Source organism: Entelurus aequoreus, linkage group LG13 (assembly GCF_033978785.1).
Source record: "Entelurus aequoreus isolate RoL-2023_Sb linkage group LG13, RoL_Eaeq_v1.1, whole genome shotgun sequence".
In the NCBI taxonomy this organism is placed as follows: Eukaryota; Metazoa; Chordata; class Actinopteri; order Syngnathiformes; family Syngnathidae; genus Entelurus; species Entelurus aequoreus.
Genome location: NC_084743.1, coordinates 17218625 through 17348717, shown reverse-complemented (window position 1 = coordinate 17348717; position 130093 = coordinate 17218625). Strand labels below are relative to the sequence as shown.

Sequence of the window (130093 nt, the reverse complement as noted above, 5' to 3'; positions counted from 1 at the left end):
AAATATGTATTATCCAAAGAAGAAGTGAGGAGCTGTCAGTGGCAGCTGTTACAAATGCATTAGACCAGTCTGCTGCTGTTCAACACTTTGACTTTCATACAACAACATAGAATCTTGGTCACTTGAGACAATTCAAAATGTTCCCCAATCTTCCAGACATCATCATCATCATTCTTTATAATGAAGTTCTTACCTTTGACATCCTGAGCAGGACAGTCCAGTGAAAACTCTGCTTGTTCTGGTTTTCCATTCACCGTGAAGTAAATCATTTTTGTTTCCATCTCCTTCATTGAAGTCTAATGTCAATGTTTCTGTGTGTATTACTGCTCCCAATCATCTCCCCTTCATTATCATATGAATCAACACGCCACCCCCATGTTTACTTCATCTTCCTGACCCGCCTCCTCCTCATAATTAAATGCACACACTTCATTGGTGCGCTGCTAAAGAGCTCGTACGGCACTTATTTGATCAACACAACAATAAATCACTTTTGGGTTTTTTCTCCAAGAGACGCACACATAATTTAAAAAATGCATAGGCTACTTTATTCTTCTTCACAAAAACACGTAAAACCAAAACAAACGGGAACTGCACTTTTCCCTCCTACCATCATCATTCCCAAGGTGAGACAATCACAAATATGTTTTTCTTTTTTTATGCATTTAAAAAAAACGGCTAACATTAATGCAGGTAATGGGGATTTGATCTTTTCCGCCTATATAAAAGCCTTTCATATACATGATGTAAGTATATACTGTATGTAATGTAGTAACAGGCACATAATAACATGACATATTTACGTATTTTGCGCATTTTTAACATTCGGCAGTGCATCGAATCACAACTTCGGCTATTTACATCAACAAAATACCAAACATGGAAGACTTCATTAGAAAAAAACGACGACTTTGGGACAAATGATGATTCAGAACCTTATATTTTAGAGCTTGAATATACGGATGATAATCTACAAGTCTTAGACACTGAGTGATAAGCAGGTTCAAACAAAAAAAATCTCTTATCAGGAGTGCCAAGTGCTAAACATGAAATACAAACTACAAACATAATAAAACAAATTCACGTAGGGCCTGATCTAGTAAAGGTTTATGTGTACTAAAACACGCGCTAATTTGATTGCACACGCAGAGCTGAGCTACTAAACTTGTGCACAAGAGATTGTGTCTCTTCAGTGAGCAGACTTTAGCTTGTCTGTCCTCATTCCACAATACTTGGAGGAGAGGATGCAAATATAATCATTTAGCACACACCGTTTTATTTATCAAGAATAAAACTCAAGCTGCACGCACACACACAGCTGTGAGAAATGAGGCGATTTTGCTGAATCTGTGTACTACATGTGCTTGTCAACATACCCTGTATACAGTATGTGCTGGCCCCTATTTGATGTAAAACCAACTTTTCTTACCTATTGTTGTGTATTTGGGATCTGCATAAGTGGTTGAAATGAAATATTCATAAAACAATCTTGCCTTCCTTCATACTTCCGGAAAACAAGCTGTTTGAAATTTGTCCATTTGGTGACGTTTGCAGGTTAAAGTCAAAGTTAAAGTCCCAACGATCGTTACACACTGGGTGTGGTGAAATTTGTCCTCTGCATTTGACCCATCCCCATGTTCATCCCCTGGGAGGTGAGGGGAGCAGTGAGCAGCAGCGGTGACCATGCTCAGGAATAATTTTGTGATTTAACCCCCAATTCCAACCCTTGATGCTGAGTGCCAATCAGGGAGGCAATGGGTCTCATTTTTATAGTCTTTGGTATGACTCGGCCGGGGTTTGAACTCATGATCTTCCAGTCTCAGTATATGAGACTGGAAGGCCACTGAGCTGGTGTTATAATTACAGTAGAAAATTACCTAAAGGGCTTTACGCACGTCCACCATTCTAGTCAGACAATGTAGTTAATAAGCTCCTTCTTTTTCGTTATCCTCTTGTTGTGGGGCAGACTAGCTCGTACATGTACATGCATCTTCCACTGTTGCCATTTCTAATACAATGTAGTGTATAGTTCTTTTTTTATCCTGTTTTTAATTTTTTTGTTTATTGAGTTTTTGACATACGTATATATTTGCCAGAAATACAATTCAATACATTTCAGATGTCCCTCCCCCCCCAAGCCCCCAAAAACATCCGTCAAATAAGTACAGGCATATATTGACATGAAGCCACAGACAACTGCACTATGTATGGAATGTCCCCAACACGGTGCAGCTATACACAAAAGCAAACAAAAGGCTCATCAATTATCTACATTTTAATTACTTTTAATCAGGGTTAAATTTGACATCAGTCTCTTATACATATTTTAGGAAATTATCCCATACCTTACAGCAGGAGTCACCAACCTTTTTGAAACCAAGGGCTACTTCTTGGGTACTGATTAATGTGAAGGGCTACCAGTTAGATACACACTTAAATAAATTGCCAGAAGTAGCCAATTTGCTCAATTTACCTTTAACTCTGTTATTATTAATAATTAATGATATTTATCTTTGTGGAAACACTGATCATCTTAATGATTTCTCACAATAAATATATATAGAAACAGATAAATATCAATATGCAACACTTTATTTTTATATTTGCTCTAAGTGCACATTTTTCAAATTGAACATTTTCAAATGATCACTTCTAAGACAGTCTTGTGAAATCACAATATCCCATTTTAACTAGATAGCCACTAACATTTTTTAACAAATCATGAATTACTTTGCACCATGTTTGTACAAATAATAACTCATGTAAAATACAAAAGTAAACTCTCAAATTTTTAAATCATGTCACACTTTGAACTGGACACCAAATCTGTTATCTGTTTCTTTGTCAGTTAGTGGGAAGCCTGGCATTGCATGCTGTTAACTAGTGTGTTATACTCTGGTGTGTAACTTGACACTGCAACTCTGAGTGAGTCTTGCAGATGTGCATCAGTGAGGCGTGTTCTGTGTTTGTTCTTGATGAAGTTCATGTCAGAAAAGGCGGATTCACAAAGATAAGATTTTTCCTCATTGTTTGCGGAACCTTCTTAATCTTTTGGACATATTTTCACAGCAATCTGGCCTTAAGCTTAATTATGATAAATGTAAAATGTTAAGGATCGGAAATCTAAAGGGAACGTCCTTTCGAATGGAATGCAAAGTGCCTGTTTTGTAGACAGATGGACCAGTTAACATACTTAGTGTTGTTGTCCCAGAAAATCTGGAAGATCTAGGCTCAGTAAATTATGATAATCGACTAAGAAAGCTGGACAAAAGTATGCAATTATGGAAAGGGAAATCCCTAACCTTGTATGGTAAAATGTCTATTGCCAACTCGTTAATTATTCCTCAATTTATTTATTAGTTTTTGTCATTACCAGCTCCATCACAAAACTTTTTTAAGATTTATGAGCGGAGGGTCTTCGATTTTGTCTGGAACGGCAAACCAGAAAAGATTAAAAGAAAGGTTTTGTACAAAGAGTATGAATATGGGGGCCTGAAACTTCTCAACCTTGAAGCTATGTGTCTGTCTTTAAAAGCATCAATTGTTCCAAAGATGTATTTAAACATTGAGTGGTACACAAATGTCCTGTTGGACAAAAAACATGTACTGTATCAAAAGAAATTGTATCCTTTTTTACAAGTGATCCCCTCCCAGAGAGTCTGCTGGGAAACATGGCGGGGTTCATAAAGGAAACAATCCACTCATAGTGGTGTTTTCAATATTATGTGCCAGAAAAAAGAGACGATATTTTGCAGCAGTTAATATGGATGAACTCTAATATTGTAATAGATGGAAAGCCTTTCTTTTGGAAAAATATGTTTGAAAGAGGAATCATTTTTGTCAATGATATTATCAATGAGAATGGTAAAATTATGAAGTATGATGAATTTAGAGCTATGTATGGTGATGCTTGCTCAAGCTTTTCATTTTATCAACTAACTGGAGTAATTGGGAAAAGATGGAAACAAATAATTAATTATGGAACTATTAAATTATTAGTTTGTAAACCTCTAATAAGAAATTCTAGTTGGCAAAAAGGAACTAAAATAAATAGAAAAATATATATTTTTTATTTAATAAAGAAATCTTTGAAGGCTGCCTCATACAACACAAATAGAAAATGGGAGGACTTTTTTGACTGCCCGTTGCCATGGGATGCCATATTCAAACTAATCTATAAAACCACTATCGATGTGCAAAATCGTTATTTTCAAATTAAAATTATTTATAACTTCTTACCCACAGGGAAAATGTTAAAATTATGGAATATGACAGAGTCAGATGATTGCCGATTTTGTTGTCAGGAGCCTGAATCCACCCTGCATTTGTTTTGGTATTGTCATATTGTGTCTTTGTTTTGGGTGGAAGTTGAAAAAATGTGTTTAAGGATTGGTTTGTTTATGAAGCTTAATGTGGTTTCTGTTATTTTAGGAGAGTTCATTGACAATCATGATTTAGTCAATTTAATTATAGTACTCGGTAAAATGTTTATTTTTAAGGCCAAAAACAGATATTCACTTAGTATTACTTTCTTTAAAACATTTATTCAGTATTTTCTAATTTTAGAAAGTTGCATGGTTGAAAACGATAATGATGCCAAAAAACATTAAAAAAAAGATGAGAAGTCCTCAAAGGCTTATTTTGAAAGTATAATTATGTTTATAGATTATATGATATCTGTTGTTGTGTTCCCTAATTTGAGTGACCTGGACATAATCTGGACTGTACATAAATGCTTATTTTGAAAATGTAATTTTGTTTATAAATTATATGCAATCTGTTGTGTTCCCTAATTTTTTTCTGTGTACATGAATGAAGGTGTGTGTTGCTGAGTCCGACTTGGACATTATCTGGACTGGGCCTGGTTTAAAAAACCCTTTAAACAAATCTAATTTCATTGACAACCTGGTCTGTTGAAGATAAGGCCCTTTTTTAAAAAATAAAATAAAATAAGATAAATAAATAAAAAACATTTTCTTGGAAAAAAAAAAGAAAGTAAAACAATATAAAAATAATTACATAAAAAATAGTAATTAATGAAAATGTTAGTGGACCAGCAGCCTATACAATCATGTGTGCTTCAGGGACTGTGTCCCTTGCAGATGTGTTGTCTATGTTGTGGGAACCAGAATATTGGTAGCAGAAAGAAATAACCCCTTTTGTGTGAGTGGGTGTGGATGAGTGTGCATGGGGGAGGTTGTTTGGGTTGATGCACTGATTGAAAGTGTATCTTGTGTTTTTTCTATGTAGATTTAATTAAAAAAAAAAAAAAAAAAAAAGTTTATTTTTTATTTTTTATTTTATTTTTTTTTTAGAACAGGCCCGCGGGCGACTCATCTGGTCCTTACAGGCGACCTGGTGCCCGCGGGCACCGCGTTGGTGACCCCTGCCTTACAGTATGGGATACTGTAAATTTCACAGAACAACTTTTCATTGTGAGGCTAATTGTCTCCAATTTAAGGAAATAAACAATATCTCTAATCCAGCGGGTATGGCAGGGAGGCATTGCATCCTTCCAATTTAACATAATGAGTGTTCCAGCTAACACACCTACTGTACTTCTGGTTTTGATGGGAGAAGATGACAGAGGGGCGACCCCAATAGTCCGCTTGGTGGCTTTGGTTTAATATGTTTGCCAATTACCAAAGACAAAGTATTTAACATTTCAGTCAAATAACTTCACAGGGATGAGGAAAGCCAAAACATGTGTATTACGTTAGCTGGAAACTGTTGACACCATTCACATAGTACCGATATTCTGTCAAACATCTTAGCCACTTGGACCTTCGTACAAGTGTGGTGTATTAGCTTGCATTGAATAAGGCTGTGTCTAACACAAATAGAACACTTATGAACTCTACTTAAGATCTCTGTCCAGCTCTCATCTTGTAGGGTCACTCTTAAGTCCATCCATCCATCCATTTTCTACCGCTTGTCCCCTTCGGGGTCGGGGGGGGGGGCTGGAGCCTATCTCAGCTGCATTTGGGTGGAGGGCGGGGTACACCCTGGACAAGTCGCCACCTCATCACAGGGCCATCACAGATAGACAGACAACATTCACACTCCATTCACACACTAGGGCCAATTTTAGTGTTGCCAATCAACCTATCCCCAGGTGCATGTCTTTGGAGGTGGGAGGAAGCTGGAGTACCCGGAGGGAACCCACGCAGTCACGAGAAGAACATGCAAACTCCACACAGAAAGACCCAAAGCCCGGGGATCGAACCCAGGACCTTCGTATTGTGAGACAAATGCACTAACCCCTGTGCCTTAATTAATTTTCAGAGACTAAGTAAATTAAAAATTTGATTGTAAATACTTGTAATTGATCCTTCTAAAGTCAGAAGTGTTGTCAAAAACGCATCTAAAACTGAGTAAGTCGGTAAGTTTGGGAACCTGGGAAAAGTATTACGAACAAAACTGCGGATATGTAGATATCTAAAAAAATTATGTTAGGGAGCGAAAATGTATTACAAATTTGCTGAAAAAAAGCAAAAGTGTTGTCAATGTATACATTTTTAATGTTATTGATCTCCAGACTTGACCATCTTAAAAAGGCACTATCGACAATGGAGAGAGGGAAAGCATGATCAGCAGTGATGGGTTCAAGACTAGAAATAGTTTGTAGACCAAAATAGCACTCAAATTGCATCCAAATCTTTAATTAGTTCTTTACAATTGAGGTCTTTGGTATAAGAGGAGGTGCATGAGTGAATGGGTGAGTGAACCAAAGCTCTAAGAGAAACTGGTTTAGTTGAGTTTGCCTCCATAATCACCAATAACGGAAGGGGATCAAATGCTTCATATTGTAGCCATTACTTAAGAATTCTAATGTTGGTGGCCTAGTAATAAAACCTAAAGTTTGGTCGTGCTAATCCTCCCAACAATATTGTTCACGTAACCTGTAAGTCTTTTTATTTCAAATAAAATCCAAAATCAGACTATCGAATTAACGACAGAAGGACTGAGGGAGAAAGAGTGTATGCACAGGAACAGATAAGAAAATCGGTGAAATATATTAGATTCAATATAGTTGACATGAGAAACTGTAGATAAGTTAAGTAGGGACCAGCAATCAAAGTCTCCCTGGATTCTGGACAGAAGTGGAACAAAGTTGGCTTCATAAAGTTCGGTAAACATATGTGTGACCTGGACGCCCAAGTATGTGTAGCAGGATGAGGTTGCTCATTGTTGTTTTGGACAAGTGTGTGCGTGAGTGTGTGTGTGTGTGTGTGTGTGTGTGTGTGTGTGTGTGTGTGTGTGTGTGTGTGTGTGTGTGTGTGTGTGTGTGTGTGTGTGTGTGTGTGTGTGTGTGTGTGTGTGTGTGTGGCTATTTACTACCAGGTGTGTGGGACCTCATTGTCAACAGGTGATGGGGGCCTATCATGACTTGAGGCTGCCACTTGGGGTCACTTTATAATTAGGAAGGTTAGTCCCATTATATTGTGTTACGCCCACTTCCTGGACGCCTAACATCCTCTCGCTTGCACTGAAGGCATGTAGACTAGTAACTGTTAGCTGTATGGCCAAATCAGCTATTTAAATTGTTGCCTTTTAGACATGTTACTTGTTTGTAGACGGTTTTCCTGTGCTGATGCTGAGACCAATCTTACGTATTTGCCATGGGTCTTCATGCTGCTGGTTACATGTATGTAACAAGTGTCTGTTTTAGTTATGCTAACGAACACAGCTGTTAAAATTATAAACATATGTTTTTAGAGTAATTGCACTTAAACGTAAGCTATCCACCTCTGGCGCTTTGGTGTTTTGTGTATTAATTTTGTGTATTAATATCATATTTTTATTGCAATTTTTTTTTTGCCAGGCGGTGCCTGTCTTCCCCTTTTCTGGGACGCAAAGTTTGGTCGCCTGTGTGCTACATACCCTTCACCCATCAAACTATTGCTTTGCCTGACTTTTACTCTGCCATCATTCAATCAATCAAAGTTTACTTATATAACCCTTATTCACAAATGTCTCAAAGGGCTGCACAAGCCACACTGACATCCTCTGCTCAGATCCCACATCAGGGCAAGAAAAAACTCAACCCAATGAGAACAACAAGAAACCTTGGAAGGGACCGCAGATGTAGGGACCCGCCGTGGATGACAGGTGCAATGGATGCAGAGTGAATACGGTTAATAATGTGAGAGTTCAGTCCATAGCAGAGCCAGCAGGGGATCGTTTTGCATGTAGACATGTCGGGGCGCAGAGACATAAGGAGTGGTCAGTCTGGGTCCCGACTTCATGTGAAAGTCCAGTCCATTGGTAGGCTAGCAGGAGATCATCTTGAATGGAGACAAGTCAACAGCGCAGAGACGTCACCAACTGATGCAAAGAGGAGTGGTCCAATTCGGGGTCCCGACTTTGAGCAGCTAGCTCTGCATCCGTTGATGTATCTCCGTGGTCACCTGATAAACTCTCCATGCAGGAAAGGGGGGCAGAGCAAAAAAGAGAGACAGCAGATCAACTGGTCTAAAAAGGAGTCTATGTAAAGGCTGGAGATACAAATGAGTTTAAAGATGGGACTTAAATGCTTCTACTGAGGTAGCATCTCTAACTGTTACCGGTAGGGCATTCTAGAGTACTGGAGCCCGAATAGAGAACGCTCTAAAGCCCGCAGACTTTTTTGGGACTCCGGGAATCATTCTGGCCGAGACATATGGTACAATACAATCAGCAAGATAGGATGGAGCTCGACCGTTTAGTATTTTATACGTAAGTAGTAAAACTGAAAGAAGGTTGTTTTAGTAACACTCTTAATGTGGGACTCAAATGAGAGAGTTGGGTCGAAGATAATACCGAGATTCTTTACTGAGTCGCTTTGTATAATTGTTTTCCTGTCAAATGTCAAGGTGGTATTATTAAATATGTGCCGGTGTCTAGCAGGACTGATAATCAGCATTTCCATTTTCTTAGTGTTGAGATGCAAAAAGTTGGCTGGACATCCATTGTTTAATTTCATTTAGACACGCCTCCAGGTGACTACAATCCGGCGTGTTGGTCAGCTTTAGGGGCATGTAGAGTTGGGTGTCATCAGCATAACAATGAAAGCTAACATGGTATTTGCTTATGATGTCACCTAGCGGCAGCATGTAGATGCTGAAGAGTGCAGGGCCAAGAACCAAACCCTGTGGGACTCCGCACGTTACCCTAACACAGTGGTCCCCAACCACCGGGCCGCGGACCGGTACCGATTGGTACCGGGCCGCACAAGAAATGTAAAAAAAATAATGATAATTTAAAAAAAATATATATATATATATTTTTTTTTAAATTAAATCAACATAAAAACACAATATATAGATTATATAACAATATAGATCAATACAGTCTGCAAGGATACAGTCCGTAAACACACATGATTGTATTTCTTTATGAAAAAAAAACAAAACAAAAAAAAACAAAAAAAAACACATATTCCGAGGTCACATTGTTATGGGAGACGCACTGCATCTTGTCAGTAAGATAGGAATTAAACCAAGAAAAGGCTAAGTCTGACACACCAGTATATGTTTTGACTAGGGTTGTACGATATACCGGTACTAATAAAGTACTGCGATACTAACTGATTGCAATCGATACTATACTGCCTTTGAAAAGTACCGGTACCATTCTTTCATCTGAATGCCGCTGTGTGGCGGTGACTACATAGCCGAGGCGCATGATGTTGATTGTGTCAAAACGCAAACACAAAGTGCATACAAGCAATAACATCTTGGAGAGGAAGAATGGCAAAAAAACGACAATTCTACTGGTTAATAAAGAGGATGGTGAAGCGCAATATGGAAGTATTTGGGTTTCAAAACCAACAATAAAGGTGACGCTTTGAACAAGGAAGCGCCGCGCTTCAAGTGTTGCTTTAAAACACGCTTCGCCAAATATGGCGATTAGTATTACCACCTTTGCTTCAAACTTAGATAAACATTTAAATAGTAAGCATTCATATCTGCACAAGGAGTTTAAAGAGTGACAGGTAATAATGTAGTTGTTACACCTGTCCTGCTGTTCTGCTCCGGTGCAAACCGTAGTGGAGGAGCACAGGGCAGACGTTCCCTTTAGGGTCAATGCTTTCGTCGGGTTAATACCCTTCACTTTACCTGCCAATGGGTCTGCTAAGCTCCGATTTCAGGTCAGAATGATGAGGCCACCGATTTGTGATAATCTGATTGCTTTATTATTAGTTTTGCTTGACACAACCGGACCGTTCATCACTGTACTGCGCAGTGCATGCACTACCTCTCTCCCTCTTTACTCGTCCACTCACTCACTGACATCACTCAGACAACACGTTGCCATTCTCTTAAACAGACATACACTACTCTAAGTTAACCAGCTCCTCAGTTGTGCACATGTAGATACAGAACATGTACATACATAACATGTAGATGTGTAGACGTACACACAGCTGCTTGACTTGATGCCAAATATTAGTGCAGTTAAGACCCATATAAAGTCAACTAATGCAAGTAAAGTGACTGAATTTGGTAACAAATTGCTACAATTTGTGTTCTATCTTTAACAAATGTGGGTTTTACCTGCTACATGGCTTATATGGGTACATTTATCCATAGTTTTGTTTTTAGTACTTACTAATAATTATATTTTTCTTAAAGCATAGACCAGGAGTGGCCACCATAAATCATGAAGCATTTAATATAATGTCAATAAAGCTTTGTATTATATTCAGCAAACCTAATCCTTGATTATGGCCGGAAAATTGTAAATGGTTCTTTGAGTGCAACAAGAAAAGCCCAATGTGTTTAATGCCCTTTAATTTATATTTTAACCTTCTAAAATTGTTCTTTGAGTGCAATAGGAAACATATGTTTATTGTATTGTAAGATTTTCTGTTAAAATAAAGCCAATATTGACATTTTTGTAGTTCCCTTTATTTTAAAAAGTATAAAAAATATCGATATACATTTTAGTACCAGTAGTGGTACCAAATTATTGGTATCGGGACAACCCTAGTTTTGATATGTTCTAACAGAATGTCATAATCGACAGTATCAAAAGCAGCGCTAAGATCAAGAAGCAGCAACATGGATGACGCATCAGCATCCATAGTTAGCAATAGATCATTAGTAATTTTTGCAAGGGCTGTCTCCGTAGAGTGATTTGCCCTGAAACCAGACTGAAAGGGTTCACAGAGATTGTTAGACGCTAAGTCTTCATTTAGCTGTTGTGCAATAATTTTTTTTTGAGGATTTTCGAGATAAAGGGAAGGTGGGACACCGGCCGGTAGTTTATCATGAGGTCAGGATCGAAGATAGGTCTTTTGAGCAGAGGATGAATAACCACTTTTTTGAATGCTTGGGGAACAGTATCAGAGAAAAGTGATACGTTTATAATATTTAGCACTGATGGTCCTAATATTACAAACAGTTATTTGATAAGTTTCCCAGAAATGGGTCAAGTAAACATGTTGTTTGTTTTGTCCCATTGACAAGTCAATCAATCAATCAATCAATCAATGTTTATTTATATAGCCCTAAATCACTAGTGTCTCAAAGGGCTGTACAAGCCACAACGACATCCTCGGTGTCGAGTGGGTCTGACATAATATTGTGAAAGTCCAACACATCAGCGAAAGTCCAGTCCATGGTGGGGCCAGCGGGAACCATCCCGAGTGGAGACGGGTCAGCAGCGTAGAGATGTCCCCATCTGATGGACAGGCTAGCGGTCCACCCCGGAGCAGAGTAGAAAAGAAAAGAAAAGAAAAGAAACGGCAGATCAACTGGTCTAAAAAGGGAGTCTATTTAAAGGCTAGAGTATACAAATGAGTTTTAAGATGAGACTTAAATGCTTCTACTGAGGTAGCATCTCTAACTTTTACCGGGAGGGCATTCCATAGTATTGGAGCCCGAATAGAAAACGCTCTATAGCCCGCAGACTTTTTTTGGGCTCTGGGAATCACTAATAAGCCGGAGTTCTTTGAACGCAGATTTCTTGCCGGGACATATGGTACAATACAATCGTCAAGATAGGCAGGAGCTTGACCGTGTAGTATTTTATACGTAAGTAGTAAAACCTTAAAGTCGCATCTTAGGTGCACAGGAAGCCAGTGCAAGTGAGCCAGTATAGGCGTAATATGATCAAACTTTCTTGTTTTTGTCAAAAGTCTAGCAGCCGCATTTTGTACCATCTGTAATCTTTTAATGCTAGACATAGGGAGGCCCGAAAATAATACGTTACAGTAATCGAGACGAGATGTAACGAACGCATGGATAATGATCTCAGCATCGCTTGTGGACAAAATGGAACGAATTTTAGCGATATTACGGAGATGAAAGAAGGCCGTTTTAGTAACACTCTTAATGTGTGACTCAAACGAGAGAGTTGGGTCGAAGATAATACCCAGATTCTTTACCGAGTCGCCTTGTTTAATTGTTTGGTTGTCAAATGTTAAGGTGGTATTATTAAATAGATGTTGGTGTTGAGCAGGACCGATAATCAGCATTTCCGTTTTCTTAGCGTTGAGTTGCAAAAAGTTAGCGGACATCCATTGTTTAATTTCATTAAGACACGCCTCCAGCTGACTACAATCCGGCGTGTTGGTCAGCTTTAGGGGCATGTAGAGTTGGGTGTCATCAGCATAACAGTGAAAGCTAACACCGTATTTGCGTATAATGTCACCTAGCGGCAGCATGTAAATACTAAAGAGTGCAGGGCCAAGAACTGAACCCTGGGGAACTCCGCACGTTACCTTAACATAGTCCGAGGTCACATTGTTATGGGAGACACACTGCATCCTGTCAGTAAGATAAGAGTTAAACCAAGACAAGGCTAAGTCTGACATCCCAATACGCGTTTTGATACGCTCTAATAAAATATTATGATCAACAGTATCGAAAGCGGCGCTAAGATCAAGAAGCAGCAACATAGATGACGCATCAGAATCCATCGTCAGCAATAGATCATTAGTCATTTTTGCGAGGGCTGTCTCCGTAGAGTGATTTGCCCTGAAACCGGATTGAAAAGGTTCACAGAGATTGTTAGTCACTAAGTGTTCATTTAGCTGCTGTGCGACAATTTTTTCGAGAATTTTCGAGATAAACGGTAGGTGGGACACCGGCCGGTAGTTCACCATGAGGTCAGGATCGAGGTTAGGTCTTTTGAGTAGAGGATGAATAACCGCTTTTTTGAATGCTAGAGGAACAGTACCAGAGGAAAGTGATAGGTTTATAATATTTAACACTGATGGACCTAATAAAACAAAAAGCTCCTTGATAAGTTTCCCAGGAATTGGGTCAAGTAAACATGTTGTTTGTTTTGTCCCATTTACACATTTTAACAATTCCTCCAATGTTATTTCATCAAAGAGAGAGAAACTATTTTGGAGGGCAGTGTCCGTCGTATATACAGTCGTATTTGTGTTAATAGAACCCAGTTGTGGCTGGGATGCATTGTCTTTAATCTCTTTTCTGATGAGTTCAATTTTCTTATTAAAGAAATTCATAAAGTCATCTGCTGAGTGGGTGGAGCTACTGGGAGGAGTCCCTTGTTGGGTTAGCGATGCTACTGTACTAAACAAAAATTTAGGATCATTTTTGTTGAGGTGGATGAGATTTGAGTAATATTTAGCTTTAGCTGAGGTAAGCATGCGTTTATAAGTTATTAAACTATCACTCCATGCTTGATGGAAAACCTCAAGTTTAGTCGCACGCCATTTGCGTTCCAGCTTTCTACATGATAATTTCTGGGCTTTAGTTTCTTCTGTAAACCATGGGGTACGCCTTTTAGGGGCCCTTTTTAGCTTTAGCGGTGCTACAATATCAATGGTGTCGCGCAGGGCGTCGTTAAAGTTGTTAGTGAGGTTATCAATAGAGCCCACATAATTTGGGAATGATGCCATTACTGAAGGCAGTAGGTCAGTAAGAGTCGTCGTTGTGGCAGTATTAATGTTGCGGCTGCTATAGTAGTTATTATTATTATTATTAGTTTGTTGACAATGAGTCAGAACTTCGAATTTTATAAGGTAATGATCGGACATTACTTTAGTGTACGGGAGTATCGTAACTTTAGAGGTGGTGACACCCCTGACAAGCACTAGATCTATCGTATTACCGTTGCGATGCGTGGGTTCATTTATTATTTGTGTAAGACCACAGCTATCAATTATAGTCTGGAGCGCCACGCATGGAGGGTCCGATGGGGTATTCATATGGATGTTAAAGTCTCCCATTATGATTATATTGTCGGCGTGCGTCACTAGATCAGCAAAGTCGAAGATCAACAAAGTCGAAGGAGTTCCTCTGATATTATTTCTTCAAAAAGAGAGAGATTTTTTTGGAGGGCAACATCCGTCGTCCTGGTTGCTCAGTACAATATAGCCAAATTGACATGCGCAGGAATAAAGTGAAGAACGTGTTTTACCGGTTTTACCTTTCACATTTAACTGCTTTACTTATTTCTACACTTGTATGTCATTTACAAAATGTATTAAATATTAAAAATTGTCTTTACCGTTAATAAAACATTTTGTAACGGCGACAACTTGACCTTTGAACAGATTAATTTAATTTCAATTATTTTCTCTGGGACAAATTAACTGTAAATATGGTGCTATACAATATTATAGGTTAACAGGAATGGTGGCAATTTCTCAAAGTGTGGGAGCAAATGTATGTATTTATGAACAAAAATAAAGGGACAGGTGAAGGAGCCAACGCTCTAAAAAGAAAAGTTTGGCAGAAAAGGAGGCAAACAGGAAATGGAAACACAAATAAGAGTGCTGAAACAGAAAATGCAAGCAAACTCCAAGAAAATGAAAGCTCACAACAATCTACTTCCACAATGTCTTCAGAAGCTGTTTGTGACCAAAGACACTGTATATGAACTCAGAAATGCAGATATGTTTCCAACAACATGGGCAAGACTACCTACAGAGAGCATTGTGCATCTGTGAAAGGGGTAAACCTGTGGAAATGCTGAAAAAAGGAACTGGGGATGTGCAGTTCAATCCATGTGTTTAATTTTTTTTTTTTAAAAATAAGACCATAAATAAGTACAGAGATGTGCTGTGAGTAGAAATAAATACGATCAATAGAGGTGGAACATGATAGTATCATGTTTATATACCTGTACATTACTAACTTCTTCTTTATACACAAGACTTCTTTACTTTACTATATTATGGATCACGATGTGGGAAGAAAGGGATGGAAAGGAAAGGCAGGAACGAGGGAGAAAGAGGAAGGGGAAGGAAAAAGGAAAAATAAATAAAATGTATGCACAATTGTGCATTTGAACAATTGAATGTGGTAGGTGTATATGTGTATATGTCTATATATACATATGTACATATTGTAAATGCATGTATTTACATGCTTAACAATGCATGTGATCAAGTACTATGATTTTGACAGAGACTCTAGAGTCCTTTCTTGTGTTTCTTTATCTCAAGATCGATTTCTTGTTTTTGTTTTTTCTTTTCTCTAATTGACATGTACAAAGTGAATGTGGAAAGGGTAGCAATAAGCATTTATACCTTTTTGGTCAGGAAATGTAAACCAATACTTTTATTTATTTATCTGCTATGCACATGAAGTGTACTGTTAACATGAACTGATGACCAAATAAAAACCATTGAATTGAATTTAAATTGAAAAATAATTGTATCAAGGGATTATGTCACGGTGGTCTGGACCAGCCCTTAAAAAACATCCAAACACCTCCATTAGGGTTTTAATACATGATGTAAGTATACTGTATATGTGATGTAGTATCGGGCACAATTATAATAACATTTAATATTTACGTATTTTAAACATTTTAAGCATTTGCGGCGTATTAATTTCAAAAACGCATAACGACATTTGCTTCTTTTTTTTCCTCATCACTGATTATTACTCACTGCAAACTTCATGAGAGCCAACAAACATAATAAAGCATCACTTACTTTGCAAGGTCTGCTGTCATTAGGATGCCGACTGCTGGGATGTTCATCCATCTATCCATTTTCTACTACTTGTCCCTCTCATATATTCCCATTTAGGTGAAGAATGTCTCATAATCCTCACGAAAAAAAACGGGTTAGGAGGGTGCGGGTGTCGTCCTAGCCATTTCCGAGTCCTAGATGGCTGTCAACGTGTCCCAACTTGTTCGAATACCTACTCAGACTTGTTCTGTCCAGGTGAGAGGCATGATTTATGATCTAGAATAAACTTACAGGGAGCAAGGAAGCGAAGAAGCAGCAGACCATTTGATGATGTAAACATAGGCACACACGGTAATGATCACGGCGCCGCTATAAATAGTTTGTGTGTGTTAGTTCTTATAATAGTAATTGTTATGGTTGGACTAAGGGGAGGTGAAGGCAAACAGACACCAGGGGGTAGTATGTACAATTATTAATTATATATATAGTTAACATATTTATATACTGTATATATATATAATAATAATAATTAACAATACTAATAAACTAGAATGGAGTGTGACAAAATCCAAGAGTGTATGTGTGTGACTATGTGTGTAGATTAGCTGTTGAGTGTTACCGTGAATGTTGAATGAGGAAGGTAGACAAAAACCAAAAGGGCAAGGCAAAAGGAGTCCAAGATCCGCGAGGGGTCCGTGGGGCAGAGAGAGACGTCAGAGTCCGGGGGCGAGCGAGGAGTCGGGAAACGAGGGAGGCAGTCAAAATCCAGGGCAACGGAAGCTAAACACTGCGGAGGCACGGGAGAACAAACAAGGATATCAGACACGAGGGAAACACGCAGAGAGAGAGAGCATAAGCCTTACGGTATCCGTGAGAAAACTAAGTTCCCGCGCCGATCCTTGGGTCCACTGGTCTTTTATCCAGCTCGCCCTCATCAGTCCCAGGTGTGCAGATTGCCGGTGAGTGATTGCAGCTGGTGGTTGCTGCAGGGCGGAGACGCGTGCGCCGCGTCCCTGGATGTGCGCACCCGTGGGCGTGTCCCGAGGTGCACACAGACGGATGAGCGGCGTTGGCAGGAGTCTGAGCCGTAACAGTACCCCCTCCTTATGGACAGCTCCCAGATGTCCTACAGGTCGTACCACAAAAGGCACAGGAACAAAAGTCAAGGGAGGGCGGAGGGGTGAACTGGTGGTGGGTCGCCGGCCCTAATGTCCCCGAATCCACCGGGGACGAGTCTGGTGGCGGCGGCGAGTAGAACGTCGCTGAGGCCGGCGAGGCGGGCGACCAAGGAACGGCCACCATCTTGGCCGTCGGGAAGGCAGACGCGAGTGGCGCAATGGTGCGTCTCGCCGGAAACGAGGAGGAGACGTCTGAGGCGAGGAGGATGACGTCTGAGGCGTGGAAGCAGCAGCAGACGACGGCATCGGCGTGGAAGCAGCAGCAGACAACGTCATCGGCGTGGAAGCAGCAGCAGCGGACGTCCTTTGCGTGGAAGCAGCAGCGGAAGTCATCGGCGTGGAAGCAGCGGACGTCAAAGCCGGAGACGAGGAGGGCAGCTGAGGAGCTGGCCGAGGTGCTGAAGCCAGTTCTGCTGGCCGAGGTGCTGAAGTCGGCGCAGCTGGCCAAGGTGCTGAAGTCGGCGGAGCAGGCCGAGGTGCTGAAGTCGGCGGAGCAGGCCGAGGTGCTGAAGTCGGCGGAGCTGGCCGAGGGGCAAAGGTCAGCGCTGCTGGCCGAGGGGCGAATGTCGGCGCTGCTGGCCGAGGGGAAAATGTCGGCGCTGCTGGCCGAGGGGCGAAGGTCGGGGCCAGCCTGGGAGCTGGTGGAGACGCGGGGGCCAGCCTGGGAGCTGGTGGAGACGCAGGGGCTATCCTGGGGACTGGTGCTAGCTCGGAGACTAGCCGGGGACTGGTGCTAGTCCCAGGTGTGCAGATTGCCGGTGAATGATTGCAGCTGGTGGCTGCTGCAGGGCGGAGACGCGCGCAGCGCGTCCCTGCATGTGCGCACCCGTGGGCGTGTCCCGAGGTGCGCACAGACGGATGAGCGGCGTTGGCAGGAGTCTGAGCCGTAACAATAATATCCCTTATACTTGGCTAATATTCAAATTAAGAAATATAAATGTAGTATTTTTGGCGGTTTTTGAATGGTTATTTATTGGATTTTATGAGCGAAATTCGTTGGCTCTGCTGTAAGCGGACTTTTATTTACGTTTATTTCATATTAAGAACCATTGGCGTTGTTAGGCCTATTTTAGGGGGGCTCAAGCCCCCCTAAAATGTTCTTAAGCCCCCCTAAATCATTTGGTGTACATGCCGACATATTCATTATAAAGTGGCCCGAATATGAGTTTAAATAAATAATCATATAAACTGTCATTATTCACTCAGTTTCCCCTCACTTCATAGCGTAAGGTAGAGAGCCCCTTTAGTGCGTCGGTGTCCAATCCATTCCACTTGTTCATATAGAAAATGCCCACATCACTCAAAATCCAGTCCGCATTTTCTTTGCGACCTTGCTTGCGGTCTGGCAGGTGTGCGAAGCACATTAGCACACAGCACTGCAGAACAAGAACCTTGTGTCTGCAATTGTAAATAATTTAGTTTTTAAGTTTTGTGTTTCTTGTAGAATCTATATAAAGTAATATACATTAGCCTATTGTTAAAATAATGAAAACAACATCATTAAATATATGTGTTTTGTTGTATTGTTACATTAATAGCTGTTGTATTATTATAGGATGGCTTGTTAAAAAATTCATAGGATTTTCAGAGGGTGGAAAAACCAAGACATTTAATATAAAATGTAAAATGAATAAATACATAAAAATAAAAATAAAAAAAATGGTTAAAAGCCATCGTCCCGGGGAGCATTTCATTTCGTCCCGTGCATTTTTTTTTACCGTCCCTGGGACGACGGGTCTACTTTAATCTCAAGCCCTGGAAGTTACATTTTATTGCTTGCATTATTTGTTTCAGCATTGCACTTTGAAGATGGTCCCTCAGCTCTTTGACAGCTTTGGCTCTTTTTCAGATCAGCAGACTAAGTCTTTCTTATTTACAGTATATATAAATGCTTCTCATTTCTATTCAGACTTCCATATATATTTAATTTCCTTAACGGCTTGCCATAATATATATATATATAAATATATTATATACAAGCCAAATTATCCCAAACCAGATATTACTTTTATTCAAGTAATTAAGTAATATTTCCAGGGCTTGAATTTACAACCATTTTAGTCACATATGTGCCCAAAATGTAATATGTGCAACTTCAAAATATTTGGGAACAAACAATTATTGTATTGTGAGTGAAAGTTGTGGCATTAGCCTCTATGTTGTGAATTAAAGGCCTACTGAAACCCACTACTACCGACCACACAGTCTGATAGTTTATATATCAATGATGAAATCTTAACATTGCAACACATGCCAATACGGCCGGGTTAACTTATAAAGTGCAATTTTAAATTTCCCGGAAAACTTCCGGCTGAAAACGTTTCGGTATGATGACGTTTTCGCGTGACGTCACGGGTTGAAGCAGACATTTTGGAATAGCACAGTGGCCAGCTTAAGTTGTCTGTTTTCACCACATAATTCCACAGTATTCTGGACATCTGTGTTGGTGAATCTTTTGCAATTTGTTCAATTAACAATGGAGACTGCAAAGAAGAAAGCTGTAAGTGGGATTGGTGTATTAGCGGCTGGCTACAGCAACACAACCAGGAGGACTTTGAGTTGGATAGCAGACGTGCTAGCGTGAGTACAGCTTTGGCTTCCAAACATTTGATCGCTTGCCCGTACGTGCGTGCCGCTATGTGCATGTCACGTACGTAACTTTGGGGAAATATATGTTTCTTGCTGACTCTGATGCATACTTGCCAACCTTGAGACCTCCAATATCGGGAGGTGGGGGGCGTGGTTGGGGCGGGGTGTGTGGTTAGGGGCGTGGTTAAGAGGAGAGTATATTTACAGCTAGAATTCACCAACTCAAGTATTTCATATATATATATATATATATATATATATATATATATATATATATATATATATATATATATATATATATATATATATATATATATTTATATATATATATATATATATATATATATATATATATATATATATATAATACTTGACTTTCAGTGAATTCTAGCTAGATATATATATACATATATATATATATATATATATATATATATATATATATATATATATATATATATATATATATATATATATATATATATATATATATATATATATATATATATATATATATATATATATATATATATATATATATGTGACGGTCCACAACTGTATGTGTCAAAATGCAGCTCCACACTGCTGTCGCTTCAACATATCACTGGCACCAGGTGGATTATGAATTTCTTTTATTACAGTGTCCTGCAAAACAGTGCAAATTGTGAGACTGTGAGTCCACTTGGGTCACGGGATTATCAATTGGAAGGCGTCACAGTTCTGAGCACTTCCCGCAGGTAAAGTACATACCACTTCTCGCCAGCAACAGGCGCTGTTGCAACACTTCATTCATAATTTAATCAAGCATAATGAACTTCTGTTTCTACACCGTTACATATATATATATATATATATATATATATATATATATATATATATATATATATATATATATATATATATATATATATATATATATATATATATATATATATATATTTTTTTTTTTTTTTTTTTTTTATTTTTTTTTTTTATTTTATTTTATTTATTTATTTATTTATTTATTTATTTTTATTTTTTATTATTATATATATAAATAAAAGAAATACTTGAATTTTAGTGTTCATTTATTTACACATATACACACACACACACACACACACACACAACACTCATCTACTCATTGTTGTACTTGTAAGTACAATGCTTTGTTAAGGGTTGAATTGTCCATCCTCTTTCTATTCTCTGTCACTTTTTTTGTAACCATGCTGAACACCCTCTCTGATGATGCATTGCTGTGTGGCACGCACAAAAGTGCTTTCATCAAATGCACGAGAGTGTGGAATCTTCCATCTCTCCCTAGCATGGCCCAAAACCGGTCAATCCTTGCTTCCTGGGGAAGATCTTCCCTGGCAAGCAATTGGTACTCCAGTACTTGTACCCGGAGGCTGGTCAGGTCCAATCGCAGCTGCGGCAGACTTTTTTTGGGGGGGGGCGTGGCCTCCAGCTCCGGCTGAATACCGGGAGTTTGTCGGGAGAAAATCTCTGTCGGGAGGTTGTCGGGAGAGGCGCTGAATATCGGGATTCTCCCGCTAAAAACGGGAGGGTTGGCAAGTATGCTGATGGCGGCCGGGGTGTCGTCGAAAGCTACAACGCCGTCCGCCGTCCGCCGTCCGCCGTCCGCCGTCCGCCGTCCGCCGTCCGCCGCTGTCCTCACCAGTCTGGGTTGACTTCCTCCGTCTCCGGGCCGCCGACCGCACCGATCATCGTGGTGAAGTCCTTCGTCGCGCCGTCGATCGCAGGTGAGCACGGGTGTTGATGAGCAGATGAGGGCTGGCGTAGGTGGAGCGCTAATGTTTTTAGCATAGCTCTGTCGAGGTCCCGTAGCTAAGTTAGCTTCAATGGCGTCGTTAGCAACAGCATTGCTAGGCTTCGCCAGGCGGCACAGCATCGACCGTGTGGTTACAGGTCCAGAGTTTGGTAGTATTGCTGATCTTCTGTCTATCCTTCCAGTCAGGGGCTTATTTCTTCTGTTTCTATATGCAGTTAAGCACGATGGTATCATGTTAGCTCCGTAGCTAAAGTGCTTCGCCGATGTATTGTCGTGGGGATAAAAGTCACTGTGAATGTCCATTTCGCGTTCTCGACTCTCATTTTTAAGAGGATATAGTATCCGAGGTGGTTTAAAATACAAATCCGTGATCCACAATAGAAAAAGGAGAGAGTGTGAAATCCAATGAGCCCTTGTACCTAAGTTATGGTCAGAGCGAAAAAAGATACGTCCTGCACTGCACTCTAATCCTTCACTCTCACTTTTCTCATCCACAAATCTTTCATCCTGGCTCAAATTAATGGGGTAATCGTTGCTTTCTCGGTCCGAATCGCTCTCGCTGCTGGTGTAAACAATGGGGAAATGTGAGGACCCTTTCAACCTGTGACGTCACGCTACTTCCGGTACAGGCAAGGCTTTTTTATCAGCAACCAAAAGTTGCGAACTTTATCGTCGATGTTCTCTACTAAATCCTTTCAGAAAAAATACGGCAATATCGCAAAATGATCAAGTATGACACATAGAATGGATGTGCTGTCCCCGTTTCAATAAGAAAATGTAATTTCAGTAGGCCTTTAATAACATAGAGGCTAATGCCATGACTTTCATTGTGTTTCAGTGTATCTTGAAGGATCATGCAAGTAATTGTTTCTTGTTGATGCTGTAAACAAAATGTCACTGTGCAAACCCATGTTTGTTGTTGTACTGAACACAGATTGAAACTAAACCGACTGAAATAATAATAATAACAATGAATAATTTCTAAGTCTTTGTTAGCCGTTTGTGAAGTTTTGTGCTCGTGTGCTACGTTCGCTCGCATCCTGCATCTCCTGGGGGCTAAGCCCCCCCTGTCCTTAAAAGCTAGTGACGCCCCTGTTAAGAACGCATTAAAAACATCCATCCGTCGTCATGTCTTTCATAACGATTGTGAACGATAGGTAAATAGTGCAGTTGAAAAAAAATCTGCAAATAATTCCTCTCCTATGTTTTTACTCTTTGAAAAATGGTTAAGAAGTGTTTTGAACGGCTTGTCAGAGCTAGCATCCTTGCGTTAATTGACCCATTCCACTTTGCTTATTATCCCAACTGCTCCACAGAGAACGCAATATCCACTACCTTGCACTCTGTCATTACTCACCTGGAAAACAACAACACATATGCCAGAATCCTAAACATTGATTTCAGCTAAGCATTTAACACCATCATGCCCCAAAGACTTATGAATAAACGTCTCCTACTTGGCCTGAACACCACCACATGTCTTTGGATTTTGAAATTCCTGACAGAGAGACCAGTCAGATGGTATTGGGGAAAACATATCTAACCCCCTCACGCTGAGCACTGGATCCCATCAAGGCTGTGTAATAAGTCCATTGCTGTTTATGCTGCTAACTTATGACTGTACATCAAGGTATGAGGGGAACCAGATCATCAAATTTGCAGATGACACTATGATAATTGGACTCATTTGTGAAAATTAAGAATTTATATAAATAAACAATGTCAAAAACCTGGAGGGCTGGTGCAAAGAGAACAACCTGGTGCTAAATATAGAAAAAAATTAAAGAGATGATTGTGGATTTCCGAAAGTCATGGCCCAAGCCCGCATCTCTCAGCATCAGCTGCCGCACTGTGGAGAGAGTGGAGAGCATCAAGTTCTTTGGAGTGCAGATCACACAAGACTTCAAATGGAATTGTATCACTTTTAAGATCACAAAACGTGCCCAGCAGAAACTGTACTTTTTGAGGAGGCTAAAATAAGCATCCTCAGGACCTTTTACAGAGGTTTAGTGCAGAGCATTGGGGCATCTGTACTTGGTGCTCCTGCTGCAGTATGTCAGATACAAAAGCTCTTCAGAGGATAGTCAGGGGAGCTGAGAAGGTTATTGGAACCCCACTTCCCTCCGACCAAGATATCTTCAAGAACTGTTGCAGGAGTAGGGCCCTGAGTATTGTCAAGGGCTCCTCACATCCACTCCACAATTATTTTGAACTACTGCCATCAGGGAAACGGTACCGTAGCATAACATGCAGGACCACAAGACTAATCAACAGTTACATTCTTCAAGCTGTAAGGATGCTGAACTGCTGATCATCACATTGCACAATAATCATTAGCCTAGTTTTTACTCAGGTTTTTAAATGTATCATCTATTTTAAGAGGAGCTATTTACTTTAACTTTTAATTTGTAAAAATGTTTATCTTTGAACCACATATATTTTTAGGAAGCCATTCTCTCTGGTATTTTAAGATATGAGCTGCTACAAATGTATGCCAATCATGCCAATGACAGTTTCTGCTGCTATGTTTCTTGAACTGTTTGTGTGTGCGTTTGCACGCCGTTTTTATATCTGATATTAACACTATTTTTATATTATGCTCTTTTGCACTAGGCCTCTTCTCAATCCCTAAATTGAAATGTGTTCATTTGGTTGTAACTTGTAACTAACAGCTAAATGACAATAAAACTTGACATGTAAATTTAATTCAATTTTAATTGTAGATTATGAACCGCTACGATGTAACAAGCTAATGCAACCAAATGTCGTTCTTATCTGTACTGTCCATCCATCCATTTTCTACCGCTTGTCCTTAAGTTCAAATTTGAATGACAATAAAAGGAAGTCTAAGTCTAATGTCCGGTCCTCCTCCATACCACATGAAGGCGCTGTCTGTTTATAATGTTGTATGTGCCTGCAAACCTTCGACTCCTGATTGGTTGGCGATCAACACGTGATAAACCGGAAACGAAGACCAACGTGGTGCTGGTTCAGAAAGCTGACTGTTTTTTCTCCCTTTTTTTTTTACCTCAGAAATATAAAAATATATGCCACGCAAACTCAACAAATAAAGATGACTGAAACCCAAGGGGGAACGACACCTAAGGCGGCGAAGGAGCTTCTCGCGTTGAATCCTCAGCAAGAGTCTGAGTTCAAGAAGAAAGTACAGAAGGTGAAGAAGAAGAAGACGAAGAACACCAACACAGTGAGTTCTCACATGTTTACATGCCTTAAAACGACACTTCGCACCGACTTAAATTTCATGAATTCAGTCATATGTATTGTTAAATAATAATTTTAATAATCTGGATGCCTGAATATTAAACCATTGCTAACGAATCCACGTGTCTGTGTCTGCATGTGGGTGATCAGCGTCTGCGTGTATATACTTTAGGTAAATACAGAAGTCATTTTACCACTGCACATTCGCAGAATAGTTTTTGATAATTTTAATTGTCATATGAGGTCATGGTTTACAATTATTTAAACCACTGTTGTCCAAAGTTTGATAACAAGGGCACTTTTGCGGACCACAGCTGTTTTATTTTTTTATTGTCGATACCGACACCCATAAAATCCCACGATTCTTAATACCTACTCAGTGGCCGAGTCATACCAAAGACTATAAAAATGGGACCCATTACCTCCCTGCTTGGCACTCAGCATCAAGGGTTGGAATTGGGGGTTAAATCACCAAAAATTATTCCCGGGCGCGGCCACCGCTGCTGCCCACTGCTCCCCTCACTTCCCAGGGGGTGATCAAGGGTGATAGGTCAAATGCAGAGAATAATTTTGCCACACCTAGTGTGTGTGTGACAATCATTGGTACTTTAACTTAACTTTTTGCATACAACGATATGAATAGAACAATGGAACCCATGTACTTTTCAAATCACTACTTTTTTTTTAAGTGTTTACAAGTGTCAAGTACAGTATTTAAGATCACTGTACTTAAACATCATTTTGTACAGAATATAAAAGTATGATACTGTGTATCAGCTGCCAATAAGTACAATAGAAAAGAACAGCAGTGTTCTATATTCTCCCAGCATATCAAAATAAACAATTCTCTACAACAATAACAACAGTCGAATATTTTACATTCGAAAAATAACAGAACCTTCAAGCATATCAATATTTCAATATGCTTGTAGTGTGATGTGATATATAATTTGTAATGAAAAAGGATGAACCATATATTTTAAAACTAATCTTTGTGTTTAAATGTATTAGTATCAACGTGTCAGCCTTTTCTCACTATGTCATGCCATTTTGCTCCATTTTTGCTTTATTTTAAATTGTATTTGTTTTATAGGGCACACGTGCACATGGTGTTGCAATGCATTGTGATGGCTGGTTAGCCATTGTTGCTAATTGTTGCTGCACACAGTTTTTGTTTGCATGGCTTTACTCAACTTGTGGTATTGTGAGAGAGATCCACAAACTGGATAAAATGGATCGTACGAAGAAAATAAAAAAATTAGGGATTGTCTTGAAACAAACTTGACCCTGTTCCAAAGGCTCGCCACCATAAAGAAATAAGTAAAATTGGTGGAAGTAATCCATATGCGCATGTCCAATAGATGAGATTTGAGCAAGCTGCCGAACGTGTCCTGTATCTTGGTCGTCAACGGAGTCAGTTTTTTTACAAGTGAAACATTTTGGAATGCAAAGTCGTTAAAGGCTCACGGACAAACCAACTTTGAGTGTGCAAAAATTCGGAATTTTACATCACTCTCTACCAGTGTTGGGTTAGTTACTGAAAACCAGTAACTAGTTATAGTTACTAGTTACTTCATTTCAAAAGTAACTCAGTTACTAACTCAGTTACTTACACCAAAAAGTAATGCGTTACTTTGAAAAGTAACTTTAGTTACTTCTTTTTTTCTTCTTTTTTTAAAGCTCCCATTAATGCCCTTTAGCCTTCATGTCAGTACTGTTATTGCACTGGAGAATAATACAATGTGTTGATCAACTTGACATGCATTTGCATCACTGAACTCTGCTAAGCAATGTGCTCTACATACAACACACAAAGACAAAGATATGTTACAAAGGCCAATTTGTTTCTGGCCAGAACAAATTGACAAAACTATTTTAAATAGCTGCAACATAACATACATAAGTAACAAACAGCATAATAACAACATAGATGTAAAGCATGAAAGGCACACACTACATACACAAAGCCTAACCAGGCATTTTTTCCTCAAAGAATTCTGACACAAAATCATGTCTGAAGCTCAGAACACTCTACACATTTCCCCAGTTTTAGTTTAGAGATAAGGAAAGATTGGCCTGGCCCACTAGAATCCCTCTTTATGTTTGTGAACTTTATAGTCTATACATTTAGAGTGATGTGATAGTCAAACACTCTAGAAGTCTAGGATGAAAGAGTATATAAGAGAATTGACAGCAACGTTCCCTCTAAGGTGCGCCGCGCCTGTGCAATTGCGCACTGCTCAAGCGTCCTCTGCGCACGGCAAATCTATGCCACGCACAAAATCAAATAAAAAAATAAGCGCATAACAATTTTCGACACACGGACACGACAGAGAAAACAGATTTCGTCATCATTGTTCAAATATTGTAACGTCTGTCGAGACGCTTTGAGGACATGAATTCCATCCATCACTTTACTGAGCAAAACTCTTTATTGTCGGCCATAAACACATCACCAAAACATTAGTAAAAAAAATGATATCTAGCAAAAGTGGTCATTTTCTGCAGTACAAACCAGACCAAAAGCAACTTTGTTAGATCAACAGCAGCCGCTCGCTCTTTCTCACTTGCGCCAACACATGCACATATGGCACTTAGCCAGTGATGCGTTTACAGCCACACAAAAAGTCGGACAACTCCAACACCACACATAAAGTGTCATTCCAGGTCGTTACACTATGATTTACCAATCAAATGTGTGCTTATTCTAGTGTCATTTATTAGAAATCTTAATTTATAAATATTAATCATGAAATGCTGTTAGTATATTAAATAAATACTAATAAAAATATATTTTTTACAAACAGGAAGTTGCAGGAATGTACACGTGATCCCCTGCTTACATCTCATTGTGCAACATGTGAATGTTTTAATGGGAACTAAATGCAATGTCTGAAAGGGGTACACATTATTTTCAAAGCATGACCTCCACCCAGACAAACAATACAAGTACACAGTTCATGAAAAACAATATTTGTTGTTATTGTCATTGTAAGTGGGCCTAAACACTTATATTAGAAAAGGAAATGACTGCTGCCATTTGATTATAATAAGAGAATGTTGTCTGTCTATCTGTATTGGCCCTAGCTGCAATGGGTGGGGACTTGTCCAGGGTGTACCCCGCCTTCTGCCCGAATGCAGCTGAGATAGGCTCCAGCACCCCGAAAGGGACAAGCGGTATAAAATGGATGTATGGATGGAGATGTAAGTTGTTATTTAGTCAGGTTTGAGACAGGTGTGCTGCTGGTGTAGCTCACATGGGCTCCACTGAATGCTCAGGGACTTTTTGCATTTGCTCACACGTGAACAATTAGAGGGAACATTGATTGACAGAGTGTGTACCTTCAGTGCTGAATGATGAGCAGAGGCAGAGTTAATCCTTAAGTGGTGGAGGTGAAGTAGCATTGGAGTTGTCTCTGTCTCTCTTTACTAGCTACGTCGAAGCATGTTGCTTATGTAGCTTGTTTAAGCAGATTTAAATTGCTGTTTTGGGTAGTAGATGGGATCTTTGATCCAAAGCACAATTTACATTTAACTAAAATGTTATTTTCTTTGTGCTCGACAAAAGAAAAGTAGTGAAAATATCTCCAACAAACTCGACTGCAGCTCCGCCATGATCAGACACGCCCCCCTCCTCTCTCTCTTTACTCTACTCCCCACACACACTCACACACGCACAGAGCGCAGGTCTCTCTTCTCCGGTTTGTGACACAAGAAGAATCAGCGCTCCGATAAAACACACTTTATACTACATTAAAAGTAACGTCAAATAACGCAGTAACGCATCATGCAGTAACGGTAACTGAGTTACTGAATATAAAAAATAACGCGTTAGATTACTAGTTACCGCTGAAACTAACGGCGTTACTTTGTAACGTGTTAGTCCCAACACTGCTCACTACTAGGGGTGTAATGGTACACAAAAATTCCGGTTCGGTACATACCTCGGTTTAGAGGTCACGGTTCGGTTCATTTTCGGTACAGTAAGAAAACAACAAAATATAAATTTTTTGGTTATTTACCAAATTTGTAAACAATGGCATAACATACATATACACACAGGGTCCATTGCCAGGGTTAATGTGGTCAACATGTATAAAATAAAAACTAAATAAGTTAAGGCTCAGAATGGTTTCGTAACAAAACCTTTCTACATATAAAGTGCTTTTTTTGAGTGATTGATTGATTGTGACTTTTATTAGTAGATTGCACAGTACAGTACATATTCCGTACAATTGACCACTAAATGGTAACACCCGAATAGGTTTTTCAACTTGTTTAAGTCGGGGTCCACGTTAATCAACATTAAACTGCCTCAAGTTGTTGCTCAGATTAAATAAAATAACAAAACTTTTCTTCTACATATAAAAAGTGCAACATTAAACAGTTTCAAGTCAACTCAGCCTCAGATTAACTTTTCTTCCCCCCCCGGCCTGGCTAACTTGGCAGTAAGATGATATATGGGCTCATTGTTCTTCCACCATAGAAGTGGGTCAAAATCTAGCTTTTAATACAATATGGTCTTAAATCTGCTGCTATAAAAACATTTGTTATTGCTTTAGCCCTGCCTGACTCGCAGAGGAGAGGCTGCTTTAATGCGGTGGTGACTCTTCAAATGGGTTAGCATGTTTGTTGTCAGAAGCATAACTGCTGCTGCTGAACAATGTCGGCAAACCTCCGCCCTCCATTGTTGTATCGCACTGAAGTGTTCCCAAACGGGAGATCTTAACGATGCAGGAGGGTCTTCCAGCTCTGGCTTTTGCATGTTGTCCTCGCCCGGTCGTTGCTAGCATGCCGTGTGTTGTGCCTCGGTGTGCATTGTTTACACAATGTGCGGTGCGCTACTTAATATGTCCATGTGGAAACTCGTTCGGTACACCTCCGAACCGAACCGAAACCCCCGTACCGAAACGGTTCAATACAAATACACGTACCGTTACACCCCTACTCACTACGTTTCCATGCACTAAATTAGTCTGATTTCTCAAATATTTCTTTTTTTTTGTATTTTCACACCTTTGTGTGAAGTCCTGGTGTCCATGCACACTCTCTAACATTCTGTGCCCCCCCCCGGTTGACCTATGACTTCACACCAGGCATCTGCGGCTCATTAGAAAACAATTAGAAATAGGTCATCTACACATTAGAAATATTGGCTATGTTGATTTTTAATAGAAGACCGCATCAATAAATGATTTTATATTGCGCTGCAAACATGACGCTACTACCAAGAAAGTCTTGGACCAGATGCAGGTCAGAAGCAAATAAAGACTGGTGGGACACAGTTTTTTTTTAAAGGAAATTTCAGACCGAGAATCATGGAAACAAAACTTCTGAATGTCTCGGAATTCATTCATAAGGCTCTTTAGATTGATGGAAGGAGTTTTAAATCAAGAGGAAAAGACCATTCTTGCCCCGGCCAATACTGTTTCAGACAAGACTGTCTCTAAGCTGTGTTTTTTCTTAGCACTAAAAGTGATAACAATTGTTTTGGACGCTTTTGGAGGTTTTCTGCATACTGTGGTAATGCACACTCCCTGGACTTAAAGTTAAAAGTTAAAGTACCAATGATTGTCACACACACTAGGTGTGGTGAAATATGTCCTCTGCATTTGTTCTCCTTGTTCACCCCCTGGGAGTTGAGGGGAGCAGTGGGCAGCAGTGGTGCCGTGCCCGGGAATCATTTTTGGTGATTTAACCCCCAATTCCAACCCTTGATGCTGAGTGCCAAGCAGGGTGGTAATGGGTCCCATTTTTATAGTCTTTGGTATGACTCGGCCGGGGTTTGAACTCACAACCTACCGATCTCAGGGCGGACACTCTAACCACTAGGCCACTGAGTAGGTGTCTTGTGACTTGTGGTAGCGGATCTCTGCCCTCACTCACACTGATACTTTGTGGCCGCTTGTCTGTGATTACCAATTAAAAGCATGACATACAGTAAGATACCCCTCTCTTTCACTTTTAATATGTACCTTAATAAATATAGCGACAAAGTGGCTAAAGTGTATCAACTATTATTTCTATTAGGGCTGCAACAACTAATCGATTAAAATCGATTATAAAAAACAGTTGGCGATTAATTTAGTCATCGACGTTGGATCTATGCTTTGCGCATGCGCAGAGGCTACTTTTTTTAGCTTTTTTTATAAACCTTTATTTATAAACTGCAACATTTACAAACAGCTGAGAAACAATAATCAAAATAAGTATGGTGCCAGTATGCTGTTTTTTTTTCTTCAATAAAATACTGGAAAGCACTTTAGCGCATAGCACTTTAGCACATAGCACTTTAAAACTAAGCACTCTAGCACACAGCACTTTATCCATGAGCTCTAGTGCAATGCACACTGGTACTTTATCTTTATCTCCATACTGTAGATTTTATGCCTACATCAAAGTGCCACCTATGTCTATCAAGCCCCATGTTCTGATGTTTAAATGTTAGTTGTCTGGTTGTGTCTGTGCTTGTGTTTTTGTTCTGTTGTTTTTGTGTATGTTAGGAAAGCAATGATGCACTGTGCCCAAGACAAATTTCCCCGCAGGGACAATAAAGTTGAACCTTGAACCTTGAACCTTGGAAAGGATAGAAATGTAGTTTGTCTCCTTTATCTGATTATTAATCGATTAATCGAATTAACAATCGACAGATTAATCGATTATCAAATTAGTTGTTAGTTGCAGCCCTAATTTCTATGTTTTATTTATTTTCTGGCCTATGAGGTCACACCTACAGTAATGTTTTACTGACACAATACCATTTGTTTATGAACAAGGGTGAACCGTAAGGGCCAATGGTTTTTTGATCATTTTAATTTAAAACGGTAATACTATCCATCGGAATTTTTACCGCAGTTATTATTATGGTTGATTCTATTGTATAAATGCTGTTTACACTTGTCTTGTCAATTTGAGGTGTAACCATTGTTCATAATTATGTATCAATTTGTCTTTTTTTCTACCAGGGGAATCTTTTGACACCTGGGGTCATTTATGTCGGCCATTTGCCCCTTGGACTCTTTGAGCCACAGCTCAGGGAGTACTTTGAACAGTTTGGCAATGTCTTAAGGCTGCGACTGTCCAGAAGCAAAAAGGTAATTTGTTCTTTAGAGGAAGTCATTTTGCTGTCATTAGTAATAATTATACAAGTAGAGCTGGGTATCATGGCCAATTCCCCAAATCGATTCGACCTCAATTCATAAGGTTCTAAATTGATTAATCACGGGTCGATTAGGTTTGATTCAATCTACTGTTAAACAGTGTTGGCGCTAGGAATTTTCAAGATGGGGTCCCACAGTAAATTTTTGGGGTGCCACATTTTTGTAACCGATTTGAAAACAAATGATAAATGTATGCATTAAATGATAAATGCTAAATGATAACAGTAAATATGTAAGGTATTCTTCTGGGAGTCTTAATTTTGTTAAAGCAGTCAGATAGGATGTAACGCACAGCAATTTTATTGTGAAGGCCAAAAGTGTGCGCTTGTGTTTTTGACGTGCTGGACACTGCTTCGTGTGGGAGACGAAGATGTAAGCAAAAGTACCTCCTGAGTACAATGGCTGTCCTTTCCTCAGCAGTGATGTCACAAAACTCTGTTACAAATATAATCAAGAATAATAACAGTTTCAGTCAGATGTTTACTTTGCATGATAACGTGGTGTGGTTTAGTTGAGCAAGAGCATCCGTAAGCAGAGGTGTGGACTGGAGTCACATGACTTGGGCTCGAGTCAGACTCGAGTCATGAATTTGATGACTTTGGACTCGACTTGACAAAATGTAAAGACTTGCAATTCGACTTAGACTTTAACATCAATGACTTGTGACTTCACTTGGACTTGAGCCTTTTGACTTGACATGACTAGCTACTTTCCCCAAACAAAGATTAAAAAGTTATTCAGGACCGCTCCGTATCTTTCATTGTATATGTGTGTGTGTCTGTTACGTTGCGTGTCTGACAGCGTGTGCGCTGTCAATACAACAGCCAATCAAATTAGATCTACGTTGTTTTCATCCCACAGCATTCATCCAATCAAATTGCAGGAAAACCAACGAAGAAGAAATATCAAACAACGCGGCAGTGAGAAAAAATTATGCCAAAGTTGGTTTCGTTCGGGTATAAAAACTACGACTTGGTCAACAAAAAACGAATTGCATTATGCAAAACATGCAGTTCTAAGATTACAGACGGAGACGCAACAACTTCCAACTTCGTTCGACACATGCAGGAGGTGTACAAATTCCAGGAGGGTTTATGTAATTTAAGCACAAGCTGCAATAAACGCGTTGTCTATCCATAGTGCAAAGCCGCTTCTAAGATACTAATCCTCACCACCATTGCTGAAAATAAACTCTCTCTTTAAAGTTGTATTATCACTGAAGGACTGGAGGAAAATGAATGGCTAAGCATGCTATGCCACACACACACACCAAGTGTTTACTTTGTTAAAAAATTATAGGAAGCATTCAATACCACAGATTTTATACATCATTTGATTTACAACAATACTAGCGGATTCTACATTTGATAAGCTTTATAAATATGTTATTGTATTAACTTTATTTTAAGATTCGGAGGCCAAAATGTTGATCAAGACATTCCTAATAAAGTTAAAACTACGCCTGAGAAAATACAAATTCTACATGAATTGGCTGTTTTGACAAATGTAGTGTTGTCCCAAAACCAATATTTTAGTATCAGTACTGGTACCAAAATGTATTTTGATACGTAACATGTCATTATTGGCTTTATTTTAACATACAATCTTAAGATAATTTCTGTTATTGCAATCAAAGAACAATCTTGGCATTAAATAACAGTGAACATACTAGACAATCTAGCTATTTTATCCTCTTATGGTGTGTAGTGAAGCATGTTTAGCTATTCCCCATCCAACAGGGACGATACTTGTAAGAACCGTGGTTTACTTGAGGATTAGTGATTTAAATGTAGCTAAAACACTGTGCATGGACGTTAGCTGCTAGCTAGCTATGTTTTAAAGCACCATCTGCACAGCAGTGTTTCAGTGTTTATAGCTTAACCTTTATTGTTTTTAAGCCAAAATACATTACGTCCATCCTCCCTCTCCTGTCTCCCCATTGTTTCCCCTTTCAAGTGCTCTGTGTGTGTTGACTCACATGTGCCTTTGCTCATATTACCAGCAATGTCACCACAGCGCACCATCATGTCCATGAAAAAAAGTAACTGTATTTTTCAAAGACAGTATAGTACTTTTTTAAATGTATTAGTACTGCGGTACTTTATTAGTACTGGTATACTGTACAACTCTTGACAAAGGGTAAACTGTGAAAATACTTGTGTCCCTAACTGTACTGTATATCACAAGTGTCAAATATTTAAAAAGTGCTTCACTAAACTTTGTCCTGACTTGCATTCAGACAGGTGGGAGCAAAGGCTATGCATTTGTGGAGTTTGACTGTGATGAGGTAGCCAAGATCGTAGCAGAGACCATGAACAATTACCTGATGGGAGAAAGACTGGTTAAATGTGAGTACAATGTTTGAACATCAATTGCATGATTGGTCTTCAGAACAAAACCTCTGTAGATTTGACACAATGACCAGGATTTATGTTCAGTCAACAATATGATTTTATGCTCAATTCATTGACATGATGCATTGCCATCATTATTTATGACTTCTTCTATAAGTATAGTAGGTATAATCAATGGCAGTATTTTCAGCGTCCCTTAAATATTGCTTTTAAGTTACTCTCCTCATTTGATAGGTCATGTGATTCCACCGGAAAAAGTGCACGAGAAGCTTTTTGCTGGCAACCAGCGCACCTTTAAGAGACCTTCCCATCCTGCTATAGCGCGCTACAACAAGAACCACACAAGCGAGGAGGTCGCAAAGGTAACGGAAAAGCTGCTGCGTAAAGAGAGAAAACTCCGCAAGAGGCTGGCAGGACACGGCATTGATTATGACTTCCCAGGATTTGTAAGTACTTTTTGAAATGTTATATTATTTACTACAGTCTTTCAAGACAGTGTTTATCATTAGCAGGCATGTGATTTTTCTGTCTATAGTTGGAAATCCATCTTTGTTATCTCTGTAAAAATATAAAAAAATATTTTTGGCCCTGCGATGAGGTGGCAACTTGTCTTGGTGTTTTACAACAAAACAGGAGCTGTCATTTTTTTCAATATTTCTACTGCTTATACAAAACCCAAAACCAGTGAAGTTGGCACGTTGTGTAATTCGTGAATAAAAACAGAATACCATGATTTGCTAATCCTTTTTAACATATATTCAATTGAATGGACTGCAAATACAAGAAATTAAAGGTTCGAACTGAGAAACCAATTTTTTTTTTGCAAATCATTAACGTAGAATTTAATGGCCGTAACACATTGCAAAAAAGTTGCCAAAGGGGCATTTTTAACACTGTGTTACATGGCCTTTCCTTTTAACAACACTCAGTTAACGTTTGGGATCTGAGGAGACCAATTTTCGAAGCTTTTCAGGTGGAATTCTTTCCCATTCTTGCTTGATGTACAGCTTAAGTTGTTCAACAGTCTGGGGTCTTCCTTGTGGTATTTTAGGCTTCATATTGTGCCACACATTTTCAATAGGAAACAGGTCTGGACTACAGGCAGGCCAGTCTAGTACCCGCACTCTTTTACTATGAAGCCACGCTGTTGTAACACGTGGCTTGGCATTGTCTTGCTGAAATAAGCAGGGGCGTCCATGATAACGTTGCTTGGATGGCAACATATGTTGCTCCAAAACCTCTATGTACCTTTCAGCATTAATGGTGCCTTCACAGATGTGTAAGTTACCCATGCCTTGGGCACTAATACACCCCCATACCATCACATATGCTGGCTTTTGAACTTGGCGCAATTTGGATGGTTCTTTTCTTCTTCGTTGCGGAGGACACGACATCCACAGTTTCCAAAAACAATTTGAAATGTGGACTCAACAGACCACAGAACACTTTTACACTTTGCATCAGTCCATCTTAGATGAGCTCCGGCCCAGCAAAGCAGTAGGTGTTCCTGGGTGTTGTTGATAAAATGGCTTTCGCTTTGCATAGTAGAGTTTTAACTTGCACTTACAGATGTAGTGACAAACTGTAGTTACTGACAGTGGTTTTCTAAAGTGTTCCTGAGCCCATGTGGTGATATCCTTTACACAACAATGTTGCTTTTTGATGCAGTACCGCCTGAGGGATCGAAGGTATGTAATATCATCGCTTACGTGCAGGAATTTCTCCAGATTCTCTGAACCTTTTAATGATATTACGGACCATAGATGGTGAAATACCTAAATTCCTTGCAATAGCTCGTTGAGAAATATTGTTTTTAAACTGTTCGACAATTTGCACACACATTTGTTCACCCTCGCCTCATCCTTGTTTGTGAATCACTGAGCATTTCATGGAAGCTGCTTTTATACCCAATCATAGCACCCACCTGTTCCCAATTAGCCTGTTCACCTGTGGAATGTTCCAAATAAGTGTTTGATGAGCATTCCTTAACTTTCTCAGTCTTGTGCCAGCTTTTTTGAAACATGTTGCAGGCATCAAATTCCAAATGAGCTAATATTTGCAAAAAATAACAGTTTTCCAGTTCGAACGTTAAGTGAAGTGAATTATATTTATATAGCGCTTTTTCTCTAGTGACTCAAAGCGCTTTACATTGTGAAACCCAATATCTAAGTTACATTTAAACCAGTGTGGGTGGCACTGGGAGCAGGTGGATAAAGTGTCTTGCCCAAGGACACAACGGCAGTGACTAGGATGGCGGAAGCAGGGATCAAACCTGGAACCCTCAAGTTGCTGGCACGGCCATTCTACCAACCAAGCTATACCGACCCAAGTATCTTGTTTTTGCAGTCAATTGAATATAGGTTGAAAAGGATTTGCTAATCACTGGAGTCTGTTTTTATTTACGATTTACACAACGTGCCAACTTCACTGGTTTTTTGGTTTGTAAATTTTGACTGTATGATAGGGGTCTGAGAAACGAGTGCTCGACGATTATCACATACATTATGTAGTGATTAAATCCACAATTAAAATTTATAAAATCACATCGACATTCTTTAGAGATTTTGATGTGTGATCTGCTATGGTTAGACTATTTCATTACATATTACATGACGTAACGTTCACTTGCCCCCTACCTCTGGAACCCCATCACCCCAAGTAAGTTGCTGACCTGTGGGAATCAACAGTTTTATTTAATATGATATATAATCATGATTGTGATTGTGTAATTGTGATGTCAATATTGATAACAAATAATCGTGATTATTATTTTGGCCATAATTGTGCAGCTAAGTGTGTGCGCACACTGGGCCAAAGTATTGGCCACTGTTTTTTTTCTCTTTGAAAGTGAAAGGGCTTGCTGTGTAAACTCTTTTCACACACCCTTTGTTTTGTTGGAAATTAATTTACATGACAACAATGTGATGTGACGTCAATTAATTGATTTTATGACTGTTTCATAAAACTTGTCAATTTACTAACTGTATAAAGCAGAGGTGTGGACTCGACTCACATGACTTGGACTCGAGTCATGAATTTGATGACTTTAGACTCGACTTGACAAAATGTAAAGACACTTGCGACTCGACTTAGACTTTACATCAATGACTTGTGACTTCACTTGGACTTGAGCCTTTTGACTTGACATGACTTGCTACTTTCCCCAAAACCCAACGATTAAAAAGTTATTCGGGAGCGCTCCATATCTTCCAAAGTGTACGTGTGTGTGTGTCTGTCAGGGAGTGTGCGCTTGGTCAGCGTGTGTGCCTGTCAGTACAATAGCCAATCAAATTACCGTAATTTCCGGACTATAAGCCGCTACTTTTTCCCCTCGTTCTGGTCCCTGCGGCTTATACAAGGGTGCGGCTTATTTACGGCCTGTTCTTCTCCGACACCGACGAAGAGGATTTCGGTGGTTTTAGTACGCAGGAGGAAGACGATGACACAATGATTAAAGACTGACTTTTCATATACCGGTAGGCTGGTTATTTTGATAACGTACAGGCGAGCACTTTGTATTACTTTGCACCGTTGTATTATTTGTACTCTGCACGAATGCTGTTCGCCATGTCAAAGATGTGAAAGTTTGATTGAATGATTGAAAGATTTATTGTTAATAAATGGGACGCTTTGCGTTCCCAAACAGTCATCTCTGTCCCGACAATCCCCTCCGTGGTAGCAGGAACCCCTATATACTACGCTAATTACACATCAAAACCCTGCGGCTTATAGTCGGGTGCGGCTTATATATGGAGCAATCTGTATTTTCCCCTAAATTTAGCTGGTGCGGCTTATAGTCAGGTGCGGCTTATAGTCCGGAAATTACGGTAGATCCACGTTTTTTTTGTCCCACGGCATTCATCCAATCAAGTTGCAGTACAACCAACGAAGAATAGCTCTTAAACAACGCGCCAGTGAGGAAAAATGACGCCAAAGATAGTTTTGTTCGGGTATTAAAACTACGACTTGGTCAACAAAAAACGAATTGCAACAACTTCCAACTTCGTTCGACATTTGAAGTTGCAAACAGAACGGTAAGTTTTGAATGTAAGCTAACATTTATTGGCTAAGTAAAGTAACTTTTATTTGCTGTGTAGTTAAATCAGTGAGGCTGTAAACTCACTGCTAACTTATAACCATAGACATCTTATAAGTAGACGCAGCATCGAGCGCTACTGCCTACTGGCGCTGACGAGACGCAGGAGCGCCATCTTGGAGTGGTGATCCGCTCCACTCAGTGCAATTCATTTGGCAGGAGCAATGAACTGTCAGCACATTTAATTAATCTTACCTCACTGATTTTCACGTGCTTTTTTGTCATACGTGTAGCTATGATAAAGGACACATGTTTTGGCGTGTTTTATTATTCATAGTTTGCTTAACAGTAATAGAATATTCTTATATACTATAAGTGACCAGACGTCCGAGATCAAAACTGGGAATATAATCCCAGAGAAGGGGGAAAAACGGTCAGCTATTTTTAAATTCAAGAAACAATATGATTATGTTATATAAACATGCGTATATTCTACATAAACAATGTATGAATACATTAGATATCTATATATCTTAGGGACCTATAGACTGTATCTCTGTTGCTGCAGCAGCAGAGACTTTATTCTGTTTTGACACTTTGTATTGATATTTTGTATTACATTCTTCCCTTAAATGATCATGTTTACAGTGATTGTTTTATATGTATTTTTTATGTATGTCGCTTTGGATAAAAGTGTCTGCCAAATACTTCAACATAAACATATATAAACACCTGAAAGTCTTTATATCAGCAAAAACCACCAATTTGTTTCACTGGATTCAGAATAAAACCAAATTCTGTTTTACCCAACAATGTTAGTATTTGAATATTGTTAGTTGAAGACTTATTCCTAGTTACAATTATACTGTTAAGAAAGTATTGTCTTATACTTTGCCTAAAATGAGAACACATTATCATTAGTTGCGGCTGGGGAATTTTGTTTTAGGTGGGGCCGAAAGTTTGTAAACCAAACCCCTGTAGGGGGGTCATCCTCCCCCAGAAGATTTCTTTGTGATTTTCACATACAAATATTGAAGATCTTTGCTCCTTCTCAACTCTGTGGTATTATTCTTTTCACAAGATACAACCAATAGTATGTTAATGTTAAATCTTACTTGTGAAAAGTAATCCCCTGATTCCTATTTTCAACAGTCCGCTCATTTGAGCAGGAAAACGCTGAACACCAACCCGGAATCTTTGTTTTCTACCTGTCAACTGTCAATTTAGGCTGCTCGCCGGCTCCTCATCACCACTTCAAGATGGCGGCCAAATTGCTCGCGTCACAGCAGCCAATGCTGCGTCTACTTATAAGATGTCTATGGTTATAACGTCATTGCAAACACGGCCATCTGTTGCATCCACTGCAGTTCGCTACATTATTTATACTTTTTGTCAAGTGATTTTTTTTTTTAAGCAGGGATGCATGAGGTACACTACCGTTCAAAAGTTTGGGATCACCCAAACAATTTTGTGGAATAGCCTTCATTTCTAAGAACAAGAATAGACTGTCGAGTTTCAGATGAAAGTTCTCTTTTTCTGGCCATTTTGAGCGTTTAATTGACCCCACAAATGTGATGCTCCAGAAACTCAATCTGCTTAAAGGTAGGTCAGTTTTGTTGCTTCTGTAACGAGCTAAACTGTTTTCAGATGTGTGAACATGATTGCACAAGGGTTTTCTAATCATCAATTAGCCTTCTGAGCCAATGAGCAAACACATTGTACCATTAGAACACTGGAGTGATAGTTTCTGGAAATGGGCCTCTATACACCTATGTAGATATTGCACCAAAAACCAGACATTTGCAGCTAGAATAGTCATTTACCACATTAGCAATGTATAGAGTGTATTTCTTTAAAGTTAAGACTAGTTTAAAGTTATCTTCATTGAAAAGTACAGTGCTTTTCCTTAAAAAATAAGGACATTTCAATGTGACCCCAAACTTTTGAACGGTAGTGTACCTACACATAACGTTACATTAGTCAATGTATCACACACAGTAACGTAATGTTAGACGGCGGTCAGCAGCACCGCATATTTTAGCCACCTACAAAAAGACAAACATAGTCAAATAAAGGTCAGTTAAAATGTACAGAGCAGGCTGTACTTCCTGAGGAGGCTGCACTCCTTCAACGTCTGTAAAAAACTATTGTGGATGTACTACCAGTCTGTGGTTGCCAGTGTTCTGTACTACATCGTAGTGTGCTGGGGGGGCAGTATATCTAAGAAGGACAGCTCCAGACTGGAGAAACTGATCAGGCGGGCCGGTTCTACGATCGGACTAAAACTGGACTCACTGGTGATGGTGGCAGAGAAGAGGACTGTGGAAAAACTAGTGAGCATCCTGGATGATGCCAGTCACCCTCTGCATACCGTTGTCAGTAGCCAGAGGAGCCTGTTCAGTGCTAGACTGCTTCATCCCAAGTGCAGGACTACTAGACTAAAAAACTCCTTTGTCCCACACGCCATTAGACTGTACAACTCCTCTCTGGGAGGGAGGGGGGGTATTAGAATGACGGGGGATGCAAAACAATAACAGTGTAATACGTTTTCATAACATGGTCACTAATGCCTAGTTTCTCTTGTTATATTCTTATTTTACTGTTATATTTGTATTCTCATTGATGCTTTTTGTTTTTATTCTATTGTAATATTTTTCTATTTTGTTTCCATTTATACCCCCATTATTTACTTTTTAAAATTCGATCTCAATTCTGCACACTGCTGCTGGAATTTTAATTTTCCTGAGGGAACTCTCCTGAAGGAATCAATAAAGTACTAGCTATATATCTATCTATCTATCTCTCTATCTCTCTATCTCTATCTATCTATCTTATATTAAGAATATGTGTACATATTGCATAGGGCCCTGACATCTAAAAAGTACAACTCTGTTCATTATGTTCATGTATTTATGTTTTTCATGTGTATGCACACATAAACACACATACAGTATGAGATAAGGTAAGAACAGAATAGAAACTGCTGTGGAACTAGTTACAATGCAATATGCCATGGAAATACAATGTTAACACTTTTGTGCAAATAAGTACAGTTGCACTTGTTTTTTCAAATGTGTTTATTCTTTAAAGGAATGAGTTAAATGTTTAAAATGACTGGTTAATAGTGCTATTATGAAGTGCAATGTCAGCACTATTTTTTTTCCTGCAATTTCAAATGCACTTGTTTTAATACATAAATACAGCGTTTTAAAAGCATAGACAATCTGTGTAAATATATTAGTCTGTGGTTAAAAGGACTCGAAACTCAAAATGCAGAACTTGGGACTTGACTTGAGACTTTCCAGTCTTGACTTTGGACTTGACTCGGGACTTGACTCGAGACTTGAGAGCAAAGACTTGAGACTTACTTGTGACTTGCAAAACAATGACTTGGTCCCACCTCTGGGATAAAGTGAAGCGTTGTATAGATAGCATGCTCACCTTGTGCTGGTGTTTTCCAGGCTGCCCAAGTGCCCCCGAAGAAGAAGTCTGATTCCTCGAACGCGTCTACGTGCAGTGATGTAAGAAACACGGTCATGTATTATGTTCATTTGGCACAGACTAAAAATGAGCCCAGATGTTGTATGTTGTCTGGGTTCGGATAACTGTGCCCAAAGTACTGTGGTGCTTTTATCATGTTTGTCTGCTGGTAGCAACGTGATGAAAAACACGCACCAACATGCTCACTGCTACCAAGTGCCTTAAATTAGGGCTTTCAAATGAAAGCAAATGAAATTGTTTAATCTGTTTCCCTCTATCATACTGTGCTAGCTATACCAGAGGTATCCAAAGTGTGGCCCGGGGGCCATTTTCGGCTCGCAGCTAATTTTTTTAACAGCCTGCGGCACATTATAAAAATACTATTACAGAAAAGACCTTAAAAACTTAAATAAAAGAGCACAGAGGTAAAATGTACCAAGAAAAAATTGCAATTGTTGATTCTAATAACACAAAGCTGCCATGCAGGCTATTTTTTTCCTTGAAACTGTCATTGCTCAAAACAATAATAATGAATACAAATCAGTGGTATGAATGATGGACTTATTCAAGGCTCCAATTACTTTAAATAATATAATTCCACTTTATTATATTTTTGAGGAAAATATTGCATTTCTTTTGTTTGCCATAAAAACTGGGTTTTCTTTAACAAGAAGTTCCTAAAACATAAAAAATTATACTTGATGTAGAGATATAAAGGTGCCGTTTGCAACTTCCTCACAGTAACATTTTTCAAAGCAAAAAATATAGCAAGAACACCACTGGCTAGATTTATTACCATTTGTTTAACAATTGTGTATATTTTTCACAATTACAAAGTTTATGTAATAACATTTTTTACCGGCCCGAATAAAATTATTTGTGTTACGGCAGTCATTCATCCGGTCTCGTCAACACGTATGCGCAGGGAGCGCGTGCACACAAACAAAAGCAGTCCAAGAGAAGCAACAAACAATTTGCTGTCTTGTGATGATAAAATAAACATTCAATGACAGCTAACGCTAACTATGCAAATTGCTATTATTAGTTAACAACACCTAAAGTAATGTGCATACATGCGTTACGTACGTACGTAATTATGTCATTACATACGAAAAGTCATAAGAGGGCAGGATATACTGTGTAAAATACATTAGAAAGTTGGGGGCTTCTCTGCATCTGTGTACATGTTGCAAACAGCTCTTTTAAGTTTTGAAAAAAAATACCCTTTTTGTTTGCCATAAAAAAAACTGCTGCTTGCTCAACAATAAGGGCATTAAACAATAAAATAATGTAACTTTATAGTTAAGCTAAATCAGGGGTTTCCAAACTATGGCCCAATGGCATCTTTAGTTTGGTGAGACGTCATGATTCTATAAGGAGTCTGGCTTGTGGGGTGTTTCCAAATTAATTGTAAATATCTGACAATCTGATTGCTGCAAATTTGCTGCCATCATGTGGACAACCTGAGTAAATCAGGTCAATGACTATGAATTGGTGACGGGAATACAGCATAGCATTTTTCTTATAGGACTTATTTTAAACCACCTTCCATATTCATGGCACAAAAACACAAAGTCAACACACATGGGCACACATAACCTGCTCATTGAACTTTGTGGAAATTATAAAAACATTCTAAATTACACCCATTTAAATGCATTACAAGGCATGGTAGGAAAATGCAAAACACTCTCCACTTACTATGTTTGGAGCATTTTAGCTGCTTGATATATTTCAAATTAACTACAAGACTGTAAGGGGGCTGTTACGGAAGCAAACAAGGTAGAAGTCGAACTTTCACATATTCTTAATGTCCAATTTGATTAATTTACTAAATATACATCCATTATATTAATATAATATGTATAGGCTATATACAGTCGTGGTCAAAAGTTTACATACACTTGTGAAGGTGTAATTTCTACAACTCTTATTTTTTGTGATAGAGTGATTGGAGCACATACTTGTTTGTCACAAAAAACATTCATGAAGTTTGGTTCTTTTATGAATTTATTATGGGTCTACTGAAAATGAATTTATTATGGGTCTACTGAAAATGTGACCATATCTGCTGGGTCAAAAGTATACATACAGCAACATACATTATCAATTTTGGTGATGTAGAAAAGTTACAGTCAAATCAAATTAGCTTTATGGCATGGCCTTTTAACTTCATGTGAGTGATTATAATTGATGACACCTGTTGACTTTTCTGAGCCCATTTAAATAGGGCTCATGCGATGCAGTCATTAGACTCGGTTACAAACGCGACAATGGGAAAGTCAAAGGAACTCAGCACAGATCTGAAAAAACTAATCATTGCCTTGAACAAGTCAGGAAAGTCACTTGGAGCCATTTCAAAGCAGCTTAAGGTGCCAGGGGGAACTGTGCAAACAATTGTTCGTAAGTAAAAAGTGCTTGCACAGTTTTGTCACAGCCACGATCACGAAAAAAACACAAGCTATCACCTGCTGCTGAGAGAAAATTGGTCAGGATGATCAAGAGTTGACCGAGAACCACCAAAAAGCAAGTCTGCAATGAATTGGAAGCTGCTGGAACACAGGTGTCAGTGTCCACAGTCAAGTGTGTTTTGCATCGCCATGGACTGAGAGGCTACCATGCAAGAAGCAAGCCCTCGCTCTAGAAGCGACTCCTTAAGGCTCGTCTAAAATTTGTTGCTGATCACATGGACAAAGATAAGACCTTCTGGAGGAAAGTTCTGTGGTCAGATAAAACAAAAATTTTGCTGTTTGGCCAGAATACACAGCAATATGTTTGGAGGAGAAAAGGTGAGGCCTTTAATCCCAGGAACACCAATTCTACCGTCAAGCATGGTGGTGGTAGTATTATGCTCTGGGCCTGTTTTGCTGCCAATGGAACTGGTGCTTTACAGAGAGTAAATGGGACAATGAAAAAGGAGGATTACCTCCAAATTCTTCAGGACAACCTAAAATCCTCAGCCTGGAGGTTGGGTCTTGAGTGCAGTTGGGTGTTCTAACAGGACAATGACCCCAAACACATGTCAAAAGTGGTAAAGGATTGGCTAAATCAGGTTAGATTTAAGGTTTTAGAATGACCTTCCCAAAGTCCTGACTTAAATGTGTGGACAATGCTGAAGAAACAAGTCCATGTCAGAAAACCAACACATTTAGCTGAACTGCACCAATTTTGTCAAGAGGAGTGGTCAAAAATTCAACCAGAAGCTTGCCAGAAGCTTGTGGATGGCTACCAAAAGCGCCTTATTGCAGTGAAACTTGCCAAGGGACATGTAACCAAATATTAACATTGCTGTATGTATACTTTTGACCCAGCAGATTTGGTCACATTTTCAGTAGACCCATAATAAATTCATAAAAGAACCAAACTTCATGAATGTTTTTTGTGACCAACAAGTATGCGCTCCAATCACTCTATCACAAAAAATAAGAGTTGTAGAAATTATTGGAAACTCAAGACAGCAATGACATTATGTTCTTTACAAGTGTATGTAAACTTTTGACCACGACTGTATGTTTACTTTACATGCAGTCTGCTTTCGGCCCCAGCCAAAAAATAATTTCGCCCAATGCAGCCCTTAAGTCAAAAAGTGTGGACACCTCTGGTATAGAGATGTAAGCGTTTTATAAAACGAATATTGCATACTTTGCATGTTAAATAAACGGCATAAATATAAATAATGTAAAAAAATATATATCTGACTTGTTTAAATACTTTTATGAGTGGAGCCCTTTTGAGTGCCTGAGAATTTTAATGTATTAAAAAAAAACATTATACATCAAAAAACAAACTTATGCTAAAAAAGTAATAATGAATTTAAGGGGGGACGTGCACTATTTTGGAATTTTACCTATTGTTCACAATCATTATGAGAGATAAGACAAAAGTTGTTGTTTTTTCCACTTTCTTACATATAAAAGTTGGCTCGTTCTAGGTTGCTAGCTCAATTCTACCTATAAATCTCTTTAAAAATGCATTCAATAACAGTCAAAAATATTTCATTTACAAATGATAACCTGCATAGTAACCAAACTGTAGCAACATTGTTATTATAAGAGCAAACACTGAGGAACTATTTTTCTAGCGTACGGTATTAGCCGTAGAAGTTAACGACAGAAAGAGAGATAAGCTAGCTTCTACTTCAGCACGAAACAAGTTTGAGTTTGTAATACACAACAATGCGATACGACACCAATATGTACTGAGTGAAAAACATAATCATATTACAGTATCTGTAAAGTATTAGCCCATATTTCATGTTTTGTTTGTACACAGCTTGCTAGATAGCGTATGCAATGTCATGTACGGTGATGTGCTGCATGTATTATGATCAATGTTATAGTGACTCACTCGATGGACAGTTGTCTGTTTGGTCAAGCTGGCCGGGGACGTTTCCAGTTGATTTAGGCACTCCATTTTTCGGCATAGCTCGGCTCAAAAGTTCCAGATTTGCAGCGTGACCAAGTCTCACTTTTTCGGCTTCTTTCTGTTCCAACGCTTCAGCCTCTTCTTTTTGCTTGCTTATATAAGCAGCAGTTCATCCTCCGTATATTTAGTTTAAAAAAGATAAGGTTGTGAATCCTCATTTGTCCAAAAATAATTGTCTTTTTTGTTACCAAGTCTGTCATGATTAGAAAACACACTCGTGTTTGATTCAGGGAGTAGGAACATATTTGTTGCGGGAAGTCGGAAGTGCGCTGCTATGAAAACAGAAATAAATGCGCCGAAGAATTAGTTCCCGCTGTACAGAAAATGACCAAAATACGGTAAATATTGTACATATTATATATTGGTATGATCGTGTCTGTTACTACATTATATCTACATTTGCAGCGTGTATATAAAACATTGGAGGGTTTTGAATTTGTTTTAAAGGGCTTTGAAGGCTACAACGATGACTCCCATTAGTCGCATCTTCCAAGCGTTTATCTTTAAAATCCTAAAAAAAAAAAAAAATACGACGTGTTCTTGTCTCATAATGATTGTGAACGATAGGCAAAATTCCCAAAAAAGTGCAGTTCCCCTTTAAGGCTCCAATTATATCACATCAATATTACGTGTTTTTGGGGTTTGCCATAAAAACAGGGTTTTCTTCAAGAAAAAGGGCATAACACATCAAACTTTTTTTTTTCAACTTTATAGTTGATCGAAAGAATTAAGTGTTGGGGGGGGAAAGTATTATATTTTGTTCTAACATTTTTATGACTGAGACCCTTCTGGGTGCCCGGGACCAAACTTGAGAGAAGCCCTAAAAGTATAAAAAAAACTCTACATATTGTATTGTTTTTGAAAATGAAAAAAATCTAAATCGCCCACATATGCTTTAGTTTTTCAGTGTGCGGCCCTCCGTGAAAAATATTTTGGAAACCCCAGGGCTATATTGATCATTTATGTGTGGCCACAAAAGCGGATTTGGCACTTCTGGTTTGTCCTTGCTCATCAAGTTATAATCAAGTGTGGCGGATGCATTAAGTAACCTCCTCATCGCATGGCCAACACAGATAGACAGACAACATTCACACTCACATTCACACACTAGGGCCAATTTTGTGTTGCCAATCAACCTATCCCCAGGTATGGATCATAAATTAATATAACCATGTAATTAAATGTATCGATCTTTCACAAAAATGTTCAAGTAAAAAGTATAATAACTACTCTGACAAGTACAATTTATCCAAACAGTTGTTTAAGTGAGTATAACGAAGTAAATGTAGTTTGTTACGACCCAGCTCTGCAGAAACGTAAACGTTCATAGTACAAATGTTGGAGGTAATTACACGAGCCATGTTTCTACTCCCGGTAGTTTTCAGGTAGAACTTAACCTGTTAACCAAATCCTGGAATTGTTTATTTATGCAAAATAATGAATGTAGATGACCATGTTAATTTTGACAGCTCTAGTTTAAACAGCTGTGAACTAATTGGCATCTACTTAGTGACCTGAACGCATGTCTTTACCTGTAGGACACGACACCCATGTGCACGCCTTCTTTCCTGGAGAGGAGGAAGTCCATGATCAGTGATGACAATGATGCTGAGGATGAGATTGTCATCAAGATGCCTGCTGTACAGAAAGACCAGCTGTTCCCTGACGATGAAGATGCCAGCGACAAGGAAAAGGAGAAGCGTGAGGCACCCGGTGGAAGTGATGAGGCTGACGCAGCAGACTCTTAAACAAAGTCTTCTTTTATTGTGGGCTTTGGTCTGGTTTTCAGAGCACGGAGACTTCAACTGAGGGTGTGTGTTTTTGATGTGACGATCCTCATCATTTAAAAAGAAGCTCTTATAAAACCAAAAGATCAATTGAAGATTGTTATAAATCATGTTTGTCAGTAAAATGCATGAAGAGTTCATGGTGCACTTCACTGAAAGTGTCATTGAACTATTTGTCTTTGTAATAAAGTTGACATTTGAACTGTAAACGGTGTTTCATAGTAAGGGGTGATCTATTTCAGGTGGTCTCATTTCCATGCTGCACATTTAGAATTCTTGCAAGTGATGTGTAAATGTGAGTGGCGCACACTGGTGGTGTTGAAACTGCACTGATATTGTGTTGGTGTTTCATAATAGTGCCATCTACTGGTCAAAAAAGTCACTTGTGAGCGGAAAAAATTGTCTTGTCGCTTTGCTGTCAACGGCGGTGACGCTGCTTATGTTTCTCAATGCGTCTTATCGTTTGACTCACCATTACTTCACATTAAATTTCAGTTGTGACTGCAGTCAAATTATGACACTTGGATAGTAAATTCCTGAAGCTTTAAACTTGGTTGCTAAGGGTGGTGCTGTTAATAATTCAGGAATTGTTTGTAGTTTTCAGGGTATCTTCTTGAAATGTTCACTTAGCACAGTTTGAAAAATGTAATTGCCCATTTGTCTAGTATCAGTATATGGCTCATTTAAACAGTCATTGGCATTCACACACTAGGGCCAATTTAGTGTTGCCAATCAACCTATCCCCAGGTGCATGTCTTTGAGGTGGGAGGAAGCCTGAGTACCCGGAGGGAACACGCAGTCACGGGGAGAACATGCAAACAGTGTCTGTGTTGGTTGAGGTGGCGACTTGTCCATGGTGTACGTCCCCGCCTACCCCCCGATTGTAGCTGAGATAGGCTTCAGCGATCCCGAAGGGAATAAGCGGTAGAAATGGATGGATGGAGTAGTTGTTTGCAGTACTACCCAAAATGACTGATTTATGTCATGAATGTTTATCTGCCCATTTGAGAAAGTTGTGGCATAAGCTCATTTTCTAAATTTTTCAATGTTTCTTTTATCAGTCATACTTTGTTTCCTGTGCTCTCAAAATGTTACGTACCTTTTGGTGACATTCATGTTGAATACCTTTCATGTTTCATATATGTTACTGTTAACTCAAAATGTATTCTTAAGACACATTTTGTGTAATACTGAATGTCTTTGTCAAAAGTATGTGTGTCTTATTAGCATTTTTTTCTTATAATGAATACGGCAGACTCCAAATCAATTTTAAGGCTAAATGGCTGATGGTGATAAGTTTCCTAGCTTGTTTGTTGTGAATTATTTGAAGAAATATATTAAGAACAGTTTCATTTTAGTATTTGACAATGTTATAATTTCATTTGGCTTTAAAATTAGTTTTAATGACAAAATAATACAAAATTCGGCTATCCAGGACTAATTAGACTAAAAAACGAATTTGTCCCACACGCAATCAGACTGTATAACGCCTCTCTGGGGGTAGGGGGGTACTAGGATTGATTGATTGATTGAGACTTTTATTAGTAGGTTGCACAGTGAAGTACATATTCCGTACAATTGACCACTAAATGGTAACACCCGAATAAGTTTTTCAACTTGTTTAAGTCGGGGTCCACTTAAATTGATTCATGATACAGATACTATCATACAGTCATCACACAAGATAATCATCAGGGTATATACATTGAATTATTTACAATCCGGGGTGTGGAGGGGTTAGGTTTGGTTGTTATCATCAGTCATCAACAATTGAGAACAGAGAAATGGATATTGAAACAGCTAGGTCTGACTTGGTAGGATATGTACAGCAAGTCAGAGAGACAGAGAGAGAGAGATCAGAAGGCATAAGAAAAAGTATCTAATTTGATTATTAACATTCTGGGGAGGGTGTAGTTTAGGGTTGTAGTTGCCTGGAGCTCTAGTGCAATGCACACTGGCACTTTATCTTTATCTCCATACTGTAGATTTTATGCCTACATCAAAGTGCCACCTATGTCTATCAAGCTCCATGTTGTTTAAATGTTAGTTGTCTGGTTGTAGTTGTGTCTGCGCTTGTGTTTTTGTTCTGTTGTTTTTGTGTATGTTAAGAAAGCAATGATGCACTGTGCCCAAGACAAATTTCCCCGCGGGGACAATAAAGTTGAACCTTGAACCTTGGAGGTGTACTTTTATTGCGGTTTTGAAGGAGGATAGAGATGCCCTTTCTTTTACACCTGTTGGGAGCGCATTCCACATTGATGTGGCATAGAAAGAGAATGAGTTAAGACCTTTGTTAGTTCGGAATCTGGGTTTAACATGGTTAGTGGAGCTCCCCCTGGTGTTGTTGTTATGGCGGTCATTTACGTTAAGGAAGTAGTTATGTACTTCGGTATCAGTGAGGTGTAGCGGATTTTATAGGCTCAGTGCAAGTTGTTTTACTCTGTCCTCCACCCTGAGCCAGCCCACTTTGGAGAAGTGGGTAGGAGTGAGGTGGGATCTGGGGTGGAGGTCTAGAAGTAATCTGACTAGCTTGTTCTGGGATGTTTGGAGTTTATAGATTTGAGAGTTTTGGAAGTGCTAGCGTACCAGGAGGTGCAGGCGATGCAAAACAATAAAAAAAATGTTTAAAAGTGCAATACATTTTCATAACATGGTCAATACTGCCTAGTTTCTCTTGTTATATTCTTAATTGTACTGTTATATTTTTATTCTTATTGTTGCTTTTTATGTTAATTCTTATTGTTTTATTTTCTATTTTATTTCCATTTATACCCCCATTATTTACTTTTTAAATTCGTTCTCAGTTCTGTACATTGCTGCAGGAATTGTAATTTTCCCGAGGGAACTCTCCTGAAGGAATCAATAAAGTACTATCTGTCTATTTTGGTGAAGCCAAATCATTGGAAAGTCACATGACTACTCCTAAATGTTTCCGTAATGGGTCATTTTGCGACTTAATGAGTTCGTCAAGCAAAAAAAGCTAAAACGGACACGTTTTTACTGGTGTTTTAATGTTTTTCTGGCGAACATAAAGTGATACTGGGTTAGAAAGCGGTCGTGCTGTTATACTACTGTTGTCCAGAAGAGGTCGCCAGAGGTTGTCCTGCGTCGTCAACTTGTGGCCATGCGACATTCTCCAAATCATCCTGCTGCCGAGTGCGCATGCGCACGACGATCCCATTCTTGTGCTGCAGGCAGCATTCCGGGTGGAGAGAAAACGACATTTAGGCCGTCAACCTTTATGAAGCACATTAGCAGTGTGTGTGTCTACAACAACAAGAGACCTTTAAACAAACTATGGTGAGTACATTTATATATATTATAATAGTGGATGTACATCGTTCGCCTCCTACTCACATTTGCCTCTTTGTGTTTTCTGACGCTTCATTTTAAGGAAGATCTTTGGTTGTATTTCAGCTCCTGTCTGGTGGAGATAAAGTAAATCAAGAGTGAAAGTAATAGTGAGTTAAATGCTTAGTTTTACATGTCAAGTGTTAGCAACTCGCTAGCAGTGATGTGTCTCTGGTAGCTAGCGAACATGACACAATAGCACACATCCTACCTGAAACATCGTAAATATGTATATATAAAAATATATATATATATACATTTTCATAACATTTCTACATAAATGTACTAATATGACTTAGTCAACTACATGCCACACGATGTGCGGTCATCACTGACAGGCATTGCGAGCGTTCTCTCATTTTTTGCAATTCATCGTTTCATATAAAGGCGAGAGAAGTAAATGTGTAGAAATGATGTGTCATTGCTGGAGCTCAAATCAAATGCTGACTTGGAAAACGGGAAATACTGGAAAAGTGGGAATTTTGGGGATGTGTAAAACGGAATGTTTTGATTCTTGAACGGTTTGGGAAATAGGAAGTACTGTAGTAAAAATTCTTAAGATCAAAGGGTCTGTTTTGCAACTTGCTCAAAAAATATATCAAGGACACCATCGGCTAGTTTATGTTGTTGCCATTAGTAGTTTACCAGAACATATACATTTTAAAATGTCTAGATTTTTCAAAAATACTAATTCAGTTGAATACAAGTTGTTCCGAGGAATTTGTCTGGTGTCACTCACTGCTGTCTCGTACACACTAGCACAAGAGACAATATGCAGTCGTGTTGTTGTTATGGTTAAGATAAACACAATGATGGACAGGCTACCTGGAGAATGTACATCTAAGACATTGTTTTTCAACCTTTTCTGAGCTAAGGCACATTTTTTTCATTGAAAAAATCCAGAGGCCCACTGCGAGCAGAAAACATAAAAAAATTAAAACTCAGCAGCCGATATTGACAATAAAAAGTCGTTCTCGCAATTGTTAGATATGAATTCAAAGCATAACCACCCATGCATCACTATAACTCCTGTCTCAAAGTAGGTGTACTGTCACGACCTGCCACATCACACCGTGACCTATTTTGAGTTTTTTGGTGTTTTCCTGTGTGTAGTATTTTAGTTCTTGTCTTGCGCTCCTATTTTGGTGGCTTTTTCTCTTTTTTTGGTATTTTCCTGTAGCAGTTTCTTGTCTTCCTTTTGAGCGATATTTCTCGCATCTACTTTTGTTTTAGCAATCAATAATATTTCAGTTGTTTTTATCCTTCTTTGTGGGGACATTGTTGATTTTCATGTTATGTTCGGATGTACATTTTGGACGCCGTCTGCTCCACCGTAAGTCTTTGCTGTCGTCCAGCATTCTGTTTTTGTTTACTTTGTAGCCAGTTCAGTTTTAGTTTCGTTCTGCATAGCCTTCCCTAAGCTTAAATGCCTTTTCTTAGGGGCACTCAACTTTTGTTTATTTTTGGTTTAAGCATTAGGCACCTCTTTACCTGCACACTGCCTCTCGATGTTTCCGACATCTACAAAGCAATTAGCTACCGGCTGCCACCTACTGATATGGAAAAGTATTACTCGGTTACTCTGCCAAGCTCTAGACAGCACCGACCACTCAACAACTCATTGCAGACTATAATTAATGGTTTGCAAAACATATTTTTAACCCAAATAGGTGAAATTAGATAATCTCCCACGGCACACCAAACTGTATCTCACGGCACACAGTGGTTGAAAAACACTCATCTAAGATACAAGTTACTCTCGATTAAATGTAGCTAAGCTACACTACAAGTTACACAGCAAAAGTAGCTTGCGACATCAAAGCTTTATTTAAGGGCATTTATATCTATGGGCCCTCATGTATAATATCAATGTTCATGTAATTGACAGTGTACAAATGGACCCAATAAGAATGAATGGTTATTTTCTTTTTAAATAGAGCAGGGGTCCCCAAACTTTTTTGGACCACGGACCAGTTTAATGTAGGCATTATTTTCAGGGACCGGCTTTCCACTTGTGCCAGATAAATACAGCAAAAATAAGTGCATGAAAAATACAACTCACTATAACGCTGAACTAGTGGGAGACCTAGGCTTGATTCTTTGGGATGAGATCCCCCCAGCAGGTTACCATCAACCTGCTGGGGACTGCAGATGGAAATCAGCCTTTGGCTACAATCTGTCACATTTATATTTTATATGTTCACTAATGTGCATTTTATCATGTCACAAATATAACAAATGGCATCTTCCTATGAAGAGTTTTATTGTACACCTATAAACAAGCTTATTTGTTTGTCTAGTGGTACGGGCGAAAGTTAAGTCGGAGAAAATGCAGTCGTTATTATTTAATGTTTCTGTGCGGCCTGGTAGCAAATGCGTCACGGACCGGTAACGGTCCCCGCACCCTTTGATTGGGGACCCCTGAAATAGAGGACCTCCCATTGGCTCTGCTGTAAGTGGACTTTTATTCACGTTTATTTAATATTTAGAATGCATTAAAAATGTCTTTCATTAAGATAGTCAACGATAGGGAACAAAAATGCAGTTCCCCCTTAGTGCAAAAATTATGACTAAAGTGGTTAAGCTGTATTTTCATTTGCACTTATATTTTATTGAAAGTTTAGTCAAGAAACAAATGTATGTTATTATTATGCATTATTAATATAGTTGAAATGTAATTATTTTAGCACTGCGTATTACTTTGTATTTAAATAGATTTTTTTAATCCTTTTTTTAGAGTCCCTTCTTTTGAATTATTGCTTCTTTTGACATATTACGTTCTACTACACACAACGGTTTCGTAAAAAGTCATTCGTCCAATAATCCTAAATGAATAAATGCAACACAAATGAATATCATCGCAGGCTGATCTCCGTGCTGACTTTCCACCGTCCACAAAAATAAGCTAAAATCACTTCACATGAACACAAGAAAAAAACATCAAAGTACATAAGACATTAAAAGAGCACAGAGCTGATGCAACCAGCTACCACTTCAGCTGCGCCATTGATAAATACAGCTACAAGAGTAAAACGATGAACGAAAAACCAAAACATGAGCAATAAATAACACATATTGCGCACATGTGATTGCACTATGCATTGGGTAATTTTATTCCTCATTTGTTTTTGTGTCTTTTAGGGCTCTCCAGGGCAAATCCCAGGAAAAGACACGGATATGTAATCTGGCCTCCATCCTACTCCTTTGCTGCTCCCTTAAAGTACCCTTTCCAACTCTTAGCAGTGGTGAGAAGTCAGCGTTCCCCAGCTGCTGCGCGGGCACACATGGTGCATAGCTACCATTCCCACAGCCCGACTACATCAGTCTCGAGGGCACAGCCACTAGCTAGCTAGTGGGCTAGCCGTTCCCACTGAAGGACGGACAGTCTTTTTGGAAGAAACTACAAACTTGTCTTGGCTCATTCTTCAACAAGCCAGTTGAGTTTAGTGTGATTGACGGGGGCAAATAGGGAGACAATTAAAAGGTTGATGGAGGCCAACATGGAGAGCTGCCTGGCCCACGTCCTGCAGAAAGATGTGGGCAAGCGCCTACAGACGGGCCAAGACATCATTGACTATATCTTGGACAAAGACAAGTCTCGGGACCTTGAACAGGACCAGACTGCTCTTGATAAGATGGTGGATGGCATCGCAAGCTCTTGGGTCAACTCCAGCAATTTCAAGGTAAAATACTGCTTTGTGGCAACACTGGTGTGGGTTCCTTCAGACACACACTTGTTTGCATTGTTTTCTACAGTAAGGATGGGATTCATATGGCCCCATTCCTGAGTGGATCTCACGTGACAGGAAGGTGGCGGGCTAATCATTTTGCAATGCAGCCTGTTGAAAATGATGGACATAGCAACTAACACTGTGGTCAAAGTTGGAATTGCCACAAAACACATTTTAAGATTTTCAACACTCTACTGCCATCCAGCGGCTGAAATTGATAATTTACCCCTCCAATTTGTCACATTTCTTGTGTCAGATAAATCACAACAAATGGAGCCATATGAATCCCTTCCTACAGTACATCTCCACATATTTTGTCAGGGCTATTTTAATCCCACATCTTGTTTTTTTTACTTACTGTAAAACAAATATATTATTAGATAGCGCACTCATAACCAAAAAAACACGCTCATAAGGTAATGTTTTATTGAGATTGATCAGCATTTATTGTACATTGGATTGATTTTAGCATTTCAAGTGTACAATATGGATCAAAGTGGCCCCCTCCTTTATATGTATGTGATCCTAAAAAAAAACCTTGTTCTACGGTTATTTCAAATGAACTTGGCTGGAAAAGGTAGTGTGCAGACACAAATTACATTTTACAAGCCTTGACGCATTGTTTCCAAAAGACCGGCAATGAATTTGTGGCGGCAGGGGCGTGGCAGGGTTGTTATCAAAATGACATCATATAAATGTGCTTTTGCGTGAGTGCGTGTGTATATGTAGGTGTGTGTATATGTAGGTGTGTGTGTATGTATATATACATGTATGTATGTAGATATATGTGTGTGTGTATGTACTGTATATATACATTTATGTATGTAGATATATATGTGTGTGTGTATGTATATACATGTATGTATGTGTATATATATATATGTGTGTATGCATATATACATACATATACATGTATGTGTGTACAGTACAGGCCTTCTCATTTCAATTCGTTTTCTTTATTTTCATGACTGTTTACATTGTAGATTGTCATTGAAGGCATCACAACTATGACACCTGTGCCTGTGAAGTGATAACCCTTACAGGTGACTACCTCTTGAAGCTCATCCAGAGAATACCTCTTGAAGCTCATCAAGAGAATGCCAAGAGTGTGCAAAACAGTAATCAGAGTAAAAGGTGGCTATTTTGAAGAAACTAGAATACAAAACATGTTTTAAGGTATTTCACCTTTTTTATGAAAATAAAGAAAACCCATTGAATGAGAAGGTGTGTCCAAACTTTTGGACTGTACTGTGTGTGTATATATATATATACAGGTAAAAGCCAGCAAATTAGAATATTTTGAAAAACTTGATTTATTTCAGTAATTGCATTCAAAAGGTGTAACTTGTACATTATATTTATTCATTGCACACAGACTGATGCATTCAAATGTTTATTTCATTTAATTTTGATGATTTGAAGTGGCAACAAATGAAAATCCAAAATTCCGTGTGTCACAAAATTAGAATATTACTTAAGGCTAATACAAAAAAGGGATTTTTAGAAATGTTGGCCAACTGAAAAGTATGAAAATGAAAAATATGAGCATGTACAATACTCAATACTTGGTTGGAGCTCCTTTTGCCTCAATTACTGCGTTAATGCGGCGTGGCATGGAGTCGATGAGTTTCTGGCACTGCTCAGGTGTTATGAGAGCCCAGGTTGCTCTGATAGTGGCCTTCAACTCTTCTGCGTTTTTGGGTCTGGCATTCTGCATCTTCCTTTTCACAATACCCCACAGATTTTCTATGGGGCTAAGGTCAGGGGAGTTGGCGGGCCAATTTAGAGCAGAAATACCATGGTCCGTAAACCAGGCACGGGTAGATTTTGCGCTGTGTGCAGGCGCCAAGTCCTGTTGGAACTTGAAATCTCCATCTCCATAGAGCAGGTCAGCAGCAAGAAGCATGAAGTGCTCTAAAACTAGCTGGTAGACGGCTGCGTTGACCCTGGATCTCAGGAAACAGAGTGGACCGACACCAGCAGATGACATGGCACCCCAAACCATCACTGAGAGCAATCAGGAGCAGGCATGCTAGCTGCTAAGCTAGCTTGAAACAACAAAGAAATAATTGCATAGTAAAGTGAAAGTGGAGATTGGAAGCGCGTTACAGCAGAAAGTTAAAGGCCTACTGAAATGAATTTTTTTTATTTAAACGGGGATAGCAGATCTATTCTATGTGTCATACTTGATAATTTCGCGATATTGCCATATTTTTGCTGAAAGGATTTAGTATAGAACAACGACGATAAAGATTGCAACTTTTGGTATCTGATAAAAAAAAGGCTTGCACCTACCGGAAGTAGCGTGACGTAGTCAGTTGAACATATACGCAAAGTTCCCTATTGTTTACAATGATGGCCGCATGAAGTGAGAGAGATTCGGACCGAGAAAGCGACAATTTCCCCATTAATTTGAGCGAGGATGAAAGATTTGTGGATGAGTAAAGTGCAAGTGAAGGACTAGTGGGGAGTTGAAGCTATTCAGATAGGGAAGATGCTGTGAGAGCCGGGGGTGACCTGATATTCAGCTGGGAATGACTACAACAGTAAATAAACACAAGACATATATATACTCTATTAGCCACAACACAACCAGGCTTATATTTAATATGCCACAAATTAATCCTGCATAAAAACACCTGCGTGTTTGTTATGCTAGCTCCTAGCTCCTCTGCTAGCTCCTAGCTCCATAGAACACGCCAATACAATTCAAACACCTGATCAACACACACAATCACTCAGCCCAAAAGACCGTTTACCTAACCCAAGGTTCATAAAGCTTATATATTTTTAAAAAGTTACGTACGTGACGCGCACATACGGTCAAGTTATCGAATGTTTAGCAGCCAAGGCTGCATACTCACGGTACCTGATATTCAGCTGGGAATGACTACAACAGTAAATAAACAAAAGACGTATATATACTCTATTAGCCACAACACAACCAGGCTTCTATTTAATATGCCACAAATTAATCCTGCATAATAACACCTGCGTGTTTGTTATGCTAGCTCCTAGCTCCTCTGCTAGCTTCTAGCTCCATAGAACACGCCAATACAATTCAAACACCTGATCAACACACACAATCACTCAGCCCAAAAGACCGTTCGCCTAACCCAAGGTTCATAAAGCTTATATATTTAAAAAAAGTTACGTACGTGACGCGCACGTACGGTACGGTACGTGTTATGCTAGCTCCTAGCTCCTCTGCTAGCTCCTAGCTCCATAGAACACGCCAATACAATTCAAACACCTGATCAACACACACAATCACTCAGCCCAAAAGACCGTTCACCTAACCCAAGGTTCATAAAGTTTATATATTTAAAAAAAGTTACGTACGTGACGCGCACGTACGGTACGGTACATGTTATGCTAGCTCCTAGCTCCTCTGCTAGCTCCTAGCTCCATAGAACACGCCAATACAATTCAAACACCTGATCAACACACACAATCACTCAGCCCAAAAGACCGTTCACCTAACCCAAGGTTCATAAAGCTTATATATTTAAAAAAAGTTACGTACATACGCAAAAAAAAGCCAAAGCTGCATACTCACAGTAGCACGTCTGCGTCTTTGTCATCCAAATCAAAGTAATCCTGGTAAGAGTCTGTGTTGTCCCAGTTCTCTACAGGCGTCTGTGTATCCAAGTCAAAAGTCCTCCTGGTTAGAGTCTCTGTTATCCGAGTTCTTCCATCTTGACTGCATCTTTCGGGAATGTAAACAAAGAAGCGCCTGTACTGTTGCTGTGTACTGTTGTGGCTGACTACGTTCGAAAAATACGTCCATTTCGCACCGACAACTTTTTTCTTTGCTTGCTCGGCTTCCTTCTCCATAATGCAATGAACATGATTGAAACAGATTCACGAACACAGATGTCCAGAATACTGTGGAATTATGAAATGAAAACAGAGCTTTTTCGTATTGGCTTCAATGTGGAAGGCATACCCGTGTTCGCCGGTCTACGTCACGCGCATACGTCATCCTCAGAGGCGTTTCGAACCGGAAGTTTAGCGGCAAATTTAAAATGTCACTTTATAAGTTAACCCGGCCGTATTGGCATGTGTTATAATGTTAAGATTTCATCATTGATATATAAACTATCAGACTGCGTGGTCGGTAGTAGTGGGTTTCAGTAGGCCTTTAAGTTATTAACAAGAAATGACCCAATACATTATTAAGAGTTAGAGAGAGGATAATATAAAAACTGGTGTGTCAGCATTTTATGTAGTTTAGCAGAAGGTTGAAGTTCTGAACGCAAACAAATTACACATCAGATATTAAAACACAGAATATTGTGAGGCTATGTGGTGGTTGTGAAGGCCCCAAATTCAATACCTGCCTTATCTGGCCTATTTACAGGGTCATTATGCAAGACTTTGAACAGATGTCTGAATGAGGCAACATTGTAAAAATGCACTGTAGTTAATACAAAATAGAACGTAAATGTTTGACTCACTTAAACAAGCTGACAAAAATGTGTGAATTTAATAAAGTAATGTTTAAAAGGGTTGGATTGTCAAAAAGCAGGATTGTGTGTGTCGCTTTGGACAGTGAAAGATGAAATATTTCATATATTCTTGTTTGGCAAAGGGCTGATTCAAATGCAAAGATAAAGGGAAAACAAACCAAACACAACTGTGTTGTACAGTTCACTGTACAACACAGTGAGCGGGTGCGGGCGGCACGGTGGTACAGGGGTTAGTGCATGTGCCTCACAATACGAAGGTCCTGGGTTCAATCCTGGGCTCGGGATCTTTCTGTGTGGAGTTTGCATGTTGTCCCCGTGACTGCGTGGGTTCCCTCCGGGTATTCCGGCTTCCTCCCACCTCCAAAGACACGCACCTGGGTAGGGTTGGGTATCGTTTGAATTCGAACGATTCTGATTCCGATTCCTTACGATTCTCGATTCCGATTCTTTTAAGAGGCAGGGTCAAAAAAGCTAGCTAACCTACAGTCTTTCTGAATGAAATAGTCTGACATTCTCCATCAATTTTAATTCTATTAACTTTTTATGAACTTTACTATAAATTCCTCACAGGGCTGTTTTCAACTAGAATATAAATATCAAATCTATGAACTTGAATATAAATATTATAAATTATGAATACATTTTCCCAGGGGTACACTTTCCTCAAGAGAGCTTTATTTTTGAAAACACATTTACACATAAGTGTATGATGCTGCAGGAAACCTCATGAAAACACATTTACACGTAAGTGTATGATGCTCCAGGAAACCTCATGAAAACACATTTACACACACAAGTGTATGATGCTGCAGGTACTTAAAAATGTTACCGTGCTCCCACTGATGGGCTAACCTGGTGCAGAAAAGCAAATAAACAATAAGAAACAACTTGCAAAACCCAGTCCAGATTAGCAGCAGGTACAGTATAAAATCAGAGACAGTTCTTGTTTAGGAAAATGACCATATCCGCCTTCTCAGGCAGAATGCGTGAGCGTTCTGGACAGATAGTGTCTCCTGCTGTGGAAAATACACGTTCACTGGGTGTGGAAGAAGCTTGAACGCATAAATAGGAGAAAGCGAGATATGACAGCAAAGGATAAGTCTTTTGTTGGTTCCACCGGACCACCACCATGCAGCAGGGTCGCCAGACATAAGTATCGGTGGAACGTCCTGGTACATCTGCAGCTCTCTCTCCACTCGTTTCTTGATGGACGTGGAGCTCTGTTATTTCGCGGTTATTTCATTTTTTTTTGTAAAGTAAAGCCACACTTTCGACCGCCGACGCCCGCTATCCATGCTTGAGGTTGACTGACTCGCTCGGCTATGCTAACACTTCCGGCGGTGGGCGCTTCTTCGTTGGTGTTCAGCAGCTTCTTCTTCCGGTTCGGCGGACATATTTTTTTCCGGTCGGCGGACTGGTATCGAAAATAGGAATCGAAATTTAAACTTTTGAACGATTCCGGGAGAATCGGAAAGTTAGTCCCGGTTCCAATTGATACTCGATACCCAACCCTACACCTGGGGATAGGTTGATTGGCAACACTAAATTGGCCCTAGTGTGTGAATGTGAGTAGTGTGTGAATGTGAGTGTGAATGTTGTCTGTCTATCTGTGTTGGCCCTGCGATGAGGTGGCGACATGTCCAGGGTGTACTCCGCCTTCCGCCCGAAGCAGCTGAGATAGGCTCCAGCACTCCCCGCGACCCCGAACGGGACAAGCGGTAGAAAATGGATGGATGGACAGTTCACTGTCAAACCATGAGAAGTTGCTCAGCCATTCAAGACTTGGGCTGTGGAACTGGATGGCTTTGATTAGGGAGGTTCCAATCAGGGTTTTATGCTGCCGATACCAATCATTCATGTGTGAGATCGGCCGACACCAAAACCAATACCAATCACACTGTACATTTTAAAAACATTTTATGGAGAGTTTAACAATAGCAACACAATATTTCGACTGGTTTCTTACTCTCTTCCTTTGTGTGTAATATGTTATCTTCCAGTAATGAGGATACTTAAAGGGCAACTGCAGTCTTTTTGGAATTTTGCCCAAAATTCACAATACTTTTGTTTATTTTTTTCCCAATGCATTCTAAGTTGTTAAATACGGCAAGTACAAGGTGGTTAACAGTGCAGTTAATGAGAGTACAAGCTTGCTTTCGTGTCGTTCTCGCCATTTTCGGGTCCTAAATGGCTGTCAAAGTGTACCAACTTGTCGGAATACTTCCTCAGACTTCTTCTGTCCAGGTGAGATGCATGATTTATGATCTAAGATACACTTGCAGGAGGCAGCATGGTGAAACAGGGGTTAGTGCGTGTGCGCTTCACAGTAAGAAGGGCCTGGGTTCGATATCCGGGCTTGGGGTCTTTCTGTGTGGAGTTTGCATGTTCTCCCAATTACTGCGTGTGTTCCCTATGGCTTCCTCCCATCTCCAAAGACATGCACATGGGGATAGGTTGATTGGCAACACTAAATTGGCCCTAGTGTGTGAATGTGAGTGTGAATGTTGTCTGTCTATCTGTATTGCAGGGCTGTACGCTTAGCTTTTTCATTAGTAGCACTGCTAGTGAAAAGAATTAGAAGCACAGCATATTTTTGTATCACAGAAAATGTTTTGTAGCAATATGAAATGTCTTAAATATCACAATTTCATTATTAACACTCAAACAAGGTACACATGTGGACTCATACATAGGGATGATGTTTGATAAGAAATTATCGAGTTCGAGCCTATTATCAAATCCTCTTATCGAACCGATTCCTTATCGATTCTCTTATCGAGTCCAGATAGGTTGTTGTATATGGAAAAAACACACAATATTTGGTTTAACAAAAGCTCACTTTTATTATATAAGAAAAAAAGAAAATCTAATAAATAATATTGACTGTTACCCCCCTATAAAAATAAAATAAATAAATATTGACTGTTGTTACCCAAAGTATATTAAGTGAGATTTTTAAGAAAAACAAATATATACAGTAACACAAAAACAACCTGTCTCTGTGATCACTATAGGTGTATAAATAATACTATAGTGTTAAATAAAATCAGTCCCTTGGGCACAAAACTGAAAATAATACAGCTCTCCAAAAAGTGCACTTCTGCTGCTATTTGACATAATTGTTTGTTATGATGCTTTGACATTTTTGCACTTTATTTCTTTATTGAAAGACAATTCTATGAAGAGAAAAGTTGTTTGCAAATGTTGTTACAATGCTAAAAAATGAAAAGTTAAAGCTAAAAAAAGAAATACACTTCATTGAGTTAACATTATTTCTTTATAGGGGGAAAGATGTGATGTTATGAGCTAGGAATATAACAACTACACTAGCCAGCATGCAACGGGAGTGACGAGCATGCGCGGTAGCCCCGAAAAGTGTTGTTGCATGTCACCACCCGGCAGCTAAGAATGAGGTTATGAGCACGCTGTGAAAGTAAACGTCAAGAACTCAGCCAACACGCCTCGTCTGCATTATTTATAATTAGACAGACAACACATATACAGTGTGATTTTGTTTTGTTTACAAGGAAAGAAAAACAAAAGTTAAAAAAGGGAGATGTCATATATGTATGTGCTGCGGTTGCTTTAAGAACGTTGCGAAGCTGCCGTAAAAGACTATAAAAATGGGACCCATAACCTCTCTGCTTGGCACTCAGCAACATAGGGTTGGAGTTGGGGGTTAAATCACCAAAATGATTCCCGGGCGCGGCGCCGCTGCTGCCCACTGCTCCCCAAGGGGATGGGACAAATGCAGAGGACAAATTTCACCACATCTAGTGTGTGTGTGACAATCATTGGTACTTTAATCTTAAACTTAATCTAAAGGAGGTGCGTTGCTAGCCTAGTTGCTATGTTTCCGGTTTGTCGTAAAAGTGTTCGTCATGTGTTTGTACCCTGCTCAAATCTCTCAGTAAAGTTATTCATTGGATTATACCTTTTGTTTTGAACTTTATTACACCTTGGACCGCTTTTTCAGGTACATTGTTTTTCCTGCTTTCGCTATCTGCGCCTAATGACTGAGCTACGTGACGTCATTTCTTGTGATGTCTCACGGGGCATTTCTGGTCGGGACGGGATTGGTCCCAGGGATTCGAATAAAGAACCAACTCTTTTTCTTTACTATAGTGGTCTCGATAACGGGTACCGGTTCTCAAAAAGGGATTTGAGTCTGAGGACTCGGTTCTTTTCTTATCGAACAACCGGGAAAACCGGTTTCGAGTATCATCCCTACTCATACATATAAACACAATGCCATAATAAGGCCTACTTCATTGCTCAATTAAACACAGAGAACATCCCCTAACTGTGCTAACACTGTCGCTAACACGAATGTAGTGCTCGGCGATATGGATCAAAACTCATATCCCGATATAGTTTGGCCCATAAATGGAAATATCTTTTGACGTACCTAAATATCTCCACCATGCCTTGATTTTAAATTTTGGGGACTGATGGGGATTACCAAATACTCAAAAACAAGTACCAACAATTAAGAAAAGTAGGTTTTGTATAATAGGATCCCAACTTAAGAGGTGTTTTGAGATAAGAAAAAAGAAAAAGCCTTCAAAATATAAAAAAATCTCCCATCTTCATTAAAAATATTTAGCTATGCTCAATTCTTCAGCTAACAAAACACAAAAGAACAAAATGTGAAATAAAGTGTCCTGGTTTTTCATGTTTAAACATGAAAAGAATTTACCTTTAACAATGGTGTTTTTATAAGTAAATATTATGATAGGACATACACACAAATATGTTAGCCAGGAATACCAACCTGCCAACTGCTTCATGATGCTGTGTGACAGGCTGTGATCTGACTATTACTTTTAAAAAGTAATTAATTATAGTTACTGGTTACTTTACCAACAATATAATTGAATTAATAACATAATTACTCTTTAATAAATGTAAGTAATTACTCTGGAAATTCATCTGTTACTTAAAAAAGAAACTACGAATATCTGGCATAATGTAGTTGAGATACATTACATATGATAACAGTGTGTGCGTGCCTTTTAAAAAGGCGGTGCCTGTTGCCTAGTGATGTGTGACGACAGTGAGTCTGAGTTTGAGCTTTTTTGTTAGCTTAGCAGGCTAGCAACGGCAGCTCTTTTGAATCTTTCACTGGATTGTGTTACCTCTGCTTAATAAAAAGATTTAATGTGCTTCCATGGCTGTATGTTCTTGTCAACAAACGGGGTATTATTTGAATGGCAAGTTTGTCACTTCTATCATTGATTTGTTGTTCAATATTCCCTCCGACCCTCGTAGTTACGAGCACGCAATGCAGTTTGTGTGTAGTGGTGGTGAAAAAAATGTTGTCTTTTACTGACCAGTTCCTTCAACTAAGATCTAGTTGGATCGTGTGTGTGAACTAGCAGAAGCCTCGCTCCCTTCTGTGCATTGCGCAGGAACAGGAGGGTGGGGACGGGGGTGTGGCATACACACAACTCTCAGCGCGAGTGATCAATTACTTGTTTATTTCAAACATGCTATACAGATGGGTGAACATTTTACTCTAGTTTTATCAAATTTGGGTGGATTTCGAAGCAAAATGCGCTGAAAAGGTTGAAATCTCTTTTCGCACGGTGACAGTTTTTTTATTTTTTTTTTTAAGTCGTACGATCTATTTTTAGGAGCATTTGTGAGTAAATTCGTCGCACCGTACACCACTGTGTTGGCCCTGCAATGAGGTGGCGACTTGTCCAGGGTGTACACCGCCTTCCGCCCGAATGCAGCTGGGATAGGCTCCAGCAACCCCCACCACCCCGAAAGGGACATGCGCGAGAAAATGGATGCATAGATGGAATAAACTTACAGGGAGCAAGGAAGCAAGAAGGCAGCAGACCACTTGTAGTAAACATAGGCATCACATCGGCGCTATAAATTGAATTGCGCGGCTCCCATGGGCTTTATTGTAAGTAGACTTTTGATCGCATTTATTTAATAATTAGAATGCAAAAAAAATATATATCTGTCGTCATGTCTTTTATAATTATTGTGAACAATAGGCAAAATTCCCCCCCAAAAAGTGCAGTTCCCTTTTTAAAATGAGCAAAATATGTAAATATTACATGTTATTATGAATGTGCCTGTTACTACACTACATATATACTCAAAGCGTGTATTTAAAACGATGATGGAAGCTTTTGAATGTTTTTAGAGCGCTTTATACACTTAACGATTAGTCTAGGGATGTAGCTAATTAATATTTTTTTAATCAAGTAATTGACAATTTGAATGTGGACGAACCATCAATATCTTAACGATTAGTCTAGGAATGCAGTTATTATTATTTTATTCGTGGACGAACCATCAAGTATCTTAACGATTAGTCTAGGAATGCAGTTATTATTTTATTCATCAAGTAATCGGATAAGATACACTATATAGCCTCTGTGTATTTCAGGGAAACTTGTTAACGGATAATTGGAAAGACAGATTTTTATGCTTTCATTAATTTTTCTTGTGAATTCACATCATCATTAAAAATTTAATTTCTAACATGTGTACATGAGTTGCACGGTGTACTAGTGGTTAGCACAGTCAAGAGATCTGTGTTCGAATCTCAGTTTCGTCTCTATGCGGAGTATGCATGTTCTTCCTGTGCGTGCGTTTTCTCAGAGTACACTCACATTACAAAAATATGCATGTTAGGTTAACTGAAGACTCTAAATCAGGGGTGGGCAATTAATTTTTACCGGGGGCCGCATGAGCAACCCGAGCACTGCTGGAGGGCCACACGGACAATATTTCAATTAAATTTTGCTTAAATTATTTTTGATATACCGTAAGATAAATAATAATTATAATAATAATACCGTATTTCCTTGAATTGCCGCCGGGAATATAGTATTCGCCTGCCTAGAATTACAGCCGGGTCAAACTCGTTTCGCAAAATAATTAGCGCATGCTTGGCACTTCCGCCGGGTCAAATATGAGTCATTAAATGACTGCCGCCTCCTGGTGGTAGAGGGCGCTAGTGATCCTTCTTGCGACTTCCAGTACTGCAGAAGACCGGTGCTGCAGAAGAAGACAACAAGCAGCAAGCCTGAGCAGCGATCGTTTGCTTGCACTTTTAACATGGAGGATTACATATCTAAAATAAAACAGTTTTCTAAACTGGACTTTCAATCGAAGCAGGAGGTAATAATTAAAGGAATATCTCCAGAGACTTTTAAAACTGAAGAAAGATAAGGAAGACTGCATTTGATCAGAAGCAGCTGCAGATGGACATAATTTATAAGTAAAGGTAAGACCATAAAAACGTTTTTTTTTATTAAATGTGCTTTTCATGATAAGGTAAGCGCCGGAGTGAGAAGAGGTTTTAAAATAATTAGCGCATGCTTGCCCATCCCGCATGCTTTTGGTAAGCGCAGGAGTGAGAAGAGGTTTTAAATTAATTAGCGCCCCAGCGGCTATTGAAGGAAATACGGTATTTTCATTTAACCTAACTTATCTTTATACAAAAGCAGATGGCTTTTGATGGTTTTATTTTTAACACTTTCTTACACAACACTTCCTGATGTATTATACAATGCAAAAATTTCAATTTCTGTCACTTTATCCTGCATCCTCTTTGTTTTGAACGTAGCACGCTTCTAAGGTGATTGGCGAAGAAGGGGGAAGCGTTGCTGTTGCGGAAATTAGGAGTGAGGATAGATGTACGTGTGGAAAGAACGATATAAGTTGAGCTGTGTTAGTATAGGTTGCTCAATAAAAGTTTAAAAAGAGCGTCAGACTTGGTGTGCACTTCTTCTGGACGCTACAATTGGTGTCAGAAGTGGGATGAAATGCCTCCCAGTTCGCCTTGCCATCAAACATGGGAGTCTTCATTGAGGGCGGAATTCCCCCATGCCAAGCAGCGTGCGCTGCACCTGTAGAAACTGCCTCTCTCCTTCCTCCCTCTCTGTCTCTCTCTCTCTTTGCGGCGAGCTCCTCACGTGGCACGTACCTCCCGATGACGTAGCAGGCTGAGCACACAAACAGCGCAGTATGCGCAAAGTTTTACTTCTGCCACCAATTGTAGCGTCCAGAAGAAGTGCACACAAAGTCTGACGCTCTTTTTAAACTTTTATTGAGCAAGCTATACTAACACAGCTCAACTTATCTTGTTCCTTCCACACGCACGTCTATCCTCACTCATATTTTCCGCAACTCAAGAAGACAACATCAACTTCAGCAGGTCGTTACACTATATTATTTAAACACAGCAACCTGTGTACCACAAATTAAGCACACAGCTTTACCTTTACTTGGCAGTCCATGTCTTGTTGAAAACACGCCATTCGTCATCAACTTTTCTCTTTTTAGCGTCTCGGGGGTAACCGGGCATCACTTGTCGCTGTGCACCTTCACTCATAGGTTACACACGGACATACGCGCATAAATAACACTTTTCAAAATAAAGGCAGCGCAGTTGTATTGCACGCACGACATAGATGTTTTTTAAACTTTATTTTGTAATTTGTGATTGCTGCTGTTCACATTCGCTCACAATCGCGCACGTGCATATACGTCCACACGGAAGTAATACAAATAACGCTTTTCAAAACAAAAGCAGCACCGTTGTATTGCACACTCGAGATAGATACTTTAAATTTATTTTGTAATTTATGATTGGCCTCACGCGGGCCGGACAGGGACGTACAAAGGGCCAGATTTGGCCCGCGGGCCGCAGAATGCCCGGTCTGCTCTAAATTGTCCATAGGTATGAATGTAAGTGTGAGTGATTGTTTCTCTATATGTGCCCTGTGATTGGCTGGCGACAAGTCTAGAGTGTACCCTCTTGCTCAAAGTCAGCTGGGATAGGCCTTATCTTATTCTGACCCTAACAAAGATAAGCAGTATAGGAAATGGATGAATGTGGGGTACTAAAAGAATGTTGGTATATTCAAAGTTGAGGGCACTCAATGTGGTCCGGATTTTATAATTTTTTTTTAGTTACATTGAACCAATTGGAAAAAAAAGTAACAGAATATATATAAATTGAAGCTTTTTTCTAATCGATTTAATGGATTAATTGTTGCAGGCCTAGATTAGTCAACTAATGGATTACGACTCGAACAGTGGCTCTAAATTTATCCATCAGCTTTTAAATTAAACTTGAGATATTTTTAGCAATAAAGATATAAAGATTAATACTTTATTTATGGGTTGTGCAGCTCACTGCTACAAAAGACCATACTTGCCAACCCTCCCCTTTTTAGCGGGAGAATCCCGATATTTAGCGCCTCTCCCGACAACCTCCCGGCAGAGATTTTCTCCCGACAAACTCCCGGTATTCAGCCGGAGCTGGAGGCCACGCCCCCTCCAGCTCAATGCGGACCTGAGACTGAGTGGGGACAGCCTGTTCTCACGTCCGCTTTCCCACAAAATAAACAGCTTGCCTGCCCAAAGACGTCATAACATCTAGGGCAGTGGTCCCCAACCACCGGGCTCGATTGGTACCGGGCCGCAGAAGAATTTTTTATTAATTTTTTAAAATTTAAATTTTTTTTTTTTTTTTTTTTTTTTTTTTTTTAAATTAAATCAACATAAATAACACAAGATACACTTACAATTAGTGCACCAACCCAAAAAACCTGGACATGTTTCAAACATTGGCCCCCCCCCGCCCCCCACACCTCCCGATATTGGAGGTCTCAAGGTTGGCAAGTATGACAAAAGACCCTTATGGAAGTTTTTTTTTTTTTAAAGCAAGGAGAGGCTAAGTGCTGTTAAAAACAAAGTATGCCGTTGTTCCTTGCTTACATGATGACAGAAGTCCACCCATCAAGCAGCATATTAGTATTTGTACAATTTCATTGGCGATTAAGTGTATGTCAACCATTATGATTGCAATTGGTCTGAGTTACACTTGTTAGAAGAAGGGCTGGTATTTTTTACACACAGAAGTTGATTGGTTATTATCACCACAACTGGCAGCATAAAAATGTTTCTATTTGGTTAAGTAAGGTGTCAGTGAAAACCCATCAGGAGCAAGGGTGAAGTGTCTTGCTCAAGGACACAACGGACATGACGAGGTTGGTAGAAGGTATGATCGAACCAGGAACCCTCAGGTTGCTGACACGGCCACTCTCCCAACCGCGCCACGCCGTTTGATTGATACTATAGTGATCAGATCAATATTTACATTTTCTCTAAATCATTGTTTTGTTTTTGTTAATGTTTACACACTCATGGAATAGTTAATATCTGTCCGTATAGGATTGATACTATAGAGTGATTAGATCAATTGTATGTAATAAAAGAGAATACGGAACAAGTTTAAATGATGTGCTGATATTTTACACTGTCACCAGCACTCACCAGAAATAAACAAAAAATTTACAGTTTACACATGTGATGGGGTATTTGTATCGGCCGATTTCCCTCTGAATGATCCGTATTTTAATCTGCAGCACACATTTCCTGATCGGAACATCCCTAAATGTAAGGTTTAGTGTGGACTAGGGTTGCGCTATATAGACAATAGACTTAGACACATTTTTATGAAATTGTTCTTACGATACGAATGATAGAAATTTGACTTACGAAATAACTTTTACTACTATTTTAGCATTCTAGCTAGCAGCTAATGTGCGTCCACAGTGCTAAGCCACTTCTAAGTCAGCAATCCTCGCCTCCATGGTAGCAAATAAGTAACGTTTTACAAGTATGATCCCTGGGGGACGAGGAATAGATAAACATGCTCCACTACACACTGTAGGAGAATATGCTAACCGCAAGCTAGAGCTCTTGATTGTAAACAAAGGTGGGTAAATCGTTAAAAAAATATTGATTGTAATGATACCAAGTAAATGATCAGTATATCGTTGATTCCGCAGTCATTACCTCAATATTATTTTTTATTATCCAATAATATTTTGCCGTTTTGTTATTGTTCTCAAGATAAATTCACACAGCTTAAATAGCAAAAAGCAAAGGATTTAAATCAGAGCCAATATTAAGACATAGTTTAAAAATGTTATTGATATTGTTACACCGCCATCCTGTGTTTTTGTCTGATTATAGTTGTAATCAAAAATGTATTCATTCAATAAGATTAAAAATATTAAGTATCAATACCAGCATTGGTATGATCAATACTGCCCCTGTAACTACTTGGTATTAGATTGGTACCCAAACTTGTAGTATCGCCTAAAACTAATGTAAAGTGTCCAAAACTACAGAAGAATATGTGCTTATTGCTTTTTAACGTGAGTGTAGATATAAATGTGTTACTATAGAAAGTAACCAGATATAATAAATTTAACACGTTGATAAATAATAACAAAATACAACTAGAAATTATGCAGTGTGTTACTGCATAATAGGAAAAGTGTAGGAGAAATTAGGAGCCTTTTTAACCCTTTTGAAATGGTCAAATCATAATTTATATACCAAATAATATCTTGTATTGTACTGTATATCATTATAGCAGGAGGCTGTAATTTATATCGCAATTTAGGCCATATTGCCCATTTTGAGTGTAGACGAGATAATGGTATTAGCTGGATCAGAACCAACATAACAGGACTGTTGTTGTATGAACTTTATCTGCTGTTGGAATACAAGAGCTTTTTAAACGATTTTAGATCCAACCTTAGTATGTTTCTTTAAGTAATCACTGATCACTTTCTTGGGGCAAAAAGACACACCTTTAACATGTAGTGGCATCAAATAACTAGCATATAGAGACTCTTGTTGGGAAACTCCGAGTCTTTGTACAAGTACTGTATGTAACTGAGTGTCATTCTCACTTGCGTGTGTTTCAAATCATGCATGCCTATATTGTAGTTAAAGCCATACATATTTTCAATTGTAGACCCTTGTGATTACATTATACGCAATACAACTTTAATTCTAATGTATGTCTCTGAGAATGGCTCTGTTAATGTGGAAACAAATCCAGTAGCTGAGCTGATCACTTGGTAACTAATGTGGAAATTTTTTCGTTCTACACGCTGAAGAAAGCACAATTGATTCATTTACGAAGTAGTTGCTTGGAGGAAAGGCGTTAACCACGGTACTGAGAGCTGCCGGGTTGTGTCTGTGTTGCTATGGTAATTGTTCAATAACAATAAACACGTGTCCGATTCACAGCACAGATACTTAAATTAGCAACTGTGGAAAACAAACCAATAGTCAAAGAGCAGCATTTGTCATGAATAATTTCATAAAACATTAATGTAACAAACTTAACAGCGTTTGAAAGTTAACACTTAGCTCTATTTACACTTAACAGCATTTGAAAGTTAACACTTAGCTCTATTTACACTTAACAGCGTTTGAAAGTTAACACTTAGCTCTATATACAGTTGAAAAATGTGAAAATCGTGCAAAAGTTCAATGATGTCAGCAATTCAACTTCAAATGTGAAACTATTATGAAAAACTCATTGCATGTAAAGTGATATACGGTATGTTAATCTTTTGTTATAATCTTGATAATCATGGGTTAAATTTTTGGAAAATCCCTAATTCAAAATCTCAGATAATTAGAATTTTGTGAAAAGGTTCAATACTCTAGGCTCTAAGTGTCACACGCTCATCAGCTAATTAATCCAAAATACCTGTGAAGGGTTCTTGAGCCTTTTGATGGTCTCTGTCTGGTTCATAAGAATTCACAATCATGGGGGAAGACTTTTGACCTGACATTTGTGCAAAAATACATTATTGACATCCTCCACAAGGAGAGAACGCCTCAAAAAGTAATTGCAAAATAAATTTGATGTTCTCAAAGTGCTTTACAAAAGCACATTCATAGAAATTTAGCTGCAATGGAAACATGGGGAAGAAAAAGGTGCATAATCCTTAGGAATAACTAATAATACCTGGGATTTATATAGCGCTTTTCTAAGTACTCAAAGTCGCTTTACATGTTAAAAACCCATCATTCATTCACACTGGTGGTGGTAAGCTACTTTCGTAGCCACAGCTGCCCTGGGGAAGACTGACGGAAGCGTGGCTGCCAATTTGCGCCTACGGCCCCTCCGACCACCACCTATCATTCATTCAACATTAATTCACCGGTGTGAGTGGCACCGGGGGCAAGGGTGAAGTGTCCTGCCCAAGGACACAACGGCATGGTAAGAGGCGGGGAGCGAACCTGCAACCCTCAGGTTTCTGACACGGGCTCTCTACCCACTACGCCATGCCGCCCCAACTGGAGTCTAGAGAGGATTGTCAGGAAAAGGCTGTTCAAAAATATGAGGGAACTTCACAAGGAGTGGACCGAGGCTGGAGTTAGTACATCAAGAGCCACCACACACAGATGGATCATGAAAATAGGCTTCAAATGTCATGTTCCTCTTATCAAACAACTCCTGAGTAACAAACAATGTCAGAAGTGTCTTACCTGGGCTAAAGAAAAAAAAGAACTGGTCTGTTGCTCAATGGTCCAAAGTCCTCTTCTCTAATGAGAGCATTTTACATCTCATTTGGAAACCTAGGTCTCAGAGTCTGGAGTAAGAAGGGACTAATCTAAGACACTTCCAGTGTGAAGTTTCTTCAAGTGTTTGTTAGTTTGGGGAGCCATGTCATCTGCTGGTGATGGTCTACTGTGCTTTATTAAATTCAGAGTGAACACCACTGTCTTATCAGGAGATTTTAGAACACTTAATGGTTCCTTTAGCAGACATGCTTGATGAAGATGCTGACAAACAATCTGCTATCGAAGTATCCTGTTATTTCATAACACTGAAGCGGTGTCACAGGGTGATAACATCCATGCCATGCAACATAGAGGCAATAATTCATGAAAATAGGTCTCAAACCAAGTGCTAAGTTTAAACTTTTCAGCGGGCCAATATTTGTCTTAAAAAAAAATCCCTTTATTAATTGTATCATATTCTCAATTGTTTGTGTTCATAAGCTGTTAGCCATAATCATCAAAATTACTGCATATCAAAAGGCTTGAAATATCTTGAGTTGCATGTTATAAGACTTTGTCATGTCATAGTTTCACCTTGTAAATCTAATTGCTGGAATAAACTAACAATTGCACGGCCATTTTTTTAGTTTCACTTGTATCATTCTTCTACCACTAAAACTTACTGAACAAACATCTTCATTTACTCTTATCCACTGGTAAATACAGTATATATACATTTTCAATCATTTCTAACCATCAACATTCAGTATCTACTTTCATACCACGTACACTCAAATATTATTCGTTTGGTATTTTTCCAGTAAAATGGACCAGAGTTTAAGAGGTAAAATCAGTCCGTGTTTTCAGTGTTAGATGTTTATAAATGTTAGTTGGTAGGAAGGAACAATGCTAGAAGTTATAAATTATACTCTCAGACTAGAGGTGTCCCGATCCAATATTGATATCGATTCAATATCTCCCAAAAAAATGAATGTAAAATGAGTGATATAAATAAAATGATAAATGATAAATGGGTTATACTTGTATAGCGCTTTTCTACCTTCAAGGTACTCAAAGCGCTTTGACAGTATTTCCGCATTCACCCATTCACACACACATTCACACACTGATGGCGGGAGCTGCCATGCAAGGCGCTAACCAGCAGCCTTCAGGAGCAAGGGTGAAGTGTCTTGCCCAAGGACACAACGGACGTGACTAGGATGGTAGAAGGTGGGGATTGAACCCCAGTAACCAGCAACCCTCCGATTGCTGGCACGGCCACTCTACCAACTTCGCCACGCCGTCCCCAATAATAATATTATTATTAATAATATTAATAATAATAATAATACAAGCAGTCCTGCAGCGTTTTTACTTGTGCAAAGATGGACAGTCAATTAACATCTAAATGTTCCCCAGTAAGCCCACAAAGTTGGCATTTTCTTGTATTTTAGTCAAGTCATTTTGTAGGTTATAAACTACTAGGAATGATCAGTTACACAACATTTTAGCACACAATATAATGCTGTGATTCATATGATAATACGATTCATTTAAATAAGATGAATACTATCATCTAATTTTTCAATAAGGTTCAAGATGTTTACAAATCCCGTTTCCATATGAGTTGGCAAATTGTGTTAGATGTAAATATAAACAGAATACAATGATTTGCAAATCCCTTTCAACCCATATTCAATTGAATGCACTACAAAGACAAGATATTTGATGTTCAAACTAATAAATTTTATTTTTTTGCAAATAATAATTAACTTAGAATTTCATGGCTGCAACACGTGCCAAAGTAGTTGGGAAAGGGCATGTTCACCACTGTGTTACATCACCTTTTCTTTTAACAACACTCAATAAACGATTGGGAACTGAAGAAACTAATTGTTGAAGCTTTGAGAGTGGAACTCTTTCCCATTCTTGTTTTATGTAGAGCTTCAGTCGTTCAACAGTCCAGGGTCTCTGCTGTCGTATTTTATGCTTCATTATGCGCCCCTCATTTTCGACGGGAGACAGGTCTGGACTGCAGGCGGGCCAGGAAAGTACCCACACTCTTTTTTTACGAAGCCACGCTGTTGTAACACGTGCTGAATGTGGCTTGGCATTGTCTTGCTAATATAAGCAGGGGCGTCCATGAAAAAAACGGTGCTTAGATGGCAGCATATGTTGTTCCAAAACCTGTATGTACCTTTCAGCATTAATGGTGCCTTCACAGATTTGTAAGTCACCCATGCCTTGGGCACTAATGCACCACCATACCATCACAGATGCTGGCTTTTGAACTTTGCGTCGATAACAGTCTGGATGGTTCGCTTCCCCTTTGGTCCGGATGACACGATGTCGAATATTTCCAAAAACAATTTGAAATGTGGACTCGTCAGACCACAGAACACTTTTCCACTTTGCATGAGTCCATCTTAGATGATCTCGGGCCCAGAGAAGCCGGCGGGGTTTCTGGATGTTGTTGATAAATGGCTTTCGCTTTGCATAGTAGAGCTTCAACTTGCACTTACAGATGTAGCGACAAACTGTATTTAGTGACAGTGGTTTTCTGAAGTGTTTCTGAGCCCATGTGGTGATATCCTTTAGAGATTGATGTCGGTTTTTGATACAGTGCCGTCTGAGGGATCGGAGGTCACGGTCATTCAATGTTGGTTTCCGGCCATGCCGCTTACGTGGAGTGATTTCTCCAGATTCTCTGAACCTTTTGATGATATTATGGACCGTAGATGTTGAAATCCCTAAATTTCTTGCAATTGCACTTTGAGAAATGTTGTTCTTAAACTGTTTGACTATTTGCTCACGCAGTTGTGGACAAAGGGGTGTACCTTGCCCCATCCTTTCTTGTGAAAGACTGAGCATTTTTTGGGAAGCTGTTTTTATACCCAATCATGGCACCCACCTGTTCCCAATTAGCTTGCACACCTGTGGGATGTTCCAAATAAGTGTTTGATGAGCATTTTTTAACTTTATCAGTATTTATTGCCACCTTTCCCAACTTCTTTGTCACGTGTTGCTGGCATCATATTCTAAAGTTAATGATTATTTGCAAAAAAAAAAAGTTTATTAGTTTGAACATCAAATATGTTGTCTTTGTAGCATATTCAACTGAATATGGGTTGAAAATGATTAGCAAATCATTGTATTCCGTTTATATTTACATCTAACACAATTTCCCAACTCATATGGAAAGGGGGTTTGTATTTGGATTGTTCTTTGTAAAGACTGAGTTTGAACATGTTTCCTAAACTGGATCATATTAGTACATTTTTTACTTCTTCGTTTAATTCATTCCATAATTTAATTCCACATACTGATCCACTATGGGTTTTATAAGTGTTGTATGTGCATGTACATATTTTAAGTTAATTTTTTCTCTAACTTTATATTTCTCTTATTTTGTTGAGAATAATTGTTGTACATTCTTGGGTAGCAGGTTATAGTTTGCTTTGTGCATCATTTTAGCTGTTTGCAAACGCAACAAATCATTGAATTTCAATATTTTTGATTCAATAACTACAGGGTTTGAGTATTCTCTATATCCAGCATTATGTATTATTCTAAATGCCCTTTTTGTAACACGCTTCGTGAATGAAGTGTACTTTTGTAGTTATCTCCCCATTTTTCTACACAATACCTCAGATATGGTAACACTCGCGAGCAGAAGAGAATATGGAGTGATTTTTGGTCCAGTACAATTAGTTTTATTCATTATTGACATATTTCTTGCCACATTAAAGGCCTACTGAAACCCACTACTACCGACCACGCAGTCTGATAGTTTATATATCAATGATGAAATCTTAACATTGCAACACATGCCAATACGGCCGGGTTAACTTATAAAGTGACATTTAAAATTTCCCGGGAAATATCCGGCTGAAACATCGCGGTATGATGACGTATGCGCGTGACGTAGTCAGTTTAACGGAAGTTATGGTACCCCGTAGAATCCTATACAAAAAGCTCTGTTTTCATTTCATAATTCCACAGTATTCTGGACATCTTTTGCAATTTGTTTAATGAACAATGAAGGCTGCAAAGAAGACAGTTGTAGGTGGGATCGGTGTATTAGCAGCGGACTACAGCAACACAACCAGGAGGACTTTGTTGGAGAGCAGACGCGCTATCCGCCGACCTCACCTTGACTTCCTACGTCTCCGGGCCGCCAAACGCATCGGGTGAAGTCCTTCGTCCTTCCGCCGATCGCTGGAACGCAGGTGAGCACGGGTGTTGATGAGCAGATGAGGGCTGGGATGAGGTAAAGAGCTAATGTTTTTAGCATAGCTCTGTGCGGTCCGGTTGCTAAGTTGCTAAGTTAGCTTCAATGGCGTCGTTAGCACAGCATTGTTAACCTTCGCCAGCCTGGAAAGCATTAACCGTGTATTTAGATGTCCACGGTTTAATAGTATTGTTGATTTTCTATCTATCCTTTCAGTCAGGGGTTTATTTTTTTTGTTTCTATATGCAGTTAAAGCACGATGCTATCACGTTAGCTCGTAGCTAAAGCGTTTCGCCGATGTATTGTCGCGGAGATAAAAGGCACTGAATGTCCATTTCGCGTTCTCGACTCTCATTTTCAAGAGAATATAGTATCCGAGGTGGTTTAAAATACAAATCCGTGATCCACAATAGAAAAAGGAGAGAGTGTGGAATCCAATGAGCCAGCTTGTACCTAAGTTACGGTCAGAGCGAAAAAAAATATGTATTTCACTGCATTCTAGTCCGTCACTCTAACGTTCCTTGTCCACGAATCTTTCATCCTCGCTCAAATTAATGGGGTAATGGTCCGAATCGCTCTAGCTGCGTTGAAAACAATAGGAAAATATGAGGGAGTGAACAACTGACAACGTCACGCTACTTCCGGTAGGGGCAAGATTTTTTTTTATCAGAGACCAAAAGTTGCGAACTTTATCGACGTTGTTCTATACTAAATCCTTTCAGCAAAAATATGGCAATATCGCAAAATGATCAAGTATGACACATAGAATGGATCTGCTATTCCCATTTAAATAAAAAAAATTAATTTCAGTAGGCCTTTAATGTTGTTTGTTTATATGAGATTTCCAGTGCATTTTGTCGTTTGTTATTACAAACAAAAATGTGTTTCTTTTAATAAGGCAAGTGGCTGAAAAGGCTGAATAATGAATGCACACATGATTATTACTATTATTTGGGCGGCGTGGCGAAGTTGGTAGAGTAGCCGTGCCAGCAATCGAAGGGTTGCTGGTTACTGGGGTTCAATCCCCACCTTCTACCATCCTAGTCACGTCCGTTGTGTCCTTGGGCTAGACACTTCACCCTTGCTCCTGATGGCTGCTGGTTAGCGCCTTGCATGGCAGCTCCCGCCATCAGTGTGTGAATGTGTGTGTGAATGTGGAAATACTGTCAAAGCGCTTTGAGTACATTAAAGGTAGAAAAGCGCTATACAAGTATAACCCATTTATCATTTATCATTTATTTAAACAAACTGAGAATACTTGATGAGATCAGCAAAGTCAGGAGTTGTTGGGCTGGTCTGTCATTAATTAAAGTAATATAATGTTTCAAGCACATGCAATTTGATTACTAGCTGTGATGTTCTTTTTAGACAGATATGTCTTCAGGCAGTTGTAATTTTTTTGACAGCTCTGTCTCTGTCTGTCAGAAGGTGTGCCAAGTCAGTTCACCTCCCATATTGTGGTGTCAGCTGCTGACTTGGCACTTGTGAATCATGCACATAATGCAGGTTTATTAAAAGCAGTTATTTTATTCATTAGTTGTCCCCTCCTTGGTTTTTGTTTTGTATAAAATAAACTACAGTTTCAGTTTACCACAGGACTGCGGAGCTGGATGATTATGGCCAAAATAATAATCACGATTCAGTGTTTCCCATAAACTGCCAAGATACCTGTGGCGGTGGGGGCGTGGCTATGGGCGTGGTCACCATGACATCATCGAGTAATTTGCATAATTTACTACAATGATTTGATTTTCTCTAAAAAGGCTCAAAAAATGTATACTTACTAATTAATTATAACAGTTTTGTTTTAAACGTCCATCCATCCATTTTACAATATAATTACAACACTTTATGTACATATTTATATACAGATTTGAACAATAAATTATTCACTGAAATATATTTATTAATTGTGGTTCTTACAAAAAATATATCTTATAAAATATCAAAGCTAAAATGTCTCAAAGCTCTGCCCCTTTAATTAGTGCATACTAAATAATTTAACTTTAGCCTACTACTACAACCATATTATTTACCAGCAACATAAAGTGAAACAGAGGCAGAGGTGTCCTGCCACAGTCAGTAACAAATAAACAGAAAACAGTAGTGGTGGTAGATAGACACAGAGCTTCATCAAACATCTGATCCACTGAACAAAGAGCTCCAAAAATCTTGCACTTTAGACTGCCATCAGTTTTACTCCCTACACTTAAGCATGTGTTTCCTACTGCCTGCAGACTTTGCACCCTTTGTTATATACACATGTTGTGTTTCTAATATAAATACATTTAATAAAGTCAAATACAAATAAGGCAACAAGAGAAGTATCCTACACTTCTCTTTTGTAAAGTAAATCTGAACAGCCGATATGGGCATCTACATCAACTATATGATTTGCCTGAAAAGCTGGAGAGGTCAAAAAAAAAAAAAAAAAAATTGTAATTATTATTTTTTTTTAAATTTGTAGCGGACATAATTCTTTCGTGGCGGACCGCCACAAATAAATGAATGTGTGGGAAACCCTGCGATTATTATAATTGAAGCTTCGTAGTTTAGTCTGTGTTTCAAAGGGCCGTCTCCACATTGTTTAGTTTAAGACGGGGCAGTTGAGTGTGTCGCGGATAAATGAGCGGTCCCGGACACATTTTTACAAACAAATATTCCTTCTCCTCACAATGACAGCCTGTCACTTACATTTATGTAAATTTCCCTGATATTCTGCGTTTAACAGCGGATTCTGTATTTTTGGCCAATTATGTGATGCCGTCCGCGGGTACTTGAGCGCGGAAATCATATGCCTTACTTTTTATTGACTTTAGTGAATATTGATTAGACATACTAGCGCTGTGTCAAAAGTAGCAATCATGGTGAAATCCCTAACTTCTAGTAGACCTTATTTTTCACCCATCCGCTTCTCATCTGTTTCACTGTTACAAGCTTAGGAATTTGCATGCACGTTGCACGTCCCATTAATAGTTTTTTTCCCCCGATTATTATATTTTCATGAGCGTGAGAAGCCTTAATCGAAATCAAAATCAAAATTTGATTAGTTGTCCAGCCCTAAAATGTGGCTTTGATTTAGAGGTGCGGTGGTAGATGAGGTCATAGTCTATTTGGCATTTTTGGCCATGTAATTTTTATGTATATGTGTGTGGGGAAACAAAAATAAGCAAAAAACATGAAAAGCTAAACAAATATGCGCAGAAATACAAATTAACTCTTTCATTGCTGCTTTTTTGTTGGAGGTACAGCAGCACCGAATACATGCTTTCATGTTAGGCCATCTAGACAAACAGATACTTGCACTTTTGATAACGCTGGCCAGGGTGAAGTGTTTTTAGCGTGTGCATTAGGACGGGTTAAATGGAGAGTTAATGCTTGACCCCCTTCTGATGACGTTACAATTGAGCGCCTTTAGCTGGATTAAGAATGTATGGAAAACACTGATTTAAAGGGCAAAGCCCCATAGTGGTGTGCGATTATGGACAAAAATACATTTCCTCATTGTAGGTCATTTTTAGGGCTATCAAACAATATTATTTTTAGACTTCGACTTAGACAAACTTTATTGACCCACAAGGGAAATTGTTCCACACAGTAGCTCAGTTACAAAAGGATGGAAAGGGTAAGGATGGAAAGGATAATGCAGATATAAAGTAGACTTTAGTCCGATTAATCTCATTTTGGAAATTGGATTACTCGCTTGCTTGATTAACATTTTCTTAAGAAAACACCCCAATTTTGTACATAAATGCCATTTTGTTGTTCGAATGTTATCCTGGAACGTTTTCAAACGTTTTACTTGAATGCATGTTTTTATTCGCACAAAACTTGGTAAAAGTCTTATATAAAGTTCTTTCAGGCTGTACATTGGAGGGAAATTTGCCATAATGCACACCAGTCAGGACTCTCCTCACTCATTTTTGTACTGATCACTGACCGTAAGTAAATAAATGAGCTTGTAGTCAGAATGATTAATGCAATATTTTTTTGTGTTTAATTACATGAGTTAACTTGTTAATAATTTTGGCAGCCCTGGTAATTTTATATACAGATAACGATATATATCACAATATAGTATTGTTTTCTTAAAATTATACATATAAACTAGGGGTGTAACGGTACGTGTATTTGTATTGAACCGTTTCGGTACGGGCGTTTCGGTTCGGTTCGGAGGTGTACCGAATGAGTTTCCACACGAACATATTAAATAAGCTAAAGTCTTAACAAGCTGCTCCGCTCCTTCTGCCTCTTGCTCTCAGTACTCTACACAGCACCCAGCATTGTCCCACCCACACAACCATCTGATTGGTTACACGCAGAGGGGTAACAGCCAATCAGCAGTGTGTATTCAGAGCGGTGACAGCCAATCAGCTTTGCGTATTCAGAGCGCATGGAGTCAGTGCTCAGGCAGGCAGAGAGGAGAGATGGGATGAGCAGAAAGGTATTTAGCAGGTAAGCATCAGGCAGCGGACTCTCCCCAAATTATAATAAACACCTCCCAGTCAACTACTAGTAACATCACTATGAGCCCGTTGACGTTCTAGAAACATAACACCAGCTCAGCTCGCTCGCAATCCTGGCTTGAGGTGAAGGCTAATTCATTTTTAGCGTAATGTTAGCTCATTTTGCGGTGTGCGTGTGTGCGCGTGTGTGTGTGTGTTACATCCAGCAAAGCCCTGTCTGTCTGTTATTTCACTTTACCCTTTTCTGTGTTGATTGAGCTGTGTTGAAGCAGCAAAAAAGGACATTATGTTAAATGAAGATTTTTTGTCTCTGATAGTTCAATCAATCAATCAATCAATCAATGTTTATTTATATAGCCCTAAATCACAAGTGTCTGATATAATAATGTAACTGCATCATTAAGCCTACATGAACTCCATGGTGTTCAGGGATGAATAGTCTCTCCTATTGCTATTGTACTATTTTTTCAGCTATAGTTACATTAATCATTAGTAATGGAGCAGCCTAATTTTGAATGGCAGGGTCCCTGCTATAACATGTTGATAAAAATATAACATTTACATAATAAAAATCAACTACAGGCTTCTCAAATTCTGTAATAAATTAAGCATGATGAGTTTACTTGAAACTGTTTACTGTTGCACTTTTTGTATGTAGAAGAAAAGTTTTGTCATTTTATTTAATCTGAGCAACAACTTGAGGCAGTTTAATGTTGATTAACGTGGGCAGAATTATTATAGTGTTCCCAATGTTAAAAGGATAAAGCCATTGTTTACAAATTTGGTAGATAAATAATTTCTTACTGTACCGAAAATGAACCGAACCGTGACCTCTAAACCGAGGTACGTACCGAACCGAAATTTTTGTGTACCGTTACACCCCTAATATAAACACATGAAGTGAATACCAATTTTGCTGATCTTTTCTCTTTTTTTGTAAAGTATATATTATACTGTGTATATAAAAAGGACAAGTTCAAAATGATAAAACTTATTGACAGTGAATACTAGGTCATGTCTTTCAAGTGATGTAAATGCTACCACAAATTAGAAATGTTGCTGCAGTTAGCTTAGTGCTTCTCAAATATTTTCTGTTACCCCCCCTAGGAAGAAAAAACTATTTCACGACCTCCCTCTCCCACTCTCCCCAGTGACTAGTAAATAGTATAATTTGTCTATAAAATTGTTATGACTATATCTCTGCATACCTTTGTAAGCTTTATAACATTAAAGGAAACGACACACCATTCTTTCCTCATCTCCCACCGTGGTTTTACAGTGAAGCCAAGCGCTCCATACACTTCATCATATTCTGGTACGGCAAAAAAAGCATGTTCCCCTGGCATAGCATCGCACCGCACCCCGCAGGGGGGTCCGCCCCACTATTTGAGAAGGACTAGCAGCAGCCCAAATGTAAAATTATGATACTAGCAATACATAATTATATCGCACAATAGATTAATATATATTTCTATTACGAAATTGTTGTAATCTTGCTCAGCACTACAGAGTTTATCCCACTACAGAGTGACATATGCACAAACGTCACATCCCTTCTTATTATTGAAACAGTGAAGCCAATTCCATAATTCTGTAGACTGAAAACATTTGAAGGGCAGACCAGTATCACCCTTGAGCACCTCAGGGTGAGCTTCTTCATTCAGTGTATCTGTTCTAATACTTTTGTCCACCTCCAGTTACAAATAATTGTATCTTGTAAAATGTGTATTAGCTCTATATGTAAATGCAGTCAATAGCGACAAAAACAGATGACCACTATATGCACGTTGGAAGCCATTTTAAAACTGGCTTTGCTGAGGTTACAGCCATGACAATCTCACACGTTGAATGAAGCTGGATACGACGCGAAGCATTGGATTAGTAAACAGAAGGGATACAACTAGAGCTGTCCCGATCGTGGGATCGGATCAGGGCTGGTATTTTCCTTAAAATGGTCGCGATGATGAGCTGCCGAGCCCAGCTGATCTTTTTCCCAGTCCCAGTGTTTACGTGCTAAAGATTGTACTCATGTGAAAGATTCCTTCGAAAGGGATGCACGCTCAGGGAGACACAATTACATTTCTATATTTCATGTTACACATATGCGGGAGGGTGCAAGTTACAATCCAATCAATCCAATCCACTTTATTTATATAGCACATTTACACAACAAGAATGTTTCCAAAGTGCTGCACAGCCATGTTAAAAACAATATTAAAAACAATATTATGCTACACCAATGACTGAATAAAAACAAAGAATAAATGAATAGAAAACCAATACAAAAACAATATAAAAAATAAGTATGATTAAAAACGATTTTAAAGGATAAAACCAATTAAAACAGTAAAATAGACATCAAAATTTATAAAAAAAACACAGAGGACAACAGAGGACAGAAGACCACACAACTCACGTAGTGTTAAAAGCCAAAGAATAAAAGTGGGTCTTAAGACGAGACTTAAAACACTCCACTGTGGAAGCAGTTTGAACATGGAGGGGCAGAGTGTTCCAGACCTTAGGGCCGACCACAGAGTATGCCCTGTCTCCCCTGGTTTTAAGTCTCATCCTGGGCACCACGAGCTGGAGCTGGCTCTCGGACCTCAGAGCGCGCGCAGGAGTGTAAATTTGGATGTGGTCCGAGATATACTGAGGTGCCAGTCCATGTAAAGCTTTAAAAACAAACAGCAAGGTTTTAAAATCAATTCTAAAATGAACAGGGAGCCAGTGCAAACTCCGAAGAATTGGGGTTATATGCTCGCGTTTCCTGGCCCCTGTTAAAAGTCATGCTGCCGCGTTCTGGACTAACTGCAACCTGGAGAGAGCTTTTTGGCTAATGCCAGCATAAAGTGCATTGCAGTAGTCCAGGCGACTTGAAATAAAAGCATGTACGACTTATTCAAAAAGGTTAAAAGATAGACATGGTTTTACCTTTACTAAAAGACGAAGATGATAAAAACACGATTTTAAAACGCCATTGACTTGTTTTGTCAAATTTAAAATCGCTGTCTATAGTGATGCCAAGACTGGTGACTTTGGGACGCACATAATTTTGCAATGGTCCCAAGTCAGTGAGGGCCGGACCAAAAACTGAAATTTCCGTTTTTCCCTCATTTATTATTAAAACATTATGGGCTAACCAAGCCTTGACATCACATAGACAGTTGAGAAGGGGTGTCAGGGGGCCGTGGCCTTTTGAAATTGGCATATAAATTTGGCAGTCATCTGCATAAAAGTGATAAGACATTCCATGTTTCTTAAAAATCTCTCCAAGAGGGAGAATGTATAAGGAAAACAGGATGGGGCCTAGAATAGATCCCTGGGGGACACCACAGTAAAGCGGAGCAGAAGAAGAGGTGGCGTCCCCCAGCCTGACAGAGAAGGACCTCTCTGACAGGTAGGATCTGAACCACTCTAATGCAGTCCCCTTGACACCCACACAGTCTCTCAGACGGTCTAAAAGAATTGTGTGGTCGACTGTGTCAAAGGCAGCTGTAAGATCTAAAAGCACTAAAATGGCAGAGCTACCAGAATCAGACATTAAAAGCAAGTCATTAAAAACCTTTAAAAGTGCAGATTCAGTACTGTGCAAAGCTTTGTATCCAGACTGAAATGGATCTAAAGTGCTATTTTCATCTAAAAAAGGCTGCAGTTGCGCTAAAACACATTACAATAAATCCACAGGGCAAATACACTCCTGAGATACAAATGCTCACCACCAAAGCGAAACAATTAAGTTTATTTTAAGTAATATTACCACTGAAGGACAAGAGGAGGAATAGAGGAAAAGCAATGGCTAAGCATGCTAACCACAGGACGACACAAGAAGCTAACCACTAAAGCGTCAATGTAAAGTAGGGGTGATCAATCCAGATGTCGATACGATTAATACATAGTCTAGTATCAGTATATAAACAATACTGAAGTAATTGGATTAATATTTTTTTCTTGTTTTTATTCTACAAAATCATGTTATTATTGTTTTTGTTTATGTCAAAGTCAGGGATTACGTCTCTGGATACAGAAAGGCTTTGTGGCCAAAACCCAAATGGTTTAAATGGGAGCCAGTAGTAGTTTTTGCTTTTTTTAAAGTTATTGTGCTCTAGACACCTTTTGTTAAAAATAATAATATGTAGCATTCACTACCACAAATGTAATACATCATCCGATTTACAACAATACTAGCAAATGATAAATTTACTAAGATAAAGATTATAAAAATGTGTTGTTTACTTGAGTTATTTTCTATAAATCATTTTCAGTTCTATTATCTATTTTAAAATGATCTGATCAGGATATTGATTGGGACATTCCTAGATCAAACATTAGTAATGGCAATGTTTTGTTGAGGTAGTGAGAGTTGAGAGCTGCTGCTTGCTGATACCTTGAAAATTTGAGAACAAATCAGGGATAGTGCTTGTTTGCGAGGGTTAATACGTCTTATGTGGACTAGGGATGCAACAGTACTCGGTAAAATACCAGTCCGTTAAGGACATTTGCCTTATACAGTACATCTTACACTATCTAAAATTCAAACCACACCTGAGTGTATTTTCATTCATTAAAAGCTATTTGAGTTAAAACATTATTTTGCAATTTAAGATAGGATAGATTATTTATACCCCAATGGAGAAATTTTGTAGTGGCAGTGCAGATACAAAAAGTCCACAAAATATACATGAAAAAAAAGGGAAACTTAAATTAAAAGAGCACCGAGCTGATGCAACCAGCTCCCATTATAGTGGCACAATTTCTACATACAGCTACAAAAGTCAAACAACAAAAAGTTTAGCACAGAATAATACATATTGCGCACATACTGCACCATATAACACCATTGAACAATTTCCCTTGTGGATCATTAAAGTTTGTCTAAGTCTAAATACATAGACAAACAACAAACCACCATTTCAAATTAATACCCACATACTGTACACCGCGGTGGCCTCTGCGGTGCTCCACGCCATTGTCTGTTGGGCAGGGGGCAGCACAGGAAGAGACCAAACAAAGCAACCTGCGTCCTCAGCTGACCACTAGCTCTCGGCCAATGTCCCGTACGCGCGAACGAGTGAGAATAAGTCCAGGGGGACCGAATATCCGATACATGCTCATTCATCGCTTGCCCTTTGGTATACCACCGATACTTTGTTTACTGCGGAATGTAGTTTTTGCTGACAAGCAAAATAAAGAAATAACTTTTTGCATGTAAAGTTGTTCCCTTTACACCCAAAAAAATTTAACAAAAACCATGGCCCCAAAACCTAGGTACAGAGTGTGCCGTGGGTTTCCTGTACCGTTGAACCCCTAATGCAAATGTCCGTAGTATGTGCGATCGTGATTGTTAATTGCTGTTATTTATAAAATTGTTAAACTTAAATATTATGGAAGAAAGCAATTAATAAGAAAAACATTCATATTACAGTAAGTTTATCCTTTAATAGGAAACTAATATTAACTGAGACTTCCTCCATTGACATCATGCATTATTGCAGCAAATTTTGATTAGTTTTTTCTATACGCAGTAAAAAAAAAACAATTCTGGGATCTTAAATAAGTGGCCGCTGATTGCATTATTCAGGTGGGTGCTAATGACAAGGTTTATAACACTTATTCTCTCTGTGGTTGCTATAGACAGGTGTCCGCTAACACAGAGTTGACTATCTGAAAATAAAAGCTGAAATGTTGAGCTTTGTGTAATTTTGTCTTTTGATGTCAAACTCAAATGTTTTTGTCTACAGCAAACACTTGATTGAAAGATAATTTTACTTTTAGAGGGGAGTATCTCCAACTGAATATGGATTATGGGTGGACGTGTGCAATGACAAGTGCCCATGTTTAGTGTGAATGATAGCAGTCCTACAAGAATATGTGGTGTTTGGTGGGCGTGGCTTTGCAGGATGCATTTGTTTATCCAACCACACTGGAACCAGCTTGGCAACACAAGGATGGACATGAAAAGCCGGAGGAGTGAATTTTAAACGGTGTTGCTTTGAGTGAGCTGCTTAGGCTTAAACAGACAGAGTCAGTTTAAGTCGTGAAAGCCTGTTAATAAGATTAAGATTAAAGTACCAATGATTGTCACACACACACTAGATGTGGTGAAATTTGTCCTCTGCATTTGTCCCATCCCCTTGGGGAGCAGTGGGCAGCAGCGGCGCCGCGCCCGGGAATCATTTTTGGTGATTTACCCCCCAACTCCAACCCTTTGTTGCTGAGTGCCAAGCAGGGAGGTTATGGGTCCCATTTTTATAGTCTTTGGTATGACTCGGCTGGGATTTGAAATGCACTCTGATTACACTTTTGCACCTCACTTTCTAGCTAACAAATTTTCAAAGGACATTATTTTTTCTTCCATGCAGTCAGCTCACAATCAGGGCTCTGACACGATGAATGAATGAATTACGCACTTACGAAAAAAGTGGGAATTTACGTGATGCTGTACTGTTTTGTAAATATGTGGGGAAAAAAATACATTTCAGTGGGAATTTATAGGCCAGAAATGTGGAATACTGGGAAAACCTGGGATTTTTTGGAATCTAAAAAATAAATGTCCTGAAAGTTATGTTGATATGGTTTAAATGTGTCGACAAATGTTGAAGTAAAGTAGTACCTGAAGTACAGTACAGTAGCACCTTAACTTGCGAATAGTTTGAGATATTAGCTGTCTCTCAGCTTTGCTATGTTTTAAAATTGTGAGCATACCTTGAGTTACAAGCATTTTTCAGTCGGTTAAAGTAATATTTTTAACGGGGTTGTGACATCTGATCAATAAAAAAAATGTATGTATTAGAGATGCGCGGTTTGCGGACACAACCGCGGATAATCCGCGGGTCGGGCGGATGCATGACGAAAAAAATTGATTTTAAATATATTCGGGCGGGTGGCGGTTGAACCAATTCGGAAATATATATACATAGTTAAATGTTGTTACCCACATACGAAAAACGAGCAGCACTCTTTGAAACAGGCAATTATTCATCAGGCACTGCTGCAGCTGTCAAGCCAAATTTCTTCCCCCCTACAAAAACCTAAATAAATAAATAGCTCTTAAAACTAAGGACATTTCTAGAAATACAATTTTAAATCCTGCTGAGTGGCAAATAATTTGCTGTGTAGTCCTGACTCACACTGAATGGTCGAAAATTTAGCTTGTTGTTGTGTGTGTCTCCTCGGAAGTGCTTCACGGGAAGTCACACAAAGACTTCGGAGATAGTGTTGCCAGATGTCCAAAGAGAAACACACAAACAGCTCTTAAAAACAAGTTTATAATAAAGGGATAATGTGCTGACTTAGCAACACTGGACGAAAGACACCACTATAGTTTGGTCCCCAAGGTAAATGCTGTACAATACTATTACATACAACTACTGTAGTTTTTTGTATTACATTCAACTGTATTGGGATCAAACAATATTTTTTTTTATCTAAAAGTTAGTTTTTCCTTTTAAAAGGCACGTTGCATGTTACAATTGTGCTGTTTTGGGGGCACCAAGAAATAAATTGATTTGAAATCATTTCAATGGGAGGGGCTGCTTTGAGATACGAGTATTTTGAATTACGAGCTTTGTCGTGGAAAAATTTGTGCTCATAAGTTGAGGTACCACTGTATTAAAAATTATTCTGCAAAGAAAACTTATTTTGAGGAAAAAAGTATAATTTTGGGAAACATAATTTTTGGGGTATTAAAATAGTGACGCAAGCCGCAAGACTTTTATAACTGAAACACTGCTGAAACTGGAAATTGTGATGCCATAAGCTGGAAGCATGCCCTTGTCTTGAGTACAGTTGAAGCAACATGTCTGGAGTGGTTGTACAGTAGGACTTCAACTTACGAGTTTCTGTGATTGAACTCTTAACGCAAAACACTCGCATCTCAAATAAGTGTTGCCTTCACACTCACTCTCTTCTTTCCAATGGTTGAAAAAACTAAGTTATCCATACATCAATTTTCTACCGCTTGTCCCTTTTTGGGGTCGCGGGGGGTGCTGGAGCCTATCTCAGTTGCATTCGGGCGGAAAGCGAGGTACACGCTGGACAAGTCGCCACCTCATCGCAGGGCCAACACAGATAGACAGACAACATTCACACACTTATGTCAATATTTATTCATAAGTTAATGTTGGCAAGTAAGAACTGATCTTTCGAGCAGATCTTACAGGGTTAGCTGTAGCATTTGCTAGCCAACTAATTGTGGGGATTCTTGTAACTAAAATGTTAGCTTGCAACTTACAGCGGAACAATTAGCTGAGAGACGGCTCTTATCTCAAAACACTCTTGTTAAGGCACTGTAAAGGTGAGGCACCACTGTACTTCTATATATTCCAGAAAGACCCGCGGACAGTGATCTGCAAAACATGCAATGAATGTGGAAAGATAAAGAGGATCTTCTTCGAAGACCTACTCCACGTCGGCTTTGATCACCTATAATCCAAACATTCTGATCGCCATTCTAATATGTAAACAACATAACACAGAAAAAGAAAGTAATAATTGGCATAATTAATTTTTTCAGTTTGAGGCCAACAATTTTTGGTGTATCCCTAGTTAAAATAGATGGCATGAATGTCCTGAATGAGTTACCTTTTTTTATGTTAAATGTTTTGAGAAATATGGAACTTGTAAACATTTGACATTTATTTTCAATGGGAAACTACAGAAAATGTAAGATTGTTTTGGAATGTGTCAATTAATTATAACGAGCTGAACATTTAGATTTTGGAATGGTTTTAAATTAAAGACAAATGGAAATAATTCACTCAATATTTTCCTGACTTGACATAGAAGCTTAAAGCTTTTAATTTTTTCAGTACTAACCACTATAAAGTCACTATTCATATAATGTTGATTTTGATGCAATATTATTTTTTAGCAGTACAGGACACTTAATCAACGTCAACTCTAGTAAGTTTTCCTGATTTTATTTCATACCTCAGTTATTTACAGGAGCTCGTCAAGTTAGTTTGATAATCCTAAATCAAAGAACAATTGGATCAGTGGAAACATTTTTCATCAAGAAAATAATAATATTTCCAGTAAATCAAAGTAAAAGAGTCATTACATACCCCTAGAATATCTGCTCTTCTCAACATTTCTGCACTGTAATTAGTCTTTTACTACTAATTTCTTTATGTCATGGTGGTATCAAACATGTCATATAAGTATGAAGGGTATGAAAGAGGTGCATTAGTAGCATCATCATAAGCTTTGATAACTGTTGGTGCTGCCATCCAGTGTTCAACTTTTAACAGTGTCTTCACCAGAAAATAGGTTGTAGTCCGTCAGGTGACTTTTAAATGGAAGTGAACCTATAAGGCTACTGTGCAGCAAACAGAGTGTGAACTATCTGAGTACACAAGGGGCCTAGATCTTATCATTAAAAGCTAAAACGAGCAAAACAATCTAACAAACAATCTAACAAACAATCTATGCAATGGAATCCATCCCTATACGTTATCAAAAAAAATACGATTTGTCAAGTGATCCCAAGGATTATCCATTGGTCGCGTTCCCAGACATTTCGAACTATCTGGTGCTCAAAACATCTAAACAACAAAACAAATGAAAACTTGGAAAAGCATGAGGTCTACAACTTCTTTGTTTGTGGCTGGGTCAAGGAAATTCATATCAAGACTACCCCAGATAAATCATGCATAGTTTTTGCTCTGATATAGTTGCATTTCATGATTTAATTTTGCATCTACCGCCATGTTTGTTGCTTTAATTATTGTTGCATAGTAGGCATGTTTTTCCCCGTCTTGATCAAAATATGACTTTAAAGGCCTACTGAAACCCATTACTACAGACCACGCAGTCTGATAGTTTATATATCAATGATAAAATCTTAACATTGCAACACATGCCAATACGGCCGGGTTAGATTAGTAAAGTGCAATTTTAAATTTCCCGCGAAATATCCTGCTGAAAACGTCTCTGTATGATGACGTTTGCGCGTGACGTCACGGATTGTAGCGGACATTTTGGGACAGCATTGTGGCCAGCTATTAAGTCGTCTGTGTTCATCGCAAAATTCCACAGTATTCTGGACATCTGTGTTGGTGAATCTTTTGCAATTTGTTTAATGAACAATGAAGACAGCAAAGAAGAAAGCTGTAGGTGGGAAGCGGTGTATTAGCGGCCGGCTGCAGCAACACAAACACGTAGCGGCGACGTCGTAGCCGGTGTTTCATTGTTCACATTCCCGAACGATGACAGTCAAGCTTTACCATTGGCCTGTGGAGAACTGGGACAACATAGACTCTTACCAGGAGGACTTTGAGTTGGATACACATTGGCCTGTGGAGAATTCGGACAACAGAGACTCTTACCAGGAGGACTTTGAGTTGGATACCGTGAGTACGCAGCTGTGGCTTCCAAACATTTGATCGCTTGCCCGTACGTGCGTGCCGCTATGTGCATGTCACATACGTAACTTTGGGGAAATATATGTGCTGTATGAACTTTGCGGAGGTGAAAGGTACTTTGGGCTGTGGGATTGAGTGTGTTGTGCGGGTGTTTGATTTGTATTGGCGAGTTATATGGACGGGAGGGGGGAAATGTTTGTTATGCGTTAATTTGTGGCATATTAAATATAAGCCTGGTTGTGTTGTGGCTAATAGAATATATATACTGTATGTCTTGTGTTTATTTACTGTTTTAGTCATTCCCAGCTGAATATCAGGTCCCACCCGCCTCTCACAGCATTTTCCCTATCTGAATCGCTTCCACTGCCCTCTAATCCTTCACTCTCACTTTCCTCATCCACAAATCTTTCATCCTCGCTCAAATTAATGGGGTAATCGTCGCTTTCTCGGTCCGAATCGCTCTCGCTGCTGGTGGTCATGATTGTAAACAATGTGCAGATGTGAGGAGCTCCACAACCTGTGACGTCACGCTACTTCCGGTACAGGCAAGGCTTTTTTATCAGTGACCAAAAGTTGCAAAATTTATCGTCAATGTTCTCTACTAAATCCTTTCAGCAAAAATATGGCAATATCGCGAAATTATCAAGTATGACACATAGAATGGACCTGCTATCCCCGTTTAAATAAGAAAATCTCTTTTCATTAGGCTTTTAAATCTCAACATTGTCCAAGGGATGCAAGCTTCATTTATGTTTGCTGCCTTTGCAGTGTTGTACGCTTAGCTTTTTCACTAGTAAGCAGCGTTGCCTAAAATGCAGTAATAAATGAGTGTTTTTTGGTAATTAAACATTTAAACGGTATTACTAACTGTTGGGAATTTTACTGCGGTTTATCATTATACCGTTTACCGGTACATCCTTAATTGTGCACTTAAAAAAAGTGGGTTCCATTGCAGATGCACTGCAGGACTAAAAATGCCCATAAAAAGGGGTTCATAAATGTCTGCTGCTTGTTTTAAAACAAAGCAAAACACCACAGGTAGTTGCATGATAACGTGAGTGTGCGATAAATAAGTGTCTTGATGGTGAAAGCCACAGAGTACTTGCAAAAAACCTCATTTAAATAAGGCGGTCTGCACCACTTTTCAATTGTAAATGCAGTCTTTGTAGATTACACATAACACACGCACTTATAGTACATGCAATTTTATAGCTTGAACATGCTGTTTAGCACGAGATATTTGGTCCTTTAGTGCTATCACAAATGTCTTTCAGATATGAAATACACAACTTAAGTACCAGTATTTACCCGTCATACACAAGCGGTAGAAAATGGATACATCAAAAACTGTATCCAAGCATGATTCGCGTTCACACTGATGTATGTTCACACTAATGTGTTACTGCCTGTTTGTTAAGTAGATGTTCACCCCCTTGATGCTGTACTGTTCAAATGTATTGATTACTGATGGAATTGAATGGTTACTGTCCACTGTTTGCGATCTCTTGTGTTAAACATTTGATTTGTGATTTTGGTGTTAAAAATATAGTCTAGTATAGTAAAATATAGTATTGGCTGTGACTTTGTCCTAGTGTACTTTTGTGTACTTTTATTTATGAATTCATCCAACATCTTGTTGAATAATGTCTTAATCAGGAATTTGTGAAAGTTTGTCAATTAGTGTCTGTCTTCAAAGGATTGAATGATAAATGACTAATGTATGTTAATGCTTTTCATGTTAATTTAGTTTCATTCAGTAGATATTTTAGATTGACATTTCTCAGTTTCATTATTTCATTTAATGATGAGTGATTGAGGATTTTTTTTCCCTCAGGTTTGGTACAATATTTACAAAGTAGTTATTTAAGTTTACTACACTTTTTTTAAATACATATTTTCGATTAATTATTGAGTCTACTTTCTTAGTCATTCTTGATAATGTTGTTCAATATGTGCCTTTCAGATCTTTTTCTCAGTCATATTTTTTTTTTCTGTAATTAAAGGCCTACTGAAACCCACTACTACCAACCACGCAGTCTGATAGTTTATATATCAATGATGAAATCTTAACATTGCAACACATGCCAATACGGCCGGGTTAACTTATAAAGTGCAATTTTAAAATTCCCGCCACACTTCCGGTTGAAAAACTCCTTTGGATATGATTTATGCGCGTGACGTCACAAAAGCAACGGAAGTGGTTGGACCCCATCGGACCCGATAGAAAAGCCTCTTGTTTTTCTTCGACAAAATTCCACAGTATTCTGGACATCTGTGTTGGTGAATCTTTTGCAATTTGTTTAATGAACAATGGAGGCTGCAAAGAAGAACGTTGTAGGCGGGATCGATCGGTGTATTAGCGGCTAAGTACAATACTTACAGCAACACAACAAGGACTACTTACTACGCCTAGCCGATGCTTGCCGCCAAACGCACGGATGAAGTCCTTCGTCGCGCCGTTGATCGCTGGAACGCAGGTGAGCACGGCTGTTGATGGGAAGATGAGGGCTGGCTGGCGTAGGTGGAGCGCTAATGTTTTATCATAGTTCTGTGAGGTCCGGTTACTAAGTTGCTAAATTAGCCTTAGCGTCGTTAGCAACAGCATTTTTAAGCCTTACCAGGCTGAGAACTTTTAACCGTGTAGTTACATGTACATGTTTTAATAGTATTGTTGGTCTTCTGTCTATCCTTCCATTCAGGGGTTTATTTATTTTGTTTCTATCTTCATTTGAGAACGATACTATCACGTTAGCTCAGTAGCTAAGTGTGTCACTGATGTATTGTCTTGGAGATAAAAGTCACTTTACATGTCCATTTCGCGTGCTCGACTCTCATTTTCAAGAGGATATAGTATCCGAGGTGGTTTAAAATACAAATCCGTGATCCACAATAGAAAAAGGAGAGAGTACATAGTTCTGTGAGGTCCGGTTGCTAAGTTGCTAAATTAGCCTTAGCGTCGTTAGCAACAGCATAGTTAAGCCTTACCAGGCTGAGAATTTTTAACCGTGTAGTTACATATACATGGTTTAATAGTATTGTTGGTCTTCTGTCTATCCTTCCAGTCAGGGGTTTATTTATTTTGTTTCTATCTTCATTTGAGAACGATGCTATCACGCTAGCTCAGTAGCTAAGTGTGTCACCGATGTATTGTCTTGGAGATAAAAGTCACTTTAAATGTCCATTTCGCGTGCTCGACTCTCATTTTCAAGAGGATATAGTATCCGAGGTGGTTTAAAATACAAATCCGTGATCCACAATAGAAAAAGGAGAGAGTACATAGTTCTGTGAGGTCCGGTTGCTAAGTTGCTAAATCAGCCTTAGCGTCGCTAGCAACAGCATAGTTAAGCCTTACCAGGCTGAGAATTTTTAACCGTGTAGTTACATGTACATGGTTTAATAGTATTGTTGGTCTTCTGTCTATCCTTCCAGTCAGGTGTTTATTTATTTTGTTTCTATCTTCATTTGAGAACGATGCTATCACAATAGCTCAGTAGCTAAGTGTGTCACCGATGTATTGTCTTGGAGATAAAAGTCACTTTAAATGTCCATTTCGCGTGCTCGACTCTCATTTTCAAGAGGATATAGTATCCGAGGTGGTTTAAAATACAAATCCGTGATCCACAATAGAAAAAGGAGAGTGTTGAATCTAATGAGCCAGCTTGTACCTAAGTTACGGTCAGAGCGAAAAAAGATATGTCCATCACTGCCGCTCAAGTCCTTCACTGTAACGTTCCTCATCTACGAATCTTTCATCCTCGCTCAAATTAATGGGGTAATCGTCACTTTCTCGGTCCGAATCTCTCTCGCTCCATTGTAAACAATGGGTAATTGTGAGGAATACTAGCTCCTGTGACGTCACGCTACTTCCGGTACAGGCAAGGCTTTTTTTTATCAGCGAGCATAAGTGGCGAACTTTATCGTCGATTTTCTCTACTAAATCCTTTCAGCAAAAATATGGCAATATCGCGAAATGATCAAGTATGACACATAGAATGGATCTGCTATTCCCGTTTAAATAAAAAAAAATCATTTCAGTAGGCCTTTAACGTCATTGTAAAAACTGGTAGGTGGTTTATTGACTGTTCAGTTCAATTTCAGTTTATTTTTAACATGCATCACATATTTCCAGTTGTTTCATTACAGCACGTCCGAAAAGGAGTAGGAAGAAGCTGAGCTTATTTAATTCTACCCCTTTTCATACCATAGCAATTTTATCCCATTTCCTTGTTCTCTGTAACAGAACCGTGAATAAATGAATAATATACCATAGTAAGTAAACAAATATTATATAGATAAATAATCTATCTCAAAAGAAAAAAAAAAAGGGTTCAAAATGTTTATCATAATTATTGTTCTGTGTACTTTGTGAAAAGTAGTTGTGTGAACAGTCTCTTAAACTGAATCATATTGGTGCTTTGTTTGATTTATTTGGTTAATCCATTCCATAATTTAATTCCACATACGGATATGCTAAAGGTTTTAAGTGTTGTACGAGCATACAAATGTTTTAAATTCGATTTTCCTCTTAGGTTATGTTTCTCCTCTTTTGTTGAGAAGAATTGTTGTACATTCTTGGGTAGCAGGTTATAGTTCGCTATGTACATAGTTTTAGCCGTTTGCAAATGCACCAAATTGTTAAATTTCAATATTTGTGATTCAATAAATGAAGGGTTTGTATGTTCTCCATATCCAACATTATGTGTTGTTCTAATTGATATATTTTGTAACACCGTTAGTGAATGAAGCGCACATTTATAGTTGTTCCCCATATTTCTACACAATAACTCAGATATGGTAACACTAGCGAGCAGTAAATAATCTGAAGTGATTTTTGGTCCAGAACATGTTTTGCTTTATTCATTATTACGAGTTTCTTGCTACTTTATGTTGTATGTCTCCAGTTCATTTTATCATCTATTATTACACCCAAAAATGTGTTTTATTTTACCCTTTCAATATTTACTCCGTCTATTTGTATGTGTTTGACTTTCCCTTTTACTGTTACCAAATAACATTATTTATTATTTTTATCATTATTTGACTGAGATTCAAAGAGTCTGTTTTTGTTCATTTCTTCTGTTATTTTTATTAGCTTTTGTGTGTTCTCTCACGAACAAAGCATAGTTGTATCATCTGCAAATAAAACTAACTTTAAATCCTTTGTAACTTTAGATATGTCGTTTATATAAAGATTGAACAATTTTGGTCCCAGTAGTGAGGTACTCCACAAAATATTTTCAGCTCTGTAGAAGTGTGTTCACGTATGCTTCCTGTTGGTTAAGTAGCTTCTAACCCAGTTCAAGACCGACCCTCTGATTCCATACCTTTCTAATTTGTTTATTAAGATGCTATGATTAATTTTTTCAAGTGCTATTGTTAAATCCATAAACACTGCAGCAGCACATTTTTTTCTATCTATTGCATTGGTGATCTCTTTCGTTATTTCGATTTAGCCATTGATGTTGAGATGTTGGTTCTGTATCCGTATTTCTTATCTGTGAGTGTTTTTCGTTTTTATTTATGAATTTGTCTAATCTGTTGTTAAACAGTGTTTCAATCATTTGAGAAAATTGTGGAAGTAGAGAAACAGGTCTATACTTGTATAGTGCTTTTCTACCTTCAAGGTACTCAAAGCGCTTTGACACTTTTACCACATTCACTCATTCACACACACATTCACACACTGATGGCGGGAGCTGCCATGCAAGGCCCTAACCACGACCCATCAGGAGCAAGGGTGAAGTGTCTTGCTCAAGGACACAACGGACGTGACGAGGTTGGTAGAAGGTGGGGATTGAACCAGGAACCCTCAGGTTGCTGGCACGGTCACTCTCCCAACTGCGCCACGCCGCCCCCGAGATCCGTAGTTTGTAAACTGTTTTTTGTCACCAGTCTTATAAATTGGTATGACTTTTCCTATTTAAATTTTATCTGGGAATTTGCCTGTTTGTAATGATAAGTTGCGGATATATGTTAAAGGTTCTGAAATCTCTTCAATAACTTTTTTTGTTGTGTCCGTATCATTTTAGTTACAATCAGTTGAGGTCTTGGATTTACCTTTTTTCACTATATTGATTATATCCCCTTTTGTCACTCCTTCGAGGAACATGGTGTCATTCAAGTCCTCAAGTCATGGTGTCATTCAAGTCCTCAACTGACTTGGTATCTGGAATCTTTTCCTCCAGATTTGGTCCAATGTTCACAGTACTTATTGAAGCGTTCAACTACTTTGTTAATGTTGTCATTTTTTACATTTCCATCTAAGAAGTATTTAGGATAGTCCTTTTTAGCACCATTTTTAATAATGCTATTTAGGATGCCCCATGTTGCGCTCATATTGTTTTTGTTATTGTTCAATAATTGACTAATATTATTTTCTACATGTTCGTAGTATGCCAGTTAGCTTGTTCGTATACGTTTTGTACTTGTTTTCTGCTTCTGTAGATCGTTGTTATAAATGTTCTATATAATGTATTCTTCTTTTTGCAAGCATTTTTCAGTCCTTTTGTCATCCATGGTTGATTATTTTTATTTTGCTTCTTACTAAGTTGTTTCAATGGACAGTGTTTGTCATAAAGCATCTCGAAGGTATTAAAAAAATACCATATGCATCATCTACTGTACATCAGGGGTGCCCATTACGTCGATCGCGAGCTACCGGTCGATCGTAGAGGGTGTCAGTCGATCGCCAGCCAGGCATTAAAAAAACAGACATAAAAATGAGCCATCATAAATCTTCACTATGACGTCACTTTCGTCACTTGATTGACATTCACGGCACCTGAGGGTCTTGTGAGATGACACTGATTGCAGCGAGATCATTATTAAGAAAAAATGACAGAGAAGAGGGTGAGAAACACTTTTTATTTCAATAGACTCTTGCGCCGTACCTGCTGTCAAAACCCTAAAGGCCGACTGCACAGTTCCTGTCTTCACAATAAAGGTGCTGCTTCAAGGATGAAGCAGCAGGAGCCTGCGCTAACAAAGTAAGAGTCTCAGGAAGCCAGAGCGCACACAAGCTAGCAAGCTACGGAGTTTGCCGTAAATGTATTTCTTGTAAAGTGTATAAAAACGAGTATGGAAGCTGGACAAATAAGATGCCAAAAACCAACCACTTTCATGTGGTTTTGGACAGAAAGGAGGACTTTATTTCTCCTCCATTTGAAAATGTGGACGTTATCAGCACTACTGTCTGATTCCAATCGATGCAAGTCATAAGGATCAGGTAATACACCAACTTATATTCTTGTCTTCATGAAAGAAAGGAATCTATATGCGTTAAACATGCTTGTATTATCATTAAACACCTTTAACTTGTTAACAAAAACGTCTCTTTTATAAATAAATCAATATAAATTATATATATGAATGAGGAAGATCCCCTCGACTTGGTCAATTGAAAAGTAGCTCGTCTGCAGAAAAAGTGTGGGCACCCCTGATCTACATCATTTTCACTGTAGACATTGTCCCAACTCTGTTTTCTCTGATAATTTTTGAAAGCTGTCATACTTTGTTCTGTATATATTCTTCAAAAAGTATTGTTGTCATAAATGTTCATCTTCTTGTAGTTTCCGTCATAGATTATGAAAACTGGCAGACGATCACTGATGTCGGATATTATCAGGCCACTTGTGGTATTATCAAAATCATTAGTAAAAATATTATCAATAAGTGTGGCGCTGTGTCCTGAGATTCTGCTTGGCCTTATGATTTTAGGATATAAACTCAGGCTGTACATTGTGTCTATAAAGTCATCTATGGGCTTTTGTTTGTTAGGGTTCAAGAGGTCAATGTTGAAGTCTCCACATAAGAAGGTTATTTTTTTACGAATTTCAGTAAAAGTTACCTTAATCCAGTTCTCACACGTAACAATGTTTGACTTCGGTGATCTTTATATACAACTGATCAGTATGTTTTTGCTTATTTCAATGGTTACACATTGTAAGATATTATCAATAGCTAGTAACATATTTTTTTACCACTTTGTAGTTTAGGTTCTTTATCACATACACAGCTACTCCCCCTCTGTTCTTGTTGATTCTGTTGATATAATTTAGTTCATATCATTCCAGGTCAAAATCCATTCCTTTTTAGCATCCATTTATGTTTCTGAGATAGCGATAACTTTGAAGGGTTCGTTGAATCGTTCCAAAAGATGCTTCACATTTTTGTAGTTAGCATACAAACTTCTGCTGTTTAAATGAATAATCGACAGTTTTTTGTCTATTTTAATGTTTCCGTTATATTGTTCGTCTGTATAATAAAAACAATTATTCCTGGTGTGAAAGAAAACATTTGTATCTAGATCCATATCCTTATTTACTTCCGGACTATTGTAATCTATGCTGCTGAAGGCTTTCAGTTCTATACTTTCCTATTCACCAATCATTTGTGTTGCTCTATGAATGTCTATAAGTGTAGATGAATGTGCACCTGAGTGAAGATCATCGGTAATCCCTTAGAGCGTTGTAATTTTGTGGTCGAATGTCAATGTTTGTTTTCCGTCAGACTCTATTATCATTGTTGTTGTTGTTGTAGTTGCTGGGAGTTCTGATATTTGTCCAGATCCTTGATGTCATCGACAACTAGAACTCTTTGTGGACCTCCCTTCAGCTGTATGTAGATTTTGCAGTTGGCGCTCTAAGTTCCCTGAATTTCCCCTTGTTTCCTCAAGTCACGTGCTTTCTTGGCGATTTCAGCATTGCGTTTAGTGAGGTGCTCGTTCATGTACACATTTGTGCCCTTCAGCTTTTTTCCCTGTTTCAGCAATGCCATTTTGGATTTCCTGTTGGCGAGCTTAACGATGGTGACTGGCGTGGTATTGTTGCCTCTTCTATTTAGTGGAATGCACGCATCAACGGTGTTAATATTGACATCAATTCTCTTTGATTGCAGAAAGTTGACCATGTGTTGCTTCGTTGAAGCAGTAGTTTATTAGTTTTTTACAATTTTTTTACTACTTCCTCTATGTGATTTATTTATCACATAGAGAGATAAAATGTAAAAACAAATTGAGTGGATTGATTTAGTTTTTCCTTACAAAAAAATTGCTCTGGTTTTCCTATACTGTCTTGATTATCGTATCACCAAACATAAAGATAAAACACTATTCAGTCTGCGTATTATTCCGTGGGATATTGTCCAAAATCCAAACAAAGAATTCCATGCAACAGACTACAACATAAACCATGTTTTCTGCATTTAAAACTATAATTATTTAATTATGTTTATAGTTTTGTCTGTCTGGAACACATTCATTTGATTTACCGGTACATCATTTATAAGAAAAATTACCTCCGTTTTTGCACCATTTGTGAGACCTTATAGGACAGTTTCTAATGAAAACTGAAGTACGTTAGTATTATTTTCATTCTGTTTTAAATTCAGTGTCTGGTACGTTTCTACACAACAAGGATGTGTTCAGGTGCTGTATTAAAAGTGTCAATGTTCTGATCTGTAATCTAAACCTTTAACATGAAAATGCTGAGCTGTTAAATAAAGTTGCTGTGTGGGTTTCTTCTATATAACAGAAGCTACTGTAGTCTGTACGTGTGATTCTAATAGCGCTCCTGTTATAGTCCCTGCCTGTGGCAAACAGGACTCGCTGACGTCACCTTCCATCCCGTGGTTGCCGTCTGATAGGTTGCATCTCTGCCTCAAGGTCATGACTTGTGGCTGTCCCAAATCGGTTTCATAACAAATGTATTCTTAAACAAGGCTGAGGGAACATCTTGGTTGCAAGCACAAATTAGTCTTGGTTGGAAACATAAAAACATGACAAAGTGCTTCAACAGTAAGCTCATTATTTGACTAGGAAGTCTTAAGCGTTATTCAACGTTCAATCTTCAGTGAGATGCTCATGTTGTGCTCTATTGCTGTGTCAGCATTTTTAATGACACATTTATAGTTCATTTTTTTACATTCTGGATCTCTCTGTTAGAATGGAATTAAGATCTGGTTATTTCTTTGTAAGCGGGTAAATTTAGTATATCAGCAGGGGATTAAAATCTTATTTCCACCACTGTTGTTTTTTGGCAAGACTTTATTTGTGTCCACCATTTGTTTGTTCAACACTGCAAATTGAACTGCTATTACATGTTAAACAATGATACCAAAATGAGCACATCACAAGCAATAACAAATTATACCAATTGTGGACAATTGAAACACTCTTACTTTAATTTTTAGTCTTATTTGTGCTAAATTGTTATAATTATATTTATTTATTTATTAAATATACAAAGTACATATTATTTTTCTGCATGCTATTTTTTACTCAAATGTTATGCTTTATTTTTAATCATAGTCCTTGCTATTTGTTCATACGCTTTTTATAATTTTTACTTTCTAGTGTTCCTCGGCAGGAGCCCTCTGCCACAAGGATTTTATCAGCGATGGCTGTCCGGGTGCTTTGTGTCCGCATCCTGGTGGCCGTGGTCTGGTGACACCTTGGTGCAGACGGCCCTGTGATAGTATTTCTTCACCTGGCTCCTCTACTCTAACCTGACTCTCGCCAGACCCTTGTAGTTCGCTGAGCTCCACACAAGTATCTGGGCTCGAAGGCATTGCAAATTCCTTCCAGATAGCAAAAAATAATGAACCAATCAGGATCGCCAGGGGGGATTTCATAGATTTGACGTAGCGCCGAAGCAACTGTTTGATTCAAACAACAATGGCGGCACGCAACCCTCGCTGCGTCGTGTGCTGACATTCATTCTGCTATTGCAACTGTTTTGCCGAATCTATCGAATATTAATTATTTAAAAGATGAACAGAGAACGGTTTTGAAGGCATTTATAGGTGGCAAGTATATTTTGGCTCTTCTTTCGACCGGGTTTGGATTTCCCAGCGTCGCTCTCACCAGCGTCACGGGTTGATTTCGATGTGAGTGGTTGAAGTAGCACGTCATTCAAGATAACGGACAAGTGGTTTATCCAATCACACACAATGATTTTTTTACAAGGCCCCGCCTTCTGAAATACATCTCCTATTGAGAACTCCCAGATCCTTGTGTGGAGCTCAGCGAACTACAAGGATCTGGCGAGAGTCAGGTTACCTCTACTCAGCCATGTATTAATCTGTGCGTGCATGTGCGCGACTAATGATGGGGGAAAGTGGGTCATAAAGACATTGTTTTTAAGTTTACAAAGCACTTCGGGTTGCATTTCTTTTAAGTATGAAATGCACTTTATAAAGTTTGATTATTTGACAAGCTTGGTTGTTTTGATATCATTTTTCACAGTAGTCATGTTAAAGCAGTGCAACAAATACTAGCACAGAGTTTGAGACGGAGGTTCCTGCTAATGCTCAAATATAAATACTTATTACTCGGTATGTTCCAAACCGGGGTTTTATGCTGCCGATTCTGATACCAATCATTCATGAGTGAGATCGGCCAATACCGATCACATTTATCAATTGTACATTTCTTTATGTATTCATGGTAAGTAGGGATGATGTTTAATAAGAAATTATCGAGTTTGAGCCTATTATCGAATCCTCTTATCGAACCGATTAATTATCGATTCTCTTATCGAGTCCAGATAGGTTGTTTAATATGGAAAAAAACACACAATATTTGGTTTAACAAATCACTTCACAATCTCTACTGCTCGCTACTATACTATTACCATATCTGAGTTATTGTGCAGAAATGTGGGGAAATAACTACAAATGTGCACTACATTCGTTAACCGTGTTACAAAAAAGATCAATTAGACTGATACATAATGTTGGATATAGAAAACATACAAACACTTTATTTATTGAGTCAAAAATATTCAAGTTCGATGATTTGGTAAAATTGCAAACAGCTAAAATGATGTGGAATTAAATGATGGAATGGATTAAGTAAAGAAGTTCAACATTGTACTGATATGATCCAGTTTAAGAGGTTGTTCAAATGAATAGTGCTTACAAAGCACAAAGAAGAAGAATTATGAGAAATACTTTCAACCTTATTGAAAATAAGATATTCTTCATCTCAGTATATTAATAATGACTGAATTAATTAATTACATATTACAAAACTGTTGTATATACTAATTCACAGATATTTTATTATAAAAAGGTCAGTAAATGATGTATATATTTGTAAACGCTAAGAAGTGGGTAAGGGGTAGGATTAAATAAGCTTTACTTCTTCCTACTCCTGTAAAGTGAAATTATATGAAACTGTGATGTATTATACTGTAAGTGTGTTCATGTTCCAAATAAACTAAAGAAATAAAGAAAGCACTAGTTTATTAGACAGACTTGCAAACTCTGTCGTGGTGTAGATTACAAGATAACGTTAACGTTATCAGACACATACAAAAAAGGCTCACATTAACGTTACCGTTAGCCGCTGACTATGTTTAGGTAACGTTAGTCTAGCTAACATTACTGCAGTCCTGGTTGACATAAGAGGTAACGTTACTACAAGTGAGCAGATATGGAAATTAACCAGCAACAGTTAACGTTAGTTACTCACCGGCGTCACCGCCACTGTAGCTGGGACTGGGGCAGCTGGCAGAAGAAGAGGGGCGTTCTTCGTCGTCTCTGCCGCTGCTTCGAAGACACGACACGCTTGTTGTACTCCCCCCCCCCCCCCCCCTTACACGAGAGCAAAGCCTGGCAATAATTGCATATTGCCGCTTCCTCGTTTTTTTTGGTGAAATTAAGCCATGCCTTGGAGCACTTTTTCCGGTCCATTTTTTTCCTGCTTTTCCTATCTGCGCCTAATGACTGAGCTATGTGACGTCATTTCTTGTGATGTCACACGGGGCATTTCTTGTCGGGACGAGATTCGTTCCCAGGGATTGGAATAAAGAACCAACTCTTTTTCTTTACTATAGTGGTCTCGATAACGGGTACCGGTTCTCAAAAAGGGATTAGAGTCCGAGGACTCGGTTCTTTTCTTATCGAACAACCGGGAAAACCGGTTTCGAGTATCATCCCTAATGGTAAGTGCTTTCGACAGTGTAACTATCAACTCCGAAATTTACCGATAAACGGTAATAATAATAACCGCTTTAAAACTTTAGACAGCTGGTATTACCGCTTTAAAATAAAATAATCGAAAAACAGTGATTGATAACCACACTTTGATAAGCTCACGGACTGACTGGCTCCAGCTTGCTTGCTTAAATGCTAACATGAAAACAAGAGACGTTAACATTTTCCCCCATTGAGAAACGACATACCCCTGTTTAATTTCTATAATTTATATAAATGGAACTTGGTCAAAAGATTACAGAGTGTATACATAATTTTTGAACACACTTAACAATACCGCGGTAATAATGGTAACCGTGATATGAAATTTTTATATCGTTACATCCCTACTGTCAACACAATGTTGAAAATAGTTACTCATTTTCTTTTATTACATAAAACTGTTTCAGCAAAACAAAGTCAATAGTTTTCCCTCAGTTTACATTTATTTGTTTTATTTTAAAAACCATCAATGTTGTTTACAGAAAAGCAAAGCAATGTTATGCTTTACATTTTGTTCTAAAGTACCCAAAATAAACCAAACCACCACCTTTAAAACCGAGGTACGTACAGAGCTAGGGATGTCCCGATCCAGGTTTTTGCACTTCCGATCTGATACCGATGTTGTTTTTGCACTTCCGATCCGATACAGATACTGGCCGAGCATGTATTAAAGTTTAAAGTTATTTAGCCTACTTAGTTGTCAGATTCATGTTGAAAAGGGTTTTAGTACTCTTGATAACAACTAGCCAGCTGAATTAGGTGAGTTTGAATAATACACAATGGAGATGTTGACGTGCGGAGTTTCAAACACTCTTCATTTTCTAGCAGGGGACTTTTCAAATGATGCTACATATTAGCAGTAATGCTACTTTTTATAGCAACGCTTTTGCCCCACACTTGACAAATTACGGTTGTCTGTTCGACATATTCCCACTTGAAGCCAAACCACCGCCAGACGATGGACCCCCTGCTGTTTTTCTTGGGAATTAATTAATTCTTCCTTCATTATTACCGCTCACACGGCTACACTAGCATCACAGCTAACGTTAGCCATGCTGCTACCTCTCTGCTGGAAGAGTGCGTATACGTATGTGACGTATGACGTGACAGTATGTGACATGTGTAAGAAGGTGCGCTTGCTGTCTGTGAGAAGCAAACACAAGAAGGAGTGGGAAGAGCCTGTCGTGTAATGCCAGCAGCTAAAAGCAACTGCGTGAGAACGTATACTCTAATATCACGATATAGTCATTTTCTATATCGCACAGAGACAGCTGACATTTTTACCGGTAACTTTTAATTCACATGGCCGTCTTAACGGTTAGGACACAGACCTGTGGATGTGTTGAAGGTGTGCTGGAAAATGCGGAACGGAAATTAGGGAGCAGCAGAAAAGTGGAATGTATTATTTAAATCGGTGCGTTGGAAAACACGGACCGGAATTTTTTTTAAAACTGGATCTGGATCTGCTTTTTCCCATGCCTTGCCGATACGCATTTTTTGGCAAATATCGGCGGCCGATCCGATCCAAATATCGGATCGGGACATCCCTATACAGAGCCATTACTATGGCGTATTGTTAAACCCCTAATTAAGGAAGGAATGAGTTGTGGTAATAGTACTAGCAAGGTTGCTATTGAAAGGGGTAACATACAAGATTAGGTGAACATTTTATGCATTTTACTGTTACATTTTACATTATATTACAGCAGTTTGTCTACAAATAATATCCTGTCCATCACTGTCACTAGACTTTAGTTGACAACAGTAAACGTTTGCTATTTAGTTAAAACCATGACTACTAGTACATGAATATAGTCCACTAGGGGTCTCGCTGTACTTGTTTATTAGTTTATTTGTCAGGAACCATGCACAGAAAATATTAGACGTAAGGTAAAAATGCTTTCTACCAGATTATAGCGTTTCCTCCAATTCCCATTAGTAGTTTCTGTAGAAGGCAAATTGAAGACTTTACACTATAGAACACACACACTAATAACGCAAACTGTGAAACACACTGGGCAGAAACACAATAAAACAATGTTGACACTCTTCGTTTCCTTAATGGTTTCCTAAACTTAGAAATGTTGGGAAGTAGTTGAACTTAGTAGTATTTTATTCCATGCTGGTTTAGTTTATTTGAGCTTTATTTGAGCGTGGCGAAGTTGGTAGAGTGGCTGTGCCAGCAATCGGAGGGTTGCTGGTTACTGGGGTTCAATCCCCACCTTCTACCATCCTAGTCACGTCCGTTGTGTCCTTGGGCAAGACACTTCACCCTTGCCCCTGATGGCCTTGCATGGCAGCTCCCGCCATCAGTGTGTGAATGTGTGTGTGAATGGGTGAATGTGGAAATACTGTCAAAGCGCTTTGAGTACCTTGAAGGTAGAAAAGCGCTATACAAGTATAACCCATTTATCATTTATTTATCATTTATTTGATTTCCTGCCTGTTATTGAAGGTGTTCCTCAAGGGTCTATATTGAGTCTAATGATGGTTGGCATTTATGTCAATTATATCACACAGTCTGCTCGATGATATACATGTATATGCTGATGACATTAGCTACACATCCAGTTTATCCTTGACTACAGCTTTGGCTACACGTGCAGCCTAGTTTTCTGCAAGTCCAGCATACATTTTCTTTCCTCAATTCAGTTTTAAATTTGAAAAAAAAACTAAATGCAAAGCTAATGCCTCAAAATCTTCTCCTTAGATGTCTCTGAGTTTGAATATGTCCATAGTCTCTCAGAATCTAGCTCCACAGTATGTTTTCATTTGCATCTCACAAAAACCTTTGTGTGGTGGTTTCACTTTTCTAGTTAGTGTCTGTTTATGGAATGGAAGGGTCATACTAGTTTAGACTAAGTGTAACTTTAACACTGCCAAGTCCTGAGTAGCTATAAAGTTCTGAAGATCAAGTCTTTGCGTGAGTGCGTACCCCGGAGCCTTAGATAAAACTTGGGGTGGGTTCAATGTCCCGGCGATTTGATTGTAAGGTTGATAGTCGAATTAGACTCCTCCAAATCGAATCGTCAAAGTCGACTAATCTAATACACCCTTACTTTATACAGACAAATACAGTTTAAAACTTCTCAACAACTTTATTCCAGATCTGTCTGATCTTTGATCATTGAGCAATCATCTGGCGACTTTTGAAAGCTTTTTGGTTGCTCAATACTTCTGCACACTACATTTTTCGTTTTTTAAATCTGTAAAAAAAAAAAAAAAAAAAAAAAAGTATGAATAATTTTTTTTCTACATTACAATTTTGTTGGTCTTCACATACAATCTCAATAAAATGTATGTCTGTGACAACACATGGAAAAGCTAAAGGTGTATGAATACTTTTTCAAGCTGCTGTATTATTATGGGATGCAATGACTGCTGAAGGAGAATTTGAAGCCACTTGTGACAGTTACAAAGTCATGTTTTAAAAGCTGTTGCTGATATGCTGTTGAAGTTTAATCCAACTCTTCATATACTTTGACACCACAAGGTGGCTCTCCTCGGCTTGGACATGCTCTCTGCTTTACTGACCAGGTTACAAGAGCGCTTTAGAGCTCAGGTGGGAACAGGTAAGTTGAGCCTCTTTGTCATTTTTAAAAAAAAGAACAATTTTAATTTTTGTTGCTTTTGTTCATGTTGGAACAAAAGACTGCAACTTTGCTAGTCCCCTTCAAGATTGTTTAGCCATTTGATTAGTACAGAAGGTCCTCGCTCTATGTACAAGTTCTGTTTCTGTGACAGTGCAATAAATCATAGTTGATACCTAAATTATAGTTAAATGAACAGCTAGGTCAGTCATTATGTGCACAAAAAACATGAAATACTGTACATATACAAATATGTTTGTCCACTCATATATTTTGTCATTGTAGTTTTCCTAAAAGTAATGTTTAAAAAATCTTCTTGTGAGTGTATCAAAACACCCCTAATCTTTATCTGCTATGACGGTCACGGCGTTTGGGCGGCTTTGAACAAGCGTGCCACTAATGTTGATTTCTGCACTTTCTGAACATTTTACCATGTTTAATTTCAGCTTTCAGCATTTTTTGATGCACTGCCATCAGAAGGCTCTGCTTCATACCTGGGAGACACCCTGAAGGAAAAAAGTTAACACTAAAGAACAAAACGCTTTGGTTCAGTATCATTATCTTATTGGAGTGCGTCACAAACCCCAAAAATGACTTATAACGAGGACCTCCTGTATTCATCCCTTATCATCAAACAAATATCAATGGTGTGTTTACTATGTATATTTTGGGGTAATTGAATGCTGTTACATGGCCTACATCAGGGGTGTCCGAACTTTTTCCACTGAGGGCCGCACACGGAAAAATTAAAGCATGTGGGGGCCATTTTGATATTTTTCATTTTCAAACCGTAACAAAATATATGGATTTTTTAAATTTATTTTACCTTTAAGGGTCCCGGGGACCATAAAGGGTCTCAGTCATTAAATTGTTAAAAATAAGTCACTTTATTATTTTTTTTTAAATTATTTAATGCTTACAGTAAATCTCTATATCAACTTCAAGTTGATATAAAGTAATACAAATTTTAAAAAAAAGTTTTATGGCTTTTCTGTCAAAAACAACTTAGTTTTTTTTATAGTAAAACTGAAATATGGACGGCGTGGCGAAGTTGGTAGAGTGGCCGTGCCAGCAATCGGAGGGTTGCTGGTTACTGGGGTTCAATCCCCACCTTCTACCATCCTAGTCATGTCCGTTGTGTCCTTGGGCAAGACACTTCACCCTTGCTCCTGATGGCTGTTGGTTAGCGCTTTGCATGGCAGCTCCCGCCATCAGTGTGTAAATGTGTGTGTGAATGGATGAATGTGGAAATACTGTCAAAGCGCTTTGAGTACCTTGAAGGTAGAAAAGCGCTATACAAGTATGACCCATTTATCATTTATTTATCATTTAAATATGCAGTATTTAGTAATTAGAGCCCTAAAAGATCAATAATGCAGGACACCATTGATTTTAATTCTTTCATATTTTTGAGTAATCACAGTGAAAAGATAAATAAAAAATCACTAAATATATTTGGGATCCAAAAGGTGCCCCACTCATAAAGTGATACATTTTCATTAGGTTTTTCTTTTACTTTCAACACTTAAGTTACGAGATCAACTTCAGATATATCTGTCGATTTTATGCTGGAACTATTATTTTGTTTGTTTTATGCGCTTTTGTCAAAGAAAACTTTGATGTTTTTATATGGCTACTACACAATATATGCAATATTTACCATATAAAACATTTTAAAGGGAAATATTTGAAGTAATTGGAGCCCTGAAAATAATTCATTATAACATGGATTTTTTGTCTTTTTAAAAAAAAATTAAACAATGGCAAAAAAAAGAAAAATAAAGAAAGACAAAAGAAAAAAAAACTGCCTGCATGGCAGCTTTTGTGTCAACATTGCAACTTTTTCTCGTTAGATTTCACTTCATTCCACTTTTTTTAATGTTCTTTTTTATTTTTACAATAGTATTTCCAGAATGTGTGGCGGGCCGCTATACAATTAGCTGTGGGCCACAAATGGCCCCCGGGCCGCACTTTGGACACCCCTGGCCTACATAATGACATCTGAACTGAAGTTTGTCTGAAATATGTTGTTGCCTCAGTTCTGCCCAGTCTTATTGATCGATTGGGGGATTCCAAAGACCAAGTGAGAGAACAAGACCAAGCACTGCTGTTGAAGATCATGGAACAAGCTGTAACTCCACAGGTACTGTATCAACAGATATGAACGTGGGTTTTGCAAATCTCATATAGGTTTCAGATATTGGTTCAATATCAACAAAATTACAAGTATTTGATTTAATTGTCTTGCATCTAAACTCTTTGATTTAAGCGCTTCGATAGAAACGGCCAGTTAACATTAAATGTTCTCCCATAAGCACACATGGTTGGTGTTTTACTCTATATCTTACACATACAAAGTATGGAAGCAGAAGAGTATTAGAAAGTATGCAGTAACAAACTGCATCATTCAACCTAATGCGTCTTGAGAATAACATTATGACTTATTGTGACCTCTAGAGTCTACAGTATGTGTCGCCAAAACAGTTACCACTGCACTTCAACTTAAAAACAGCATACGTCCATTACAGATGGTTAATAATAGTGTAAATAGTAGTAAGCCTCGGGTACAAAAAAACATTTTCCGTTTTTTTCCTTACCTCTTATAGAAACCAATAAATACTAATGGCATGATTGAAAATTGTTTTGCTTTTATTTGGTCAAAAACTAGCAGTTTTAAAGAAGACACACAATTTACAGTCAAAATAGTTATATTGGAACACCTCGAATACAAACTTTACTTTTAATGTCTTAATTTAGAAAACCATGCTGTAAATGTCTACTTGATGACAAAAGGACTGTTGCCATATGCACACGAACATGGATAATATCAAAAAACACTCCAGTGTTCACCCACACTAGTGAAGGTTAAGAAATGTGCATATAAAATCATATTCACCTGCAGTCTTGTTAATTTTGTTCAATCTTAAGTCTGAAAAAGCGGTTACAGTTGACTTGTTGGCATTAACACATATATGGGTTATACTTATATAGCGCTTTTCTACCTTCAAGGTACTCAAAGCGCGTTCATCAATAAAGTTATATATAACATATATAACTGGGTGATAAATCCATTTTATCGATAAATTAAATTTTTTTGTTGCAAGCAATCCAAAAAATTTAAAATCTGTTTTTCTCTTCTTGCTTTATCATATTTTTTGCCCCAGGAGCTTCTGTAGCTTCCGCCTTCCCCCTTATTTTCTTACGGAGATTCACATGCAGAGATAGCACAACATGGCTATTGATAATGCAAACAAGAGCGAGATGTTTGTTCCAAAGAAAATACAAATGTTGTCAGTGGTTTGGTTTTGCGGAAACAGGCATGGAACAAACGACTGCACGCTACAAAGTTTGTTTAAAAAAGGCAACAAACCTATTGCAGCATCTGAAACAGAAGCATCCAGCCAAATGGGGGAAATTAAACTCTTTACAAGGCAAACAAGAACATAACAGCAAACAAACTCCCACTTAAAAGCAGATTACTGTGGTGGAATCATTTATGCAAGGTACCATATAAGATGAAAAAGAAGTTCACAAAAGCGGTCACTTTGCATGTCGCTAAAAATGTGGTTCCCAAAAAGTGGAAAAGCCTGCTTTTATTAACTGATTAAACTATAGAGACCTCTTAATGCTAGATTTTTATTTACGGAAGTATTTTATTTAACACAGAATATTTAGGTTTGTACTTAATCGTTGTCCAATGTTGGAATGTATTTATTTGCATGTTATGATATGCTACATTTTTGTTTATATAATTATTTTATTTAAGATTAAAGTTTTAAAGTACCAATGATTGTCACACACACACTAGATGTGGTGAAATTTGTCCTCTGCATTTGTCCCATCCCCTTGGGGAGCAGTGGGGAGCAGTGGGCAGCAGCGGCGCCGCGCCCGGGAATCATTTTGGTGATTTAACCCCCAACTCCAACCATTTAAGACAGAAGTTTTGCCTCTTATTACAAGCTCTATATTTCGTTATTTGAAAATAATTTTATACCAAGTCCAAACTATGTCTGTTCCGAAAAGAACAACTTTATACACATTATAATTTTGCGAATAGTAAGATGCAGTGTATGCAGTGTCATTTCAAACTACTAGTATTTGATCAAATAAAAGCAAAACTTGTTTTTGCATAATCTCAATTATTTGTATTGATTAGGTTACTTAAAAAGCAGGGAAAAACATATACAATGATGAAGTATACATTCAAATCAGTGTTCATATTAAATGCAGCCCGGGAAACATCATGAATGTTTTTTTAACCGCCACTCTGTGTTATATAGCGCATGCACATCTGTCTACTGCTGCACAAATGAACATGCATATCAATAACTTCATGTTCTGTTAGTATTTTTTGTAACATGAGATAATATGGCACATTTCTTTTGACACAAGAAAAAAACAATCTGTTTTACTCATCCACATGCACAAAAGCTCAAAAGCCTACGTTTGCTTGTGGACAAAAGAAAAAATAACTCTATTGCTGTGCTCATAGCCTTGGTAAAGATGATATTCCTTTGTGTTGTTGCAGTTTGTTTGGGACCGAATGCTGGGAGGCTTCAAACATAAGAACAACAGGACAAGAGAAGGAGTGTGCCTTTGCCTTATTGCCACATTGAATATGTGAGTCTCCACTTGTATCAATTACCAAACACATGAAGATAATTCCTTATTCAAGTTTCAACTTTTGCAATTTCTTCTCTCTGTAGTTCTAATTCACACTCCTCTCATTTATTTGTTAGGCTAGGCTAGGTCTGGCTAGGTTACAGTAAGACCATGTTAACATGACACTCCCCTCTTCTTCTAAGGATTACTCATGACGTTTACATTTAGAGATGGGTACTTTAATTGGTACCGACCGAATTCTGTTACTGTCGGGTAGACTTAGACTTAGACAAACTTTATTGATCCACAAGAGAAATTGTTCCACACAGTAGCTCAGTTACAAAGGATGGCAAGGGTATTTCACATAAAGGGTTTCACATAAAATCAAACTGTACAATTTTTTGATACCTTGCGTGACATCACTTCCAGTTGCAGATTTGGGACCGGCTCAAGCACTTGACTGAGAAACAAGCAGTCAAGCACTAAGCAGATTTTGCCATAATGTTACAATTTTTCATGCCAACAAGGGATGAAGAATGGGCTTAGAAGTATAGCAAGGCTACAATTGTTAACAATGTACTAGCTCAATGCCATTTTACTTTGGATATGCCATAAACATTCTACTAATTAGCATTTTAATTTTACATGGTCATTTAGACACCTCCGAATTTGGTATTGAAAACTACAACGAAAATGCACGTTACACTCAAACAGTTGGTTTGTAATAAGTACCGTACACTGTAGGACTCAACAAAAGACAAGACTGGCACATACAACTTAATAACAAAAACTATTTCCTGGCTACAGCAAAACATCATAGTCTATGCACTACTGCCATGTAACGTATTGGAATTTACACAGGTAGAATATGTAATTGTAAAGCAAATTAATACAGGAGGACTAATGGTGCAGAATTAACAGGATAATTGATGAACACTTTTTTGTCCTCAGGTATGGAGCACATGGCCTGACGCTCAGTAAGATTGTTCCTCACATATGTAACCTATTGGGGGATCCCACCAGTCAGGTAAGGCTGCTGTCTCGCAAATGCATACAGCTTTTAGTTGTTGAGAAATTATTGTTGTTTACATATACGTATATATATATATATATATATATATATATATATATATATATATATATATATATATATATATATATATATATATATATATATATATATTTATTTATTTATTTATTTATTTATTTATTTTTCTTCTTTAAAAGCGTGTTTATACTATACCCATTTTGTGTTGAGCTGTTTCAAAAAGCACAATGTTTAAAAACTTTTCTTCAAAGCAAATTAATTGTCCAGTCATGCTATTAAAAACTAAAATTATCTGTCTAGAGTACACTTATTAATGAGGAAACATTATATCTCTCTGCAATTACTGCGATTCATTTTGAGTTAACAAAGAACCATCCATCCATCCATTTTCTACCGCTTGTCCCTTTCGGGGTCGCGGGGGGTGCTGGAGCCTATCTCAGCTGCATTCGGGCAGAAGGCGGGGTACACCCTGGACAAGTCACCACCTCATCGTAGGGCCAACACAGATAGACAGACAACATTCACACTCACATTCACACACTAGGGTCAATTTAGTGTTGCCAATCAACCTATCAAATGCGATTAAACATTTTAATGGTTTGACAGCCCATATATATATATATATATATATATATATATTTATATATATATATATATATATATATATATATATATATATATATATATATATATATATATATATATATATATATATATATATATATATATATATATATATATATATAATGTATAACATAATACAACATATAAGATATATATATTTATATGTATATATATATGTGTTTATAAGTGTGTGGCATCAGGAAAGGCCACACATGGACCCAAATTAAAGGATTGGTGTCATATATTTGTATTGAGGAAAGGTTCACTGCTCTGGGATTACCTAACCTTAAAGTTTCCAAATCCCCCCAAAAAGTACCAACCCTACCTCACCCCAATGTTCTCAAATCCCTCCGAAAAAGGATCAATCTTAACCACAAAAACTCCAAAAAGGACCAACCATAACACCAAAGGTCTTAAAGAACCCCATAAACGACCAACCCCTAACCCCAAAGGTCCCTAACCCCCAGACACGCTAAAGGTCTCAAAGTACCCCAAAAGGTCTGAAATGCACTCAAATAGTACGAGTTTAGGGTTCGGCCCATTTGGTTGCATTTCGGACCTTTTGGGGGGCCCACTTGCCACATGTATCATAGGGGTACATTCTTACCCTGAAAAGTCAGAGCCCCTTCAAAAGTACAGTACATCCCGATAATGGCTAAGTCAAGTTTCATTATTTTAGGTAGGGTTTGGATCAGATATCAGGAAAATATTTGACTACATGTAAACTTTTGCTCAATGTTTTACATTCTTAATTCATATTTAAAAAATGTTGAAAGTTGCTGCTGGGTGTGGTGTCCAAACAAAAATGCTATTGAAAGCTACGTGCAAGTTTAAATAGAAACTGCAAAAACAATATTGTAGAATTTGAGTCATGTGAGCAATTTAATTTCTTCCTTCAGGCAAGCAGAATATTTGTTGCAAAGTTTGATTTTTTTACATGTCTATATTAAGCATGATACATGCATACAAATCTATTACTAAAACAGGGAAAATAAGGAATTGTATTTGTGTTGATATCAACAAATATACAACGATGTAGCATTAGTTATATACTGTATAGTATAGCAATAAGCTAATGTTAGCAAGTAAGGCCGGATGTTTTGGTCGTATCTCATGGGGTTTACGTTAACATTTGCTACACCAACTAGCACTCAGGAGGTTTGTAACCTGAGAAAGACTAGGTACAGTACCTTTGTATTTTTGCGTTAAGTTCTCTCTTGAATACATAGTGTTTGTCACCTCCTTTATCAAAGTGCCATCAATCCCAACTTGCTTTGGTACCACATTTTACTGTTGTACTCAGTAAAAAAAAGCTGAGAGACCGAATCACCAAGGCGTGGATTATTTGTTTGGAAACTCCATTCCACGGAATGATGCTTGGACAATTTTGTTACATGCAACATTTGGCCGCACTATAACCGGGGCTGTATTCAAAGACCGGGTCAAAATTTTGACGAACATTTTCGTCAAAAGCAAAATCCTATAAAAAGCTGGGCTTATGAAAACGGATTTTCAATTGTATTGGATGGGTACAGTTGTCAACAGATCCTCTTGAGAACCAGTCTCCTCTGCAGTGGACATTTGTTTATTTATTCTGTCACAAAATTGAAAAAAAAAAAACATTGTGTTCACAACATAATGGTAACGGACTTAAAGTGTGCACCTTTAGGTACTGTATCATTTAGAATAGTAAACAAAAGTTTGTCTTAGGTTCGAGATGGCGCTATGAGTAGCCTGGTGGAGATCTACAGACATGTGGGAGAGAGAGTCAGGATGGATCTCAGCAAGAAAGGCCTGCCTCAGTCACGGTACTTACAAAAGTCTTTCTTCCTCATTCCTTTTTCTTCAGGGATTTTTGCTTTGTACAAAAGTGCACCTGTTATCTAGAACATTGTTTCCTAACCATTGTTGGGCCTTGAGCACTCCCTAGAGGGACCGGAAAAAAATATGTTTCTCAGCTGTGGTCTATATTGGCCGCAGCGGTGCTAATTGCTAATGATACCAATTTGGATAGTTAGCATCATAACAACACCGTGACTGCAAATTGTTTGTTGCTTCCTTTGGACTGCTTTTGTATTTGTGCACGCGCTGCCTGCACGTACATGTTGACGAGACAGGGTGAGTGACTCCAATCATTTTATTCGGGGTGGTAAAATTTTTTACTACACGAGCTTGGTAATTGTGAAAAGTATAGAGAGTTTTAAAAACAATATTTTCAGTTAAGCCAATAACTGTAACATAAGCGAGCCAATGGTGTTCTTGTTATATTGTTTGCTTTGAAAAATGTATCTGTGAGCAAGTTGCAAACAGCCCCTTTAAGCTCAAAAATTATGACAGATGTGGTGAAGTTTGCACTTCAATTTTATTGACAGTGTATTCAAGACACATATTATTATTATTTCTTTTGAATTTTGTTCAAATGTATTTATTTGAGCACTTTGTAATTGTATGTAAATGTATTTTAAATCAGTTTTTATGCATCCCTGCTTTGCAGTATATTTGATTATTTATTTTTGTAATCAGCCTGACCTAAACCTTGATAATAATCTTTGTGAGTAACACACATATCATTTGACAATGGTTTTTCCTGTTAAACTATAAGTAGGTTTGAAATAATAATTGCATAAACAGTGGAATGACTAATTCGGTGTTAATACTTGAGTGGGCCCAGGGCCTCTCTGTAGTGGAAAAGTTGGGTACTGAGTTCAAAAAGGTTAAGAACCTCTAAATTAGGACGTGAGGACATGTAGATAGGTTATGCTAATGTGGTCATCAAGGTATTTTTTTTGCTAATTATTTGCATATATTGTTTTTGTTTTTTAAATGTTGCAACGGTTTGATTTCATGCACACAAGTTGTAGCTTCTGACGTGCGCACACATGTTGTTGTTTTATCACTGAAGTTGATCTGCTAATCAGCTGATCTGTTTGAGGACTGACTTCAGTGCATGCCTAGACTTTATCGACCTGTTCTCTATACCCCTGTTTCTCACAAGTGCCAGATATTTAGTTAAACATACAAGTTAAAGCTACTGTATGTCACGGTTAGGTAGATATTTAGAGCGTGCTCGCGTTTGATCATTGTGACCCGCTCTTTTGCTGGTACAAAAATTCAGGATATGCACACACGCGAAGAAAAAGGAGAGAGCCACGGTGCAAGGGCAGTGTTTGGAGTGATTTATTGTCTCGCTCACCTATTTAATAGCAGTACGGCGGCCATTGCATCCTTTCATTCGCAAATAGCTCTCCTGTCAGTGGCACGTGCACGAGACACTAAATACGAAGCCAATCAAACCCAACATTTCATTCAGTCTGTGCGGAAGTGTTGTACATGGTATGACTTCTAAATGTCACAAATATAAACATGTATGTATTAAATATGTTCTCTTAAAGGGGAACTGCAGATGTTTCACAATCATTATGAATGACATGACGACAGATGTATTTTTCTTTATGCATTCTAACTCGTAAATAAACGTAAATAAATGTCCGCTTACAGCAAAGCCAATGCGAGTTCCTCCATTTTGCCAATACATAATGGAGGTGTTTGTATGTATTTTTAAGGGCGTTATAGGCATAATAGAGCGACTTCAATAGGCTCAATTGTAAGTGGACTTTTGAACACATTTATTTACTATTTAGATTGCATTAAAATGAAAAACATATGTGTTCTTGTCTTGCATAATGATTGTGAATGAAAAGAGTGCAGTTCCGCTTTAAACCACTATTGATAACATTTTAGCATATTGTTGGGTTTCAAAAGTGTAATTTTGAGCTCTAATATTCCATTAATTTCTTTTGTGTGCTCACACTACGCCTGTCGTACCGTGTTTGGACTGACTTTACACAGAGCAATGTTGAGCTAGATCATGTCAGTACACTTTCCCTCTCTGGCACGATTGGAAGAGGTGTGTCAGGGCTCGGCATGATTCGTCATGCACACGTAAACAGTGTTGGGCATGTTACTTGGAATTTTAGTGAGTTTAGTTACAAGTTACGTCACATTAAGCTTCACTACAATGAAACTACCCACCAGAGAAATGTAGCTGAGCTAAATTACAATAAAATGCCATAAGTAGATTAACTACATCATAACTTTTTGTTTTTTTCTGTAAATAAACTTTATTTCAAGTCATTGCTATATTATCAATACAAACAGATCCGATAAATTCAATTGATTTTATAATTTTATAACTTTATCATTATAGCCTCTAACCCTAAGGCTTGTACTACATACATATTGTGTTATAGTTGCAGATGTGGTCATCTTTCTCTATTAAATGTACCTTTCTCATTTTTAGTTTGTCTAATCTGTCATTGTGTATCAGTCTTTAGTTACAATTGTTTCTTTTAACCACCTCATTGTTGTGGTCTGATTAAAGTTAAGTGACTGAAGTAACACACACACATGCACGCGCACACACACACCCACACACACACACACACACACACACACACACTCACACTCACGCACAGTGTTAATGCATACTTGCCAACCCTCCCGTTTTTACCGGGAGACTCACGGTATTCAGCGCCTCTCCCGATTACCTCCCGGCATAAATTTTCTCACGACAAACTCCCGGTATTTAGCCGGAGCTGGAGGCCACGCCCCCTCCAGCTCAATGCGGACCTGAGTGGGGACAGCCTGTTCTCACGTCCGCTTTCCCACAATATAAACAACTTGCCTGCCCAATGACGTCATAACTGTAGAATGATCGAGGGCGAGTTATTGGTTTCTTATGTGGGTTTATTGTTAGGCAGTTTCATTAACGTCCTCCCAGCGTGGTAACAACACACAACAACAGCAGTCACGTTTAGTCTACCGTAAAGCAGTTCTTCTGCCGTAAACAGCAATGTTGTGACACTCTTAAACAGGACAATACTGCCATCTACTGGATAGTCTCCAGAACACTGAAATTCAAGTATTTCTTTTATTTATATGTATAATAAAATAAATAAATATATATATATATAGCTAGAATTCACTGAAAGTCAAGTATTTCATACATATACATTTATATATATATATATATATATATATATATATATATATATATATATATATATATATATATATATATATATATATATATATATATATATGAAATACTTGAGTTGGTTAATTCTAGCTTAAATATATTCCCCTCTTAACCACGCCCCCAATCACGCCCCCGCCCCCGCCCCCGCCCCACCCCCGACCACGCCCCCCACACCCCACCTCCCGGTATCGGAGGTCTCAAGGTTGGCAAGTATGGTTAATGTTTTTTACCAAAAGAAAACTTGGTAGCTAATGCTAATGTTGTGTTTGCTTTCTAAGGGACTTGTAATGACTAGCTTAGCTACCAAAATGTGTGGGCATATTTTTATACACATCAGTCTCTGCTGTGATCGGCGGGAGAATAGGTAATTCACATAACACGGGAAAGATGTGTTTAAGGTTTAGAGAATGTAACTGTTGTGGACACTACCGTGCTACTTGGTCACGAAAAGTAGTTTAAGTGCTAAAAAGCTATTTGTTGTTGAAAATAGCGACACTATGACCATTAGTACATAAATTAAACATAGTTTTACCATAATTTCTGTTTTGAAACAGAAATTATTCTAACCATCTGGAGTTTTACTGCACTATATAATTACTACCGGTATATAACAATACTGATACAGAATGATTAATGATACAGAAAAAACACACAGAAACAATTTTAATTTATTTAGAAAATAGCAAATCCTGTCGCCCATGACAGCATTGGTGTTAGAGGGTTCGAATAAAATACTTTTGTTGTTAGGTCGGCTTTAAATGCCTAACGGACCATAAATGGTGTGTAGGCTGTAGTTTTTTCATGCCTGCTGTAAATAATCCAAATGTCATAACCCTACAACATACTACAGTCCATTTGTGTGCGTATTAGGGACATGTCACTGAATCTTCCATCCATCCATTTTTTACCGCTTTTATTCCCTTCGGGGTCGCGGGGGGCGCTGGAGCCTATCTCAGCTACAATCGGGCGGAAGGCGGGGTACACCCTGGACAAGTCGCCACCTCGTCACTGAATCTTTGTACGGCAAATTGCAGTAAAACATCAGAAGAAAAGTTATGGGAAAAGGTAAAAGTGTCCGAGTATGAATCATCATAGCGGGGGCTAGGAGAGGGAGTTGGAATTAATCCCAAATGACCCAGGGTGAGTACACTCTTAAAGGGGTACTGCATTTTTGGGGGGAATTTTGCCTGTCGTTCACAATCGTTATGAGAGATATGACAACGGATGTTTTTTGGGTTTTTTTGCATTCTAAATATTAAATAAATGCGATCAAAAGTCATCTTACGATGGAGCCTATAGGAACTGAGCAAATCCTTAAAAAAACATCCAAACACCTCCATTAGGGTTTTATATACATGATGTTAGTATATATGTTATGTAGTAACGGGCACATGTATTATAACATGTATTATTTACATATTTTACTCATTTTAAGCATATGCGGCGCACTAATTTTAAAAACGCATCACATTTGCTTTTTTTTTTTCTTCATCACTGATTATTACTCAATGCAGACTTTATGAGAGCCAACAAACATAATAAAACATCACTTACTGTGCAAGGTCTGCTGTCATTAGGATGCGACTGCTGGGATGTTCATATAATCCCATTTAGGTGAGGAATGTCTCATAATCCCCGTGAAGAAAAGGGGGGTGAGGACCAAGTGCCTTTTTGTGTTGTTCTGGCCATTGTTGGGTCCTAAATCGCTGTGAAAGTGTACCAACTTGTTGTAATACCTACTCAGACTTGTTCTGTTCAGGTGAGATGCATGATTTATGATCTACAATAAACTTACACAGAGCAAGGAAGCGAGGAAGCATCAGACCCCTCGATGACGTAAACATCGGCATCACGGCGCTGCTATAAATAGTTTGTCTGCGTTAGCGGCTATAATTAACAATATCACTAATATTTGTTTATTATTTAAGTCACAACATGTAAATGGAGTATTGTTGGCTGTTTTTGGATGGTTATTTGTTGGAAGTTATTGGCAAAATAGTGGAACTCCCATTGGTTCCGCTGTAAGTGGATTTTTATTTTTTTATTTAATATTTAGAATGCATTAAAAAAATCCATCCGTTGTCATGTCTTTCACAATGATTGTGAACAACAAACAAAGTGCAGTTCCCCTTTAAGCTCTGTATATTTTAGAACCTCTCTACTTATCTGCCTATATCTTTCACTTGATGTGTCATATTTATGCTTGTTTCTTGCGTCCTTCGTAGCTTGAATGTCATCTTCAGCAAGTTTGATGAAGTTCAAAGATCCGGGAACATGAATCCCTCCTCCGGATCAGGTGAGTGATCCTCCTTTGTTTCTTTTCAGTCCTCCTCTTCCAGCCTTATTTGCTTTTGGTCTTCACAATTGCTTGTTTTTTTTTAGCTTTGCTGCAACAAGTTTACTTTCCTTTTTTTATGAATGTAGACTATATCTGACTAATCTATGTCTAAGACTTGATCTGACCAATCTAAGTCTTAGACTATATCTGACCAACCTAAGTCTTAGACTATATCTGACCAACCTAAGTCTAAGACTAGATCTGACCAACCTAAGTCTAAGACTAGATCTGACCAATAAGGGTCTATAAGCATGAACTGATGAAGCCTACTTGGTTGAGAGGCGAAACGTCTTCTAAGACAAACTGATCAGTAAAGTTGTCATCGATTTAATGTCTTGAGAATACAATGACCTGGATGAATGAGAACGTCCATAGGCACGTACAACTCAGCGGCAAATAATTGTATTATTATGTCTGCTAATATGTAGATGAAAACATGCCTACTTTTAGGACTTTTGCTGTCTCCTTACAATGTAACCTGTGGTGTAATTACAGTGCAGTATACAATGTTCACTCGTCACTTTGCGGCTCACTTAAGACTGGTATATACTTTCCCACGTAAGTTGCGTAACCGACGCCCTGCATACCCTCCCGCATACCCTGACGTGCACCTCCCATAAATCCTAGCTTCAAATCAGTAACGCCGCGAACCGCAGAGTTGTGATTGATCAGCTTTTACAGAGAAAATCTCTGAGCACAGGAAAGCAGATGTGTTTGAAATGCCCAAATTATTGTACGACATATTGCAAAAGTGATTTAAAGGCCTACTGAAATGATTTTTTTTTATTTAAACGGGAATAGCAGATCCATTCTATGTGTCATACTTGGTCATTTCGCGATATTGCCATATTTTTGCTGAAAGGATTTAGTAGAGAAAATCGACGATAAAGTTCGCAACTTTTGCTCGCTGATAAAAAAAAGCCTTGCCTGTACCGGAAGTAGCGTGACGTCACAGGAGCTAGGATTCCTCACAATTCCCCGTTGTTTACAATGGAGCGAGAGAGATTCGGACCGAGAAAGTGATGATTACCCCATTAATTTGAGCGAGGATGAAAGATTCGTAGATGAGGAACGTTACAGTGAATGACTTGAGAGGCAGCGATGGACGTATCTTTTTTCGCTCTGACCGTAACTTAGGTACAAGCTGGCTCATTGGATTCCACACTCTCCTTTTTCTATTGTAGATCACAGATTTGTATTTTAAACCACCTCGGATACTATATCCTCTTGAAAATGAGAGTCGAGAACGCGAAATGGACATTCAGTGCCTTTTATCTCTACGACAATACATCGGCGAAATGCTTTAGCTACGAGCTAACGTGATAGCATCTTGCTTTAACTGCATATAGAAACAAAAGAAATAAACCCCTGACTGGAAGGATAGATAGAAAATCAACAATACTATTAAACCGTGGACATGTAAATACACGGTTAATGCTTTCCAGGCTGGCGAAGGTTAACAATGCTGTGCTAACGACGCTATTGAAGCTAACTTAGCAACCGGACTGCACAGAGCTATGCTAAAAACATTAGCTCTCCACCTACGCCAACCAGCCCTCATTTGCTCATCAACACCCGTGCTCACCTGCGTTCCAGCGATCGGCAGAAGGACGAAGGACTTCACCCGATGCGTTTGGCGGCCCGGAGACGTAGGAAGTCAAGGTGAAGTCGGCGGCTAGCGCGGCTCCAACAAAGTCCTCCTGGTTGTGTTGCTGTAGTCCGCTGCTAATACACTGATCCCACCTACAACTGTCTTCTTTGCAGCCTTCATTGTTCATTAAAAAAATTGCAAAAGATGTCCAGAATACTGTGGAATTATGAAATGAAAACAGAGCTTTTTTTATAGGATTCTACGGGGTACCATAACTTCCGTTACTCGGACTTCGTCACGCGCATACGTCATCATACCGCGATGTTTCAGCCGGATATTTCCCGGGAATTTTAAAATGTCACTTTATAAGTTAACCCGGCCGTATTGGCATGTGTTGCAATGTTAAGATTTCATCATTGATATATAAACTATCAGACTGCGTGGTCGGTAGTAGTGGCTTTCAGTAGGCCTTTAATATTTGCATGCAAACTGATATTGTGTACTTAATATCTCGGTGGGCTCTAAAAATAATTAATGTGCTGTTTTTCAGTTTATTGTCTTGCTGTTGTATCCAGAAGAAGTGACACAAAGTACGACACTTGTTTGAACTTTTATTGCCAATCTTGTGCTAACAACAGGATAAATTCTAACACATATTCTTTCTTGTGCACACACGTCTGTTTCCATTTTTTTCTATTACACACAACACTTCCTCATTCTCCGTCAATCACCTTTCAGGCACGGTATGTTCACGAACATGTGATCTCTGCATATCAGTAACACATGAACATAAACATTAACACCAGCAGGTTGTTACAATAGTTATTCAACAGTTTTGTTTATTTTCAATTACAAAACCCAAAACGAGTGAAGTTGGCACTTTGTCTAAATCGTAAATAAAAACAGAATACAATGATTATTATTATTGAATTTAATAGACTGCAAAGACAAGATACTTAACGTTCGAACTGGAAAATGTTGTTATTTTTTGCAAATATTAGCTCATTTGGAATTTGATGCCTGCAACATGTTTCAAAAAATCTGGCACAAGTGGCAAAAAAGACTGAATGCTCATCAAACACTTATACTTATTTGGAACATCCCACAGATGAACAGGCTAATTGGGAACAGGTGGGTGCCATGATTGGGTATAAAATCAGCTTCCATGAAATGCCCAGTCATTCACAAACAAGGATGGGGCGAGGGTCACCACTTTGTGAGCAAATGCGTGAGCCAATTGTTTAAGAACAACATTTCTCAGTTTAGGGATTTCACCATCTGTGGTCCGTAATATCATCAAAAGGTTCTGAGAATCTGGAGAAATCATTGCACGTAAGCAGCAAATCTGAAAACCAACATTGAATGCCCGTGACCTTCGATCCCTCAGGCGGTATGGTACTGCACCAAAAACTGACATCAATGTGTAAAGGATATCACCACATAAGCTCCTTTCAGGGGAAACTCTGAAATAAGTCCCTGTCAGAAAACCAACAAATTAAGATGAACTGCACCAATTTTGTCAAGAGGAGTGGTCAAAAATTCAACCAAAAGCTTGCCAGAAGCTTGTGGATGGCTACCAAAAGCGCCTTATTGCAGTGAAACTTGCCAAGGGACATGTAACCAAATATTAACATTGCTGTATGTATACTTTTGACCCAGCAGATTTGGTCACATTTTCAGTAGACCCATAATAAATTCATAAAAGAACCAAACTTCATGAATGTTTTTTGTGACAAACGAGTATGTGCTCCAATCACTCTATCACAAAAAAAAAAAAATATATATATATATATATATATATATATATATATATATATATATATATATATATATATATATATATATATATATATATATATATATATATATATATATATATATATAGCCTCTGTGTTTTTTTCCTGACCTAAGGAATAATAATAATCTGTAAAATTTCTACCTGAATAAATGCTTCTGATATTCTGTACATTACATGTTGTACAAGTCAACCTTCTCTGTTAATTAATAAAATGTAATATCGAGCCTGCTAATCATTCTGTAATTAAGGACTCGACCAGAACATATTATAAAATACTTTACACAATATTTCAGCCAGACAGAAAAATCCCCCCCGCTCCACTCCACCCGCCCCCATATTCTTAAACTGATGTACTAGCATTTCTTTAGGTGCAAATATCACATAATAACATTACAAAACATCTCTGACAAAGTTAAATGTTAAGTTAAAGTTAAAGTACCAATGATTGTCACACACACACTAGGTGTGGTGAAATTTGTCCTCTGCATTTGACCCATCCCCTTCATCACCCCCTGGGAGGTGAGGGGAGCAGTGGGCAGCAGCGGTGCCACGCCCGGGAATCATTTTTGGTGATGATCATAATGTAAGATAATTTTATTTGGTTAATGTCAGGGTTTCCCCGAAATTGCCAAACTATTTGTGGTGGGGGCGTGGTCGATATGACGTCATTGCATGATTTGTTATGATGCATATATTCTTTAAAGCTAAAAAAGTGTGAATATATATTTATAACAAATGTTAATAAGTATAGTATTAACATATACATTTTTCTTACATAATATATTTGTGTTGTATTTTTACATTTTTGCTGCTTATTGTACTATGAACACTGTTAAAAAAAATGTTATATTTATCTAATCCTTTTAGTCACTCTTTCTTCAATAAAAAAGACTGGCAACAAATCTAGCATCTATTTTTGGTGTTATTGGAGAATGTACTCATGTCCGTGACGAAAAGCGAGCGGCAGAGAGCCTGACGTCACACTTGCTTTGTGTTGCTAGGAGCCTTTCTCTCATTAAAAGCCACCAGTGTCATCTTAAATTGTGAAGCTGACTGCTGGTATATCTCGAATATATTAAAGTACGTCTATAGCGCGGACACGCTGACAACCGTATAGCTTACATCATCAAAACATCGGTTTTGGGAGCACTGTTCCGGTGATTAAAGTACATCTTTTTCTGGCCAAATTTTCGATAGTGCGCAAATAATAAACCATAAATAGACATTCATACTGTAACTACCCGCTGGTGTTAATGTATATGTTAGTGTGTTATGATGGTAATTTTTCCATGGTCTGTGAACACACTGTGTTGGCAGAGAATGAACAAGTGTTGTGTGTCTAATAAAAGGAGGAAATACTTGTTGGAATTGGCCCATTGTTATCATAATAGATAAAAAGAAAGTCAGACTATGTTTGTTTCCTCCTGGACGTTACAATACATTATATTACCTTATTTTGTTAGGTGTGGCGGCTAATAAGAAGCCCGTACATGAAGGAGAAACCCTAAATGTAGTTAAACCGGATGTATAGCGGATGTATTTTGTTTTGAAGCCGGAAAAGTGTGTGATTGTTTTGAGAAAGTGTCTTGTTTTTGATGTAGAATCGAATTGTTTGCAATAAAAAAAAGTCTCCTTTCGACATCCTGCCAACCGTCTTTCATTTCTGTTGAGGTTTTATTTAATCTTACTTAAGCAGTCACAGTAACGATCTAAATGTTATGTTATCACTGCATCTTAACCCATACTTGCCAACCTTGAGACCTCCGATACTGGGAGGGGTGGGGTGGGGCGTGGTCGGGGGCGGGGTGGGGGCGTGGTTAAGAGGGGAGGAGTATATTTACAGCTAGAATTCACCAACGCGAGTATTTCATATATATTTAATATATATATATATATATATATATATATATATATATATATATATATATATATATATATATATATATATATATATATTTTAATTTTATTTTATTTTATTATACATATAAATAAAAGAAATACTTGAGTTTCAGTGTTCCGCAGGCTATCCAGTAGATGGCAGTATTGTCCTGTTTAAGAGTGTCACAACATTGCTTTTTTCGGCAGACGGACTGTTTTACGGTAGACGAAAACGTGACTGCTGTTGTTGTGTGTTGTTACCGCGCGCTGGGAGGACGTTAATGAAACTGCCTAACAATAAACCCACATAAGAAACCAAGAACTCGCCCTCGATCATTCTACAGTTATATCGTGATTGGGCAGGCACGCTGTTTATATTGTGGGAAAGCGGACGTGAAAACAGACTGTCGCAGCTGTCCCCACTCAGGTCCGCATGGAGCTGGAGGCCACGCCCCCTCCAGCTCCATGCGGCTGAATTCCGGGAGATTTTCGGGAGAAAATTTCTTCCGGGAGGTTTTCGAGAGAGGCGCTGAATTCCGGGAGTCTCCCGGAAAATCCGGGAGGGTTGGCAAGTATGTCTTAACCGTAGTCTGTACACGGAAGTAAAGCAACACCCACCTCTTTCGATGCGCGCAGCAGGTGTTTGCTGCAGAAAGGAAATTTTCTGTTATATATATATATATATATATATATATATATATATATATATATATATATATATATATATATATATATATATATATATATATATATATATATATATATATATATACGTATATACGTATATATATATATACATATATATATATCTATATATATATCTATATATACGTATATATATATATATATATATATATATATATATATACGTATATATATATATAGATATATATATATATATACGTATATATATATATATATATATGTATATATATACGTATATATATATATATGTGTATATATATATATATATACGTATATATATATATATATATATATATATATATATATATATATATATATATATATATATATATATATATATATATATATATATATACATACAGTATATATTTTTTACCAGTGATGGAGCAGAATGGGGCTAGAAAGAAGTTTTCAGTAACATTTCATATGAAACGCCCTGCCATTCATTAATTTACATTTTACATCTGCCTTTAAATTGCTTTGTATACGAATTGTGCCCTGTCAATACATAAACTTGCCTCTTCACGCAAAATGCAAACCTGGTATACAAGGTTTGTGTTTGTGATTGCAGCAGGATTCGTTTCAACAGTTACATCAACACTTGACTTGACTGCAAACATTTTTGCAACCGAGCGTCATTACAATTTGCTGTCTTTTAAAACAATGTTGAAAGATGTTTTTTTTACAGATAAGAACTTTGAAGATGAGGACTCTGTTGATGGAGGCCGGTCCTCCTCGTCGTCATCCTCTAAAGCACCTCCTGGTGGTAGGAGGCCTGTTATAACTTCTGCAAGAAGACCCAGCTCTGCAACTACAGCGAAGACCACAGGTGAGAGCGTTCACTTTTGTGACGAGCAACACTTACCCAAAAGCACTATTAATGATTTTGGTTGTGGAAATTATGTAACAGGCATCCCTCTTGACCACAGGTGTTCAATTAGTTTTTCTTTAAAAAAGTCATATGGTGATATTTTTTATACATTTAAAACACTTCCTTGTGGTCTTCATGCAATGGTGGTTCTTTGGTAAAACATTTTAAATATTATGTTTTACAAACGGTCTTCAAGTCCTTTTCTGACATTCTCTTTAGTATGTGCCATTTAGTGGCTTCACTTTGACTGTGTCTTCTCCCCGTCATCGTTGTTGTAGTTTTTAGCTCTTCCTGAGTCTGTTGACAGATATCAGTTCAGACAATACGCTAATTTGTATTAGAAATGGAAACAGCAGAAAATTTATCTTCATGTGCGATCCAGTCTCTAACCACAAGAGGATCAAGAAAAATAAGGCACTTATTTGCTACAAACTTTGGACTAAAGTAGTCTTTGGGTAAATCTGCCATTTATGTAGCTATCCGCTGACGTCACAAATTGGGGCAAATTCCAAATCGCTGGTTTAGAGGAAATATGAAGGAAGGCAAGATTGTTTTATAAATATCTCCGCTATGCCTCCATGGTTTGATTTCAAATTTTGGGGACTTATGCAGATTCTAAATACTCAACAAGTACCAATAGGTAAGAAAAGATGGTTTTGCATAATAGGTCCCCTTTAAAAGGGAACTGCACTTTAAAAAAATGTTGCCTATCATTCACAATCCCTATGTGTGACAAGAATACGTTTTTGTCTTTTTTTATGCACACACAAAGTGCATACAAGCAATAACATCTTGGAGAGGAGGAATGCAAAAAATCTGAAAATTCTACTGGTTAATAAGGGGGGTGCCTGAAGCGCAATATGAAGGTATTCAGACTTCAAAAACTAACGATAAAGGTGACACTTTAAACAAGGAAGCAAAGCGCTTCAAGTGTTGCTTTAAAACACGTACGCCTCGCCAAATGTGGCGATTAGTATTACCATCTTTGCTTGAAACTTAGGTAAACATTTAAATCAGCATTCAGATCTGTACAAGGAGTTTAAATAGTGACAGGTAATAATGTAAGTGTTACACGTGTCATGCTGTTCTGCTCCGGTGCAGACCGTAGTCGAGGAGCACAGGGCAGACGTTCTTTTCAGGGTCTATGTTTTCGCCGGGTTAACACCCTTCACTTTACCT

General features: G+C 38.4%; 2 protein-coding genes and 1 non-coding gene across 3 annotated transcripts; all 3 read left to right on the top strand.

The window, feature by feature from the left end:
* Nucleotides 1-24350: 24350 nt before the first annotated feature.
* LOC133663207 (MKI67 FHA domain-interacting nucleolar phosphoprotein-like) lies at nucleotides 24351-48094 on the top strand. The gene is made up of 6 exons (XM_062067502.1): nucleotides 24351-24626; nucleotides 31609-31737; nucleotides 34043-34151; nucleotides 34392-34603; nucleotides 41655-41714; nucleotides 47637-48094. Exons 1-6 carry the CDS (start codon nucleotides 24495-24497, stop codon nucleotides 47844-47846), a joined length of 852 nt encoding a protein of 283 aa, XP_061923486.1. The 5' UTR covers nucleotides 24351-24494; the 3' UTR covers nucleotides 47847-48094.
* LOC133664077 (small nucleolar RNA ACA64) lies at nucleotides 41750-41876 on the top strand. The gene has a single exon (XR_009828516.1). It is a non-coding gene; the product is annotated as a small nucleolar RNA ACA64 (small nucleolar RNA).
* Nucleotides 48095-51057: 2963 nt separating the features above from the next.
* Nucleotides 51058-123772, top strand: LOC133663208 (CLIP-associating protein 1-like). Its single transcript, XM_062067503.1, has 9 exons — nucleotides 51058-51185; nucleotides 54378-54919; nucleotides 108325-108403; nucleotides 110461-110564; nucleotides 112950-113041; nucleotides 113975-114050; nucleotides 116406-116503; nucleotides 121959-122029; nucleotides 123668-123772. Exons 2-9 carry the CDS (start codon nucleotides 54725-54727, stop codon nucleotides 123748-123750), a joined length of 798 nt encoding a protein of 265 aa, XP_061923487.1. The 5' UTR covers nucleotides 51058-51185; nucleotides 54378-54724; the 3' UTR covers nucleotides 123751-123772.
* The last annotated feature ends 6321 nt before the right edge of the window (nucleotides 123773-130093 follow it).

Coding starts and splice junctions, on each gene's coding strand:
- LOC133663208 (XM_062067503.1), top strand. CDS start 54,725: ATGGAGGCCAACATGGAGAGCTGCCTGGCCCACGTCCTGCAGAAAGAT. Junction 108,404..110,460: donor TAGAGCTCAGGTGGGAACAG/GTAAGTTGAGCC, acceptor TTGTTGCCTCAG/TTCTGCCCAGTCTTATTGAT. Junction 113,042..113,974: donor CTTATTGCCACATTGAATAT/GTGAGTCTCCAC, acceptor TTTTGTCCTCAG/GTATGGAGCACATGGCCTGA.
- LOC133663207 (XM_062067502.1), top strand. CDS start 24,495: ATGACTGAAACCCAAGGGGGAACGACACCTAAGGCGGCGAAGGAGCTT. Junction 24,627..31,608: donor AGACGAAGAACACCAACACA/GTGAGTTCTCAC, acceptor TTTTTCTACCAG/GGGAATCTTTTGACACCTGG. Junction 41,715..47,636: donor ACGCGTCTACGTGCAGTGAT/GTAAGAAACACG, acceptor CTTTACCTGTAG/GACACGACACCCATGTGCAC.